General features: G+C 49.1%; 4 protein-coding genes across 12 annotated transcripts in view; all 4 read right to left on the reverse strand.

Moving 5' to 3' along the window:
• Positions 1-728: 728 nt before the first annotated feature.
• LOC120384361 (polymeric immunoglobulin receptor-like) lies at positions 729-26,041 on the reverse strand. 5 transcript variants are annotated; one of them, XM_039503012.1, is made up of 9 exons: positions 25,727-26,039; positions 17,333-17,662; positions 13,108-13,431; positions 12,209-12,538; positions 8,195-8,506; positions 4,941-5,252; positions 3,793-3,903; positions 3,277-3,323; positions 729-2,683 (listed from the first exon to the last, which is right to left on the reverse strand). In XM_039503012.1, exons 1-9 carry the CDS (start codon positions 25,785-25,787, stop codon positions 2,522-2,524), a joined length of 1,989 nt encoding a protein of 662 aa, XP_039358946.1. In that variant the 5' UTR covers positions 25,788-26,039; the 3' UTR covers positions 729-2,521. The 5 variants fall into 5 exon arrangements, with proteins under 5 accessions (XP_039358946.1, XP_039358949.1, XP_039358951.1 ...); XM_039503015.1 differs by lacking the exon at positions 13,108-13,431 and having other exon boundaries at positions 25,727-26,041; XM_039503017.1 differs by lacking the exon at positions 17,333-17,662.
• An 8,825-nt stretch (positions 26,042-34,866) lies between these two features.
• Positions 34,867-53,917, reverse strand: LOC120384189 (C-C motif chemokine 17-like). 3 transcript variants are annotated; one of them, XM_039502553.1, is made up of 3 exons: positions 53,676-53,917; positions 35,802-35,916; positions 34,867-35,264 (listed from the first exon to the last, which is right to left on the reverse strand). In XM_039502553.1, the coding sequence occupies exons 1-3, from the start codon at positions 53,740-53,742 to the stop codon at positions 35,144-35,146; spliced, it is 303 nt and encodes a 100-aa protein (XP_039358487.1). In that variant the 5' UTR covers positions 53,743-53,917; the 3' UTR covers positions 34,867-35,143. The 3 variants fall into 3 exon arrangements, with proteins under 3 accessions (XP_039358487.1, XP_039358486.1, XP_039358485.1); XM_039502552.1 differs by lacking the exon at positions 53,676-53,917 and adding an exon at positions 37,249-37,450; XM_039502551.1 differs by lacking the exons at positions 34,867-35,264; positions 35,802-35,916 and adding exons at positions 50,945-51,331; positions 52,222-52,336 and having other exon boundaries at positions 53,676-53,916.
• A 37,297-nt stretch (positions 53,918-91,214) lies between these two features.
• On the reverse strand, positions 91,215-107,498 carry LOC120384166 (fractalkine-like). Of its 2 annotated transcripts, none has more exons than XM_039502505.1 (3): positions 107,317-107,498; positions 98,265-98,388; positions 91,215-96,078 (listed from the first exon to the last, which is right to left on the reverse strand). In XM_039502505.1, the coding sequence occupies exons 1-3, from the start codon at positions 107,390-107,392 to the stop codon at positions 94,746-94,748; spliced, it is 1,533 nt and encodes a 510-aa protein (XP_039358439.1). In that variant the 5' UTR covers positions 107,393-107,498; the 3' UTR covers positions 91,215-94,745. The 2 variants fall into 2 exon arrangements, with proteins under 2 accessions (XP_039358439.1, XP_039358440.1); XM_039502506.1 differs by lacking the exon at positions 107,317-107,498 and adding an exon at positions 99,987-100,142.
• Positions 107,499-117,004: 9,506 nt separating this feature from the next.
• The window catches only part of LOC120384806, a 30,795-nt gene continuing 5,859 nt past the window's right edge, over positions 117,005-141,940 (reverse strand). Inside the window, exons 5-8 of one of the 2 annotated variants that reach the window (XM_039503866.1) lie at positions 137,868-138,010; positions 119,818-120,147; positions 119,111-119,231; positions 117,005-117,174 (exon numbers count right to left, since the gene is read on the reverse strand). In XM_039503866.1, coding sequence (XP_039359800.1) covers positions 117,084-117,174; positions 119,111-119,231; positions 119,818-120,147; positions 137,868-138,010 — 685 coding nt within the window. In that variant the 3' untranslated portion in view covers positions 117,005-117,083. The remainder of the gene's footprint in view (positions 117,175-119,110; positions 119,232-119,817; positions 120,148-137,867; positions 138,011-141,940) is intronic. The other variant, XM_039503867.1, reaches the window with a different exon arrangement.

Raw genomic sequence — 141,940 nt, forward strand, 5'->3', positions numbered from 1 at the left:
TAGCTTTCATTCGAATACGCTGCTTTTAAAAATAATGGAATAATTAATTTCATAGTGGAAAGAAGAAAGACCAAGAATAAAAGAATATATATATATATATTTGGTAAATAGTGGTTTTCATCAACGCTGATGAACTGCTGATTTCCTGCCAAACTCTCCCTTTTCAGATAGGCTGATACAGATACCGGTTCAGTTATACACAAAAAAACCCTGGCACAGCAGCAGCACGGATTTACCCTTTGTCTTTACTTCCCCTTTTCATGGTGACTCATAAACTTCACTTTCCCAGAGCAAGCAGCAGTAGTTTTTGCTGGGGAGGATCTGGCTTTTGCTAATGGCAAAAATAATAATAATGCACTGTCCTGTCAATAACCAAAGTTGGCTATTTCCAATCTTGTGGCATTTGAGGCATTTTAAGAAGCCTGTAAGTGGAAGTATTTGGTGTGGTAAGAAGTATCTGCAGCACTGTATAGCAGAGTTTGGCCACTTTTCAGAAGTGATGTGCCGAGTCTTCATTTAGTCACTCTAATTTAAGGTTTCGCGTGCCAGTCACACATTTTAAAGTTTTTAGAAGGTCTCTTTCTATAAGTCTATAATATATAACTAAACTATTGTTGTATGTAAAGTAAATAAGGTTTGTAAAATGTTTAAGAAGTTTCAATTAAAATTAAATTAAAATGCAGAGCCCCCCGGACCGGTGCCCAGGACCCGGGTGGCATGAGTGCCACTGAAAATCAGCTCGTGTGCCGCCTTCGGCACGCGTGCCATAGATTGCCTACCCCTGCTGTACAGTAATGGCCTAAACCATTAGCAGTAATTCTGCTGCAAGCTGTAGTGTTTAGGGCAACTGCTGTATATTTTGTACACAGCTTAGTCATTCAGTGTGGTGTCTCTCAACCTCCAACTGTCATAAGGGGGGACTAGACAACAGGGGATGGATCACTTGAAATTGCCCTGTACTGTTCATTCCCTCTGAAGCATCTGGCATTGGTCAAAGACAGGATACTGGGCTAGATGGACCATTGATCTGACCCAGCATGGCCAGTCTTATCTATATCATAAGGCATATGTACGGTCTTGGTGTAAATGGGTGAAAACCTTCATGACTTCAGCCAGGCTTGAATTTGGTCTCCACCCAGCATATGTGGTGTTCATGGTGGGTATTTAGTCACCCAGTTCTTCTTCTGGAAGTACTGCCTCTGCAGATTTGCCCTGGGTGGATCTGCAGAGGCAATATACCCAATGAACAACAGTTACCACTGAATAACCCATCATTTGCATTCATGAAACTGATGTGGCTAAAGACCTACCCCTTAGTTACTCATGAATGGATGCAGGTATTAATAATCAGCAGAACATTTTGCAGGTGTTCACATGGTTCCTGTGTTGTCTCTTCTGGTTGTATCGTTATGGAAATCCATGAGTTGTGGTCTGCACAGGTTATATCTCATTCATCTGCAGTAGTCATAAAAATCAATGTGTTATGGGGAGACTTTCAAAGGAACTCCTGTTGATTTTTTGAGGTATCTCCATTTTGGGGAGCCCAACAGCCCCTTTGGGTTATTTTTTCTGAGGGTTTATCTAAAATTCTTATTATTAATAATTATCTGAAAACACAATCTACTTGAACCACTAGAAATGATGGCTTTTTTTTAAATTACACATTTCCTTTTAAAATTTACAGTAAATTCTCACAAAAACAAGGGGACAAATCCATTCCTGGCGTAAGTAGGTACAACTCCATTTAAATCAGAGCAATTGTACACACTTAATCCTGGGCTAAACCGGCTGTAAAAGCTTTAGTTAATTTTTAAAATCTGCTGGCAAAGCAATTCATATTGTTGTTGTTTGGCTCTTAAGTGGGTGGAATCCAGGGAAGCTTAATTCCCTCCCAACAGAGAAGCCTGCTTTGTGCTTAGAAAGATTAAACAATCATGTCAGTCTCATTCATGAAAGTATGAGAAATTGCTCTTGAGCCTTATCAGCATTATTGTACATCCTCCAGGGTAGGGAGCATGGCTCTTCGGAGGCTTTTCCTTCCTCGTTCAGCACAGTTGGCATCTCCAGTGGAGGACAACGCTTCCCACAACAAGATGGCAACATTTTCCATACTTGGGTGGCTCAAGGGCTTGGCTCTTGGTCGCTGTTCAAATACAGTGCTGGTAAATAGCAACTAAAAATTCAATGAATTTCTGGGCTCGACTCAGTTCCTAGTGAACCACTGTCCACAGCACAACCTGTTTCCTGGCTGCAATTGCAGCTCATAGACCAAGAGTAGATGGGTTAGCAGAACTCTCCGTTTGCCCTCAGAATTGGTCTCTCCAGACCAGAGTTGAGACATGTTGATGGAGCAGGAAACGAGGAAATCTTGCACTGCAACCTGTTCTATTCATAACTAGAGGACTTTGATCTCCAAGGACATCTTTCACTAAGAGCTAATTCATTTTCTCATGGAGACTTGCATTTAATGGACATGTGAAATGCTGGTCACCCCTCTGTTAATTCCCATTAGCTCTTCCCCCTAGTGCTGATGAGATTTGACTTTTGCGTAGATGTCATTGTCATCTCTCTGTTTTGGCCGTATCTTCACTTCCGTGTAAACAACCTCTTCCTCCGCTTTTGCATCCTTTTTGTGGAAGTTCAAGTCAACGTAAGTCACCTCATCAGCTGGTGGAGGAGAAGACTGCAAAGCAAGAGGAAAATGAGTGAAGACTGCTCGTTCCTTTCTGCTTTGCAAGGTCTAAAGTACATGGTTAGTGATGCCCATATCATACTATTATAATGCTAGACCATCTTCCACTGAGACAGGCACTGTAAAAGACTGTGCTGACTTTTTAGGCAGCTGTATTCTGAGTATGAAACACCTCTAAAGTTCATGGAACAAATGCTGCATTCTCCAGTATTTTGAGGTTTCTGGAGCTGCATAAGATTCCCTCTTGCCTTGAACCTCCCAGTCCCACTGCCTAGAACCAATGCTGCATTCTCTGTTATCACTGAAGATCCTGTGCAATCGTTAATTTATGTCCTCTTTATCTTTGCTCTAAGGATAATTAATTCTTGATTCCCCTCTAACTTTTTAAATGTCATACCACCCTGATCCTATTCAGGACTAGTGCTGCATTTTCTGTTACTCTGAAGTTCTTGGAGCTGCAGTCTGTGAAAGGAGAACCGATTTCTTTATTACCTTGTGTTCCTGGAGTTGATGCTCAACACCCAGTTCCCCTATGCTCGAGAGAAAAATGAAATGAGGCTCTTATGATAAGCTCTCCAACTCACCATCTCCAGCTGATTCATCTCTGCCTCTGACCTGCTTTGAAGTGGTTCTGGAAAAAAAATGAAGTTGTGGCTAAGCTGGTTATTCTCTGATGACCTTTGGGTCACTTAAATGAAGGAGTTAGTTGTCAGTCTAGTTAGTTCATAGCGGAGCAGTATCTACATCCCACACGTTCCCACCTGAGCAGTTGCCAATAATTGGCAGCTTTGTTGGCAATCCAGCCAAAGGTGGAATAGACGTGGAGAGTGAATCCACCTTTCACACCTTGAGGTGCTTCCTCAGGTCAGGGAGGAGACATGGAATAGTCCTACCATTGCTCAGGTGGTATCTGTGCTTAGGTATGAGACTTCAGTAACTAAGGCTGCCAGTTCACCATCACTGCTGTACGTTCACTGGCAAAAATTCCCTGAATTACTCTTTATTCGGCTAAAGGAAGGACACAAAGAAGAATCTATCGGCATCCTATGAGCTGTCCTCTTACAGAAATTGCTTACACTTATTGTCCAAGTAAATCTTACCTTTGGAGCACTGTCTGCGTCTCCACAAAAGGATACCGAGCACCAGGAAGAAGAGAAGTGTCCCAGCCACAGCCCCAAGAACAATGTAAACGCTCAGCTTTTGGTCATGTGCTGTTGAAAGAAACATTAATTCGCTGCTGTCCTACTAGACAGGGGCTACCGAGGCAGGGCAAGTTGAGTTATTGCACCTCTGTCACCACTAGCTCTAGGGAAAGACAACATAGTTTGGGTCATGCATTACCACCTCTGCAGGAGTCCTGCTGGATGGGGGCAGGGGAAGATGCTGTGAGCTAGGTCACTAGACCACCACCACCCGAGAAATCCCACGGCAGAACAGCCGACGGAGAAACAGCAAACTGGGTCACTGCTCCACCACTACTGGAAGAATAACCGACACCAACCTGGTGGATTCATTTGTCAGAAGATGGTATTTGCAATGGGCTAGTCAGTTAGGATCAAGTAAGGACTAGCTTACACCCTCACCCAGAATCAAACTGGAACCTGTGCTGAGGTTCAACAAGATTTCCCTCATTTAAAAAAAAAGACAGTGTTCTACAGTTATGGTCCAAAACACTGCAGCTTACAATAGTTGTGCTGCCGTGAGTGGGTTGTTAGGGCTGTCATCTAGACACGACTTGTTTTTGTCCAAGACTGAAAGCAGAATCAGCAATATACCGAGAGGCATTTCCGTCCCGCTCAAAACTGGGAAATACTGGAAATCTTCTTACGAGAGAGCCTGTCATGGTGAAACTGACTGTTCAATAGGGATGAGAAGAGCTTCTGAACCTGGAGGTGCTTCTCCGAACCTCTGAACCCTTTGTGAGTCACCCATCGCCAAGCGGCTCAGAGAATTCTGGTGGGCAGCAATGCTGTGCTGCTGAGCGAGGGACATCAGGGAAAGGGGAGAGGGTTGCAAATACTTTGATGACCAAAAAAAAAAGATGTGCAGGATCTGGAAAGCCACCTGGAATCACTGACTTCTCACTGCAAATCTCTCCATAACATTCCCTTCTCCTTCTGTTTGCCAGCAACTCCTGTCCCATCAATATCACCCCATGTAAAGTATTAGCATCTGCTCTTCCTTTCCTAGTCCTTATTCTTCCCTAGGAAATACAGTGAAGATCTGAGAGGACAATGCTGCTATTTACCATGGATGGTCACTCTGGTTCCATTGCCACCGCCATTTTTACCAAAGTCACATCTGTAGAGCCCGGAGTCGTTCCTATTGATTTTGATAAAGGTGAGGGAGGCCAGGCCCTTTGAGGAATCTAGAGCTGTTGTGACAATGCCTGTTGTGTTCTTCAGCTCTTTCTTGTGTCCATCAGCCCCTGTCTTATACCACGTAACACTGGACGTGGTGCTGGAGTCTTTCACCACCTTGAATCTACACTCTATAGTGAGCTTGTCTCCTTCCGATCCATTCATTACGGCAGGCGTCTGATTCACCAGCAGGTCAACAGCTGCAGGGAGAGAAGCACAAGTGACTGTACCTTGGTGCAGGAACATTTCAGTTGACTGGTGTATATATACATATATTTTAAATGTCATGGATAAAGAAGACTGGGCAAGATCTCCAATGGGAGGAAGCAAGATTGCTTCTGTGGGTGGAGGGTGTTTCTGCAGGGCTCTGCCAGTAATTTCTTCTCATTTGTTTGCTTTCAGTTCCTCTTTACTCAAGAAGCAGGTTGAGATTCTTGGGTGCCTTGTGTTTCGGTCTGGCTAGAATTACAGGTCTTTCGTAGAAAATAGGTTCTTTTTTTTTCACACTCAGAGGCTCGGGAGGAGTTCTTGCTACAGGCCTCGTACCTGGGGTGGGGGTAATTTTAAGAATCTCTCTGTGACAGCCTCATTCAGGGTTTCTTCCTATCCCAGTTGTGAAGTTCCAGAACCAGAGCCTTTGCTGATGTAATTCAGCATCACTCCTTTAGTATCAGCTGAGGATTTGGCTCATGGATCTGATGTGAAGGACACTATTTGCAAGCAGGGCTTGCTAGTGTAGGACATTCATTGAAATGTTCTCGAATGCTCTGGTCCTGCTATTTCAACCCAATTTACTCACCATCATCCAAAACAAACTGCGCTGCCCTGGAAATTCTTCCCGTTTCTGGTTGTGAATCTAAGTTTTGTTTTGATTTTTGGGCAGAGGGAAGCTTGTCCTCTCAGCTACTGACTCACGTGATCAAAATAAATCCTGACCCCTTGTTTCCTACAGCATCAAGAGGTCAGAACGAAGGGGAAGCTCTGCCAATGTCCCACTGGCCCCATCCCTTCTTGTTCATGCTCTTTACTTAAAAAAAAACAACGTAGACCTCACGTTTAAACATGGAGCTCTGATATCCGTGGAAAAACAATACCTTCCTGCAAGCAAAGGAGGATTGTATTCGGCCTTGTAATACATTCTTCCTCTTAAGACAGCCCCAGTGGTACGTAGACATAACTCATAATGCCCCATTATGGATCCACATAGAACAGGAACCCCCGCACTACTGTGGTGCATAAGGTCCATGTATCCCAGATATTCACAGGAACGATCACTAGCAATTGACGCTCCCCAAAGAATCTAGCAGACAGACTAAAATGTCGTCCATTGACATATGACGAGTCAATACTCTTGGGCAATCCAGCCCTGCTAATTGGAGTCAAATCAATGATGGGGAAACAGGGAATAGAGAAGAATCCTCTATTCCCATCCCAAGTTCCTCCCCCACCCTCCCAATGATAATTTTAAGACCTTTAAGGAGTTGCAGGGTTGGCAATTCCTCCAGATGAGACATTGGTTAGTCAATAGCAACCCAATGCAGCAAAAGCCCTGGTATATGCAGACCTATATGAATAATAGGGCAGCGTGCCAAGTCCACGACATCCATAGAGCTTTAGTTAATGAAGGGCAATTGCAAATATTTAGAAATGCTTCAACAGGGCTGCAGTCAGGAATTCCCCCACCAACACCATAGTGACAAAATTACTATGTAGTTTATGGGTCTGTTCAACAGTGGCAGGTGAGAAGCCAGATGAGATCACATCTTTTATTGGGACAACTTGAGAGAGACGAGGCTTCGAACTTACTCAGAGCTCGTCTTCAGCTTTGGGAAACTTAGGCTGTGGCTACACTTAGCACTTCAAAGCGCTGCCGTGGCAGCGCTGCCGTGGCAGCGCTTTGAAGCGCTAAGTGTAGTCAAAGCGCCAGCGCTGGGAGAGAGCTCTCCCAGCGCTGTCCGTACTCCACCTCCCTGTGGGGAATAACGGACAGCGCTGGGAGCCGCGCTCCCAGCACTGTGGCTTTGACCACACTGGCGCTTTGCAGCGCCGCAATTTGCAGCGCTGGAGAGGGTGTGTTTTCACACCCTGCTGCAGCGCTGCAAATTTGTAAGTGTAGCCAAGCCCTTAGCCTTTGTCTGGATTACCACTATTGCTGGTGAAACTTATGTCAGCCGGGGGGTGGAGGTTTCAAACCTATGACTGACAAAAGTTTTACTGGCAAAAGTGCTGGTGTGGACAGCACCATGTCCGCAGGAGAGCTTCTCCCGTCGTTGGCATAGGACAAGGAGTGCCTGCTCTGGTATAGAGCGGTGCCCCCAGGGCTTTCTCCCTGGAGACTCTTTGCCTTATCAGTTCTTATTGCCCCAGCTCTCCAGCTAGGCCACGCCTGCAAGTTCAGTCCCCTTCTGGGGTAACAAAGTCCAGCAAATGGCTCTCTGAAGGGTCTTCAGCCCTTTACATTCCAGCCCTGTGCTTAGACTTCTAATAAACTTCTCCCCTTCTCAGGGCTTTGGCCACCCTGGCCCAGGCCCACCCACTACTCCAGGTCCCAAGCCAGGGACTCTACAAATAGCAGCCACGTACTGCTTCCTGTAATAGTTGTTGCTGCTGATGATGTTCCCTGGGCTGCTTCCCATGTAGTCCCTTCCTCTTCACCCTTATCTCAGGGCTGAAGTCCTTAACTCCTCTTTTTCCTTACCAAATGCCAGTGCCACCAGAACCCCCCTTCTGGTTCTCCCTTGAGCTTCGTCAAGGAGCACCCTTCCTTACTCCTCTGGTCCCTGCCAGGAACTGACCTGCTCAGGCCCAGCAGTTCCTTTTAACTGAGCCTGCTGTGTTCTGATTGGCTGCTTCCCTGCAGCCTTTCTAGGCAGGTCTGGAGGACCAACTTTCACTGCTCCTTTTATGGGGCCTGGTACACACACTCACCCACCTTGTCTCTCTAATATCCAGGGACCCACACAGCTACAACAACAGTCCGTAATTTACACCCAGCCTATCTCTGAGATAACACTGCGTCTCCCTGTCCTAGACTAGGAAGTAGCTGTGGGGTTTCAGTTACCATGTGGGAAGTGTGAGTCAGTGGTGACCACAGTGTACTATCCTGACAATGCAGATCAGAGAAGATAATGCTGCTGTTTACCATGGATCATCACTCTCGTTCCATTCCCACGGCCATTTTTACCGAAGTCACATCTGTAGAACCCAGAATCACTCATGCTGGCTTTTGTCAAGTTCAGAGAAGCCAGGCCCGCTGAGAAATCTAGAATTGTTGTGACTGAGCCTGTTCCATTTTTCAGCTCCTTCTCGTTTCCATCAGTCCCGTTTTTATACCATTTAACAGAGTACTTGGCGCTGGGTTTCTCCAGGGCCCTGAATCTACAGTCTATGGTCAGCTGTTTCCCTTCCTCTTCATTGACAAAGGCAGGGCTCTGAGTCACCAGTAGGTCAACAACTGCAGAGAGAGAGAAACACAAGAGACTTCACCTTGCTGCAGAAACATGTCAATCAGCTGAAGTATTTAAAGAAACAGTTTTTTCTTCCAGCATTTCAGGCCCCTTTGTAAAGCTTGGCCATTAAAATATCCCCTGTGGGTGTTAAGAAGTTAACTGATGCTCTCTGGCTTGTAGCCATAGCAAGATTTCTGTTTCCCAGAAACAATTCTGGCCATTGACAAAAATCAGGAAAATTACAGCTTCCTAAACATCATCTTCAAACATCTCTTCGTATGAAGCCTTTTGATACAAAGCCATAGGCAGGACCCCACAGAAGATGAGGCAAAGTGCAATAGCAGGCTCCGTATGTGCTGTAGAATTTGTCTGGCCATCTGCTGGGATGATAACTCCTCTTCTGAGTGGCACAATGAGTGAATCTGATCTCTTTGCTGTCTTGTGTTCTAATTTCACTGGAGACTTCATTTTTTCTCTAGGGAGAGTATACCTGAATTTTGAGAGTCAGACATGATTTGAAGAGAACTACAGGAATTTAACTTTTTAATGCCACAAAAGAAGAACCACAAAGAACCCTTCTGGGTACGTGCCCCTCCCAGCTACAATCACAGGTCACTACAAGGGGAAATGAGGCTACCATTAATGTGGTTTTGAAGCTCAATTTCACTTCACATGGGAGGAGAGGTTTAGAAAGGGAGGTGTCACCAAACCCATCCCAAGAGATTAGCCAAGAGAGCTGAGTGTACTTGGAGAAAGGGAAGAAGGAAGAGGACTAAGGGTATGTTGACACGGCAAAGAAAAACCCGCAGCTGGCCCATGCCAGCCGACTCGGGCTCTCGGGGCTGCGGCTGCGGGGCGGTTTCATTGCTGTGTAGACTTCCAGGCTCGAGCTGTGGTCCAGGCTCTAGGGCCCTGCAGGGTGGGAGGGCAGTGAAGGGGAACTATAAGCCGCACAGACTGAAGGCAACCTCATAAAAGTTCAGATCAGTCTGGATAATACTCAGATAAGCATCCAGAGTGTGAAGGAATATGCCCAATCTTTCGAGCTTTGTCCATCTCTCCTGAGCTCACATCTCATGCGCTCTCAAAAGGAGAAAACCCTACCATAATATTAATGGTGTTATCTATGGTTATGGGGACACTCAGAGAAATTTGTGGATTCCTGTGTTAGGCACTTAGATGTGGGTGAGAGGGAAACTCGAGCTCACTATAGTCACTGAGGAGCGTTAGAGCACAAGGGGGTGAATGGCAACGAGGAAACCAAAACTGGCTGACGTTGGAAAGATACTGGAGAACAGTTACTGAGCCCGGAGTGCGGGATGGGATTCGGGTCCTTGGATCTTTGAGGTTTGCGCACTCTGTCAGCTGCTCCAGTAGAACAGAGGAGACAAAGGAGCTGCGCATTGAGACCCCAACTCCATTTCTCTTGTTTTAGAGTTGCAGGCAAATTGTCCTCAGACCGATGTGTCTGGAAACAAACTCAAATTCGCATGTACAAACAAATCATCTCATTTCTGTTCATGCATTAAACCTGCCCCATGCTGGCATTGCCAGCTGTGACTCAGAACTATCATGGGTGAATACTGGCCTGCTGGGCGTCATAGCATTCACCGGGCACACCCTGATCTTGTGCTAGGTGCTGTACATACACGTAGAGAGCCAGTCCCTGCCCCGAGGAGTTTAAAGTCTAATTAGACAAGACAGACAGAAGCTGGGAGAGGAAATATTATCTCCATTTTACAGATGGAGGCACAGGGAGACTGAATGACTTGCCTCAGGTCATACAGGCAGGTTTTCGTTTTATTTCTGACTGTCACAGACTAATTTGTAGTCTCCTGATCTAACCACTACCATATACTGCCTTTCTGCACTGCCTCTGCTGTACCCATCTGCAACAGGGCGCCTGCCCCATGGGCTGCAGAGCCTGGGCTGAGCCAACCCCGATTACAGGATAAGTCTCACCGGAGAGGAGTCAGGTGCTTCCAGTACAAAAGAAGCAGGAAGGTGCTGAGAAGGGGGCAAGCCCAGGAAATTGTGGCCATGTGTGTGGACACTGCAGCGAGTGAGACGGGTCCTGCAGGGTTCTGAGCCAGCAGGGGAGAAGCTCAAGGAGCTGGAGAAAGTGAGGAAATGTCTCCAGGCGGGGAGGCCTGGGAGAGACCCTGTCCAAGCAGGGGAGAGACTGACAAGCCCAGTGGAAAAGGCCTGTGGAGGACAAACACCAGGTAGGAGGTGCTGGGAAGCAGGAAGACAGACCCTCGGGGAGGTAGGGCCGTGTTGTTTTGGATTATCTGGAGCGAGACGCTGCACAGGGGCCTGGAGGGCCAACATGCCCCTGGGGACTCGATTTATTGGACTGCAGGAGGTGATGGTTTGAACGACCTCTAAACTGAGTGAGTTGTTAAAGGGCCCTGAAGAGGGGGAAACAGGCAAGGTGCTGAAAAGTGGCCTCTGGCCACAAGTTGCTACTTGAGAGCCACTCATGTTACACTCTCCTGTTCTCACTCTCAGGGTGCCAATTGAGCATCTTCCACTTGCAACAAAAATCATCAGAACAATACACGCAATATGTATCACCGCTCTGCTTTCCCAGCAGCACGTGCTCACCCCATTGCCAGTAGGGAGAACTGTGATCCCAGCAAGTCTTAGCCAGCCCTAGCGACCCCATTAAAATGGGGTTGTGACTCACTTTGGGGTCCCATCCCACAGTTTGAGAACCACTAAACCATCCAAGACAGATGCTCTCCAGCCTCCTTTGGAAAAACTCCAGTGAAGGAGCTTCCACAACCTCCCGAGGTGTCTGTTCCATTCTCAGTTAGGAAGTTTTTCCTGAGATTTAATCTAAATCTGCTGTGCTGCAGTTTGAACCCATTGCCTCTTGTCCTGCCCCCTGTGGCAAGAGAGAACAACTTTTCTCCATTGTTTTTATGGCAGCCTTTCAAGGATTTGAAGAGCACTATCATGTCCACCCCCTTAATCTTCTCTTTTCCAAACTACACATACCCAGCCCTTGCTCATATGGCTGCATTCCATCCCTTTGATCATCTTTGTCGCTCGCCTCTTGATCCTTTCCAGCTTTTCTACATACTTCCCATACAGGGATGTGTTCTGCACATGGATGAAGATGTTCTCACAGAACAAGAAGCAACTCTTTAGCCATGAAATTGGTTTAGCTCCAGGTGAAGATGGACATTGGGGGCTGCTTCTTATCCCATCCAGTGCAGTTGTGGTGTAGTGGTGAGATAGGTTCATCTCCCTCCTTAATGTTCTTATTACAGGCCTGAGTCCTGGAAGGTTCTGAACACCCCTCTCCAGGGGCATTTCGGAGGAATTTTCAAAAGTGCCTATGTGACTTAGGAGCCTAAGTCCTCTTGGCAAAAGTGACTGATTTCAATGGTAGTTAGGTGCTGAGAGGCCTTTGAAAATCCCAATTACAACTTTTGGTGCTGAAATGCCTTTAAAAAACTGCCCCTGAGGGCCTAAGTCCCCTCTGAAACTCGGAAGCTCCTAAATCACTTGGGTACTTTGAACTATGTTACCTTCAGTTCCTCACAGGCTGGAGCCCATATTTTTATGGGTTCTATACTGTACACACCTGAGAATTCAGACTTGCTTTTGCCAGCAACAGTCATTCATTCTCTGTCTTTAGGCTGCCATTCGCTGTCTCTCACAGCATGAAGATCAGATAGGAAAATACTGGTACTTACGAGTGATGGTCACTTGGGTTCCGGCTCCTGACACAGACAAGTTCCAAGCTGTGCTCCCCACCTCACACATGTAGGTTCCTGTATCGGTTACACTCACGTTCTTCAGAGTGAACGAAGCAAAACCCTTTTCCAAATCCAGGGCTGCTGAGCCCCCGCCTCTTTCGCTCATCAGCTCCTTCTTCGTTCCCCCAGTTCCATTATGTTTATACCATTTCACATACAAGGTCCTGTGGTTTTTCAATTCCATGAATCTACACTCCATGGTGAGATTTGACCCTTCTGACTCCTGGATATTGGCTGGGGTCTGATTCACCATCAGCTTGGGAATTTCTGCAGGAGAGAAACAGAGACGATTGCACCTTGACGCAGGAGAATTTCAGTGGCAATGGCTGGTGACTGGGGATGTATTAAAAGAAATGTCTCCCCCTCCAGTATTTTGTGTTCTTTTCCCAGCCTGGCCATTTAACATCCCCTGCTTCTCAGAGGTTAAAGTGATGCTTTCACTTAGTTCCACTCATAGCTTTATGATGCCTGGCAAGACCAGCAAACTATCCCCACCCCACCCCAAATGTTCAGTCTGGGCATGCAGGCAGGCCTTGAACGTACCAATGGGTGTGCATGCAACATGGGCAAGCAAACATTTAGAGACTAATTTGAGGCCATGTGAAACATTTGGCTGTAAAGGATCTAAAATGGAAACATTGTTCCCCCTTAATACTGGCCTACAGGGCTCTATCTTGCAAGGAGTTTAGTGCTTCTGGGCAGGCGTGGAGCACCCTCAGCTCCCATTGAAGGTGGAACTGAAGACACTCAACACCTTCCAGGAGATGTGAGCTCTTGTTCTCACTCACTCGCCTCCATTTCCCCAAGAAGATCAGGTAGGAAATTCTGGCACTTACTCTCGATGGTCACTTGGGTTCCTGTTCCATTCCCAGAGAGGTTCCTTGCTGTGACCCCCACCTCACACACGTAGGTTCCTGTATTAGATGAATTCACATTCTTCAAAGTGAGAGAGGCAAACCCATTGTCCAAATGCAGGGTTGTGATCACCTCGCTCTCATTCACCAGCTCTTTCTTTAGTCCCTCGGTCCCATAGTTATACCATCGCACATACATGGGGCTGTGGTTATTGACTGTCTTGAATGTACAGTTAATGGTAAGTTCTGAGCCTTCTAAATCACTGACACTGGTTGGGGTTTGATTCACCATCAGGTCGGTAATTTCTGCAGAAAGAGAAACACAGATGATGGCACCTTCATCGAGAAATAATTCAATGTGCCACCAGACTAGGGCAGATGTACAAAATGAATCTCTCCAGTCCTGCCGTTTAGTTTCCCCTGCTTGTTCAGAGTTTAAACTGATGTGCTTTCATTTGGCCCCATATCGAGCTGTATTGTGCATCTCAAGACTTTTCTGCTCTGTTTAGTGAGCAGGTAACCCCAGAAGCTTCAATCTAGACAACCCCCTCCAGCAATGTGACTTCTTACCCGAACCTTGTGTACACCTGACACGCCTGCCAAATTTCTTCCATTCAAAACCTTCTTGAGACCTATTTCCCTCCACCAGCTCAATGCAGGGCAACAGAGAGGGTGGCCAATTCTCCTTTGTTACAGAAAAATGGGATTCACTGAAGGACGTGGAATGGGCAGTTCTGAAACGTGATGCACTTCTGCTGGCAATGGCAGGGGAGTGAGTATTGGGGTGCAACTGTTATTCTGGGCAGGGCTGTGCTTACAGCATAGAGAGAGAGTGTCAGCAAGTGTTTAGCACTGGTTTTACTGCTGGAAACTTCAGCAGCTCCAGGGCCAGGTGGCAGCAGAGCAGGGGTATTGAGGATCTCCATGGCACCCAGATGTTGGATTTAAGGTTCCAAGATCCATAGGGTTCAAAAAAGAACCAGATAAGTGCCTGGAGGATGGGTCCATCAATGGCTATTAGCCAGGATAGGCAGGGATGGGGATGGCAGAAGCTGGGAATGAGCGACAGGGGATGGATCATTGGATGATTGCCTGCTCTGTTCATTCCCTCTGGGGCACCTGGCATTGGCCACTGTCAGAAGACAGGATACAGGGCTAGCTGGACCTTTAGTCTGACCCAGTGCGGCTGTTCTTATGTTCTTATGTCCCGCAAGCCCCAGGTCGGGGAGTCAGGAGTCAAGTCTCAGGGCGGATGGGCTCCCCACTCTGTGACAGAGCCAGGTCTCTAGGGGCTCTTGTTGTCTGCTAGGCTCCCTGTCCGAGCCAGGGCTCCCGGCGCTTCCAGTGTCCCTGCCATGGAGCTGAAAGCCTAGCACAGTGGGTCTGACATGTTGGTTGAGGCCTCTGAGCACTATTGCAAAGCAAACACTCAATAATAACCTATTACTGAGCAAAGAACTTCATCCTGACTCTGCTCAACCCTTTGTGAGTTTGGGTTAGACTCTTTGAGGGCTAAACTAGAGGGATGCCAACGTTTTGTTACTTCTGTGGGTCAAGCACATTGCATGCACCAGGGTCTCTTTGCATCCCTCTGTCCCTCACAAGGTCCCTGGGTCCCATCCCCTTCTATTTCAGGGACTCCTTAGCCCCCACCCTCATGCCAGGAGCTCTCTATGTCCCTCATTTCTCTCCCCCCGCCCCATGCTACAGTCCCCAGTTCTGCCCCAAGCCAGGAGCTCTGTGCCCTAATTCTCTCCCTTTCCACCATTCCAGGATCCCCCATTCTCCCTGCATGCTCGGGGCTTTGGCTGTACCCTCATTCCAGCATTATCCCCAGACCAGGTCCCCCATCCTCCCCATGCCAGGGGCTCTGTGTGCCTTCCCCTCCTCCCTTCCCCACTGTTATTAATTCTCCTCTTTCTGAAGGGACATCCAGAGTGTCAGCATGTTACACTCTACTGGGGGAAGGAGCAGTGATGAGAGAGGAATGTTTTTCTACTGGAAAGTGTTAATTGGTGCCACAGACTGGTTCTTTGATTTAGACAGTTACAGAGCTGGCTTTGCTCCAAGCTGTTACTCTGCTAAACAGGGAGCAGGCACTGCATGTCTCCCCCACTTTTCCCCCTTGGGTTTTCTGATTTCCCCAATATCAACAGAGTTCTGCCCAGTGATGCCTTCAATACTCCCTGAAATTTAGAAATTGTTGGGCTGCGATGTTCAAAATTATTGTCACAGACAAAGAGAAATGCCGTCACGTTGAGTGCACTGTAGCTGTGTTAGTCCCAGGATATTAGAGAGACAAGGCGGGTGAGGTAATATCTATTATTGGACCAACTTCTGTTGGTGAGAGAAATGAGCTTTCAAGCTCCATAGAGCTCTTCCTCAGGTCTGGGAGACGTACTCCCAGCACCACAGCACAATACAATGCTTAAACTCCCGCATAGATTTTCACCACAACTTCAGCAACCACCACCCATCCATTAAACTCTCTGAGGAACACTCCCACACTAGCATCAACTTCCTGGACACCACCATCCACTTCAACAATGGAACCCCACAGACAACCCTAGACAAGAAACCCACAGATCACCACACCTCTCTTCATAAACCCAGTAATCACCCCAAACAACCAAGAAATCTGTAATCTACAGCCAGGCATTCAGATAGCTCAGAATACGCTCCTAGGAGGCAGTCTGGGATACACACCTTAACGCAGTCAAAACCGCCTGCACCAAACAAGGACATTCTACTAGAGAAGTAGATTGCATCATGGAGTGGGCTGTCCAAATTCCCTGAGAGAACATGCTTGAATACAGAAATAAAACCTCCTCTGACCGCACATCAGTTGCTACCTACCACACTACACTGGAACCCCCCTACAAGGTATCATCAAACAACTATGACCCATACTCGATGGGGACCACATCCTGAAACAAGTCTTTCCTGAACCCCGACTTCTGACCTTCAAACAACCCCCCAGCCTCTCCAAGGGCATCATCAGAAGCAAGCTGCACACAGACCAGGACACACCAACTCAAAGCAGCACCAGATCCTGCCGGAACAACAGATGCAAAATCTGCAGACATAGATCCACTGCTACAATGATCAACGCCCCCCACAACTCACCTTTCAAAATCCACGGATCCCACACAAGCCTATCACAACCTGTGGGGTACCTCACCCAATGCACTAAATGCCCCAATAACAATGACATGGGTGAAACCAGACAATCACTGTGCTCTTGAATGAACTCACACAGGAAAATGATACAAGACAAAACCACCCTGTCTCCTGTGGGGAACATGTCTCACAGGTCAGGTACAGAGTGGTCCTCATCCTAAAAGGAAGCCTGCACAACACTTTCAAAAGACGAGCCTGGGAGCTTAAATTCATAACTCTGCTGGACACTAAAAATCATGGACTGAACAGACACTGGATTTATGGCTTATTACAACAATCTGTAACCCCCTAACCCCCTCTTTTTGTCCTATGACTGCAGAAGTGTTAACGGGCCACTCTGCCTTGAATGGTCCCTTGAAATATGTGTTAACTACTTATGCTAAACCGGCTGTTGTACCTTGTATTTACTGGTGACACGCAGAGTAAGGGCACATCTATACTTAAAACACTGCATCAGCCCAGCTTCACCACTGTCCACACAGGAGGTTCAGTCAGTATAACAAACTACGTCGCTCAGACGTGGATTTTTCACACCCCTGAGCAACGTAGTTATGGCGACCTAGGTCTGTAGTATAGACCAGACCTGAGTTTCCAGGAGCTGAAGAAGAGCTCTGTGTAAGCTTGAAAGCTTGTCTCTCTCTCTCTCTCTCACCGACAGAAGTTGATACAATAGATTGAAGATATTCCCTCACCCACCTGCTCTCTCAAGTTGCGTATAAGGGCTCACAAGTTTAGCCAATCAGAAACCTCCCCTCTCCCCCCATCTCAAAACAGTTTTTGAATATCTGGGGCTTGACCCTGCATTCCTTGTGCAGCCAAACCCCCCACAGAAATCAGTGCAATGCAGGATCAGGACCATTGTACGAACCCCAGAATGTCCCCCAGTTTTGCCCACAGCTCTGCCCTTTACGCTTTGTGCTGCTCCACCTCCCCCAGCACCACCTGCCCCAGCTCCCTGGAACCAGGCCAGTGTCCTGAGCTCCCCCGAAGGGTTTTGTAGAACAGAGAAGGAAATGCTGGTATTTACCATTGATGGTCACTTGGGTTCCAGTCCCAGGATATATCACATCTTTGCTCCCAACCCCACATACGTAGGTTCCAGAATCAGTGACGTCGGCTTTCTTCACAGTGAGGGAAAGAGACCTCTTTTCTCTATCTGTTGATAATATGATTCGATCTGTTCCATTCACCTTGGCTGTTGCATTGTTTCTGGTTTTATTCCATTCAACAAACCACCTGGTTGAATTATTGCTTGTGTTGAATGTACACTCGATGGTGAACTCTGACCCTTCCATTGCACGGATAGAAGGGGGTGTCTGATTCACCACAAAGACAGCAGCAGTATTTTCTGCGGCTCCTGAAACACAAAGTTCAGTGTCACTATTTGAAATTATTGCAACAGGAGGAAGAATTAAATCAAACAAAATTGTTTGCAAATGATCCGCTGCAGAATGTTTCCATTTCTCTACAAGGAAGCCAAGTGCACGAGCAGGAACTCCCTGCTGCAGGTCACGGTATGAAGTTCAGAGCGGTGAGTGGGGAGGGCTCAGACTGGGCAGTTTGCACAGGCCCTGCTGGCACTGTTAGCCGGCCTGCCCCACTGGCTCCAGCCTGCCGTACGGGCTCCATGGGGCCTCTCCCTAAGTGCCAGCGAGAGAGCACTGGGTGGCTCCTAGGGATCTAGCGAGAAGCCCAGATGCAGGGAATTGGGCCTGCAGGCCCCAAGGTGGAATGTCTGCTCCAAGGAGGCAAATCTCAACAACAATGGGCCAACCAAAGACTTGGGGGAGAAGGGTTCAAAGAAGAGAGATCGAGATGGGAGAGATGAGACAAAAGGCAGATGATGGAGGGGAGAAGACTGAGGGAAAGAGAGAGCTGGGAGTGGAAAAGTGAGGATGGGAGAGAGAAAGTGACTGTGTGCAAAGCAGGGGAGAGGGATAGAGAGATGTAGGGGTCTAAGGAAAGGGGAATTAAAATAGACAAAGAAAAAGGAGGTGAGGTGAGGTGAGGAAGACAGTCTGAGATGGAGGGAAAGGACAATTCACGTTATGATTTATTCTCACTGCACCTAGAGTCCTCAGCCACCAGTAGAGCCCCACAGTTTCAGGCCCGGTACATACATACTGTAAGAGATCGTCCCTGCCCTGAGGAGCTCACTGTCCAAACACAGAGTGGGAGAAGAAAGACGCAAAGGGGGAGTCGACATGGTCCCTATGCAGCAGGGCGCTGCCAGCCTGTTCCTGGTGGGGGGCTGCACTGGATTAGACAGAAAATTGGGGGGCTGTGTCCCCCCCTTGCCACAAGGCCCCACCCCTCTTGATGGTCCTGCCTCCTGGCCAGGTCAGAGGCAGGAATCAGGCAGTGCAGGGCACTGGCTGTTCGCAGCCAGTAAGAGCTGCCCAGGTGGGGGGATCTGATTCCAGGGCCAGCAGAGTCCTTGGGGAGCAGTGACAGTGGGGCCATGGCCCAGGAGCCTGGGCTGGAGCAGGTCAGTCTGGTCTGCTGAGGGGAGCCCTGAACCCTCCACCTGCCCTGGGCAGGGTGCCCTGGTGAGCGAGGATAACCAAAACGGCACTGGTTTTGATCAAATATAAAATAGATTTATTAACTACTGAAAGGTAGACTTTCAGTGATTATAAGTAGCATGCAGAGATCAAAGTTGGGCCTTGTCTACACTAGCAACTTTCCTGCACATTATCAGCTTTGAGCGCTGTAACTCCCGAGGTGCACACACTGCCAAGCCCCTTAGTGTGCAGAAACTGCACAGTTGCAGCGCTGTAAAAATACCACCCCAACGAGCGGTGTAGAGCTTTCTGTGCCAGGGCTATAGTGCTGCAGTGCCAGTGTAGACACCCTGGTCGATTACAGCGCTGTGATTGGCCTCCAGGAGGTGTCCCACAATGCCTGTTCTCGCCTCTCTGGTCATCAGTTTGAACTCTACTTTGCCTTGCCCTCAGGTGACCAACCGTGAGCCCCACCCCTTAAATTCCTTGGGAAAGTCCCCTTCCTCTTTGCTCAGTGACACGTGCAGTGGTCTCAGTGCATCTTTCCAGGTGGCCATTCCTGATCCATGAACCAGGTGATCCCCCACTTGGAGCAATGCTGAGCTGCTGGACCTCATCAGCATTGGGGAGAGGAGGCTGTCCAGTCCCAGCTGTGCTCCAGCCGTAGGAATTATGATACCCTCAGACAGATTTCACGATGCATGACAGAAAGGGGCCATGACCAGGACACACTGCAGTGCAGGGTCAAAGTGAAGGAGCTGCGGAACGGCGACCACAAGCCGCAGGAGGCAAACCACCGCTCTAGTGCTGCACCCATGAGCTGCCGGTTCTACAAAGAGCTGGACGCGATACTCGGTGGTGACCCCACTTCCACTGCGACGGCCACTGTGCATACTTTGGTGGCTCACGTGCTGGTCGAGAGTGAACTGAACCAGGAGGAGGAAATCTTGGACGAGGCTGTGGAAGGGGAAGGGACCCAGAGGCAGAAGACGACTAAGAGGTCAGAGATGCACCAGCCAGGAGCTCCTCTCTACCCCAGAGGAGACTAGCCAGTCACAGCTGTCGGAGCTTGGTGAAGCACAAACAGAAGAGGAGGCCCCTGGTAAGTGGATCTGATTTTGGGAATCACTGGAGCAAGTTGTTGGTGTAAGCAGAGTCAGGATGAGCTCTACCCTGACATCTGGTGGTGAATTATGGGGAGTGTGGAAAGAATCTCAAGGAGTGGCAAAGCATTTCCCACGGCAGCATGGGATGGTTATTTTGACAGCTGGGATCCCCAGTTTCTTTGTTATTGTGGCAGGAAGGAAAAAAGGGGCTGTCACCCTAATTATGTGAATGAGGAACTATGAGACTGCTTTATGACAGAAATGACTCAACCTACATTAAATAGTACTTGCTAGACAAAGGACATGGGTTCCAAAACCCAGTAAATTGAGAGAGGTTGGGGATTGGTGTGTGTACCTGATGGTATGGGTCCCTTTTGAGGGCCTGGAACACCAATTGCACAGCCTCCTCTCTCCACTGTTAAAGAGAAGAGCTAAGTTTAAATCCTTTAGGAGTCCATCTAGAGGCTGCTGACCTGAATTCAAGTTGGGCCAACGGTGCACAAGCACTGGGGCTCCCCTACTACAAGCTGAAATCACTAAAAGAGCTAAGCTTGCTGAGCTGAGATCACGGCGTGTTGTGCTAACTAGTGTGGGAGCCTGAAGATCTATCGGTAAGTGGCTGGCAGAGTGGAGCAGTCTGCAGCACATTGGAGCAGCCCATGGAACAGTGAGCAGTGTGGAGTGGTTTGTGGGGACGGCTGACGCGGTTCATGGGTCGGCTGGAGGAGCGGCACAGCTGGTGGAGTGGAGCCAGTCGTGGTGAAGGCTGCAGCAGAACTCCACGGAGAGGCGGAGCAGTCGGCCCTGGCCCACGTAAGGTGTCCCTTAACACCCTGTGTGTGCCCCCCCCCATTTCCACCCAGGCTGGGGGGTAAAACTCTGCAGATAAACTTTTGAACTCTGGGGGGGCACTGACCAGAGACAGAGACTTTTGGGTTGTTGGACTTTGGGGTGATTGGACTTAAGACCCTAAGGGGGAAAGGACATTGCCAAATGTACTTGGAGGTGGGTTTTTTGCTTATGGTTTGTGTATAATCCTGTTTGTGGTGTTTCTCCAATGTGATGCCGCATTGTTTCCCTCCTTTATTAAAAGGATTTTGTCTACACTCGGACTCTGTGCTTGCAAGTGGGGAAGAATTGCCTCCTAGAGGCGCCCGGGGGGGGGGGTTGCTTTGTAATGTCCCAGGTCACTGGGTGGGGGCTCGAGCCGGTTTTGCATTGTGTTATTGAAACGGAACCCCTGGATACTGAACCCGGCCCTTGTTGCTGCCAACTCAGAGGGGCAGAAGGGTTACATTGGGGGCAGGAGGTTGCAGAAAGGAGGCTTGTGTCTCTATGATGCGCGTACCACCACATGCCTAGTCTGAGCAGCGGAACAGGCTGTTGATTGATTCCCTCACTTCCCAGTCATCTCCCTCAGAGATCTCCAGGAAACTCTCATGGAGATACTGGGCAATCCGCTGCCGCAGGTTCCTCGGCAGAGCTGCTTTGTTTCTTGCCCCATTAACCGTAACTTTCCCGCACCATTGTGCCGTCGCAGGGGGAGGACGGGGACCATTGCTGCACACAGGCGAGCTGCATAGGGGCCCAGGCGGAAGCCGCAGGCTTGGAGAAGACCCTCCCTTGATTCCCTGCTCACCCTCAGCAGTGAGAGATCTTCCATAATGAACACAGCCTGTGGAAAGTGTGGGGACAGGAATGATTATCAGCCCCCCCTACAGTGCTGGATCTCCCCAAGAGCCAATGTACAGCAGGGTCCAGGAAGAGACATTTCCCCTGCCCCTGCAGCTACTCACCATGTTGGGGGTCTTGTGGCTCCGGTGTGCTTGCCTGGGGTCAGCCAGTCAGTGACAGGTGTGAGTACTGGCTGTGTTTTAAAGCACTGAATAAGTGTTGTCTGTGTTGCAAACAATCCTGCTTCTGCAAAATGTTGCATTTAAACTTCACAGCGATGACCTTGGGAGCCCAGCCTCCCTCTATGTTATCGACTGCTGAACGGCCATGCAGAATTCAAAAGCGGCTAAGAAGAACCAAGGAGGACTTTCTGCGTGAGGTTATGATGCACTCCGCCACAGAGAAACAAGAATTGAAGGAGTGGCAGGACAGCAAGAACAGGGACCGAAAGAAGAACACAGCGCACCAGAACGAAGCCAGGGAGCGGCTCTTAAACATTATGGAACACCAAGTGGACACTGCAAACCGAGCAGCTCCGCGCCTGCCACCCCCTGAAGCCGCTGTCACAAAACACTTTCCCATGCGACCCCCAGACACCACCAACCCACTCTTAGCAACCTCCTGGCTCCAGTCTGTACCTGCTGCATTCCATTCCTGCCCTGTCACAGTCCAGCACAGTGGACTCCCACTGCACTCAACACCCATCCCTCTGACAGTGCAAGCTCATTAATTAGTTTGCGACTCCTACAAATGGTAGTGGATGTGTAACAGCCCTTGTTAACCTGAGCTGAGATTCCCCAAACACTTCACCCAAACCCACACTGGTTTAGATAAAATGTAAAATAGATTTATTAACTACAGAAAGACAGATTTTTAAGTGATTATAAGTAGCAAGCACAGAGATCAGAGTAGGTTACATAAGAAATAAAAAAATTAATCTGCAGTGTAAATTCTACAGAATAAGCAAGATTTGAATCAAGCAGTTTCTCACTCTACTAGATGTTACAGGCAGCTCACAGTTCTTAATGCGCAGGCTGAATTCCCTTTCAGCCAGGGACCAATCTCCCCAGTTCAAAGTCTTGGTCTTCCAGATGATCTTCCAGGTGTTGAGATGGGGGAAGAGAGAGGCCCAGGTGTGACGTCATCAACCCTCACTTATACTTTCTCTCCAAGTACTAGAACAATGCTTGCTGTGACATGGGGGTTAGGCAGTTCCCATTGCGTATGTGCCTTCCCTGAGGAGTCTCTGGGAGGGCCACTGGGAGAGTGGATTCTCCTTAACGGGACATCAACGCCTCTCTGGCCAGTCTTAATTGCTCCCAACCTGACAACATATTTCAGTAACACGCACATGGCAAAACTTGATAACTTCAGATACAATGATAGTGCCTACAATTCATCAGGATATTAATCTTCAACAGATCAAGATTTCTTAAGTGATACCTCACAAGGCACGCATTGTACAAAACATCGAATCACATCACTGTGGTGAAGATGGGCGTTCCACGGTGCTATTTTGAGGTACAGAGTGTCACAATATAACATAGGAGTTCAGCCACATAGGGCACTGTCCTCTATTTGCCTAAGCTGTGCTTCACTGACTACACTGGTATTTATAGCCGCGCTATCAGGGCGTGCAGTGTCTGTCCTCTCCACACTGCCGCAAGGGTAGGTGTGGCCTAAGTGAGAGGAAGAACACCATGCCCAGAAATACCAGATTAGCCATGATGATTGCATCTCCATGCAATGTACAAACCAGCTCTCTCTATAGCTAGAGCATTAATGTTTGCACACACACTGTTTGAGACAGGACTGCCATGAGCAGAGGGCAGTGGCTTGGCCCATGCCAGGAGTGAGGAACGAAGAGAGAGACACAAAGAAAGTCAAGGGATGGCCTATTTTTGAGGTTGTGATGATGATGATTTCTGCGTCTTCTAGTGGCACCCAGAGGATTAGGGCCACATAGTGCCAAGCAAATAGAAGAGACAGTGTCTGCCAAATCTAAAATCAGTCTGGAAATTCCCCCCCTCAATTTCCTAGGCCTCAATTAGCCCAAATATTTAGGGAAATACAATCAATTGTAAAATGTTAAGCTCTTCAGGGCAGAGTGGGACAGTAGCCGTATCTGTAAACTAGCACATCCACACAATAAAGACAAGTGCCACGCTTAGGAAGGAAAAATCAAATGCAGAACTGCAAAATGTGAAAAGGATCTGGGGGTTACAGTGGATCACAAATTAAATATGAGTCAACCATGTGGCACAGTTGCAAAATAGGCTAATATCAGTCTGGGGCGTATTAACAGGAGTCACGTGTGTCATACACAGGAGCTAATTGTCCCACTCTACTCAGCACTGGTGAGGCCCCAGCTGAAGTTCTGTGTTCAGTTCTGGGCAGTGGGCACCACACTTTAGGACGGATGTGGACAAACTGGAGGGAGTCCCGAGGAGAGCAACAAAAATGATAGAAGGTTTAGAAAACCTGACCCCAGAGGAAAGGTGGAAAAAATTGAGTATGTTTAGTCTTGAGAAAAGAAGACTGTTTTCAGGCCCCTCCTCAGTCTTCAAATATAAAGAGTTGTTTTTAAAGAGAACTGAGATCAATTGCTCTCCATGGGCACTGCAGGTAGGACAAGACCTAGTGGGCTTAATTCTCAGCAAGGGAGATTTAGGGTAGATATTAGGGAAAACTTTCTAACTATCCGGGTAGTTAAGCTCTGGAACAGGCTTCTAAGGGAGGTTGTGGAATCCCTGTGATGAGGTTTTTAAGAGTAGGTTGGACAAACACTTATCAAGGATGGTCTGGGTTTACTTGGTCCTGACTCAGCGACGGGAGCTGGACTTGATGAATTCTCAAGGTCCCTTCCAGCCCTATGCTTTTAGGATTCTCTACCAGCACCTTCCGATTCCTTTTCCCCAAGTGCAAGGTCTGTGAGTGGAAGGAGCAATGCAGCCAGGCCAGGCCACCCCAGTTTCCCATCAAGGGGAGTTTTGGAATGGGAGGAAATCTTATTGAATGCAGATTGCATACAAAGACATAAGTTCACAACCCAGATAGTTTCCTTCAGAAAAGGGAAGTTCAGACACCACTTGTGCCATGATAAGAGATACTTCACAATGCAGAAATAATCAGATAAGCTAAGCACCGTTTTGCAGTATGAAAATCACTCATTCCATAGTAATTAACCTTTGAATTGCTTAGTGTCTTAAACCGGAACTGTCAGCTAAAAAGACATTATGGGCTCTGCAATTTTCGATGATATTCAGATGTCTTTGTAGTATTTATTGTATCAGTTAGATGGTTCCTGCACAACAAAACAATACCAAAAATCCAATTCCCACCTTTCCAGCTGCTTGGATTTACAGAGACACAGTCAGCTTGAAACCTAGTCAATAGACAAGCAAATAAAGTTCAAGTATTTTTAGGCACTACCCATGCATCTGAGTTTCCCCTGCCTGTTTCTGTGGTTATAGTCAAATGAGCTTGTTTTTTCAAAAAAAAAGTCTCTCCTGTTAGGGAGGGAAAGACCCAGGGAAATTGCAAGGGTAACTGACTAAAGCCATGATCCTGAATCACGGCCACACAAGCAGCCCCTTGATCTGATTGATCTAAATAAGTAAGCAAGGGAAACCGTGAAACTGACTGTACGAAAGTTGTTGTTAAATGCATCAAGAAAACCAACTTTCCAAAAAATATACCTATTTATCTCAAATCTCTTTCATTTATGTTGCTGGTACAGGCTAAAGTAAGTTCAAAAGTTTTCAAAAAGACGTGTGATTTTTTCCCCCTTTTTTAAGTTGATGGCCAACTAAATAGGATAAAAAGAAGTTGGGAACGTTGGGGCGGCTCAAGCATCTAATCCTGCGCTCTTTGAAATGGCAAATCCAAAAATCCAAAGACAACCCCCCCCCAAATCCAAAGACAACCAGGACTCTGTACGTCACTGGCTCACACCATTCACTCTGCCAGTTCCCATGTGTTTCAGGTCCCACCTGCTTACAGAGCTTTTTTACCATGGGAGAAAAGGTTTTGTTGTTGGGTTTCTTTCTTTCTTTCAGAAGCTTTTACTTTGCAAGCAATGGAGACTCCTGACTCTGAAACCGCAATGAAAACACATCATTCAAAGGGGAAACTCACCCATACGCAGACAAAGGAGGAAGAGCAAAGGCAGAAAGATGTTTGCCAGCTGGAGGCTCATGTTGGCTTGTAGGGTGTAGTCCTTCCTTGACACTGACTCTGCAGCAGCCACTGTGCAACAAGGACTTCTCTGAGCCACTCCCTGAGTCTGGGGTTTCCTGTCTCTCTCTCTCTACCAGAATATTCACTTCCTGAGCCTGGGATGTCAGCAAATGCGTAAGCGCCCTCTCTCTCCTGCCCTTATTCTTGAGATCGCTCTGTCTCTCTGCTCCCTCCTTTTCTCACAGTTAGTTCCCCTTTCCACTCACAAGCTTCCTCTTGTACCGGTTCCCAGCCATCGTGTATGATTTCATACGTTAGCTCTGTGTGTCGCTAGGTTCTATATGCAGTTTCATGCTCAGTCATGTGCTTGCTGCCAAAGAGAGAGCCAAAAAATAGTCCAAGAGGACTTTATTTTCAGTGGTGGCTTTCATAGGTCAGTGTAATGTCTCCTAGACACCCGCACCCAGAGATTCTAGGCACCCACTAACTGTGATGTCAGGAGTATCTGGAGTGACAAGTGGAGCACTGTCAAAGGGAGATGTTGCAAAACAAGTGTGGCTCTAGTAGTGAGGGCAGCTTCCGGAATGAGCCTGCTGCCTCTGGACACTTGGAAGGCCCACACTGAAATCTGTGCTCCTATTGAAGTCAGTGGCAGGACATTCAGCAGGTGTTTAATTTTTGTAGAAGACAAAAAAGGGTCAGCTTTAGGGAGTGTGACAAAGTCAGGCTGGACGCCTGCAGGAGGGTCTGGGTATGTTCGCCCTAATGCTAAAGGCCCTTCTTCCTGCAAGCTGGGAAGAGGTTACTTCAGGTCAATTAGGGACACCTGAGTCCAATTAAGGGCTGCCTGAAACCTGTTAAAATCCCTCTCCCCTGGGGGGAGAAAAGACAAACTGCTGCAAGGCTGGAGGCAGCACGGAGATGGGCTCCTCCCCGTAGGGGAGACACCCCAAACCCAGTGCCTGTTCAGGGGAAGAACGGACACCCTGGAGCCAGCGACCGGACAACACCTGCCCCAGTGAGGGGGCCAGGGAAAGGAATCCCCTTTTGTGTCAGTGCGTTATAGACTTTTTCCCTTTGTTTGGCAGAGGAGCACTCCTCAGGCCTGCCCTGAGGCCTACCAGGAAGGCTCTGAGAAGCAACCCCCGAAGAGGGAAGACAGATACGCTCCAGAGTGGGCGGCTGATGTACCCTGGGCCCTGTCCCTGCCAGAGGAGGGAGCGCGAAGTCTGGTGAGGCAGAAGGGGCCTTGCCACAGGAGGGAAATGACATGATGGGTGAGCGGGAGAAAGAGAACTTCTGCAGCAGCATTTTGAGAGGATGGAGGAAGGATGGTGGATGGGGAGCAAGAGGAGGAGAAGGTAGGAGCAAAGGGGAACTGGTGCAGAAGCCTGGCCAGTCTCAGCCAGGTGGAGGGGGAGACAGTATGGGGAGCTTGGCTGGGCCCCTCCAGGACACTCCTGATCACGCCACTCCAGAGGGGCCGGAGCGATTCCCGTCCCTGGGACCAGCCCTGGCTGCGCGGCGGCTCAGCCCGGCAGACACGGTCACCTTCCAGCAGGGCTGGTGAGTGCGGCCTGGGGGCAGGGCTTGGGGGAGTGGGTCTGTGGGGCATATGGGGGGGTGCTGGGCTGTGAAGGGGCGGGGAGGATCTCTGTGTGTTGGGGCACTAGGAACTGGGGGTTCTGTGGGGGGTGCTGGGCAGTTGTGGTGGGGCTGTGGGCGGGGGGGGTGTTGTGCAAGGCGCTGTGCATTTGTGGGTGGGTCTGAGGCAGTGCTGGGCATAGTGGGTCCGGGAGATGTTGGGCAGGGGGGCTGTGTAGCGTGGCATAGCCCCCCCACCCCCCCGAGGGGAAGGGACATGCTGGCAGGACAGGGCCGGCCACTGTGCAACTGGCAACTGCCAGTTTGTAAATAGTGCCCTCGCATTGGGCGGAGCAGGGCCGCCTCTGCCATGCCCCATTGCCCCCATGGGAGCCCACAAATATGTTTGGCGCCGGCCCTGCAAGAGGTTAATCCGGCCCTGATGAGCATGCGAGGGTGGAGCGGTTGAGTTGCAGCATGTCGATAGTAGTGGAGGCTGGGGAGCAGAGAGGGTCACCCAGTGACAAAGAATAGTGAGAAAAGAGAAGGGGACTGAGGCCAGAGCTTGGCGCAGAGAGGAGCAGGAGCAGGTGCTGGTGGAGGGGGAGAGAGGAGAAACTTGGAAGCACAGAAGAGCTGAGGATGAAGGAATGACCAACAGTAGCAAAGGGCGCAGATCGAGCAAGGACCATGACAGAGAAAGGCCTTTAGATTTGGCCAAGAGAAGCTCATTGGACTCTCAGGAGCGGTTTGGGTGAGCAGAAAGGGCTGAGCCAGAGGAGATGTCGAATCAGAGGGTGTGAGCTGCATGGGGAGGGAATTGGGTAAAAGGAGAGGGATGCAATGGGCCAGTCTTTGGAGAGGGGAAAGGGTCAAGTGAGGGTTTTATGAGGGAACCTGTGGCTGTTGTAAGGGGAATGGGAAGGTTTGGTACTAGGCACATCATAGAGAGGATGAGGGAGAGGGAGGGCATGAGAGAAGAAGCTAGTGAAGCCCATGAGAAGGGGATAGGGACATGGGACAGGAGGAGGAGTCAGAAGAAGAGGAACATCTCCAGGTTAAAAATGAGCATGGCGGAGTGGAAGGAAACTGAGGGAAGTTCAGGGGGAATGCAGAGAGGAGAAGGGAAGTCTCACCAGAAAACCTCCATGTTCTCCTTGAGGAAGCTGGGGAGACCATGGGGAGAGAGGGCAGGGTGCAGAGGATGTGAAGAAAGAATCACAAACTGAACGAGAGCCTCCTGGATTTAAAAGGGAGAAGGCTGCTGGCAGGGGGCTGTCTGTGACCAGGCCAGGACCTGGGAACTCCCTCCCCGCTCCCTTGGCACAAAATAACCCAGATCTGTTGACCTTCAGGGTATTCTCCAAAGCCCCTCACTTTCCCCAGCATCTGGGGAAGGAGCAGAAGCTGAGGGCAGGGGGGTGGGTGTGCTGTGCAGCGTCTATCCCGTCTCTGGTTTGGCCTGACCGTTTAAGTATGACTCTGTTTAGTGTCTTTCAAAGGCACCGAAGGGCCCTCAGGAAGGGGCTGTCCTGTTTTCTTGAAAGCCAGCTGAACACAAAGACAGTTGTGATCACATTTTGAACACCTGCAGTCTGCCGTGAGCAGCATCTGGTGCGTGGAGCTGGGCAAAGCATCACCACTTTCTGTCTTCAGTCTGCCCACTGGAGATTTCTCCTTTTCTAGAAATCTTACGGCACACACATAAGGAAAGGAGAGAGAAGAAGTGAGACTGGGTGGCGAAAGATGGGCCAGCAACCCGGGAGAGGATGTTGCCCGGCACAAGTGTTGATGAGCTAGACACGAGGGAGCCAAATGTGAAAGAAGAGCCCAGGGGTGACCGGTCACAGCCGCAGAGAGAGAAGTGATGGTTGGAGTGAACTCAGAAGGGCAAACAGGGGGCAGGCTGGGCAGGGAGGGGCTAGAAGAAACAGGAACTTGGGAGCTTGAGACCTTCATTCAGGGCAGGAGAGGAGGTGCAGAGGTTGAGTGAGATGGGGAGTGTGGGGAAGAAAGGGCAGGGAGCAGGAAACCCGGAGAAGAGGAGCGGAGTAGAGGGGTTGCTGGGAGACAGCGGGGGATAAGGGTGAAATCATGCAGTAGGAATAAGCTTTCTAATGGGCAGTCTTACGGGGGAGCTCAGACAAGCCCGGAGCAGGGAGGGGGGCATGTGGGTATGTGTGTGGGGTGAGTGTCTTCAGAAGACAGAAGCTGAGGGGGGATGAAGATCTGCAAGGCCAAGAGGATGCATCAGCAGGTGAATGCTGAGGCGGGGCATGGAGAGCAGGTGGCAGGGTTCATGGGCGCAGGGTGGGAAGCCAGGACAGGAAAGTGATGCAAGGTGGAGGGGATGGAGGGTGCTGGTGAAACGCCCCCCTCTCCCTTTCAGCAGCTGGGGGTGGGGAGAGACAGAGGAGTGACTGGGGGTGGGTCAGACAGAGCCACTAAGAGCCACAAATCCTCCATGGCGTGATGCCTTAACGCAGCATTGGACTGCCTCTTTCAGGCTGTCATAGCAACGTCCAAGGCGACGTGATGGCACCACATGACCGTCCCAGGGCCAGGCCAGCAAGTCGCACTGTGATGAGTCTTGGCCTCCCTGCACCTCTACTCGATGGCAGCATGGCCCTCTCCAGCCCGTCAAGTCAGGGCCTAACAAGGCTGGGCACTGGGGGGCCCTGTCATCCAGAAGGGCCGGCCGAGGCGTGGGGGCACGTGGCTGTGGGCACAAACCCTGCTTCCCTAAGAGGAGACTTGGGCCTGAGTGCTCGCACGTTCGCTCTCCAGTCAGCGATCCTGAGGCCCACTAGCCCATGCGGTGGGGAAGGTCTTGCCTAGGCCAGCCTGAGTTCTCGCTCGCTCGCTCTCTCTCTCAAACCTATTTTTACATTTCCTGCCATCTGCCACAGGCGCTAGATGCAAATCAAGCTTTGGTGAATTTGCACAATCAAGAAATTCAGTCAGCGATTCCTAGATGAGGAAGGAAAAGCGAAGGGAAGTGAGCGCCGTCTGCACTGCGCACGGCTCTGCATTTCCCCCCTGCACTCCCCTGCTGAAAAGGCCTTTATTTACGTGCCTGAAGATGGACTCTGGAGGCTCCCAGCTGTGATAATGTTGGCCGCTCTTTCCTTGCTTTTTAAGAGCAGGGGTTCCAGTGCAGCCTTTTGGGGCCTGATTCCCAATTAGTCCCACCATTCACATTCCCACTGCAATTTGTTCTCTACTTCCAAGCTCCAGAAGAGGCCATGGGAAGCAGAACACAATTTAGAGCAGCCATGAGGTTGCTCTAATGGACAGCAAGGGCCAGACAGGGCCCTGAAGAGCCAGAGAATACAGAGACTGCAAAGGTAGCTTAAAGCCACCTTCACTGGCCTAACTTCAGCCTCTGCCCCAAGCACAGAAACAGAGGAACTGAGAATCAGACCCTAGGAATCTGCAGGAGCCTTGTAGTCCACAGCAGCTTTGAGGGGATGTAACAACTGCTTCAGCCTGGACAACGACCTGGGAAACATTCAGCCCTGGTATAAGCTAATGCAGCTCTACTGGAGACACATCACGTGCTCCCTTACAGCCGGGCTCATTGTGGCCGAGGAGCACAAGGTGCCTTGGAGGCTGCTTTTTGCAACAGCAGCAAAATGAATGGTGGGAAATTGCATCATCCCCGTTTTAGCAGCTCAGCGCCGGGAAAGGCTGAAAGAAGCGGCCTTGATCAGGAAACCCAGCCAGCGTCTTTCGGCTAAAGTACCAGCTCTTCCGAAAAGTTACCTCCCGAAACCATTCCATGGCTTCCTAGTGCTGGAACTAACCTGAGCGCAGGAGAGGCAGGCATGAGAATGTGACACCGGCAGAGCCCGGTCGACGGCGGGCGGGATCCAATCTGGGGCCTCTGGAGCTTCGTACATGAGCCAAAAGCCATATGGTCTCTCTAAGTGGTCTCGGTGCCACTAGATGGGACAGAACAGCACACCCAGGAGGTGTGTGGGTTACAATAAGGAACCAGGACAAAAAGGCACCTGGCAAGCAGCCAGTGAGTCTCCATGTGCCTGCTAAACCCTGCTCGTCTCGTTACCAGATCGGTTACTAAGCTCCGAGCAGCGACACTTGTGCAAAGGCACAGAGGGCCATAGGGCTGCTGGCCCTTGAGCGCTGGCCATGAGGCATAAGGAGGAAAAGGCCCCGCTTGATTCTCAGAGCCCAGGCTCAGTTTACAAGCCCGGGAGCTGGGAAACAAACCCATGTTTTAATTGTTAACTGAGCACATGTAATAGTGGGTCCCCGAGATGGCAAACCCGGGTATTTTCACAGGTGCCTTTCAGGCCGGGAATGCCCTGCCACCTGGGAAGGGAAAAATCCGACTCCAGGGGAGCCCTATTGTTTTTGAAGTAAAAAGTGAAAGTTAACAAGTGACCTGTGAATTCTTAAAGGTCGAGTAGCTTCTCGGTTTCAAAAACACTTTGTCAACAGGGCTTAACTAGCTGCCTGTAAACACTCCTGGTCATAAAGCAGATCTGTGAGAGAGGCGGTGAGTGGGAGGCGGCTGGGGCAGAAAGGGTGCCTGCAAGTTAGTGGTGAAAGTGAACTAAATAGAAGAGAGGCAGTCCCCTCCCCTGCTGTGTATGTACCCTGGGGAATCATGTTCTCAGCAGCTGTCCATTGCGTCTTCTCTGCATGGTCACATGCAAAGCCAAGCAGCACAGAGCCCTTTGACAAGGGGCAGTGACTTCGACTCGAGCTGCCGGAGGAAGTTGGAAAGACGTTCTGCAGTTTTACATCAGTGGAGGGAAGTGGACGCACGAGGGCAGCAGAGGGTCACAGATGTGAAGGGGGCTGGTGGCGGCATGCGGGGGCCCAAGGAATGAGAATGGGCTGCTCTACCTTAGAAGGGCCTGATGTGGGCAGCAGAGGCTCAGGAATGGCAGACTGATTGCTACAGGCCAAAATTAGTGGAAGCAGCCTCTGGGTGTGGGTGCCCGTGTTGCGACTGTACCAGCAACAGGGCAAATAGTCCAAACCCCCCCCTCTCCCCCCAAAGTGAGCCCACTGGTTTGCTCCCGCCCCAGGCAGCTGACTTCATTTGCCGAGTTGTCGTCCTGTGCTTTCAAAGCAGCGTTGTAACCGCTATTGCTCAGGCAGCACAACCAGCAGCTCCTCTCTGGGTGACACGCCCAGACGTGTACGCGGCATCCTGGCCCCTCTTCTGAGATGATACAGGGAGCACAGCCTGGCCCGGAGCCAATCACAGGGTGTCCTGCTGTTTGCTGCTCTCTGTGAGGAGAGCTCACCAGCAAAATCACTTGCTCTTCGCTCCCTGCCACCAGCACTCCTGACTAGTGTGGTCGCCGGCTCTTCCATGGAACACAACTGTCCAGGGGGTGATAAACTCAGGGCTAGTCTGGGGCCTGGAGGGTTTGGGGGGTGTGTGCAAAATGGGAGTGACATGCAAACACAGCCCTGCCCATCGTGACTTACAGTCGGCCTCCCCCGCAACACCCCTGAATGCTTCTGCCCTGAGACACCCGGCCTGGGGCCTAGTTTCAATGGCATGAGGTACTTCAAGCACAGCTCGGTTCCTGAGAGCGGAATACAGCCCATGATCTTCGAAGGGCTCGATAAACAGCCCAGAGCGCTTAGGGCCTGAGAATAAAGCTCCGACCCCCAGACCGATGCTGAGATTTTAATACATAGAATATCAGGGTTGGAAGGGACCTCAGGAGGTCACCTAGTCCAACCCCCTGCTCAAAGCAGGACCCAGCCAGGGCTTTGTCCAGCCGGGCCTTAAAAACCTCTAAGGAAGGAGATTCCACCACCTCCCTAGGGAACCCATTCCAGTGCTTCACCACCCTCCTAGTGAAATAGTGTTTCCTAATATCCAACCTAGACCTCCCCCACTGCAACTTGAGACCATTGCTCCCCCCGGAGAGGCCATCAGGGGCCGTTCCCTCTGTGCTACACACCCCAGCGAGCTTGCTGTGCTTATGGGGCTTGGGGAGTCTCTTTTCCCATGTGCATTTTGTCACTCCAAATCCTTTCTAAATGTACTGAGGTTGTGAGAGAAAATAGGGCTGGGGGGAGGGCAGGTTTAGCCATGAAGCTGAGGTGGGGGCAGGGTTTCTATCTATGTGGTGCTAATGGGCAGGGCTCTTTCCAGGGAGCTGAGGGGAAGAGGGTCAGTGGCAGGGCCCTGTCCTCATTCTTAAGCACTTCCTGGAAAAGCTCAATTCCCACCTTTGCCCACAAGATGGCAGCGTGGCCCAAAGAACAGGGCATTGGCCTGGGAGTCAGGGGATTTGGGGTCTAGTCCTGGTTTTGCCTCTGACCCGCTGTGTGACCTGGGACAGCCTGTAACCCACAGCAGCTGTGCAAGCAAAGATCCCACTGCCCAGCTGAGTTCTGGAGCAGTCAAAAATCTCCTTTCCCCAAGTGTGTGTGTGTGTGTGTGTGAGGCCAGGGCCTGCTACCGGTCGTGTTTTAACTGAATTACGCCAGCAGCCAGTGGGGTTGATATGAACTTTTCGGCACCTGTCACAGAAATACACTAAGAGGAGTTTATGGCTCCGCCCCAGACCCATGGATTATACAGGGAAGCCAGTTCCTGCTACCTTACAGCTGGGGCGGTGCACCTCTACCTGGCATTCTGCTTTAAACTACTGGGGGTCCCACCTGCTTTGCTGGCACCCTAATCCCATGGGCAGCTCCTGTGGAGAAATGGCAGCTGCTCCTTGTGTGTGTGTGTGGGGGGGGGCAAAGAGTGGAGATACTGGGGGTGCAAAATGAGTGCAGAGGAGTAACTCCCCTGGGAGGTGGGGGTAACCGATGACTACACGCAGGATGGACCCATAAGGAATAAATGGTCCGGCAATGGCAGTGAAGTAGTCACAGCTGGGGAATACTGATCCCTGGCTCTGTTGAAGGATTGGGCTAAACCGGGGGTTGGGACCCATCGGGATCGCAACGTTATTACATGGGGGGGTCACGAGCTGTCACCTCCATCCCAAACCCGACTTTGCCTCCAGCATTTACAAAGGTGTTAAATATATAAACAGTGTTTTTAATTTGTAAGAGGGTGTCGCACTCAGAGGCTGCTATGTGAAAGGGGCCACCGGTACAAAAGTTTGAGAACCAGTGGGCTAAACTCTGTGTCACCCTGTTTGAAGGTAGGTGCCAGAGATGAGAAGCTGGAGGCCGGGCAGCATTTCACTGATCTGTAGCTTCCCCTGAGCAAACACCTCTTTGGCAGGGGAGCCAGTTGCTCAGGGCACGTGCATGTCGTGCCATGAGGAATTGCCTTTGTTTGGGTGGTGGCTTTTTTTTTCTTTTTTTTCTAATTCCTAACCCCTGGCCTGCCCTCTACTGACCTCATTTGCTGAGCAAGAGTGGGAGGTCACAGAAAGAAGCCCCTCCCCCCCACCCTCACAATGAGGCTTCCTGATTGTGGTTCTTTCAATGAATCAGCAAAGTGTAGCCTGTCAAGCCATTAATGCCAACCCGTGAGGAGCATGAACACTCACAAACACTTGCAGTGTAGCAATGAAGCTTTATTATATGTGCGTCTGTCACAGCTTGTGGGTGTTCTTGCATGGACACTTACAGTCTGAAACACAACATAGCTGGCTGTAGTGCACAGTGTGTCCGTCAGTAAGTGCACAGAGCTCGCTCACTCTCTCAGGACTGAGCTGTCTGTCTGTCAGTGCTGAAACAAGAACAGTCCAGTGAGGTATGTGGAATGAAGACAGGAAATGTGCAGAGACAACCGGAGGCAGTAGTTTCTGGCGTGGCTCTGGGGTGGCGTGTTTATCTGTGCTTCTCAGAACGAGGGGTTTGTTTCCTCTTTTCCTGTAAGACCCTGATTGCTCTCTTCACCCAGAGCTTTGAGGGGTCAGCACAGACCTTGCGGCCAGCAACTGTCTCCAACCTGCAAATGGAAAAGCAAGAGAGCTCATTAAAAAGGGGCACCTTTGTATTTTAATTTGGAAACATCTTGCCCTTCCCTTTCCTTGCATCAGTTTCCCACACCCTTGCCTGTCTTGTTGATTTAGACTGTAAACTCTTTGGAGCCGGGACTATAATTTATATACGTATCTACAGCGCCTGGCACATCGGGGCCCTGATCAAGACTGGGGAATTTAGATGCAATTATAATACAAATTACTATTAAAAAGTGCTATACCATTCATCTAGATGGCCTAGAGAGACTCAAAAGCATGAGCTATTTGTTTCAATAATACCCTGCAGCAAGATTAACGATACTTCTCACTTCTGGAGATTACACCGTGTTACTCTCTTTATAAAGAAAACCTCCCATATACAAGAGCGTAACGTGACCCTGTGGTCTCGGTAACCTGAGGTGCCAGCTGGCATCTCAGGCTGACACCTTCTCTGGCTTGCCAGTGAGGTGCACCGTAACAGGGTAGGAGGACAATCAGCCCTGGAGGGAATAGTTTCTACTTACACAACGGCTTGTAAGTGACACTCGCTGGGGGTCCAGTAGAAATCCACCAGTTTAGCAAGCTGAATGGCGCCAGTCACGTGATCAAAGCAACATTCCACGGGAGTAAGTGATATGGCTGTGAAAGAGAGAGTTAGTTAATCCCAAAGCCATTGCATTAGAACGGACTGGTATTGGGATTTCTCAGGGTCTCTGTTCTCCCTTTTAGTCACCTCAGGAAAACTACATTAAAACTGTGAAAAGTGTGGCTGACATTGTCTCCACAGGAGCGGGAATTCCCAGGCTAAGATGCAGTTAAGTTTAAGAATCTCTGTCCATTTTGGCTACTGTACTGGAGACCTGAATCTGAAAGAACACGTTAAAGTTGATGGCACAGCTGCGTATGGGAACACACCTGGGCCACCTGGTACTTCACTGGAGTCATTCTGAGATGCACTATGGCTACAGTGCATTTCACAGCTACACTGCGTTTGAGCTCAGCTCTGGCCATGAGTCTCCAAAGGGGCTAATGATTTCAGGTGTCTCCAGTTTTGGATGCACAACTTGAGATGCCTTCAAGAGGCCTGCTTTACAGAAAGTGCTGAGCACCAACCATCTGAAAACTAGCCCCCTTGAAAAGGTCTCCCTTTGTCTACCCAGAACTTCAGGTACCCAAACTAACTTGTCACTTTGGAAAATATAGATTCAAAAAAGCCCAGCCTTTTACCACTTAAACTAAAGGGAACTCTCCATTAACTGTTAGCAGTATAGGACTCATGACACACAGTTGAATAATACTAATTCCATCCCGTAGGGGGCAATGGTACAAATACACAGTAGCCAGTACTTTATAGTAATTAGAAACAAATTTGCTGAAATGTATTATTCTGGCTTTCCTTCCCTTTATTCTCTAGTACTTAAGGACACTTCCATCTCAACAGATTTTTTCTTTCCTAAAAGCTTGCTCTCTGCTGCTACGTAACCCTCAAATGAAGTCAGAATCCTCTGGCTGTCATGTCACAATTACTTGCCCTGGGAATGATCATAAGGTCACAAGAGGATTATGGCAATCAAATGGGGGACTATCAGCAAGAGGAGATGAACCATTAAACACAGATCCTATTTACATGCAAATCTCATTAATAAAAGAGGACGGAATGAAATTTTAATCTTATATTCAGCCATGTCATAAGCAGGTGTAATTTCCATTGACTCCATTGAGAGCTGGACCTGCTCAGTTCAGGGTTGAATTACGTCTAGTCTATTTTTCTCTACTATTATTCTCTCAGGTGGTTTCTAAAACCCTCCCTAAAACCTCTGCTGCAGGCCACCAACTCCCTAATTCCAGACACTTGGGGCTAGAACCTTGGCTGATGTAAATCGATATAGCTCCACAGATTTCAATGGAACTACTCTTGTCTACACCAGCTGAGGATCTGGCCTCTGCTCCTGTATCAAGGTTCCCACTCACCTATTGCATATTGATAAGAAAGCCCCAGGAGGAAGGCGGCCAGGAGAGCTGTCCTCAGGCTGATCATGGTGACTTTGAAGTGGGTTTCCTTCTGCTGTAGAACTGTTCCTTTCTTCCCCAGGAAGCTGTGAAGTGAGCTCTTGGAGGCAAAGGCAGGCAATTTATTCTGTTTGTGCTGCCTTCACAAGCCACGTGTCAGCAGAGTTCAGAGAAAAACCAACCCGGAAAGTGTGGAGAGATTCCACAGAATGTGCCTGATTTTAACTCATGGGGAAGGAAACCCTGAGAACAGCCCTGGAACCAGAACACATCACTTCTGCATTCTGAGTAAACTAGCCAGCGGTCTGACAGCCTGGCTTCGGCCAGCTTTGGCTACCTCTTGCAGGGTGACCCCCAGTCCTGGATTTCCCGCACAGAAAAGTGTGTTCTGCAGTGCCCAGCCCTTTTTTGGACAGATCAGCAATTTACCTCCCTCGCCCCGTAAGGAAATAATGTTGAGCCGTCTGCTACTTTAACTGGAGTTACCAGCCAGCCCAGTTTAACCATTCCACTGGATTAGTTTTGATTAAAGAATAAAACCAGTTTATTTAACTCCAAAGAGAGAGATTTTAAGTGAGTGCAAGTCCAAGGCATTGAAGCCAGAAATGGTTGCAAGAGAAATACAGATAAAAAGCTTTCTAGTGCTAAAACTTAACTTAGACTTGGTTCAAGATAAAATCTGTATCTTGTGCTTCCAGCAACAGGGCTGATCACATTTCACACCCCTGTTAATTGTGCAAACCTATACAATGGGTGGAAGGGTCTCCCTGACCTCAGCTGATGATCAGTTTATATCCTGGAGGATGAGGACTGATAGCAAGTATAATTTGGGTCCCCTCTTGTGTCACCGCAGATGCTAGGCTTAGCGGCTCCACAGTCTGAACCAAGTGGACATCACCGTGATCCAAAAACCACTTTGTGGTAGGTCATCAGGTCATTAGAACAGGACATAAACTGCAGTGGGGCAGGCCAGGGAAGCAAGGGGATGGGAGTGGGCTGTGAGATTATCTTGCTTATGGAAGGACCTGTGCAATGCCCAGGGGTTAACCCCTCCTGATACCGGTCCAAGGAAGTCAAAGAACAGTCCTGAGAATCCATCCCAGATGTCATAAGGACCCCAGAGATTGCTGGGACAAGAGTTTAAGAGTGAGGCCAGGTCTGCACTACAGACCTATCTGAGTTTTTTGATTGGAGCAAATTCAGTTGTATCTTAGGGCTCGGCTGTAGACAATGGATCATGTGATGTGTCCCGGATGGAAACTGGAGGCATGTAGGTAAATATAGCGGTCAGTAGGTTTCCAGTATAGGGTGGTGTTTATGTGACCATCGCTTATTAGCACTGTAGTGTCCAGGAAGTGGATCTCTTGTGTGGACTGGTCCAGGCTGAGGTTGATGGTGGGGTGGAAATTGTTGAAATCTTGATGGTGGGGTCGAATTCTTCAAGGGCCTCCTTCCCGTGGGTCCCTATGATGAAGATGTCATCAATGTAGCGCAAGTAGAGGAGGGACGCTAGGGGACGAGAGCTGAGGAAGCGTTGCTCCAAGTCAGGCATAAAAATGTTGGCATACTGTGGGGCCATGCGGGTACCCATAGCAGTGCCGCTGACTTGAAGGTATAAATTGTCGCCAAATCTGAAATGGTTGCGGGTGAGGACAAAGTTACAAAGCTCAGCCACCAGGTATGCCATGGCCTGATCAGGGATATTGTTCCTGACAGCTTGTAGTCCATCTTCGTGTGGAATATTGGGATAAAGAGCTTCTGCATCCATGGTGGCCAGGATGGTGTTTTCAGGAAGATCACCGATGCATTGTAGTTTCCTCAGGAAATCGGTGGTGTCTCGAAGGCAGCTAGGAGTGCTGGTAGCTTAGGGTCTGAGGAGAGAGTCCAAATAGCCAGATAATCCTGCTGTCAGGGTGCCAATGTCTGAGATGATGGGGCGTCCAGGGTTTCCAGGTTTATGGATTTTGGGTAGCAGATAGAATACCCCTGGTCGGGGTTCTGGGGGTGTCTGTGTAGATTTGTTCTCGTGCTGTAGCAGAGAGTTTGTTGAGCGGATGGTGTAGTTTCATTTAGTATTCCCCAGTGGGATCAGAGGATAGTGTCCTGCAGAATGTGGTGTTGGAGAGTTGCCTGGCAGCCTCCTGTTCATAATCCGACCTGTCCATGAGGACTACAGCACCTCCTTTGTCAGCCCCTTTGATTATAATGTCAGAGTTATTTCTGAGGCTCTGGATGGCATTGTGTTCTGTACGGCTGAGGTTATGGGGCATGTGATGCTGTTTGTTCACAATTTCAGCCTGTGCACATCTGCGGAAGCACTCTACGTAGAAGTCCAATCTGTCATTTTGACCGTCAGGAGGAGTCCACGCAGAATTCTTCTTCTTGTTGAATTCTTCTTCTTCTCCCAAATAAATCTGTTAGTCTTTAAGGTGCCACCAGACTTCTCGTTGTTTTTGTTGATACAGACTAACACGGCTACCCCTCTGATATATTCATTTCATTCAGGATCAGCACAACCATTGCTCCCAGGAAGAATCAAACTGCTACCCCTATTGATCAGATCAAATAAAATTAAAAAGGAGGATTTGATTCCCAAATTAATAGTTTCAAGTCAAGCAAATTCACCTCCTATAATTATATTCTACACAATAAGTTTGCCACCTTTAGCAGCTCTTTAAGGCATGTTTTGGTAGGGCCTACCAAGGTGGAGGTGAGTGATCTCTTAGCCTGCAGTACAGACTCCACATAAGCTTGGAGAAATCATCTATGTATCTGTCTGACTGTTTCAGACCTACCTGTCCAACACCGATTCTCAGTTTTCCATCCCCCTCTCTTCACCTGGAAAACCAGGAAGGTCTGTGCAGGCAATTTGGAGGAAAAGCTAATTCAAGACCAGATAACGGCTAGCGTCTGATGACAATGATTCACAACTCCTTGTCCTGTCGGTGGCTACAGCTGTCCTTGGCATCACATTTCAGGAAAGATGTGAACAAATTGGAGAAAGTTCAGAGAAGAGCAACAAAATTTATTAAAGGTCTAGAAAACATGACCTATGAGAGAGGATGGAAAAAAGTGGGTTTATTTAGTCTGGAGAAGAGAAGACTGAGAGGGGACGTGATAACCGTTTTCAAGTACATAAAAGGTTGTTACAAGGAGGAGAGAGAAAAAAATTTCTTCTTAACCTGTGAGGGTTGGTACAAGAAGCGATGGGCTTAAACTGCAGCAAGGGTGGTTTAGGCTGGGCATTAGGAAAAACTTCCTAACTGTCAAGGTGGTTAAGCATTGGAATAAATTGCCCAGGGAGGTGGTGGAATCTCCATCACTGGGGATTTTTAAGAGCAGGTTGGACAAACACCGGCCACGGATGGTCTAGATAATACTTAGTCCTGCCATGATGCAGGGGATTGGACTAGATGACCTCTCGAGGTCCCTTCCAGTCCTGTGATTCTATGTGCACCAACATGGAGGTGATGTGTGACACATCACCTTTATATTGGTGCACATAACAAAATTCATGTGGTGGGGGTGGGGGTTTGGAGTGGGGGAGGGGGCTCAGGGCTGGGGCAGAGGTTTGGGGTGCAGGGGTGTGAAGGCTCCAGCTGGAGGGTGCGGGCTCTGGGATGGGGCTCCAGGGCTACAGCAGGGAGAGAGGACTCCCCCCAGCTCTCTCTCCCTGCAGCAGCACCTGGGCTTGGGGGGTAGGTGCCTCTACCCCAGCTGTGGCAGTTCCAGGACTGCAGCGCTTAATAGGTGGCTGCGCGGCCGCACAGCTTAGCGGGAACTTAGCTTGTGAGGTGTCATTTGAAAACAAAGAACTCGCTGCTCAGTGATATCATGGTGAAATATGTGTAGCACCATTGTGTGTAAAGTTGTGAATAGAAGCTGAAATCAGGACTGAAATGTGGTTACTAGACAAGTCTGGGGGTGAACAAGCCTGTTTCTCAAAGACAAAGGACAAGCTGACCCTTCTAGCCGGGTGTCGTCAGAGATGATGGCCAATCACTTGTCAAGTATGGTGAAGAAGAGGTCCAAAAAAAACCCCAAGGTATTGCTCCCTATCGATCGCTCTTTCTTTTTAATCGACGATGACGAAGGAAGCATCCATTTTACTTTGGGAAGAGATCTTGACCAGCCAGTAATAAAGATCGGATACCAGAGCAGTGAGCTCACTGGTTTGTTCTGCTAGGGGAATTCCTCATTTCCCATGTGACCCACGGGTGCAGAGAGTGGGACTTGCTGACTACAGGTCAGTGTGATGAGGTTTGTAAGGGAGCTGCGTTTCAAAGCTCTCACTCCCTTCCTCTGCTGCAGTGGACACACTCAGGGACTAGGATCCTCAAGGCCCGCCAAATAAGGGGAACCAAAGTTGCTGCATTACTGTTCAGGTTCTTACACTGCGCCCATCATTGTGGTATCTGAACACACGAACATAGTGACTAATATCTTTCCAAGGGGGTGCCTCTCTGCACCATCCTGCCACAAGGGGAAAGACTCTGTGCGCATGTTTTTAATTAGTTAGTGATGTTGATTTAGCTGGTGTGCCGCATGAGGGTATGTGGGAAGGCCAGGCTGCCGACGTGTGCTGTGCATTTGGACTGCGATGCGGGGAGGTTTGTGGTGGGTCTTCGTTCCAACAGGAGAGAGGTCCACAGTTGTGGGCCGGCCCCTGAGAAAACTTTGTCTCCTGCACACCCGACCACCACTCTTACTGTGGGCAGCTCCACTGAGCCTCAAGAGAGGAGTTGTGGGGGTGATCGGGGTCTCAGCATCAGGATTTCCTGCAGGTGTCTTGGTCCCAAGCCAAGCAGAGCTTTGGAAATGAGGACAGAAGCCCAGATCCTCAAAGATATTGTTAGGAATCCAAAAAACTTGGAAGCTCTGGGCCAGAGACCCTACCCTTGGCCCTCAGTTCTACAGGAAGTGAGGAAGGGAGGGAGGCCAGGTCTTCTCGCCAGGATGGGACGCGCTCCCCTAGCCACCCAGAGATGGTGCAACACTTTGTTATAGAGCTGGGCCCTCTACGCACTCCGCCTCTGTGAGGGGTGCAGAGGAACTCCTCGACGGTGAGCTGATTGTAGGGTTTGTGGGGACACGTCCTAGAGCAGAGGTCACCCTGCATGCTGCAGAGCCTTTGAGATGCCTCCTTCTGCCTAAGAGCACAAGCTCTGTTTGATTTTAGCAGCTCTTCCTCCCCCGGTGTGGCTATCGGTCAGTTGCTGCACTGGCTGGACGCCTCTTTTGTTACCTTAGGGCTTGGCTACACTTGCAAGTTGCAGCGCTGGTAGAGGCTTTCCAGCGCTGCAATTACACCCTGTCCACACTTGCAGGGCACAACCAGCGCTGCAACTCCCTGGCTGCAGCGCTGGCCGTACACCCAGGTCTGCTTGGGGTATAAGGGTTGCAGCGCTGGTTCTGCAGCGCTGGTCATCAAGTGTGGACACTCACCAGCGCTGTTATTGGCCTCCAGGGTATAAGGAGTATCCCAGAATGCTTTTAACTAAATTATTCCCTTTGTTTTGTTATGCAGCCTCTCTTTGTTTTGTTGTCAATTCGGAGCTCCAGGCTCCGTGCACTGCACCGGGAGCTGCTTATAGCTCCTGTTTGCTGTCATTAATCTGTAACTACTGTCAACAATGAAATGAGATAACCCCTGCAGGGGTTGAGTGTTTGCTTTGCTTGAGAGAAATGGGGGGAGGGGGCAGAGGGGAGTATGTTGGATGCAGTTTGTTTGCAGTTAACAGTAAGGGGGTGGGAAAATTTTCTCATTTTGCACAGTGTCGGTTCCAAAAATCCACTCTCTCTTCCCCTCCCCCCCCGGTCCCTGTCACACTGCCCCACACCCCCCTCTTTTGAAAAGCTCGTTGCTGACACTTGAATGCTGGGATAGCTGCCCATAATTCATCACTCCCAACAGCGCTGCAAATGCTACAAATGTGGCCACACTGCAGCGCTGGTAGCTGTGAGTGTGGCCACACACCAGCGCTGGCCCTGCACAGCTGGATGACCAGCGCTGCAACTACCAGCGCTGCAGATTTGTAAGTCTAGCCATACCCTTAGATTGTGAAGCACAATAGAGTTGTGTAGCATCGGCATCGTGCTGGCAACTGAGCTACGGAGTCTGAAAGGTTGCCGACCCCTGCTCTAGAAGCTTGAGAAAGTCCCTGCACTGGCTGAGGTTTCCTTTTCATCTGAACGGACCTCTGGAGAATTCTGCGGTGCTTATGCAACAAGAAAAAAAAAGAAACATCCTAATTCTGCAAATAGGGAAGGAGGAATTCAAGGGAAACGTGTTCTGGCTTGGTGAGAGCTGCTTGACCCTTAAATGCAGTGTGGAAAGGAAGGGGCCAGGGAGAATGTGCACACAAGACCATTGTTTCATCCCCTAGCCTGACTGAAACAAAGCAGGGAACAGATACAGCTCTCTAGGCACTTTCTTAGGAGGATACCTGCCGGGTCAGCACAGGGTCAGAAAGATCCCAGCCCAAAATATGCAGGTGACGGAGCCTTAACCATTCAACTCCCTTCTACCTGGGTTTTCTCTCAGTAATGACTCTGAGTTTGATTCACCCCTGCCTATGGGGCGTTTAAACCCCACAGAGAGCCAGGACCTGGCTCACTAATAATACCTAGTAGATCTCACAGTGCTTTACAAGGAGGTCAGTCTCCTAATCCCTATGTATACATGGGAAACTGAGGCACAGAGCGATGATGTGATTTGCCAAGCCTCATGGGGCATTAAATGGTACCTAGGCCTCATGCTGGCATTCTGCATTGTGAATTTCACCCTCTGTCCACCTCCTTTTGTCCATCTACCCTCTGTCTTCTTTCTCACTGGCCACTCACCTGGTCCCCAGCGGCTGCTGCTGTACTTTATGGCTCTCCAAGTGTAGTCATGTATTTTTTGAAAGTTCTTATTGATCCTTATTTAAAAGAGGGGTTGTCAACCCCATGAGTTCAAAGACCATGAGCGTGGCTTGCAAATCATGACATTTTACAAAATCATAGAAAAATATCTATGATATCTATCTTTAGGGAAATATCATGAGATTGGCAATCAAATCGCAAGAGTTGGCAACGCTGCGGAATCATATCCTGTGTACTGCAGTTTCACAGCATTGCACCTGCAGCTCAGTAATCAGTCCGCAGAAACCAGCACAGGGAAGCAAGCAGTCACACTCATGGCAAGAAAATACCTGTGTGGGAGCTCGTGAAGAACTTTTGTTCTTAAGATAATAATGGGCTAGGGCCCGGATGCACAAAACGAGTTAGGCGTTGTGACGCTGACTGTCACAGCACCTACCGTTTAGGTGCTTAGAAGATCACTGCAATTCCCAAGCCGTGAGTTAGGAGGGGGTCACAGCTGGGAATCACCAGCACAGGTGCCTCCCGGCAGGCCGGATTTAGGTGCTGATCTCCATGAGAGGTGTGGGACTTAGCACACACCCCACTGGTCATCATCTCTCATTGGCTAGCTTAGGCAGCCCTTCAATCCCATTGGTTGCAATGGCAGTTAGGAGCCTGAACACCTTGGAGTTTCTGGGCCAATGTCCATTTTCCCAGTGAGATGCTACAGGAGTTTACTCCCGTCTTCCTCCCATGCTGGAGTGTTCTCTAGGAACAAACACCCAGTTAACACATGCCCTGTGACAAGGTCTACCAGACCTTTGTGGCTCCCTACAGGAGGCCCCGGGGCCCTACTATACCCCCCACCCCAGGAAGGAGCAGCGAAGGTGAGTTCTCCAGGCCTGCCTAGAGAGGCCTTACGGAAGCAGCCAATCAGAGCCCAGCAGGCTCAGATAAAAGGCAGGGCAGGGCCTTCGCAGGTCAGTTCCTGGCTGGGACCAGAGCTTCTAAGGAAGGGAGCATCTCTCTGGCCCAAGGAGCTCAAGGGACAACCAGAGCTTGGCTCTAGCTGCATTTCTTAAGCTGGGAGAAAGAGACCCTGAGATCTTGACCCCTAAAGTTGGGGGTGGCGAAAAAGGGGCCATCTGGGAAGAGGCCCAGGGAAGTAGCAGCAATGAATTGAAGTAAGAGGTATGGGGCAGCTGCAGATAGGCTCCCTGGGTTCAAACCCAGAGTAGTGGGTGGGCCTGGGGTCCCCCACGGCCACCAATAATGTGGTGTGAACCCTGAGAAATGGACGAGGCTCATCTGGAAGCCTGAGAGAAGGGCTGAGTTTAAAGGGCCCAGAGCTGAATACCCTGATGAGGGCAGATAGACAGTTCTTGGCGGACTCTTTGCCATTTTGACTGAGTGACCTGGCCGGAGGGTTGAGCCACTGAAGACCTGCCAGCTGAACTCGATAACCCACAGGGGGCACCAAGAGTGGGGAAAAGACTTTGGTCCCACACACAACAGCAGGAGGCACTCAAGAGGTGAGCACCCCCCTTCACATGCCCCTGAATAACAGCCTCAGACCGTTCAGGGTTTCCATTTAGTGTGGAGAAAACCCCACACTTTAATCTTTTACATTCCTCGTTGTGATTTTTTTTCTGCTTTACAGTACAGCTGATACATCCAGGAATTCCCTGTCTTGTATCCCCGCACAGGCCTGATTAAGTCCATTAGCCCTCCCATTGACTCCTGGGGAACGAATTACACTCTTAAAGTGAGTACTTACAAGCTGAAGGCCCTTGGGCCTGGATCCTCAGAGCTATTCAGGTGCCTAACTCCCATAGACTTCAGGGGGAGTTAAGTGCCTAAATACCTTTGAGGCTATTGGCCTTGCGGAATATTAGGTCTCAAACTTGCAGCCCTCTGAGGAAATACCTGCCGATGTCAGCTGCAGTCACTGAGAGTCTCATCAGAGTAAGGGCTGAAAGATTTGACCCCCATATATTTTAAACAAGAGTCAACTTCCTGAGAATGCAGAGCGGGGACAGGGGGCAGAGTCTGGCTGGGAGCGTATCAGTCCATAGGGTGCCACACTTCTATTCATTGCTATGGTTCTTACCCCTTTGTTTGCAGCAGTGATCAAGGTGCTTTCCAGCCACACGAGAAGGGATGGTTCCTGCCCCAAGATGCTCACAGGCTAAGGCTGGCCAGATAGACAAAGGTCAGGGAAGGTAAACAACAGAAGGGATTTTCTACAGAGATTAACCAGACTTGCTGAAAGGAAGAGTGGTCTTTCCCTGGGCTAAGTGATTAGAACAGCATCTGTTTCTGACTCACTGTTATGTCTAGGTGGCCTATTCTCCGTTCCTTGGTGTGGGGAAGAGAATTTCTTGGGCCAGAACCTGATCTCATTTAAACAGATACAAATCCAGAGCAGCCCTATTGAGTCCATGTAAATGAGATCAGAAATCCCTTAGCATTACTTTGATATCACGTACATTGCTCTGAGTTCTGCTCTCCCTCCTACCTGTGTAGCCCCAGCAAAGCTAATGTGGAGTTGCCTGGGTAACCGAGAGCAGAATTTGCCTTGGTATTTGCATATAGATTGTTCATGAAACACTACAACAGACTGTCTTGCATCCGGCACTGATGGCCAAGAAGGAGAAATTATGTTTGAAAGTGAAGTTGGTTCAAGCATTCGCTCTTTGATCCATCCCTCTCTGTGTTTTGCCCAATACTCTGTGTGCTGCCCGCACTCACTAGGGACCTTGTATCTCCTCGCTGTAAGTTATCCCCAGTATGGCCGGGCAGAGAATTGACACACACACATCCAGCTGAAGAACTCTCCCTCCAAAAAAGAGAGTTTAGACGCTCACCTGATACTTCTCCCAACCTTCCCAGAATTTCCTTCTTCCTCCCTCTGTCACTTCATAGAAACCTAGGACTGGAAGGGACCTTGAGAGGTCATCTAGTCCAGTCCCCTGCCTTATGGCAGGACTAAGTATTATCTAGACCATCCCTGACACTTGTTTGTCTAACCTGCTCTTAAAAGCCTCCAATGATAGAGATTCCACAACCTCTTTAGGCAATTTATTCCAGTGCTAAACCACCTGACAGTTAGAAAGCTTTTCCTAATGTCCAGTCTAAACCTCCCTTGCTGCAATTTAAGCCCATTGCTTCTTGTCCTATCCTCAGAGGTTAAGAACAATTATTTTTCCCCCTTCTTGTAACAATCATTTGTGTACCTGAAAACTGTTATCATGTCCCCTCTCAGTCTTTTCTTGTCTAGACTAAACAAACCCAGTTTTTTCAATCTTCCCTCATAGATCATGTTTCTTAGACCTTTAATCATTTTTGTTGCTCTTCTCTGGATTTTCTCCAAATCTTTCCTAAAATGTGACGCCCAGAACTGGACACAATACTCCAGTTGAAGCCTAATCAGCTCGGAGTAGAGCAGAAGAATTACGTCTCGTGTCTTGATTACAACACTCCTGCTAATACAGCCCAGAATGATGTTTGCATTTTTTGAAACAGGGTTACACTGTTGACTCAGATTAAGCTTGTGATCCACTATGACCCCCCAGATCCCTTTCTTGCAGTGCTCTTCCTAGGCAGTCATTTCCCATTTTGTATGTGTGCAACTGATTGTTCCTTCCTAAGTGGAGGACTTTGCATTTGTCCTTATTGAATTTCATCCTATTTACTTCAGAACATTTCTCCAGTTTCTCCAGATCATTTTGAATTTTAATCCTATCCTCCAAAGCACTTTCAACCCATCCCAGTTTGGTATCGTCCACAAATTTTATCAGTGTACTCTCTGTGCCAGTATCTAAATCACTGATAAAGATCCTGAACAGAACTGGACCCAGAACCGATCCCTGTGGAACCCCACTCCTTATGCCCTTCCAGCATGACTGTGAACCATTGATAACTACTCTCTGGGAATGGGTTTCCAACCAGTTTTGCACCCACCGTATAGTAGCTCCATCTAGGTTGCATTTCCCCTAGTTTGTTTATGAGCAGGTCAGTCTACCCCAGGTGGATCGACTCCCTTCCCCTGCTCCCTGCGTCAGCTTTTCTTTCTCAAACCCCCGGATCCCCAACTCCTCCCAGATCCCCACTTCTCTGACAGTGGGTCTCATGTCTGGAACTCCCTGGGCCCTCTCCTCAGATCCACTACAGCCCCTTTGTACCACTCCAACTTAACCACTCTTCCCTGGAGTAGGGCAAATGCTGGAGCAATGTAGAAGTGACATAGCAACTTCATGCCACTTCTCCACAGTGTGGGGGCTGGAGAAAAGTGAAAATGTGTCTTTCTTGCTGCTGGAATAGTGGCCAGAGCTGCCAGGCACAGTTAGAGCAGCCCTGGGGCTGCTGTAATTTATGTCAGGGGTCACTCTGACTCGCAGGTGGCCTCTGAATAATAGAGCCACAACTGATGTAAAGCCCTTGTTCCAACCCCCCCCACCACCACCACCACCTCTCCATCATATCCTGCACTGACCCCAACATGCCTAGGGTCGCTCCAGAGATTGTAGCTGGACCTGAGACCACATACACCCAGGCTTATCCTGGGTTAGATGATTAGTACTGAAGGACTGGGTAGAGGTGCGGTTTGCCAGCTGGCCACTAGGAGATGCCATTTCTCCAGGAATAAGGCATTATGCAGCAAGGCAGCCTGGCTTCCAGCTAATTGGAAAGCCATTTCCAGTCACTAAAGCAATTAGCATGAAAATCAATAAGTGCCTAAATGGCAGTTAATTGACCATCCCTTGCTTAACAGTACACACTTGTGTGTCCCGGTACACGGGCAAGGAACAGGGCTAAGACAGCCCTGGCATCACTACGGCCGGAGGATGTGGATGGCATCCAAAGGGGACAGCGATGACCTGAGGGAGGATTCAGGCTTAGCAGGGAGACCCTGGAGACCCAGGAGAGTTTGCTGCCCCTGATGTTACAAGATGGTCATGTTGGTGTCACTAGGCATAAATCTAGGTAACTTGGGAGGATGGCTCTGGGCCTATGTGAACCAAAGTACCTCTATGTGAAGTGCTTCTGTTAGCCTTACTAAACTTTTGTAACCTCTTGTATTATGTGCTGACTACTGGCAGCTGCAAGGCCGGTTGGTACTAGATGCAGCCAATACTAGATAAGATAGGCGGAAAGCAGATGCTGTAATCAAGGTTATCTGCATGAGACAGTTGCATGAGAAAGTAGCTCCCATGGTAGGAAAAGTACAGATAAAAAGAAACAAAAGGGGTATAAATACTGGGACCCCGCCTGTGTGCGGGTGTGCAGAATTTGAGATTGTAATTTCTCCCTTGCACCTTTTTTTGGGCTCAAATAAACTTGGTTTGCTTCTCCACCCTGGTGTGTTAATAAGTGCGACGCACACCAGGCAACGAACCCCGCTGTTGCCCCTCCTCGGGCCCTTTGGGCTGGCAACAGTCACAAAAGACTTGCTGCCCTGGGTAGGGATCTCCGCCGGAGGCTTGCGTGCAGGATCGATAGAAGTGTTCGGTCCCGTCCCCCTGAGGATTTAAACCGCCTGTCGGCCCAGTCCTTTCTCAGGGACCCTGGAGCTAGTGGATGGCCTGGAAGATTCCCCCAGAGAGAACGCGCGACGCTGGGGCCAGCGCTGGAGCAGGGCAAGCGGGAGCTGCGATGCACACGAGAGGCTGCCGGGGGCAGAGGAGGAAGGCAGGTGACAATGAGAGCGCTGCTCTGTTTGCGTGAGCTGCTTGGCTAACGAATGGAGCCACTGACCCCTGTTGACGTGTGGTGTACTGTGCGTGTGTCACCGCTGTGCAGAGACGAGCCTATCTGAGCTCCTCAGCATCGCGTGAGGGAGCACGGCCTCCTCTCTTATGTTCCACTGACGGCCTGTGGTACAGCAAGGTCATAGGAACTTCCCCTGCAGACCAGACCGGGGAATCCGTCTAGCCCAGTAACCTGCCTTCAGCAGTGACCAGTACGTGCTGCTTCAGATGGAGGTGTAACACCCACAATGCACCTGGCCAGTGGTGCCCTGCTGTGGGCTTCTTTCCCAGACCCACAGGCTGAATCCAGAGGCCCAAACCTGAGAAGTAGTTGGGGCCTGCACCCCTACCGCCACCAATGAGAGCCTGGCATTCTACTTTTAACTGTTGGGGTTTCCACCTGCTTTGCCAGATCCCTAATACCACGGCCAGATGCTATGGAGAAATGGCAGCCCCTCTTTGTGGGGGGGCAAACAGTGGAGAGATATTGGGGGTGCAAAATGAGTGCAGAGGAGTAACTCCCCTGGGAGCTGGGGGTAACCGATGACTACACGCAGGATGGACCCATAAGGAATAAATGGTCCGGCAATGGCAGTGAAGTAGTCACAGCTGGGGAATACTGATCCCTGGCTCTGTTGAAGGATTGGGCTAAACTCTGCGTCACCCAGTTTGAAGGTAGGTGCCAGCGATGAGAAGCTGGAGGCCGGGCAGCATTTCACTGATCTGTAGCTTCCCCTGAGCAAACACCTCTTTGGCAGGGGAGCCAGTTGCTCAGGGCACGTGCATGTCATGCCATGAGGAATTGCCTTTGATTGGGTGGTGGCTTTTTTTTTTTTAATTCCGAGCCCCTGGCCTGCCCTCTACTGACCTCATTTGCTGAGCAAGAGTGCAACGAGCTGCAGCACTGCCCCCTACAGCTGGAGCTGGGAGGTCACAGAAAGGAGCCCCTCCCCCGCACCCTCACAATGAGGCTTCCTGATTGTGGCTCTTTCAATGAATCAGCAAAGTGTAGCCCGACGAGCCGTTAATGCCAACCCGTGAGGAGCATGAACACTCACAAACACTTGCAGTGTAGCAATGAAGCTTTATTATATGTGCGTCTGTCACAGCTTGTGGGTGTTCTTGCATGGACACTTACAGTCTGAAACACAACGTAGCTGGCTGTAGTGCACAGTGTGTCCGTCGGTAAGTGCACAGAGCTCGCTCACTCTCTCAGGACTGAGCTGTCTGTCTGTCAGTTCTGAAACAAGAACAATCCAGTGAGGTATGTGGAATGAAGACAGGAAATGTGCAGAGACAACCGGAGGCAGTAGTTTCTGGGGTGGCGTGTTTATCTGTGCTTCTCAGAACGTGGGGTTTGTTTCCTCTTTGCCTGCAAGACCTTGATTGCTCTCTTCACCCAAAGCTTTGAGGGGTCAGCACAGACCTTGCGGCCAGCAACCGTTTCCAACCTGCAAATGGAAAAGCGAGAGACCTCATTAAAAGGAGGCACCTTTGTATTTTAATTTGGAGACATCTTGCCCTTCCCTTGTCTGTCTGTCTGATTTGGATTGTAAACTCTTTGGAGCAGGGACTATAATTTATATACATATCTACAGTGCCTGGCACATCGGGGCCCTGATCAAGACTGGGGCCTTTAGATGCAATTATAATACAAATTATTATGAGTGTTATACCAGTCATCTAGATAGCTCATCCTCTTGAGTCTCGCTAGGCCATTTGTTTCAATAATACCCTGCAGCAAGATTAACGATACTTCTCACTTCTGGAGATTACACCGTGTTACTCTCTTTATAAAAAGAACAGGGGTACTTGTGGCACCTTAGAGACTAACAAATTTATTTCAGCATAAGCTTTTGTGGGCTACAGCTCATACAGACAGGAGATATTTATCCATACAGAGAACAGAGAGGGGGAGGGATAGCTCAGTGGTTTGAGCATTGGCCTGCTAAACCCAGGGTTGTGAGTTCAATCCTTGAGGAGGCCACTTAGGGATCTGGGGCAAAAATTGGTCCTGCTAGTGAAGGCAGGGGGCTGGACTCAATGACCTTTCAAGGTCCCTTCCAGTTCTAGGAGATTGATTGGTAACATGAAAAGGTGAAAGTATGCGTACCAACTGGAAGAGTCCAATCAATTGATACAGACTAACACGGCTACTACTCTGAAACCTCTCTTTATGATGAAAACCTCCCATATACAAGAGCGTAACATGACCCTGTGGTCTCTGTGACCTGAGGTGACGGCTGGCATCTCAGGCTGACACCTTCTCTGGCTTGCCAGTGAGGTGCACCGTAACAGGGTAGGAGGACAATCAGCCCTGGAGGGAAAGGTCTCTACTTACACAACGGCTTGTAAGTGACACTCGCTGGGGGTCAAGTAGAAATCTACCAGTTTAGCAAGCTGAATGGCGCCAGTCACGCGATCAAAGCAACATTCCACGGGAGTAGGTGATATGGCTGTGAAAGAGAGAGTTAGTTAATCCCAAAGCCATTGCATTAGAACGGACTGGTATTGGGATTTCTCAGGGTCTCTGTTCTCCCTTTTAGTCACCTCAGAAAAACTACATTAAAACTGTGAAAAGTGTGGCTGACATTGTCTCCACAGGAGCGGGAATTCCCAGGCTAAGATGCAGTTAAGTTTAAGAATCTCTGACCCTTTTGACTACTGTATTGGAGACCTGAATCTGAAAGAACACGTTAAAGTTGATGGCAAAGCTACATATGGGAACACACCTAGTCCACCTGGTACTTCACTGGAGTCATTCTGAGACGCACTATGGCTACAGTGCATTTCACAGCTACACTGGGTTTGAGCTCAGCTCTGGCCATGGTTCTCCAAAGGGGCTAATGATTTCAGGTGTCTCCAGTTTTGAGTGCACAACTTGAGATGCCTTCAAGAGGCCTGCTTTTCAGAAAGTGCTGAGCACCGACCATCTGAAAACTAGGCCCCTTGAAAAGGTCTCCCTTTGTCTACCCAGAACTTCAGCTACCCAAACTAACTTGTCACTTTGGAAAATGTGGGTCAGATTCTCCTGATTCAAAAAAGCCCAGCCTTTTACCACTTAAACTAAAGGGAACTCTCCATTAACTGTTAGCCATAAAGGACACATGACACACAGTTGAATAATACTAATTCCATCTTGTAGGGGGCAATGGTACAAATACACAGTAGCCAGTAATAATTAGAAACAAATTTGCTGAAATGCATTATTCTGGCTTTCCCTCCCTTCATTCTCTAGTACTTAAGGACACTTCCATGACAACAATTTTTTTGTTTCCTAAAAGCTTGCTCTCTGCTGCTACGTAACCCCCAAATGAAGTCAGAATCCTGTGGCTGTCATGTCACAATTACTTGCCCTGGGAATGATTATAAGTTCACAAGAGGATTATGGCAATCAAATGGGGGACTATCAGCAAGAGGAGATGAACCGTTAAACACAGATCCTATTTACATGCAAATCTCATTAATAAAAGAGGAAGGAATAAAATCTTAATGTTATATTCAGCCCTGTAATAAGTAGGTGCAATTTCTATTGACTCCACTGAGAGCTGGACCTGCTCAGTTCAGGGTTGAATTATGTCTAGTCTATTTTTCTCTACTATTATTCTCTCAGGTGGTTTCTAAAACCCTCCCAAAAACCCCTGCTGCAGGCCACCAACTCCCTAATTCCAGATACTTGGGGCTAGAACCTTGGCTGATGTAAATCGATATAGCTCCACAGATTTCAATGGAGCTACTCCTGCATACACCAGCTGAGGATCTGGCCTCTGCTCCTGTATCAAGGTTCCTACTCACCTGTTGCATATTGATAAGAAAGCCCCAGGAGGAAGGCGGCCAGGAGAGCTGTCCTCAGGCTGATCATGGTGACTTTGAAGTGGGTTTCCTTCTGCTGTAGAACTGTTCCTTTCTTCCCCGGGAAGCTGTGAAGTGAGCTCTTGGAGGCAAAGGCAGGCAATTTATTCTGTCTGTGCTGCCTTCACAAGCCACGTGTCAGCAGAGTTCAGAGAAAAACCAACCCGGAAAGTGTGGAGAGATTCCACAAAATGTGCCTGATTTTAACTCATGAGAAAGGAAACCCTGAGAACAGCCCTGGAAAGCAGAACACATCACTTCTGCATTCTGAGTAAACTAGCCAGTGGTCTGACAGCCTGGCTTCTGCCAGCTTTGGCTACCTCTTGCAGGGTGACCCCCAGTCCTGGATTTCCCGCACAGAAAAGTGTGTCCTGCAGTGCCCAGCCCTTTTTTGGACAGATCAGCAATTTACCTCCCTCGCCCCGTAAGGAAATAATGTCGAGCCGTCTGCTACTTTAACTGGAGTTACCAGCCAGCCCAGTTTAACCATCCCACTGGATTAGTTTTGATTAAAGAATAAAACCAGTTTATTTAACTCCAAAGAGAGATTTTAAGTGAGTGCAAGTCCAAGGCATTGAAGCCAGAAATGGTTGCAAGAGAAATACAGATAAAAAGCTTTCTAGTGCTAAAACTTAACTTAGACTTGGTTCAAGATAAAATCTGTATCTTGTGCTTCCAGCAACAGGGCTGATCACATTTCATATCCCTGTTAGTTGTGCAAACCTATACAATGGGTGGAAGGGTCTCCCTGACCTCAGCTGATGATCAGTTTATATCCTGGAGGATGAGGACTGATAGCAAGTATAATTTGGGTCCTCTCTTGTGTAACCAGAGTTGCTAAGCTTAGCTCCTCCACAGTCTGATCCAAGTGCTTTTCAAACTCTGGACATCACCGTGATCCAAAAACCACTTTGTGGTAGGTCATCAGGTCATTAGAACAGGACATAAACTGCAGTGGGGAAGGTCAGGGAAGCAAGAGGCTGGGAGTGGGCTGTGAGATGATCTCGCTTATGGAAGGACCCTTGCAATGCCCAGGGGTTAACCCCTCCAGATACTGGACCAGGATTTAGGAACAGTCAAAGAACAGTCCTGACAATCCAGCCCAGGTTTTATAAGGAGCCCAGTGGTTGCTGGGACAAGAGTTTAAGAGTTAGGCCAGGTCTGCACTACAGACCTATTAGTCACTCAGGGGTGTGAAAAATCCACCCCCTGAGCAACATAGTTATCCCGACCTAATCCTTGCAGGGCTGTATGTGATGGGGGTTTGTTACAGGGATTGGTTCCTGGGTTAGTGTTTCTGTGGTGTGGTGTGTAGTTGCTGGTGAGTATTTGCTGGAGGTTAGGGGACTGTCTGTAAGCAAGGACTGGCCTGTCTCCCAAAGTCTGTGAGAGTGAGGAATCATTTTCCAGGATAGATTGTAGATCGTTGATGATGCGCTGGAGAGGTGTTAGCTGGGGACTGTATGTGATGGGCAGTGTTTGTTCTGTTATTTTCTTTGTTAGGCCTGTCCTGTAGTAGGTGACTTCTGGGTACCCGTCTCGCTCTGACAATCTATTTCCTCACTTCCCCAGGTGGGTACTGTAGTTTTAAGAATGCTTGATAAAGATCTTGTAGGTATTTGTTTCTGTCTGAGGGATTGGAGCAAATTCCGTTGTATCTTAGGGCTTGGCTGTAGACAATGGATCATGTGATGTGCCCTGGATGGAAGCTGGAGGCATGTAGGTAAGAATAGTGGTCAGTACATTTCCGGGATAGGATGGTGTTTATGTGACCATCACTTATTTGCACTGTAATGTCCAGGAAGTGGATCTCTTGTGTGGACTGGTCCAGGTTAAAGTTGATGGTGGGGTGGAAATTGTTGAAATCTTGATGGTGGGGTCAAATTCTTCAAGGGCCTCCTTCCCGTAGGTCCATATGATGAAGATGTCATCAATGTAGCACAAGTAGAGGAGGTGCACTAGGGGACGAGAGCTGGGGAAGCGTTGCTCTAAGTCTGCCATGAAAATGTTGGCATACTGTGGGGCCATTCGGGTACCCATAGCAGTGCTGCTGACTTGAAGGTATAAATTGTCCCCAAATCTGAAATGGTTGCAGGTGAGGACAAAGTTACAAAGCTCAGCCACCAGGTATGCCGTGGCCTGATCAGGGATATTGTTCCTGACAGCTTGTAGTCCATCTTCATGTGGAATATTGGTATAAAGAGCTTCTGCAACCATGGTGGCCAGGATGGTGTTTTCAGGAAGATCACCGATGCATTGTAGTTTCCTCAGGAAATCGGTGGTGTCTTGAAGGCAGCTAGGACTGCTGGTAGCTTAGGGTCTGAGGAGAGAGTCCAAATAGCCAGATAATCCTGCTGTCAGGGTGTCAATGCCTGAGATGATGAGGCGTCCAGGGTTTCCAGGTTTATGGATTTTGGGTAGCAGATAGAATACCCCTGGTCAGGGCTCTGGGGGAGTGTCTGTGTAGATTTGTTCTCGTGCTGTAGCAGGGAGTTTGTTGAGCAGATGATGTAGTTTCTTTTGGTACACCTCAGTGGGATCGGAGAATAGTGTCCTGCAGAATGTGGTGTTGGAGAGTTGCCTGGCAGCCTCCTGTTCATAATCCAACCTGTTCATGAGGACTAGGGCCGGCTTTAGGAGGTGCAGGGCCCAATTCGAACAATTTCGATGGGGCCCCGGCAGGGATGACTTTAAAAAAAAAAAACACGTAAAAAAACACATGGGGCTTGTACTCACCGGGTGGTGATCCAAGGTTTTGGCGGCACTTCGGCGGCTGGTCCTTCACTCACTCCAGGTCTTCAGCGGCACTGAAGGACCCACCGCTGAAGTGCCGCCAAAGACCCGGAGCGCCGCCAGGTAAAAATTAAAAAGGCGCCTCTAGCCAGGGAAGGGATTCTCACTAGGCGCGGAGCCCTCTTAGGCGCGGGGCCCGATTCAGGGGAATTGGTGGAACAGGCCTAAAGCCGGCCCTGATGAGGACTACAGCACCTCCTTTGTCAGCCCCTTTGATTATAATGTCAGAGTTATTTCTGAGGCTGTGGATGGCATTGCGTTCTGTACGGCTGAGGTTATGGGGCACGTGATGCTGTTTGTTCACAATTTCAGCCTGTGCACGTCTGCAGAAGCACTCTACATAGAAGTCCAGTCTGTCATTTTGACCGTCGGGAGGAGTCCACAGAGAATTCTTCTTCTTGTAGAATTCTTCTTCTCCCAAATAAATCTGTTAGTCTTTAAGGTGCCACTGGACTTCTCATTGTTTTTGTGGATACGGACGAACATGGCTACCCCTCTGATATATTCATTTCATTCAGGATCAGCACAACCATTGCTCCCAGGAAGGAGGAAAAGCTAATTCAAGACCAGATAATGGCCAGTGTCTGATGACAATGATTCACAACTCCTTGTCTTGTTGGTGGCTACAGCTGTCCTTGGGCATGGTTTGGAATTTGGTAGGGTTGAGCCAGGATGCTGACCTTCGTATTACCTGGAAATGCAGAGAGCTCTGAGCACTGCCTGAATGAGATAATGGCCTGTCCAAGACTGCGACTGGGTGGTGATGTGCACATCTAGTCCAAAGACAAAGGGCCAGGGTGTGACCGGCTGTGTGGGTTAGATCACAGGGGGCCTGTGAAATTTATCAGGAGACAAGAGAGGAGATGGATATGAGGATGGAGGTTGTGTCTAAGACCACGTCAACATAGGAGAAAGAGCCTGTGTATTCTAGGCTGTTCTAGGACCTGTCTCTTCTACCACTTGCGCTCAAGATGGATATCAACTGCCCAGCCTGCAATCGCTGCTGCAGTCAATCACTGGCTGAAACCTGGTGCAGGTTTTCAGGGAGATTTCCAATCCATCCTTCCATACACTAACTACATTGCTCGGTGATGGACTATACACAGTTCTGTGAATGCCTTCCCAGCTCAGGGGTGATGTTCAGAGCCCTCTCCTGTAGTAAAGACTGCATCCCAGGTGTGACCGAATGCACCCCCATATTCACACCCTACACATCATTGTAAAAATATGCCTTGTGAGCAGTGTTCCCTCCCATGTGCGGAATGAATTGTGTTATATGTGCCATCAGTTGCACACATACAAAATGGAAAATGACTGCCTAGGAAGGATCACTGCGGAAAGGGATCTGGGGGTCATAGTGGATCGCAAGCTAACTACGAGTCAACAATGTAATGCTGTTACAAAAACAGCAGGAGTATTGTAAGCAAGACACAAGAAGTAATTCTTCAGCTCTACTCCATGCTGATTAGGGCTCAACTGAAGTATTGTGTCCAGTTCTGGGCTCCACATTTCAGGAAAGATGTGGACAAATTGGAGAAAGTCCAGAGAAGAGCAACAAAAATGATTAAAGGTCTAGAAAACATGACCTATGAGGAAAGATTGAAAAAATTGGGTTTATTTAGTCTGGACAAGAGAAGACTGAGAGGGGACATGATAACAGTTTTCAAGTACATAAAAGGTCGTTACAAGGAGGAAGGAGAAAAATTACAAGGACGGTGTAGGTTGGACATTAGGAAAAACTTCCTAACTGTCCGGGTGGTTAAACACTGGAATAAATTGCCTAAGGAGGTTGTGAAATCTCCATCATTGGGGATTTTTAAGAGCAGGTTGGACAAACACCTGTCAGGGATGGTCTAGATAATACTTAGTCCTGCCATGAGGCAGGAGACTGGATTAGATGACCTCTCGAGGACCCTTCCAGTCCTATGATTCTATGTGCACCAACATGGAGGTGATGTGTGACACATAACCTTTATATTGGTGCACATAACAAAATTCATGTGTTGGGGGTGAGGCTGAGGGGTTCGGAGTGGGGGAGGGGGCTCAGGGCTGGTGCAGAGGGTGGTGCAGGGATGTGAGGGCTCCAGCTGGAGGGTGCAGGCTCTGGGGTGAGGCTGGGGATGAGGGTGCCAGAGGCTGCTCTGGGGCTACAGCAGGGAGAGAGGACTCCCCCCAGCTCTCTCTCCCTGCAGCAACACCTGGGTTGGGTGGGGTAGGTGCCTCTACCCCAGCTGTGGCAGCTCCAGGACTGTGGCGCTAAATAGGCAGCCGTGAAGCTTAGAGGGAACTTAGCTTGTGAGGTGTCATTTGAAAACGAAGAACTCGCTGCTCAGTGATATCATGGTGAAATGTGTGTAGCACCATTGTGTGTAAAGTTATGAACAGAAGCTGAAATCAGGACTGAAATGTGGTTACTAGACAAGTGTGGGGAGTGAACAAGCCTGTTTCTCAAAGACAAAGGACCCTACGCTTGGCCCTCAATTCCACAGGAAGTGAGGAAGGGAGGGAGGCCAGGTCTTCTCGCCAGGATGGGATGCACTCCCCTAGCCACCCAGAGATGGTGCAACACTTTGTTATAGAGCTGGACCCTCTAAGCACTCTGCCTCTGTGAGGTATCAGAGGGGTAGCCGTGTTAGTCTGGTTCTGTAAAAGCAGCAAAGAATCCTGTGGCACCTTATAGACTAACAGACGTTTTGCAGCATGAGCTTTCGTGGGCGAATAACCACTTCGTCGGATGCAAAACGTCTGTTAGTCTATAAGGTGCCACAGGATTCTTTGCTGCCTCTGTGAGGGGTGCAGAGGAACTCCTCGACGGTGAGCTGATTGTAGGGTTTGTGGGGACACGTCCTAGAGCAGTGGCCACCGTACATGCTGCAGCGCCTTTGAAATGCCTCCTTCTGCCTACGAGCACAAGCTCTGTTTGATTTTAGCAGCTCTTCCTCCCCCAGTGCGGCTAGCGGTCAGTTGCTGCGCTGGCCGGACGCCTCTGGTGTTACCTTAGATAGCGAAGCACAATAGAGTTGTGTAGCATCGGCATCGTGCTGGCAACTGAGCTACAGAGTCTTCTCGAAATATTGAATAGCAGCACGGAGAGAACTCAGCCTTTGGGGACTCAGCCCGGGATGGGTCTAGTGGTCGAGGTGCAGTTCCCTTCGCTACCCCTGGCCTTCAAGGAACAATTCAAACCGTGTTCATGAGATTCCCTGGACCCAAGCCCACCTCCCTCAGGCCACGTTGTGACAGACCCTCCTGAGTGCTATGGAGAGGTCCATGATGTGAGAACTGACACCTGCCCCAGGCCCATGGACAGCAAGAACGTCCATCAACCCAGGACAGATTGAGGCAGGGGCTATTTTGGCTGTAGAAGAGGAGGTGTGAGATGATGTGGGGAATAAACAGGTCAGCCGGGACGCCCCGCTGCCGACCGGTCTTTGGCGGGTCCCGGAAAGGAAGGGCCCCCCCACCGCCGAATTACCGCCGAAGACCGAGCTGAACTTCGGCGGCGGGTCCCGCTCCGTCTTCAGCGGTAATTAGCCAGCGGGGGGTCCTTCCTCCCCGGAGCAGAAGGTCCCCCCGCTGGTGAATGACCGGGAGCGAAGAAGCTCCTGCGCCCGGTCCCGCGAGAGTTTTCCGGGCCCCCCGGAGCGAGTGAGGGACCCCGCTCCAGGGGCCCCGAAAAATTCTCATGGGGGCCCCTGTGGGGCTCGGGGCCTGGGGCAAATTGCCCCTCTTGCCCCCCCCCTCTGGGCGGCCCTGGCTTGGGCTAGATCTTCTGCTGGTGTAAATCCGTGTAGCTCCCTTGACGCCCACAGAGCTACCTCAGTGTACACTAGCTGAGGCTCTGGCCCATTGACCCTCAGAAGCAGGCCCCACTCTCCCTCCCCACCACCAGCACATTCCCAAGATGCTCCTGCTGTAGCATTGCCATGCAGTGAAGCAACTTGGGAGCTCCGGATAAGCATTGTTCTCCCTGGGTTCCACACCTGCGTTCAGATTCTTCATTGCAGGGGTGGCGGGTGGACAGGAGTTGAGAGTTGATTGGCAACCTTTACCCTCTAGAAGCTTGAGAAAGTCCCTGCACTGGCTGAGGTTTCCTTTTCATCGGAACAGAGCTCTGGAGAATTCTGCGGTGCATATGTACCAAGGGGAAAAAAAGAAACATCCTACTTCTGCAAATAGGGAAGGGGGAACTCAAGGGAAACGTGTTCTGGCTTGGTGAGAGCTGCTTGACCCTTAAATGCAGTGTGGAAAGGAAGGGGCCAGGGAGAATGTGCACACAGGACCATTGTTTCATCCCCTAGCCTGACTGAAAGAAAGCAGGGAACAGATACAGCTCTCTAGGCACTTCCTTAGGAGGATACCTGCCGGGTCAGCACAGGGTCAGAAAAAGCCCAGCCCAAAATGTGCAGGTGACAGAGCCTTAACCATTCAACTCCCTTCTACCTGGGTTTTCTCTCAGTAATGACTCTGAGTTTAATTCACCCCTGCCTATGGGGCGTTTAAACCCCACAGAAAGCCAGGACCTGGCTCAAGTACTGATAATACCTAGTAGATCTCACAGTGCTTTACAAAGGAGGTCAGTCTCCTAATCCCTATGTATACACGGGGAAACTGAGGCACAGAGCGATAAAGTGATTTGCGAAGCCTCATGGGGAATTAAATTGTACCTATGCCTCAGTACTTCTCATGTCTTGCTTACAACACTCCTGGTAATACACCTCAGAATGATGATTGCTTTTTTTGCAACAGCGTTACACTGTTGACTCAGATTAAGCTTGTGGTCCACTATGACCCCCCACATCCCTTTCTTGCAGTGCTCCTTCCTAGGCAGTCATTTCCCATTTTGTATGTGTGCAACTGATTGTTCCTTCCTAAGCAGAGTACTTTGCATTTGTCCTTATTGAATTTCATCCTATTTACTTCACGCCATTTCTCCAATTTCTCCAGATCATTTTGCATTTTAATTCTATCCTCCAAAGCACTTGCAACCCATTCCAGTTTGGTATCATCCGCAATCTTTACCAGTGTACTATCTATGCCAGTATCTAAATCATGGATAAAGATACTGAACAGAACTGGACCCAGAACTGATCCCTGCAGAGATATACCAATCTCCTAGAACTGGAAGGGACCTTGAAAGGTCATCGAGTCCAGCACCCTGCCTTCACTACCAGGACCAATTTTTGCCCCAGATCCAGTGGTGAGCTGCAGCCGGTTCGCACCGGATCGCGCGAACCGGTTGTTAAATTTAGAAGCCCAGTTTAGAACCGGTTGTTCCTGGAGGAACAACTAGTTCCAAAAGGGCTTTTAAATTTAATAAATGCTCTAGCAGCTCCCTGCCCTTCCCCCAGCCCCAGCTCACCTCACTCCGCCTCGTCTTCTAAACGCTCCTCCTGCTTCTCCTCCCCCTCCCCAGCTTCCCGCGAATCAGCTGTTTGCGTGGGAAGCCTGGGAGGGCTGAGAAGAAAGCAGAGGCTTCCACCAGGTGAGTTTGCGCTGGGGGCGGGGGCGCCAACGGCTGGAGGGCTCCAGGCGCTGGGCTGCCGGGCGAGGTCGGGGCCGGACCTTGGTCCCTGGGGCCGGGCGGCGCGGCACCGCTCCTGGCCCCTGGGGTCCAGCTGCGACCTTGCCAGGCAGGGCAGCGCAGCGCGGCTCCTGTTCGGCCCCCAGGGTCCGAGCCGGCGCGCGGTTGCTGCCCCGGGGTCCGGTCCCCGGGGTCTGGGCCGGGCGGCGCGGTTGCTGCCCCGGGGGCCGGTCCCCGGGGTCCGGGCCGGGCGGCGCGGTTGCTGCCCCGGGGACGGGCGGCGCAGTTGCTGCTCGGCGTCCGGTCCCCGGGGTCTGGGCCGGCCCGTGCAGGTCCAGCCCGGCGGCGTGGATCCTGTTCGCCCCAGGGGCGCGGTTCCTGGTCCGGCCCCGACGTGGGCTGGGTGCCTCCGATCCCAGCCCCAGCCCAGCTGGGCTCCCAGCTCCAGGTAGCAGGGTAAGGGAGCAGGGAGCCGGTGTGGGAAGAGGGCAGGGGAGTTGGGGGGGTGATTAGTGTCAGAGGGCAGGGAACAAGGGGATTGAACGGTGGCAAGGTTCCCGGGGGCAGTCAGGAAGGCGCAGGGGTTGGATGGGGGCAGTTAGGGGTAGGGATTCCAGGGACAGAGAGAAGGGGTGGTTGGAAACCCCGGGGGCCATCAGGAATGAGAGAAGGGGTTGGATGGGGTGGCAGGGGGCAGACAGGGAAGGGAGGTGGATAGGGCATAGGTCGGGGGAGGCCTGTCAAGGAACATGGGGGGTTGGATGGGACAGGAGTCCCCCGGGGGGGGGGGCATGACCCTCCTGGGGTGAGGAGGAGGGAACTGGTTGTTAGTATTTTGGTAACTCATCACTGCCCAGATCCCTAAGTGGCCCCCTCAAGGATTGAACTCACAACCCTGGGTTTAGCAGGCCAGTGCTCAAACAACTGAGCTATCCCTCCCCCTGTAGGATCCCACTCCTTATGCCCTTCCAGCATGCCTGTGAACCATTGATAACTACTCTCTGGGAACAGTTTTCCAACCAGTTTTGCACCCACCTTATAGTAGCTCCATCTAGGTTGCATTTCCCCTAGTTTGTTTATGAGCAGGTCAGTCTACCCCAGGTGGATCGACTCCCTTCCCCTGCTCCCTGCACCCGCTTTTCTTTCTCAAACCCCCGGAGCCCCAAGTCCTCCCAGATCCCCACTTCTCTGACAGTGGGTCTCATGTCTGGAACTCCCTGGGCCCTCTCCTCAGATCCACTACAGCCCCTTTGTACCACTCCAACTTAACCACTCTTGCCTGGAGTAGAGCAAATGCTGGAGCAATGTAGAACTGACATAGCAACTTCATGCCACTTCTCCACAGTGTGGGGGCTGGAGAAAAGTGAAAATGTGTCTTTCTTGCTGCTGGAATAGTGGCCAGAGCTGCCAGGCATAATTAGAGCAGCCCTGGGGCTGCTGTAATTTATGTCAGGACTCCCAGGTGGCCTCTGAATACTAGAGCCACAACTGATGTAAAGCCCTTGTTCCAACCCTCCCACCTTCTCCTCCTCTCCGTCATGTCCTGCACTGACCCCCACATGCCAGGAGCGGGAGCCTCTATTTGGTCTGCTGAGCAGGGTTAGCCGCACCAGCGGAGCCTGGTCTACACGCCTGTTCCCACTGAAGGAGCTTTGCTGCTGCTTCTGCCGCAGTGGGGAATTTCCCAGACACCCCAGCGTAGCTGCAGTCCTGGGCTCGCTCCGGCGATTGTAGCTGGACCTGAGACCACATACACCCAGGCTGAGCCTGGGTTAGATGATTAGTACTGAAGGACTGGGTAGAGGTGCAGTTTGCCAGCTGGCCACTAGGAGACGCCATTTCTCCAGGAATAAGGCATTAGCAAGGCAGCCTGGCTTCCAGTTAATTGGAAAGCCATTTCCAGTCACTAAAGCAATTAGCATGAAAAATCAATAAGTGCCTAAATTGCAGTTAATTGACCATCCCTTGCTTAACAGTACACAGTTGTGTGTCCTGGCACAGGGACAAGGAACAGGGCTAAGTCAGCCCTGGCGTCACTACGGCCTCCCACACGGCAACGGAGACCCCCCCGGAGGATGTGGATGGCGTCCAAAGGGGACAGCGATGACCTGAGGGAGGATCCTGGCTTAGCAGGGAGACCCTGGAGACCCAGGAGAGTTTGCTGCCCCTGATGTTACAAGATGGTCACAAAAGACTTGCTGCCCTGGGTAGGGATCTCCGCCGGAGGCTTGCGTGCAGGATCGATAGAAGTGTTCGGTCCCGTCCCCCTGAGGATTTAACCGCCTGTCGGCCCAGTCCTTTCTCAGGGACCCTGGAGCTAGTGGATGGCCTGGAAGATTCCCCCAGAGAGGAAGCGCGACGCTGGGGCCAGCGCTGGAGCAGGGCAAGCGGGGGCTGCGATGCACACGAGAGGCTGCCGGGGGTAGAGGAGGAAGGCAGGCGACAATGAGAGCTCTGCTCTGTTTGCGTGAGCTGCTTGGCTAACGAATGGAGCCACTGACCCCTGTTGACGTGTGGTGTACTGTGCGTGTGTCACTGCTGTGCAGAGACGAGCCTATCTGAGCTCCTCAGCATCGTGTCAGGGAGCACGGCCTCCTCTCTTATGTTCCACTGACGGCCTATGGTACAGTAAGGTCATAGGAACTTCCCCTGCAGATCAGACCGGGGAATCCATCTAGCCCAGTAACCTGCCTTCAGCAGTGACCAGTACGTGCTGCTTCAGATGGAGGTGTAACACCCACAATGCACCTGGCCAGTGGTGCCCTGCTGTGGGCTTCTTTCCCAGACCCACAGGCTGAATCCAGAGGCCCAAACCTGAGAAGTAGTTGGGGCCTGCACCCCTACCGCCACCAATGAGAGCCCAGCATGCTCAGCAATGCTCTGGCTTAGCATTATCCCCCAACAACCCAGCCATCGCTGGTTCACTCCTCTGTCCTGCCTTCAGCACCTAGCGTGACTGGGCCCCTATTGAGTTCTCTCCTCAACCCACCTAGACTCTCCTAGAACCCCACTCTCCCTTTGGCTGGACTCGATTTGCATTCCTTAGCCCCTGGGGGCCACACTGACCTAGGTCCCTCCTGAAGCCCCCTTGCTCCAGTTCCACTCATCACAGACCTGCTCTTTGTATCAAATGGTCGGAGTTCTGGGGATTTCTCGGGCCGGCTGGACCTTAGTGAGATTCCCTGCTTCCCCGTCTCTCCCCGGCGGCCAGCTTCCCAGCTCAAAGCTGTGCTGTAGCGTGGCAGGGTTGGCGATGGAGTTCCTCTGCTGTGATATCTCCCCTCAGATCCTTCGCAGTGCTTTACTCCCCTGCTACACTAAAGGAATTCCCCTGCATGCTTATCTTCCCCCACAGGTTTACTTTCACAGTCCTCCCAGTGCCGCTGGCAAGTGGTGGGTGGGAAAAGCACACAAAGCTTCCTGCTCCAGCATGAAGGAAAGTAGATGGTGCTTGAATGCATAAATCTAAAGCCATGTTGGAAACTATGACGAGCTCTCGCAGAGCTCGGCCAGGATATTACACAACTGGAAAGGCTCTGAGGAGCAAGAACAGAGGGCCCAGACAACTTTCGGTAGCATGCAAAGCTGTGTTCCCGGAAACCAGACCTCAACAGCTGAGCAATTTGCAAACACATGCATGGTCAGCTTCAGGTGCTCATTATGCAAACTGCTCTGCATGTGTCCTCTCTCTCAGGCTCCCACTCAGACAGGAGGTCCATTGGGACAAATAGCACACTGGTCAGTTCTGGGACACTGGCAGAACAGTGGGTGCAATGACCTGACAGTAGCTTTCAACACGTGATCCTTATGGGGCTCATCACAAGGTTGGCTTCCTCCTCGCGCGCCTTTCCTTTCCTTTCACAAACCAGAAAAACAAGGCCTCTCTGTCCCAATAAAACCCCCTCCCCAAACAACCACCAAATCCTGAGTCCCAAACAGGATATCAGCTCCCCATGGGCAGAATCTGCTCTCCTTCCTTCCCGGAGTAGCTGTTCCTTTCTTTTGCCTTTCATGCTGAATCCAGTAGAGTGTAAGGTCCCAGCTGCATCTCCTGTCCAGCCACTTACCCCCTCCCTGTCCGATTGCAAACCCTCAGAGACTGGGTGAGGATACCAAGATTTGGGGCTTTGGTCTACTCAGACAGCCCCATCCCAACAGCCCAAAGGAGTTGTAGGACACAGATGGGAAGTTTAGCCTGTCACAGAGCTGTCTCCATGGACCTGAGGTTCTCTCTGGCCTTGCCACGTGACAGGGCTTGGTTCTGTCTTTGGCTCCCTGAGCTGGTGGGGGCAGGAAGTGCCGTGGAAGAAGAATGCTCGGCCCCTCAGGGGAGCAGCATTTCTCATGGCTCCAGAGCAGCTCAGAAGACTGAGCTTCTGCACTCATCACGTTTTCCCCAAGGAAGGTCACGGCAAGGCGGGACCATGAGGGAGAAGGAGCTCATTCTTCTCTGGAGGACAAAATCGGCATGAAAAAAGGAATGATTCTAGGCTGTTTAGTGAAGCCAGAGAACAAAATGTCAAGGCACTGGGGATAACCCATAGAAAGGGGAAGTATGCCAATGTCCTCCACTGCCACCAGAAGAGAATGCACAGACAGCCGTCCAGCTCGCGGGAGCAGTGTGAGAATCACACAAGATGCCAAGGGAAGGACAGTAGGTCAGGTAGGAGCTTGGGACGTTCTGCTAGGGGACCCCTGCAATCTATAGCATACGGGCAGATCCCCTCTGTGTTCCCAGAACAAGCCAAATAAACCCAGCTGCGCCGAAGCTGGCCCAGGTTTCACACAAGAGCGAGTGCAGGCCAGGGTAGGACGCTGGTTGGTTCTACAGGGGCAGCCAGCCCATTGTGAAGTGCTCGGTAAAAACGCTGCTTCCTTATCGCCACAGCCTTGTGGCTTAACAATAGAGTCCTCATCGAGGGGGGGACGACATATTCACCCCACCCTTCACACCGAAGTGTGGACCATGCCTGGCAAGCAGAGTTGCTGTCGGACACACTGGCGATATTGAAACACCCCATTGAAACCCGATCTGCAGGGCATTTATTCTGAATACCTTGAAAATGTGGGGGTCTGGGCCCCTCAGGCAGCTCCATGCTGTTCGGGGAAGTGAGCAGAGCCTGGCTAGACAAGTGAGACAGACGGGCTAGTGGATTTCCAAGTTGGAACATGTGAAAAAAGAAAACGCCCCTCTGGGGCAGCATTCAGAAAAAGAAAGAAAGCAAAGGAAGCTTTTCTATCTAAGCAGGAAGGAGCTCTCCTGAGATACAGAGACACAAATCACAAATATTCATGGTGAGCCTTCCGGCCCCAGTGAGGATGTGAGTGGTGAGGAGATGCCTGATCTTCCAGTTAGTCAGAGAGCAGGTGACCTGGCAGCTACTGCAGCATCCATCTCTCCATCTCAAATGGATGTAACCATGCACATTCCTCAAGAAAAATGTTGCTCAGAGAAGAGTGTGGTGGAGGCACAAGAAACAGCTGCTGCTGAGTTTAATTCCTTAAGTCTACATGATCCAGGACTGTGGACAGTTTCCTGTAACAGTTGCCAAGCTGAAGGAAATAAAAACACATCTACTCTCCACAATTACACAGGAGAGGCTGTTTGGCCTTGCAACCAAACTGGGGACCTTCAGCAGGAAGCAGTGCAAATCTCTGCAACCTAGAAGGCTCGGAAAGCACCACTTTGATTATTCAAACAGATAAAAATGCCAGTGTTTACTATGCAGACAAGAAAACTTACATTTGCTGTTCGGGCATTTGAAAGTTAAATGTTACTTACAATTTTTGAACAAGGCATTTTAAGTTGTTCGTTCTCCTTTCTTGGGGTAGGTAGCAGAGCAGCACCATGAGAGGAGTGGAACAGGAAGAAGGGAGAATTGAGACCTTTCAAACTTTTGGCCCAAGCGAGGGGGCATGGGGGCGACACTGGAACTCCCCACCTCAGGTGCCAAAATCTCTGGGCCAGTCCTGGCTTGGACACATGCAGGAGTTGGCTGCTGGGCCCAAGTCTTTCAGTGCCCCGTGAACTCCAAAGAGGGCATTTCAGACAGGCCCATCTTTGTCCTAGATGAACGAGACATTGTAAAGAACAGATGTAAAGTGTCCATGAGCACACACAGAGTGCATGCGTCCCCTGGCCATCTTCACTGAGCTGCACGCCAAACAGCTGCTCCTCTCTGGAAACCACAGAGCCCTTTGAGATTTAAAGGGTCAGCACACAGCAAACGAAGCCATTGCAGTGACCACGCAAAATACATTGACATTCCCAAGGCAGAGGACTATGTAAGTGCTAACTGTTACCAGCTGGACTATTGTATGTGTATGGAGCGCTCCCCTCCCTCCTCTGCCCCTTCCCTAATAGCACCTGTGGGTACAGCATGCAAGTGACTTCCTCTTCCAAGTCTGACTCTTCTCCACAGAATAACCTGACCTGTCTGCTGAGGGACACCAGGAGAGCCTGCTTAGGCCTCCCATCTTCCCAGTGTCACCCTCACCAAGCGATCCCAAGGGCCAGTGGTGTGAGAGGCAGCCCTGCTGCGCCTGAGACCTGCGGTCGAGAGGAAAGAAGGCCAGAACAAGATGTGCACGGGTCAATGGGAACCTTCCTCTTTCTGACTTCCAGCCCTCTAGGCTGGGCTGTGCTCCCCAGGAGTGTGTTAAACAGACGGGGAAGCAAAACCTGAGCCAGGCAGAGCAGTGATGAGCTGCCAAAATTTTAACAACCGGTTCTCTATAAAAAGTTCTGATTTAACGGGGGGGAGCGGAGGAGGGGCCGGGGCAGGCGGAGACATACTTGTGGGGCCAGAAGCCCCTGCAGGGCCTGGGGCAAATTGCCCCACTTGCCCCTCAGCAGCCCTAGAGCTTGCAGCTCCCTCCCCCCTTACCTTGCTGGCAGCTCAAAGCAACTCCAGAGCTCAGCTGAGCTGCCCACGCTGCAGCTGGGGGGAAGCGGGGGAAGGGCCAGGGGAGCCTCAGCCTCCCCAGATGGGAATCCTGGGGATGGTCCGGCCCGCGGACCGGAGTTCTTTGCCCACCCCCTGGCCCTTTAACAACCGGTTCTCCATGGAGGTCTAATTTTAGCAACCGGTTCTTGGGAATCTGTGAGAACCTGCTCCAGCTCACCACTGAGGCAGAGCCTTGGAGAGGCTCAGCTCTGTATTAGCTTCCTCGGAGAATGTCCAAGTACGTAATCAACAGCTCTCACTTCAGCGTACTCTCACAAGGCAAGGCAGGAACACACATTGGAGGGACACAAAGGGGGGCACCAGCTAAAGGGGGGGCACATGCCCCCCCATGTGGCCTGCACGTTAAGGACATTATTCAGTTGCGTCCGTCCCATTGATGACTGGAGATAATTTTTAAGTCTTCTGAAGCTAGAGAATGAGTTCAGGATGATACAGGCACAGTGAGAAGGATTCTTATTAGGGCTGTCGATTAATCGCAGTTAACTCACGCGATTACATCCAAAAAGTAATCGCAGTTTCAATCGCACTGTTAAACAATAGAACACCAACTGAAATTGATTACATATTTTGGATGTTTTTCTACATTTTCAAATCGTTGATTTCAATTTACAACGCACAATACAAAGTGCTTAGTGCTCACTTTAGATTATTATTTTATTACAAATATTTGCACTGTAAAAATGATAAACAAAAGAAAGGGTATTTTTCAATTCACACAAGTACTGTAGTGCAATCTCTGTGGTGAAAGTACAACTTGCAAATGTAGAGTTTCGTTACAGAACTGAACTCAAAAATAAAACATTGTATAACTTTAGAGCCTAAAAGTCCACTCAGTCCTACTTCTTGTTCAGCCAATCCCTGAGACAAACAAGTTTCTTTACATTTACAGGAGATCATGCTGCCCTCTTCGTATTTACAATGTCACCTGAAAATGAGAACAGACATTCACATGGCACTGTTCTAGCTGGCAGTGCTAGGTATTTACATGTCAAATATGCTGAACAGTCATATGCCCCTTCATGCTTAGGCCACCATTCAGGAGGACATGCTTCCATGCTGATGACGCTTGTTAAAAAGATGTGTTAATTAAATTTGTGACTCAACTCCTTGGGGGAGAATTGTATGTCTCCTGCTCTGATTTACCTGCATTCTGTCATATATTTTGTGTTATGGCAGTCTCAGATGATGACCCAGGACATGTTTGATTTAAGAACACTTTCACTGCAGATTTCACAAAACGCAAAGAAGGTCCCAATGTGAGATTCCTAAAGATAGCTACAGCACTCGACCCAAGGTTGAAGATCTGAAGTGCCTTCCAAAATCTGAGATGGACAAGGTGCGGCGCATGCTTTCAGAAATCTTAAAACAGCAACATTCCGATGTGGCGACTACAGACTCCAAACCACCAAAAAAGACAATCAACCTTCTGCTGGTGGCATCTGACTCAGATGATGAAAATGAACATGCTTCGGTCTGCTCTACTTTGAATTGTTATCGAGCAGACCCCGTCATCAGCATGGACACATGTCCTCTAGAATGGTGATTGAAGCATGAACGGACATACAAATTTTTGGCGCGTCTGGCACGTAAATATCTTGCGATGTCAGCGAATGCCTCTTCTCACTTTCAGGTGAGATTGTAAACAAGAAGCGGGCAGCATTATCTCCTGCAAACATAAATAAACTTCTTTGTCTTAGCAATTGGCTGAACAAGAAGTAGGACTGAGTGGACTTTTAGGCTCTGAAGTTATACAATGTTTTATTTTTGAATGCAGTTATTTTGTGCACATAATTCTACATTTGTAAGTTCAACTTTCATGATAAAGAGATTGCACTACAGTACTTGTATTAAGTGAATTGAAAAGTACTATTTCTTTTTTTCTTTTTTACAGTGCAAATATTTGTAATAAAAAAGAAATATAAAGTGGGCACTGACACTTTGTAATCTGTGTTGTAATTGAAATCAATATATTTGAAAACATAGAAAATATCCAAAAATATTTAGCTAAATGGTATTCTATTATTGTTTAATAGAACGGTTAATCACGATTAATTTTTTTAATCGCTTGACAGCCCTAATTCTTATACATTTTCCGTACTCTGGAAACAACGCTTCCAGGGTACTGAAAGTGAGTCCAAGATCTCTTTCTTGATGGATAGTAGCTAATTTAGGCACCATCATTTTATATGTATCGCTGGGATTATATTTTGCCACGTGCAGTACTTTGCATGTAACACTGAATGTCATCTGCCATTATCTTGCCAAGTCACCCAATTTTGTGGGATCCTTTAGTAACCTGTTGCTGTCTGTTTTTGACTTAGCTGGCTAGCTTGGGTAATTTTATATCATCTGCAAACTTTGCCACCTCACTGTTTACCCCTTTTTGCAGCTCATTTATGAATCCGTTGAACCACGCTGATCCCAGAACAGTACAGACTCCGGGGGACACGGCGATTTACTTCTGTCTCTTCTCAAAATGGGCCATTTATTCCTCCCCTTTTTTTCCTGTCTTTTACCTGGAGTGCCTGGGACTGCTAACGATCCTTCATTTAATTTAATTTAATGACAAGCCTTTTCTTATCTTAATCACCCTATCTCTGTTTATAAACAAGCTTGCTGCACCGAGGGGCAGAGTCATTAGCAGCGCCCTTGCGCCCCCACCCCCGAACCAGGCGATGGGGGAGGGGTATGGGACCCGTCCCCACACACACGCATCTCCCCTGCAGGAAGCCGGGCAGCCCTTCCCATGAGCTCAAAGGTGCCGCCATGTCTGTAGTCCTTGCCCAGGAATTACAGTCACTGGTGAGGCAGGGGAGTGCTTGTCTGCGCTATCCTAGCCGCACATTCTTCTCAAGGAGAAGTGACCCTCGAAAGGTTCAGGTGAGGGCCCACCCGTCCCGAATCCGAAGCTTTGCGGCATGAGCCAAACCTCAGGCGAGTGCAAACTCCTCCTAAATGAGTCCTTGGGGATATTCACGTGGCTCCAAAGTAGGGGTCCAGGGCCTGGCTGGCTGTAGAATAGGGACTGGGCAACCAGTTTGGGGAAATGAAAATTTCCTTGGCCTGTTACCTGTTTCTGGAATTGAATGGGGCCAGAACCTTTTTCTGAGGGAAGAAATGGTTTGTCGACCTTCAGTTCTGCCTGGCCAGAAGCAGAAATGCTGGTGTCTCTCAAGACAGCATGTTCTGTGCAAAGATCTAGGGCAGCATGTGGTCCATCAAGTGCAAACACATGGGGTGCAACCACGGCCCCATTGAAATCAATGGGTGCTTTGCCAGTAAGAGCAATGGGACCCCATTTTACCCAGATTATCAAAGTCCCAACTCCCTTCTCCTTAGCGCTGGCATTAGCCTCGAGACCTTGATAGTCACTAGTCAGCCAACTACACCCTTTGATGAAGACATTGACTTTTGTCATCGAATTTTATTGGTTTTTTCTTACGAAAATACAATAGAGAATACGATACCTATACCAGGCACATTACTACATCTTAGCACGCGCCAATCCTTTTCACCTTGTGCTTTAAATTAAATAACACTTTCAGTAGTACAGAGAATGCAATTGGAATCCCCTGTTCCCAGCCGCATCACCCCAATATAACAAAGGTCCACCCTGGACAGTCAGTCCTCCCGCACCCTGCCAAGATGACCAGTGTGCAGGATTTTTTAAAGAAATAATAATCCCAAGCCTGTACCAGTAAAAGTCAACGGCAAAGTTCACCTCTGATTCCAGTGGCGGCGGATTGGGCCCAATGTGAGCTTGCATTTGCTAAGAAACTGCAACGGTTTTAAATAATTCCTAGCCCATTATTAGCTGAAAGAAATTCCAAAGTTCCGCCCACACACTGGCCAGGTAGCTGCCCCAAGAACTCCCTCGCTGCCTTATCCTACACCATATGGATGCTTGCAGCCCTGAGCGTAAAAATGACCCTCAGCACAGCCAGGGGCAATCAGCTCTGTCTGGGTGAGTGTGGACTGGATAAGGGGGCACGGCCAAGTGGCTGGGGCACGGTGCTGGAGGGAAAACATGCTCCCCCTGCTCCACAACTGCCCTGCTGCTAGAGGCATTCGGGTTCCTTATCGCCACAGCCTTGTGGCTTGACAATAGAGTCCTCATCGGGGGGGGGAAACGACACATTCACCCCACCCTTCACACCGATGTGCGGACCATGCCTGGCAAGCAGAGTTGCTGTCAGACACACTGGCAATATTGAAACACCCCATTGAAACCCAGTCTGCAGGGCATTTATTCTGAATAAAATGTCGGGGCCTGGGCCCCGCAGGCAGCTCCATGCTGTTCGGGGAAGTGAGCAGAGCCTGGTGAGACAGACGGGCTAGTGGATTTCCAGGTTGGAACATGTGAAAGAAGAAAACGCCCCTCTGGGGCAGCATTCAGAAAAAGAAAGAAAGCAAAGGAAGCTTTTCTATCTAAGCAGGAAGGAGCTCTCCTGAGATACAAAGACACAAATGTTCACGGTGAGCCTTCCGGCCCCAGTGAGGATGTGAGTGCTGAGGAGATGCCTGATCTTCTAGTTAGTCTAAGGTGACCATTTTTTTCAAATTTAAAACCAGGACATTTAAAATTGGTCGATTTTGGTGGGCTCTGTGTGATGACGTCATCATCGAGTTCCCACGGTCGGGCTGTACGTAATGCGTGGGAGTATTATCGAAGAGTCACCGCGGCCACAATATAGTGAGAGTGCGTGTGCTGAATGCCGAGTATTGCTGAGATCCAACGACGAGAACCGTCGTGTAAAATAAAGCTAAAACTAGGATAAATTAATAAAATTGATTTAGGCTGGTTTATCAAGGATTGATTTGATGTACTCAATCTTTTGATAAATTAATAATTTTTGATTTTGTAGTCCTAAACTGTACTGGTTACATCTCACGACTAACCAGACCAATGTTCAAAAAACCAGTACTGTACTGGTAAAACCAGTACGTATGGTCACTTTAAGTTAGTCAGAGTGCAGGTGACCTGGCAGCTACTGCAGCATCCATCTCTCCATCTCAAATGGATGTAACCATGCACATTCCTCAAGAAAAGTGTTGATCAGAGAAGAGTGTGGTGGAGGCACAAGAAACAGCTGCTGCTGAGTTTAATTCCTTACGTCTAGATGATCCTGGATTGTGGACAGTTTCCTGTAACAGTTGCCAGTGGAGGACGCAGCTTTTCCAAGCTGAAGGAAATAAAAACACATCTACGCTCCACGATGACACAGGAGAGGCTGTTTGGCCTTGCAACCAGACTGTGGACCTTCAGCAGGAAGCAGTTCAAATCTCTGCAACCTAGAAGGCACGGAAAGCACCACTTTGATTATTCAAACAGATAAAAATGCCAGTGTTTACTATGCAGACAAGAAAACTTACATTTGCTGTTCAGGCGTTTGAAAGTTAAATGTTACTTAAAATTTTTGAACAAGGCATTTTAAGTTGTTCGTTCTCCTTTCTAGGGGTAGGTAGCAGAGCAGCACCATGAGAGGAGTGGAACAGGAATGTAACCCTTCTGCCCCTCTGAGTTGGCAGCAACAAGGGCCGGGTTCAGTATCCAGGGGTTCCGTTTCAATAACACAATGCAAAACCTGCTCGAGCCCCCACCCAGTGACCTGGGACAATTACATACCACCCCCCCCCCCCCGGGCGCCTCTAGGAGGCAATACTTCCCCACTCGCAAACACAGAGTCCGAGTGTAGCAAAATCCTTTTAATAAAGGAGGGAAACAATGCGGCATCACATTGGAGAGACACCACAAACACGATTATACACAAGCTATAAGCAAAAAAAAAACCCACCTCCAAGTACATTTGGCAATGTCCTTTCCCCCTTAGGGTCTTAAGTCCAATCACCCCAAAGTCCAACAACCCAAAAGTCTCTGGTCAGTGCCCCCCCAGAGTTCAAAAGTTTATCTGCAGAGTTTTACCCCCCCAGCCTGGGTGGAAATGGGGGGGGCACACACAGGGTCTTAAGGGGCACCTTACGTGGGCAGGGGCCAACTGCTCCGCCTCTCCGTGGAGTTCTGCTGCAGCCTTTACCAAGATTGGCTCCACTCCACCAGCTGTGCCGCTCCTCCAGCCGACCCGTGAGCCGCTTCAGCCATCCCCGCAAACTGCTCCGCTCACTGTTCTGTGAGCTGCTCAAACATACTGCAACTGCTCCACTCTGCCAGCCACTTAGCGATAGATCTTCAGGCTCCCCCACTAGTTAACACAGCACGCCATGATCTCGGCTCAGTAAGCTTAGCTCTTTTAGTGATTTCAGCTTGTAGTAGGGGAGCCCCAGTGCTGATGCACTACTGGCCCAACATGAATTCAGGTCAGCAGCCTCTAGATGAACTCCTAAAGGATTCAAAATTAGCTCTGCTCTTCAACAGTGGAGAGAGGAGGATGTGCAATTGGTGTTCCAGGCCCTCAAAAAGGGGCACACACCATACCATCAAGTACACAGACCAGTCCCCAACCTCTCTCAATTCACTGGGTTTTGGCACCCATGTCCCTTATCTAGCGAGTGCTATTAACTTGATGGTGAGATTCTCTGTCATAAGGCAGTTTCATAGTTCCTCATTCACATAATCAGGGTGACAACACTTTATTCCTCCTGCCCCAATAACAAAGAAATTGGGGATCCCACAGCTGTGAAAATAACCATCCCAGGCTGCTGTGGGCTATGCTAAGTGGAGTGGGTTTGCCAATGCAAATGCCTGAAATTCCTTTCCCCACTCCAAAGCAAATGCCTGAAATTCCTTTCCCACTCCTCATAATTTACCACCAGATGTCAGGGTAGAGCTCATCCTGACTCTGCTTACAGGAAGAAGGGAGAATTGAGACCTTTCAAAGTTTTGGCCCAAGCGTGGGGGCATGGGGGCGACATTGGAGCTCCCCACCTCAGGTGCCAAAATGTGTGGGCCAGCCCTGGCTTGGACACATGCAGCAGTTAGCTGCTGGGCCCAAGTCTTTCAGTGCCCTGTGAATTCCAAAGAGGGCATTTCAGACAGGCCCATCTTTGTCCTAGATGAACAAGAAATTGTAAAGAACAGACATAAAGTGTCCATGTGCACACACAGAGTGCATGCATCCCCTGGCCATCTTCACTGAGCTGCATGCCAAATAGCTGCTCCTCTCTGGAAACCACAGAGCCCTTTGAGATTTAAAGAGGCAGCAAACAGCAAACGAAGCCATTGCAGTTACTACGCAAAATACATTGACATTCCCAAGGCAGAGCACTATGTAAGTGCTAACTGTTACCAGCTGGACTATTGTATGTGTATGGAGCGCTCCCCTCCCTCCTCTGCCCCTTCCCTAATAGCACCTGTGGGTACAGCATGCAAGTGACTTCCTCTTCCAAGTCTGACTCTTCTCCACAGAATAACCTGGCCTGTCTGCTGAGGGATACCAGGAGAGCCTGCTTAGGCCTCCCATCTTCCCAGTGTCACCCCCTCCCCCCCCCACCGAGCGATCCCAAGGGCCAGCGGTGTGAGAGGCAGCCCTGCTGCGCCTGAGACTTGCGGTCGAGAGGAAAGAAGGCCAGAACAAGATGTGCACGGATCAATGGGAACCTTCCTCTTTCTGACTTCCAGCCCTCTAGGCTGGGCTGTGCTCCCCAGAAGTGTGTTAAACAGACGGAGAAGCAAAACCTGAGCCAGGCAGAGCCTTGGAGAGGCTCAGCTCTGTATCAGCTTCCTCCGAGAATGTCCAAGTACGTAATCAACAGCTCTCACTTCCGCGTACTCTCACAAGGCAAGGCAGGAAGACACATTGGAGGGACACAAAGTGGGGCACCAGCTAAAGGGGGGGCACATGCCCCCCCACGTGGCCTGCACGATAAGGACATTATTCAGTTGCGTCCGTCCCATTGATGACTGGAGATAATTTTTAAGTCTTCTGAAGCTAGAGAATGAGTTCAGGATGATACAGGCACAGTGAGAAGAATTCTTATTAGGGCTGTCGATTAATTGCAGTTAACTCACGCGATTACATCCAAAAAGTAATCACAGTTTCAATCCCACTGTTAAACAATAGAACACCAACTGAAATTGGTTACATGTTTTTCTACATTTTCAGATTGTTGATTTCAATTTACAACGCACAATACAAAGTGCATAGTGCTCACTTTAGATTATTATTTTATTACAAATATTTGCACTGTAAAAATGATAAACAAAAGAAACGGTATTTTTCAATTCACACAAGTACTGTAGTGCAATCTCTGTGGTGAAAGTAAAACTTGCAAATGTAGAGTTTTGTTACAGAACTGAACTCAAAAACAAAACAATGTAAAACTTCAGAGCCTACAAGTCCCCTCAGTCCTACTTCTTGTTCAGCCAATCCCTGAGACAAACAAGTTTCTTTACATTTACAGGAGATCATGCTGCCCTCTTCGTATTTACAGTGTCACCTGAAAGTGAGAACAGACATTCACATGGCACTGTTCTAGCTGGCAGTGCTAGGTATTTACATGCCAGATATGTTAAACAGTCATATGCCCCTTCATGCTTAGGCCACCATTCAGGAGGACATGCTTCCATGCTGATGACGCTTGTTAAAAAGATGTGTTAATTAAATTTGTGAGTCAACTCCTTGGGGGAGAATTGTATGTCTCCTGCTCTGATTTACCTGCATTCTGCCATATATTTTGTGTTATGGCAGTCTCAGATGATGACCCAGGACATGTTGGATTTAAGAACACTTTCACTGCAGATTTCACAAAACGCAAAGAAGGTCCCAATGTGAGATTCCTAAAGATAGCTACAGCACTCGACCCAAGGTTGAAGATCTGAAGTGCCTTCCAAAATCTGAGATGGACAAGGTGTGGCGCATGCTTTCAGAAATCTTAAAGCAGCAACATGCCGATGTGGCGACTACAGACCCCAAACCACCAAAAAAGACAATCAACCTTGTGCTGGTGGCATCTGACTCAGATGATGAAAATGAACATGCTTCGGTCTGCTCTGCTTTGAATTGTTATTGAGCAGACCCCGTCATCAGCATGGACACATGTCCTCTAGAATGGTGATTGAAGCATGAACGGACATACAAATTTTTGGCGCGTCTGGCACGTAAATATCTTGCGATGTCAGCGAATGCCTCTTCTCACTTTCAGGTGAGATTGTAAACAAGAAGTGGGCAGCATTATCTCCTGCAAATGTAAACAAACTTCTTTGTCTTAGCAATTGGCTGATCAAGAAGTAGGACTGAGTGGACTTTTAGGCTCTGAAGTTATACAATGTTTTATTTTTGAATGCAGTTATTTTGTGCACATAATTCTACATTTGTAAGTTCAATTTTCATGATAAAGATATTGCACTACAGTACTTGTATTAAGTGAATTGAAACGTACTATTTCTTTTTTCTTTTTTACAGTGCAAATATTTGTAATAAAAAAGAAATAAAGTGGGCACTGACACGTTGTAATCTGTGTTGTAATTGAAATCAATATAGTTGAAAATGTAGAAAATATTCAAAAATATTTAGCTAAATGGTATTCTATTATTGTTTAATAGAACGGTTAATCACGATTAATTTTTTTAATCACTTGACAGCCCTAATTCTTATACATTTTCCGTACTCTGGAAACAATGCTTCCAGGGTACTGAAAGTGAGTCCAAGATCTCTTTCTTGATGGATAGCAGCTAATTTAGGCACCATCATTTTGTATGTATCGTTGAGATTATATATTGCCACGTGCAGTACTTTGCATGTAACATTGAATGTCATCTGCCATTTTCTTGCCAAGTCACCCAATTTTGTGCGATCCTTTTGTAACCCGTTGCTGTCTGTTTTTGACTTAGCTGGCTAGCTTGGGTAATTTTATATCATCTGCAAACTTTGCCACCTCACTGTTTACCCCTTTTTGCAGCTCATTTATGAATCCGTTGAACCGCGCTGATCCCAGAACAGTACAGACTCCGGGGGACACGGCGATTTACTTCTGTCTCTTCTCAAAATGGGCCATTTATTCCTCCCCTTGGTTTCCTGTCTTTTACCTGGAGTGCCTGGGACTGCTAACGCTCCTTCATTTAATTTAATTTAATGACAAGCCTTTTGTTATCTTAATCACCCTATCTCTGTTTATAAACAAGCTTGCTGCACCGAGGGGCAGAGTCATTAGCAGAGCCTTTGCGCCCCCACCCCCGCCCCAGGCGATGGGGGAGGGGTATGGGACCCGTCCCCACACACACACACATCTCCCCTGCAGGAAGCCGGGCAGCCCTTCCCATGAGCTCAAAGGTGCTGCCATGTCTGTAGTCCTTGCCCAGGAATTACAGTCACTGGTGAGGCAGGGGAGTGCTTGTCTGCGCTATCCTAGCCGCACATTCTTCTCAAGGAGAAGTGACCCTCGAAAGGTTCAGGTGAGGGCCCACCCGTCCCGAATCCGAAGCTTTGTGGCATGAGCCAAACCTCAGGCGAGTGCAAACTCCTGCTAAATGAGTCCTTGGGGATAGTCACGTGGCTCCGGAGTAGGGGTCCAGGGCCTGGCTGGCTGTAGAATAGGGACTGGGCAACCAGTTTGGGGAAATGAAAATGTCCTTGGCCTGTTACCTGTTTCTGGAACTGAATGGGGCCAGAACCTTTTCCTGAGGGAAGAAATGGTTTGTCGACCTTCAGTTCTGCCTGGCCAGAAGCAGAAATGCTGGTGTCTCTCAAGACAGCATGTTCTGTGCAAAGATCTAGGGCAGCATGTGGTCCATCAAGTGCAAACACATGGGGTGCAACCACGGCCCCATTGAAATCAATGGGAGCTTTGCCATTAAGAGTAATGGGACCCCATTTCACCCTGATTATCAAAGTCCCAACTCCCTTCTCCTCAGTGCTGGCATTAGCCTCGAGACCTTGATATTCATTATTCATCCAACTACATCCTTTGATGAAGACACCGACTTTTGTCATGGAATGTTATTGGTTTTTTTCTTACGAAAATGCAAAAGAGAATATGATACATATACCAGGCACATTACTACATCTTAGCACGCGCCAATCCTTTTCACCTTGTGCTTTAAATTAAATAACACTTTCAGTAGTACAGAGAATGCAATTGGAATCCCCTGTTCCCAGCCACATCACCCCAATATAACAAAGGTCCACCCTGGACAGTCAGTCCTCCCGCACCCTGCCAAGATGACCAGTGTGCAGGATTTTTTAAAGAAATAATAATCCCAAGCCTGTACCAGTAAAAGTCAACGGCAAAGTTCACCTCTGATTCCAGTGGCGGCGGATTGGGCCCAATGTGAGCTTGCATTTGCTAAGAAACTGCAACGGTTTAAGTAATTCCTAGCCCGTTATTAGCTGAAAGGAATTCCAAAGTTCTGCCCACACACTGGCCAGGTAGCGGCCCCAAGAACTCCCTCGCTGCCTTATCCTACACCATATGGATGCTTGCAGCCCTGAGCGTAAAAATGACCCTCAGCACAGCCAGGGGCAATCAACGCTGTCTGGGTGAGTGTGGACTGGATAAGAGGGCACGGCCAAGTGGCTGGGGCACGGTGCTGGAGGGAAAACATGCTCCCCCTGCTCCACAACTGCCCTGCTGCTAGAGGCATTCGGGTTCCTTATCGCCACAGCCTTGTGGCTTGACAATAGAGTCCTCATCGGGGCGGGGGACATTCACCCCACCCTTCACACCGAAGTGTGGACCGTGCCTGGCAAGCAGAGTTGCTGTCAGACACACTGGCAATATTAAAACACCACATTGAAATCCGATCCGCAGGGCATTTATTCTGAATGCCTTGAAAATGTGGGGGCCTGGGCCCCGCAGGCAGCTCCATGCTGTTCGGGGAAGTGAGCAGAGCCTGGTGAGACAGACGGGCTAGTGGATTTCCAGGTTGGAACATGTGAAAGAAGAAAACGCCCCTCTGGGGCAGCATTCAGAAAAAGAAAGAAAGCAAAGGAAGCTTTTCTATCTAAGCAGGAAGGAGCTCTCCTGAGATGCACAGACACAAATATTCACGGTGAGCCTTCCGGCCCCAGTGAGGATGTGAGTGGTGAGGAGATGCCTGATCTTCTAGTTAGTCAGAGAGCAGGTGACCTGGCAGCTACTGCAGCATCCATCTCTCCATCTCAAATGGATGTAACCATGCACATTCCTCAAGAAAAATGTTGCTCAGAGAAGAGTGTGGTGGAGGCACAAGAAACAGCTGCTGCTGAGTTTAATTCCTTACGTCTACATGATCCTGGACTGTGGACAGTTTCCTGTAACAGTTGCCAGTGGAGGACGCAGCTTCTCCAAGCTGAAGGAAATAAAAACACATCTACTCTCCACGATGACACAGGAGAGGCTGTTTGGCCTTGCAACCAGACTGTGGACCTTCAGCAGGAAGCAGTGCAAATCTCTGCAACCTAGAAGGCTCGGAAAGCACCACTTTGATTATTCAAACAGATAAAAATGCCAGTGTTTACTATGCAGACAAGAAAACTTACATTTGCTGTTCGGGCATTTGAAAGTTAAATGTTACTTAAAATTTTTGAACAAGGCATTTTAAGTTGTTCCTTCTCCTTTCTTGGGGTAGGTAGCAGAGCAGCACCATGAGAGGAGTGGAACAGGAAGAAGGGAGAATTGAGATCTTTCAAAGTTTTGGCCCAAGCGAGGGGGCATGGGGGCGACATTGGAACTCCCCACCTCAGGTGCCAAAATCTCTGGGCCAGCCCTGGCTTGGACACATACAGGAGTTGGCTGGTGGGCCCAAGTCTTTCAGTGGCCCATGAATTCCAAAGAGGGCATTTCAGACAGGCCCATCTTTGTCCTAGATGAACAAGACATTGTAAAGAACAGATGTAAAGTGTCCATGAGCACACACAGAGTGCATGCATCCCCTGGCCATCTTCACTGAGCTGCACGCCAAATAGCTGCTCCTCTCTGGAAACCACAGAGCCCTTTGAGATTTAAAGGGTCAGCACACAGCAAACGAAGCCATTGCAGTTTCTAAGCATGTTATACCAATATAATAAAAACCAGCAGGATCTTATTAAGAGGGATAAAGCAAAGATGCCACATTTATTGTAAATACCATAACAAAACAAAAGACAACAGTAAACAACGTTGTTTTCCTACTTATTTCTATCACTACTTATTCCTTATACACACACACACACATATATATTCATTCACACAATCATTCATTCAGGTTCTGTATAGATGTTATAGTTACCAGCCTAGACATTGCAGTAACTTGGCATGAGCAACGTCTAGGCTGGTAACTATAACATCTATACAGAACCTGAATGAATGATTGTGTGAATGAATATATATATGTGTGTGTGTGTGTATATAAGGAATAAGTAGTGTTAGAAATATGAAGTAAAACAACGTTGTTCGCTTTTATCTTTTCCTTTACTATTATATTTACAATTAATGTGGCATCTTTGCCTTATCCCTCTTAATAAGATCCTGCTGGTTTTTATTGGTATAACATTTTGGTGGTGAATAGCGAAAGGGGGATTATTGGTATTTTTGCCTCACTTATTGTAAACCAATCTGTGTGCACACAACCGGCTCTACAGAGCACGGTTCTATTCCTGGTTAACCAAAACCTGCTGGCCCCCATGTGGGTAGCAGGAAAATAAAGAGCTCATAAAATTGTTAACAAAACAAAAGAGGTAGTAGAAAATATAAAATTGTTAACTAAACCTGCTGGCCTCCAGAGAGGTAGCAGAAAAAGAGAAAAAAATCAAATCAGGGGCAACAAGAGGGTCCCAGGGACCAGACAGTGCTGCTCGCTGAACAAAATTAAAAATGTTTAAGAAAAGGCAAGGGAAAACAGTCCCAGAGGAAGAAATGAAGTCAAAAGTAGCTTCTACCTCACTTTTTATTAAAGAGAATACGCCTTTTCAACAAATCCTTCAAAGATATGGGCACAGTCCTTGGACTGAACAAGCCCTTGCAGATATCTGCACCATTTCGGACCTAGAGGATAGATTGGCCCACTATATCCTCATATGTAAACCCCCAAATGCAGTAAAAAGAGATGCTACAGGGATCTGGCTGCTGTGGGAGGCTTGTAATGACAGCTACCTCCGCCTAGCAGCCTGTAAAGAGGAGAAAATATCTCTAAAAGGAAAACTATCCCAATTGGAAAAAAGGGTAGAAAATTGGAAAGTAAGGGCACATTGGGAAAAAGAGGCTTGGGACCCCCAAGAAACATGGGAAGAAGGTATGTGAAACAACTATTGTAAGCTGTTCTTTTAGGAATTAGGGGTTATAGTGCTTAATGTTTATCAGTTTGGGTTTTTTGTTGTGGTTGGTTGTTGTTCACAACTGTTGGGAAAATGTAAAAACAAAAAACTGCATTAAGATTTACAAGCCTCTGCTGCAAAAGCAGAGAAATAAAAATGTATGTAGTACCCAAACCCAGTTAGATGCCCTTAAGGTTGGGTACAGAGAGTTAAAACAGCACTCTCACATCTTACAGCAGCAGTAACATCTGAAGAAGTGAGCTTTAGCTCACGAAAGCTCATGCTGAAATAAATTTGTTAGTCTCTAAGGTGCCACAAGTACTCCTGTTTTTTTATCAGAAGAAGAAACATTTGAGACCCCAGAAGGGGAAGGTTTTTGGGACCCCTCTGGAGAGTGGGAAGGGGAATATTTGGGTAGATTCTCCCTCCCAGGGCCAGAATGCCATGGCAAAGTGGCTGGGAATTTTAAAATGAATTTTTTTTTTGCACCACTTAATTAGCATTTGTGCAGCCCCAAGTACCAAACACACAGTGGCAGAGACTAAGCAGGGTCTGCCATGTGGAAGCACTGTGCTAATTTATTTCTAAGCTTCTGTCTTTCAGGCTCTAAAACCAGAACATCAGAAGAGCTGGTACCAGCTGAAGAGTTATAAAATACCATGGTTATAGTGTCGCGACAAAGTCTGTGTTCAGTGTTCTGTGTTGCATGTTCTCTGTTGCATGTTCTGTGTCTGTCTCTAGTGGTGTCCTGTGCTAGCATTGGGTCCAGGAAAAAAAAATACTACACTAGACAGAGCAAATGTCTTTTCCTCTCTCTACTTCCCCCATGCCCATCCAACTTATCAGTCACCACTTGTGTCCAAAAGACTTTGGTCCCCAGTGCATCAGGTTTATTTTTTGTTAGGTTTTATTAATACATTTGTACTGTTAGTTACATTTGCTTGTATTGTTAATTCCACACTTTTCTCTATGCACTCTGGTTCTACTTCCCCAAGTCCTAAAGGGTAGTTCTTGGCCCCCCCTAACCTGTAAGACCTTGGCCCATAATTGCAGGGCCCCATCTTTCAGGTCCCCAAAAACCTCTTAAAAATAGGGAATTCTGCAACATTTTGGCAAGTCCAAATCAGCTTAACCTTGCATGACAACTGTGGTCCTCCAACAAAATCTTATTTGTTGTGTGTGCTTAAGAAGGTCCTAACCTCAGTAACTTTTATTGTTTGATGGCTATTGCAGCATCAGACTTGGGCCTCATCTTATGTGTCAATGTACCCAATTATTGTAATGGTTATGGTTTTATTGTATTCCCAGTTATTATAACTATAATTGTTTGGATTTGTGTTTAGGTTATATCTGGGGTTTAGTCAATTGTAATGGTTTTAGTTATATTCACCTGGTTATAATTGTTTGGTTTCTTTATAACAGATCACCTGTGCCCTACCATAATAACTACTGTAATGATCATAGATCAAGGGGCAGAGTGTTAGCAGCCCCCCAGTAGATGAATGTAAATGCAATGTCAGTACTGTTTTTACTAAACAAATTACAACCTACTACTGGTATGATATATTCTCTGGATGGTCCCCAACCACTATTGGCATCCTATCAGTAATGCTACATCCCTTGATATTTGTCTTAGTATTAAATTGTATTTGTATTATTGGAATGTTTAGCATCTGCTTTTGGATAAAAAGAATGTACAATAGATAGGACTCACAAACCCACGTTGCCTCACAGTACCTTCTTTTAAACAGGTTACATAGAAAGTGACACTAACAAGTATACGTCTATCGTAGTGTCAAAAGGGGGCTTGTGTAGGGATATTAAAGAAGGTTTATATTAGACATGGTTTATATGAAAAATAATCTATTGTTAGAAATTATTTATTGTTAATTGAAACTTTTATAAGTGAACGTTTATATTAGAAGTAAATGTGAATCCCAAGATTTAGCCTCTAACCAGCAAGCCACCAGCTGTGACTGTGTGAAGCCTGCTCAAAGAAATACTTTTTATAAAACTTGTTAAACATTAATTAACTCTAAGTAAGCCAAAACAGTAGCTGTTACAGTATATAGCTAGAGACCCCCACCCTCTGTAAGTTTTCATCTCACTTTATTTTTGATTGTTAAAAGACAGGCAGTCTCACATAAATTGGTAACACCCCAAAAAGTAAAGAGACAGTGAAATAGATGCGATTAAGATAGAGAATGGATGTGACTGAATGGTTAGGGAGTCACCAGCCTGAAGAATTCAATGTCCGCTGAAGAAGGTGTCAAGTGGAATCAACCAGATGACACCCCCCCCCTCCGGAGGGCAAATTGGAATCCACCCCACCCACACCTCAAAGGCATTAAAAACAAGCATCTGATAACATGGAGCCAGCCACCTGCTGATTGATTTAGCAACAGCAGAATGAAACAACTCTCATGAACTGACATAGGAATAAATTCCTATAAAACTGGACTCTGAAGACTGAGGACTTTGAGTCTATGGTTCTGCTGCCAGCCTCCAGGAGCATCAGATGCATCTGACACAGACTCGGCTCCATCCTCATGACCAAGATACCTGGCCAGTAACTTGGCATGAGCAACGTCTAGGCTGGTAACTATAACATCTATACAGAACCTGAACGAATGATTGTGTGAATGAATATATATGTGTGTGTGTGTCTGTATAAGAAATAAGTAGTCTTAGAAATAAGAAGTAAAACAACATTGTTTGCTTTTATCTTTTGCTTTACTATTATATTTACAATAAATGTGGCATCTTTGCTTTATCCCTCTTAATAAGATCCTGCTAGTTTTTATTGGTATAACAAGCAAAATACATTGACATTCCCAAGGCAGAGCACTATGTAAGTGCTAACTGTTACCAGCTGGACTATTGTATGTGTATGGAGCACTCCCCTCCCTCCTCTGCCCCTTCCCTAATAGTACCTGTGGGTACAGCATGCAAGTGACTTCCTCTTCCAAGTCTGACTCTTCTCCACAGAATAACCTGGCCTGTCTGCTGAGGGATACCAGGAGAGCCTGCTTAGGCCTCCCATCTTCCCAGTGTCACCCTCACCAAGCGATCCCAAGGGCCAGTGGTGTGAGAGGCAGCCCTGCTGCGCCTGAGACCTGCGGTCGAGAGGAAAGAAGGCCAGAACAAGATGTGCACGGGTCAATGAGAACCTTCATCTTTCTGACTTCCAGCCCTCTAGGCTGGGCTGGGCTCCCCAGGTGTGTGTTAAACAGACGGAGAAGCAAAACCTGAGCCAGGCAGAGCCTTGGAGAGGCTCAACTCTGTATCAGCTTCCTCCGAGAATGTCCAAGTACGTAATCAACAGCTCTCACTTCCGCGTAGTCTCACAAGGCAAGGCAGGAAGACACATTGGAGGGACACAAAGTGGGGCACCAGCTAAAGGGGGGGCACATGCCCCCCCAAGTGGCCTGCACGATAAGGACATTATTCAGTTGTGTCCGTCCCATTGATGACTGGAGATAATTTTTAAGTCTTCTGAAGCTAGAGAATGAGTTCAGGATGATACAGGCACAGTGAGAAGGATTCTTATTAGGGCTGTCGATTAATTGCAGTTAACTCACGCGATTACATCCAAAAAGTAATCACAGTTTCAATCCCACTGTTAAACAATAGAACTCCAACTGAAATTGGTTACATGTTTTTCTACATTTTCAAATCGTTGATTTCAATTTACAACGCACAATACAAAGTGCATAGTGCTCACTTTAGATTATTATTTTATTACAAATATTTGCATTGTAAAAATGATAAACAAAAGAAAGGGTATTTTTCAATTCACACAAGTACTGTAGTGCAATCTCTGTGGTGAAAGTGCAACTTGCAAATGTAGAGTTTCGTTACCGAACTGAACTCAAAAACAAAACAATGTAAAACTTCAGAGCCTACAAGTCCCCTCAGTCCTACTTCTTGTTCAGCCAATCCCTGAGACAAACAAGTTTCTTTACATTTACAGGAGATCATGCTGCCCTCTTCTTATTTACAATGTCACCTGAAAGTGAGAACAGACATTCACATGGCACTGTTCTAGCTGGCATTGCTAGGTATTTACATGCCAGATATGCTAAACAGTCATATGTCCCTTCATGCTTAGGCCACCATTCCAGAGGACATGTTTCCATGCTCATGACGCTTGTTAAAAAAATGTGTTAATTAAATTTGTGAGTCAACTCCTTGGGGGAGAATAGTATGTCTCCTGCTCTGATTTACCTGCATTCTGTCATATATTTTGTGTTATGGCAGTTTCAGATGATGACCCAAGACATGTTTGATTTAAGAACATTTTCACTGCAGATTTCACAAAACGCAAAGAAGGTCCCAATGTGAGATTCCTAAAGATAGCTACAGCACTCGACCCAAGGTTTAAGATCTGAAGTGCCTTCCAAAATCTGAGATGGACAAGGTGTGGCGCATGCTTTCAGAAGTCTTAAAACAGCAACATTCCGATGTGGCGACTACAGACCCCAAACTGTCTGTTACAGCTGTCCCCCCGCTGCAGCCCTTTTTTTTCCTCGCCTTTCTGCTGTTCTGTGTGGCCGCCCCTTCTGGCCTTGGGCTAACAAAAGTCACAGCCTGGCCCTGCTGTTCATGGAAATGACTTGTGCAGACTAACTGGAGCCATTGCTCTGCTCAGGGAGGGGGGCTTTTGGCTCCTTTGTTCAAACCTGGGCTCCGTGTAGGGTGCTCTGCCCAGGTATGCAAGACCTAAAGTGTCCACATAGCTGAGTGTATGAGTAATGCCTGTGGCTTAGAACTTGCTCGGACATGTCTGTGCTCACCTGAAGTCTCCTCTCCTCCCCTCTAACAAGGGGAACCAATCAAAGTTACTGGCGGGAAACTGCCTAAGTTTGCCTTTATAACCAGACATTTTCTGATCAGACCCCGGAGAAGGTCCTTGCTTTGCCACCTGGTCTGATCAGCTAGGGGTCTTTGGGGGCCCCTCTCCCCGCTCTCGTTTGTTTTTGAGCGTACCCCCGTTTTTAAACCCACCCCCCCTCGAACAACAAATTTTGCCTGGAGATCTCCTGATTATTGTGAGCGAATTGAGTCCTCTGATGCTGAAACTGCTGTGCCTGCTTCTGCCTTTGCTGCTGTCCTGGGGATTGGTAAGAACTCCCTCTTGCAAACCCCGCCTGTCCTGGCTGCTGGAACTGTTTCCCCAGCAGACAGACCTAAGCTAACTCCATGGTCTGTGCTGCTAGAAATAAACCTGTGCCACTGCCAAGCGGTGCCTCCCTGGATTCTATCCTGGGCAGCCCACTTGCCGTTGTCCCACTGCTGCAGCCACACCCTTGGAGAACTACCCCTAGTATAAGGTGCACCCATTAGGTTAGGTTTAGCCTTTAGTCTAGATAAATTGTAATTTCATTTTGCATAGCTGTGGTTAAGTTAGGTTCAGCATTGTACTCTGTAAGTTAGGCTTAGAGAATTGTTGCATTGTGTTTTGTTACTTGCTAATTTGTGTAGTCTTAGTTAAGTTAGATCATAGATAAGATTTTGCTGTGTTCTGTATGATTGTAATTATCTTCTGTCAGACCCCTCACCCGAGCTTTCTCTGTGACTCGCTGACTTTAAATCTCTAGCATAAAACCCCATTGGTTACTTTTTCCTCTCTGATACACCTCACAGTCTACATTTACACCACTGTGACACACTTTTACCTAAAATTGTTTGTTATTTAACATATTTTTCCATAACTGTTAGTTGGTTATATGCTGCTGTAACACACCCTTTACATAGAAAATTGTTAGCTACCTGTTACATTTATATTTCTGTGTTAATTGGTTACCCACTGTATTGTATCCTACTGTATTGTACCCCACTATTGAAACCCCCTTACTGTTCACCAAAAGATACCCCTCCCCACTTGTCTACCTCACACAAACCCCATACCCCTCACTATTGAATTTTCCTTGGTTTTGCACTTTCTTAATAAAGTTTATTTTACACCCCACCAGTGCAGTAATTGTCCCCCAGGATCCTCTACCTGCTGGCAGGGTCAAACAGCAACATTCCGATGTGGCGACTACAGACCCCAAACCACCAAAAAAGACAATCAACCTTGTGCTGGTGGCATCTGACTCAGATGATGAAAATGAACATGCTTCGGTCTGCTCTGCTTTGGATTGTTGTCGAGCAGAACCCATCATCAGCATGAACACGTCCTCTAGAATGGAAATTTTTGGCGCGTCTGGCACGTAAATATCTTGCGATGTCAGCGAATGCCTCGTCTCACTTTCAGGTGAGATTGTAAACAAGAAGCGGGCAGCATTATCTCCTGCAAATGTAAACAAACTTCTTTGTCTTAGCAATTGGCTGAACAAGAAGTAGGACTGAGTGGACTTTTAGGCTCTAAAGTTATACAATGTTTTATTTTTGAATGCAGTTATTTTGTGCACATAATTCTACATTTGTAAGTTCAACTTTCATGATAAAGAGATTGCACTACAGTACTTGTATTAAGTATAGGAAAAGTCCTATTTCTTTTTTTCTTTTTTACAGTGCAAATATTTGTAATAAAAAAGAAATATAAAGTGGGCACTGACACTTTGTAATCTGTGTTGTAATTGAAATCAATATATTTGAAAACGTAGAAAATATTCAAAAATATTTAGCTAAATGGTATTCTATTATTGTTTGATAGAACGGTTAATCACGATTAATTTTTTTAATCGCTTGACAGCCCTAATTCTTCTACATTTTCTGTACTCTGGAAACAATGCTTCCAGGGTACTGAAAGTGAGTCCAAGATCTCTTTCTTGATGGGTAGCAGCTAATTTAGGCACCATAGTTTTGTATGTATCGTTGGGATTATATTTTGCCACGTGCTGTAGTTTGCATGTAACATTGAATGTCATCTGCCATTTTCTTGCCGAGTCACCCAATTTTGTGGGATCCTTTTGTAACCCGTTGCTGTCTGTTTTTGACTTAGCTGGCTAGCTTGGGTAATTTTATATCATCTGCAAACTTTGCCACCTCACTGTTTACCCCTTTTTGCAGCTCATTTATGAATCCGTTGAACCGCGCTGATCCCAGAACAGTACAGACTCCGGGGGACACGGATATTTACTTCTGTCCATTCCCAAAATGGGCCATTTATTCCTCCCCTTGGTTTCCTGTCTTTTACCTGGAGTGCCTGGGACTGCTAACACTCCTTAATTTAATTTAATTTAATGACAAGCCTTTTGTTATCTTAATCACCCTATCTCTGTTTATAAACAAGCTTGCTGCACCGAGGGGCAGAGTCATTAGCAGCGCCCTTGCGCCCCCAGTCCCGCCCCAGGTGATGGGGGAGGGGTATGGGACCCGTCCCCACACACACGCATCTCCCCTGCAGGAAGCTGGGCAGCCCTTCCCATGAGCTCAAAGGTGCTGCCATGTCTGTAGTCCTTGCCCAGGAATTACAGTCACTGGTGAGGCAGGGGAGTGCTTGTCTGCGCTATCCTAGCCGCACATTCTTCTCAAGGAGAAGTGACCCTCGAAAGGTTCAGGTGAGGGCCCACCCGTCCCGAATCCGAAGCTTTGCGGCATGAGCCAAACCTCAGGCGAGTGCAAACTCCTGCTAAATGAGTCCTTGGGGATATTCATGTGGCTCCGAAGTAGGGGTCCAGGGCCTGGCTGGCTGTAGAATAGGGACTGGGCAACCAGTTTGGGGAAATGAAAATGTCCTTGGCCTGTTACCTGTTTCTGGAACTGAATGGGGCCAGAACCTTTTCCTGAGGGAAGAAATGGTTTGTCGACCTTCAGTCCTGCCTGGCCAGAAGCAGAAATGCTGGTGTCTCTCAAGACAGCATGTTCTGTGCAAAGATCTAGGGCAGCATGTGGTCCATCAAGTGCAAACACATGGGGTGCAACCAGGGCCCCATTGAAATCAATGGGAGCTTTGCCAGTAAGAGTAATGGGACCCCATTTCACCCAGATTATCAAAGTCCCAACTCCCTTCTCCTCAGTGCTGGCATTAGCCTCGAGACCTTGATAGTCACTAGTCAGCCAACTACATCCTTTGATGAAGACATTGACTTTTGTCATCGAATTTTATTGGTGTTTTCTTACGAAAATACAATAGAGAATACGATACATATACCAGGCACATTACTACATCTTAGCACGCGCCAATCCTTTTCACCTTGTGCTTTACATTAAATAACACTTTCAGTAGTACAGAGAATGCAATTGGAATCCCCTGTTCCCAGCCGCATCACCCCAATATAACAAAGGTCCACCCTGGACAGTCAGTCCTCCCGCACCCTGCCAAGATGACCAGTGCGCAGGATTTTTTAAAGAAATAATAATCCCAAGCCTGTACTAGTAAAAGTCAATGGCAAAGTTCGCCTCTGATTCCAGTGGCGGCGGATTGGGCCCAATGTGAGCTGGCATTTGCTAAGAAACTGCAATGGTTTAAGTAATTCCTAGCCCGTTATTAGCTGAAAGGAATTCCAAAGTTCCGCCCACACACTGGCCAGGTAGCGGCCCCAAGAACTCCCTAGCTGCCTTATCCTACACCATATGGATGCTTGCAGCCCTGAGCGTAAAAATGACCCTCAGCACAGCCAGGGGCAATCAGCTCTGTCTGGCTGAGTGTGGACTGGATAAGGGGGCATGGCCAAGTGGCTGGGGCACGGTGCTGGAGGGAAAACATGCTCCCCCTGCTCCACAACTGCCCTGCTGCTAGGGGCATTAGGGTTGCTCCTGCCTTGTGCAGCCCACATCTAAAGGGCCCCACCACTGAAATGGAAGGAGCCAGCTTCTCACCACACACCACAAGGCACCATAACCTTTCGATCAAGAAAGGAGGAATAGCCCTTCGAGCCCTATATAAACAGCCGCAGGAGGAATGTAAGGGGCAGACTCTGAGACGGCATTGGGCCGGGACACTGGCACTAAAGCCCTTTCTCTCACAAAAAGTGCCATGGGCTCTTCCAGTGGCCCAGACCTCAGTTTTAGGTCTGCAGGTCTAACATCAAAGCGCCCCTCAACAGCCTCCTGGGTCATTAGTCGAGAACTGGCTTAGTGGGAAGAGGGAAGACAATAGCTGCTCAGTCACCAGTCCTCCTTCCTGCAGCATCTCACTCCAGCTATGCTGTGATGAAGTCCATGATCATTGCTAGAACACCAGGAGGACACAGTTTTGTACTGAAGGCATCCGTCAGTCCCAGGCATTGCTAACGTTCACTAGCAAGGGACGGGTTAGGAGATCAGTAGTCTGCACTCTGCATTTGCATTACATTTCTAAAGCTATGTATTATAAAAATAAAAGGCTAAATTTTGTATTTAAAGGACTATCCTTTGTACATCATTCTGACAACCTATGGGTTCCTATTCCCATAGGGCTAAATTCACCCCCGTGCATGAAGGCCTATGTACTTCCAAATAGGGCTAAAGTAATGCATTAGTCATTGGGTGCCGGCCCTCTGCACAGGGCTGAATTTCACACATAAAACTCAAGTATACACTGTATCCGATCACACTCGGAATCCCTCGTACCACGTTACCTCCAGCCCCCTCTACAAAACCAACACCCAAGGGGAAGGGAACTGGCTCTCAAGCAAAACCAAATATTGTTGGGATGAAACCCATCAGTCCAGCTTCTGGGTCAGAGTCCCTCTACACGCGTGTCTGCTGGTTCCCAACTGGGGTAACCTCAGCACCTATGCCTTGTCTAGCTTTTCTTTCCCAGAGGTTAAGTACAGAATCAGCTGTGGTTAGCTTGTTCTACTGTTTGTATGTACTTAGTGTATTAATCAGATAAAGCAGCTGCATTTTATGTGTCTTAGCTTTTGTTATACGTTTAATATGTTTTCTGCACGCACATTTATATTCTGGAAGTCCAGTCCTGGTCACATTAAAGTCAATAAGTGCAGCACTGGATTCGTTTTGTATCTATATATGTGCGTGTGTAGCTACAGTGGCCCATATCCTGACGATTTCTTACCCAGGCAAAAGTCCTACTGGGGTCAATGGAAATTTGTCCTGAGTGAGGACAATAAAAATTGAGTAAGGGACCTTCAGGATTTGACCCATAGGACTTAGATTCTGTAATGTCTAGACGTATGAAAATCAATAACCGTTTGCATAAAAATCTGTCCCCTAGTAGCTTTACAATGCATTAATACTATGGTGATAGATGCTATATATAAGCCTGCGACAGATCGATACAAAGGTGCATTAGTGTAGGAGTGTTACACCTTCCTCTGTATCAGCCAGCGTTGGCCACTGTCAGAGACAAAATACTAGACTAGATGGACCATTGGTCTGTTCCTGAAGAGTAGTTTCTATGCTCCTAAGTCCAAATGTATTACCGCTAGTTACTCAGGGCTCTAAAAGGAAACTACCCTTTCATTGTCTTTTGTAACTGTCAGACAGAATCAGACTCCACACTGGTTCCAGAATCAGACTCCACACTGGAAAATAACTAGATGTTTGGGGTCTGGTGGCTTCTTTCCTTTTCAGGTATCACAATGGCTCTTTTTTATATATACAAGAGTATGTCTTTGTTCTGTAACATCACATTTGTGGTAGGAACTGGTTCGGTCCAGGGACCACAACTGGAGGAGCAATTTGATTAGCAATGAGTCCAGTTTTTCAGTGTGGGTGCTTAAAGTTTGTCCCCTGAATCCTTAGTTAGACACCTTCATTCTTGTTTTAGCCAATCATGGCCTGATTTTTCACAGGTGTCAAGTTGCAGGTGCTCAGCATTAGGTCACTAAGTGCTAGAGTGACCGGACAGCAAGTGTGAAAAATCGGGACAGGGTGGGGGGTAATAGGAGCCCATATAACATAAAGTCCCAAATATTGGGACTGTCCCTGTAAAATCGGGATATCTGGTCACCCTACTACGTGCTGATTCTCAGTTGCTTCCAGTGGGTGTTTAGCTGCCAAAATCTGGATTCCGAGGCCTAACTTTAGGCAGCCCCATTGGAAAACTGGACTCAAAGTGGTCAGGTCTGGTAACAGTTAGTGACATGGTTGGCCCTGGAAGCCAGCAACCAGTTGAATGACACCTCAGGCATCACGCAAACAGAATCGAAACAGAATGGCACCACATGGGGACCCAAAGCGCAAGGAGTGAAGCCGCAGAGGGGTAACAAATGCAAAGTTTGGGACCACGCGCTTCAGGCAGGGAGAGGCTCGAGGTGGCGAGGCATTCAGCTTGAGAGCAGCTTGGTTGGGTTTTTAGCTGGATGGTGCCGGAATGGAACTATTCCAGTACCAGTTCAAAAACATGCCTTTGGCACCGACTGGCAAACAGCAGCTGAGCTGCTCTATAACTGCTGTTACCTTTGCATATAATGATGCAAGACAAAAGACAAGCAACTCGTTCCTAAAACGTCGCCCTTGGCTCCCTGGGTATTTTTTGGCATTCCACTCAGAAGCTGTGAGTTTCCTTAGTGTCTCTCTACCTTGGCCCATTTGCCTTGCATTGTTTTTTGGCTTAGTCCGGTATAAAGCTGATTAATGCCAGGTTTAGCCTCCCTGCTCCCTGTTAGAGAAACATCCTAGAGTCCACCTATTAGCAGTAGCAACCCAAGTCCATGCCATGAAGGATTCAGATGGCTTCCATAGCGTATTCATTAGTTCGAGAGCCCAGCTGATTAAAGAGCAAGCCTTGTACCGTTTCTTTAGCTGAGTCTTCAGGGCAGACTTTAGCCTTTACATACATCCATACAGCGGCACTGCAAATACCCAGAATGCTTGCCAGCAAAGCAAGGCTGAGGATGTGGGTTCGGGATGCAGGCAAAATGCTGGACACCAAGGGACCATCTGAAGGCCCCTTTGCTCTGTTCTGAAGTGGGAAGCTTTTGACGGAAAGGACTGACATTTCTATAGATGAAATGGATTCAGGAAAAGAGCAAGGAGGAGGATCTTTCTTTCCTAAAGGAGATAAGGAGCTACCTGTGCGAGCATCAGCCGTAGAGTCACTAACAGCATCTCTTTCATCACCACTGTTGGGACTGACAGAACCACTTTCTCCTCCAGGAGATGTGGGGTGTGGAGTGGATCCCTTGGTGGCATCACTTCCTTTTAGAACAGATGTGGGTTTTATGGTAGAGTTCTCAGTCACTTGCCCTATAGATGTAAGGCCTATAACAGGCTTGCTGGGAACAGATTCTAGTAGAGACGGTGTCAGGAACGTAGGTGACAACTTGGCAATCTCAGGGCCATTTACAATGGATGGCGCATCTGAAATAAATCTACTGGGAGCACTGGCAAGTCCACCAGCTGTTTGATTTCTAGCAGAGCCTACAGAGCTGTATGTAGGTTGTATGGGACTCTCAGACCCTTTGATAACAGTGGTGGGATCTGAATTCAATCTGCTGGGAGCTGTGCCAGGTATATCAGTTGTTGGACTGATAGTAGATCCTGTGGACTTGTTTCTAGATTCTACGAAACTCTCAGAGCTTTTCATGACAGGGGTGGGAACTGAATGAAATCTGCTGGAAGTGCTCTCTGGTATGTCAGCTGCTGGCGTTGTAACAGATCTTATGGAAACTTCGCTGCCGTTGGCAACAAGCTCAGGGTGGATAGTAGATGGAGTAACAGTCTCTGGTAATGCAGAGAAGGATTTTGTAGAAGACTTCTTGGTCTCTTGCACAGTCAATATGGATACGTTGGGCTCCTCCGTCCTCACAACAGATACGTGTGAAACCGGTGTGCCAGCCCCATGAATGGGATTGGCCGGAACACTGGGCTGTGTTGGTTTAGAGCCAGCATCGCCAACTACTCTGTGAAAAACGCCTGCCCCTTCTTGCACAACTGCAGAAGTGACGGTGCTTGAAAGTGGCGGATTCAGAGGGGCTTGGTTTAGCTGTCGGACTGCTTCCTTCACCCAGTTCTCCTCTGGATCTACACAGAACTTTCTATTCTTCTTAGTGACAAATCTGAAGAGAGACCAGAAACAGTAACAATCACAAGAAACAGAACGGAAGAGCTGATAAATATGCAAAGCCTGGATAAAAGCAGCCGTAAGGAAGCTCATGCTACCTTGGCAGAAGCTCGAGACATTCCATTTTCCCAATGACTTCTGAAAGTTAAATATAGCCATGTTCTAGTGTGCAGGAGATAGAGATATAATCAGCTGGTGTTTGAGTCAGGATCTGATGTGATGAATAATTTCCTGACTTTCTTTTTCCTGTTCATTGTTAAAGTAACTATTTTGAAATGGGGCAGTTGACCCGATTTTCACCTGAGGATGCTGTAATGAAGTTAAGAGGGGCCGACTGTGTAATCACATATAGGGTCGGATCCTGTTCCCACTGAAACCGAAGGGAATTTTTCCACCCACTGCAGTGGGAGCAGGGCCAGACTAACACTGAAAGTACAATTCTGCTCTGTAAAGTGGCTGCAAATATGGCATCATGGGGTTCCATGTTTGTGCCTCTCTGACACCAGATTGTTATTTATTATTTAGCACCTACAGGCCCCTACTGAGCTCAGGGCTCTGTTGTGCAACGTGAACATAACTAGAGACAAGTCCCTGGCCCAAAACGTTTACAGTCTAAATAGACAGAGCAGATCAACAGTGGGAGGGGAAAGAGGCAGGTCACTGCCAGACGGGGAACAGAACTCAGCTTTCCTGACTAGAGCTGGTAGGTTTTTGACTCAATGCAATTTTTAAGATAAAGTGTCTGCGTTCCCGGGAAATGTTTGACTTTTTGTCCAGAAAAAATAAAACAAACAAACAAAAACCCAAAAAAACGAATGTCCAAATTTTTCAGCTGGAAACCGAAATGGAAAAGCTGTGATCTGGAAATTCTGCCATGGTGCCTCATGGGAGTTGTATCCTGACTGCCTCATTCCCCCTCTCTCCACCCGCCGGGACTGGGTTCCTTGGACAGACTACATCTCCCATGAGGCACTACAACCAGGGACTTCTATGATGTGTTGCATCAAGAGGGAAGACCATAGTGCAACATGGGAGATGTAGTCTGTCCAAGGAACCCAGGCCATTGAGGAAAATGGGAGCTTGAAGCACCCAAACTACAGTTACCATGAGGCACCAAGGTATCATTTGTAAATCAAGAATTTCATATTTTCAGCTGAAAAGTTTTGGCCAAAAATTTCTGATTTCCAATTTTTCATCCAAAAAATCCACATTTTCCCTACTCATGACTCCCAGCCTGGAACCCGAACCACTCAATCATGCTCTGGTCTGGCCCATGTTAGTAGAGCTATGCCAGTTTACATCAGCTGAGGCTCTGGCCCCAAATCTGTAACAAATTTGGAGAGTTGCACCCACTTAAAACCAGGGCTGAATTTGGCCCAGGCTAAGTAAACTATTAAAAACGTTGAAATATTTCCCCAGCCTTTTCTCAGGGGCTGAATTTCTGGTAACTGTGTAAAGTGTTTATAAATTGAAACCACATGTAGCAATTGTCAGGTTTGTTTAAAATGAATTAATGAGTTCCCAGGGGCTCTCAGAGTGGAAGGCTGGACTTGTGCTTACGGCAGAGGCCTGCTCTTCAGGTCCTGATTCTGCCTCAGGCTTCCTGTAGAACCTTGGCCAAAACACTTAGGCTTGGTCTACGCGCTACCCATTCATCTCACTATAACTACATTGCTCAGGGAAAATCCACAGCCCTGAGCGACTCAGTGATACGGACGTTAACTCCTGGTGTAGACAGCACTGTCAACGGGAGGGCTTCTCCCGCCGACATAGCTACCTCCTCTCCAGGAGGGGGAGAAGCTCTCCTGTCGACGTAGCGTAGGTAGCATCTTCACGAAGCGCTCCAGTGGTGCTGCAGCAGCACTGTACGTGTGGACAAGGCCTTCATCTCCGTTGGTCCCCCATCTGTAAAACAGTCCTCATAATCTTTCCTTTCTTCTGCCCGTTGTCTGTCTTGTGTATTTAGCTTGTGAACTGTTTCAGGGCAGGGCCTGGCTCACTATGTGTGTGTACATCACCTAGAACAATGGAGCCCTGAGTTCAGCGGCCTGTGGGCAGTTTCCAGCATGTGTTTTGCACCAAAACGAGGATCTGTGCAGGATTTTGTCCCATTTATTCCCAGAGTTGCAAATTAAATTAATCGATTCTGAAAAGAGGACCACATGGTAGAAAAGTACTTACATGATAGCGGCTTTGGGACATGATGGTTCTGTCTTCCTATAGGTCTTCAACAGTTTCTGGGGTATTTCTTTTCGTGAAAATTCAGTGCATAATTTTTTGCACTTCACAAATGCTTTGGGTTGTCCTAAGGCAAAAAAAAATAATTAAAAATTAAACGTAAGTATCAGTTCATGCTCTGGATGCAATGAAAGCTGCACGTCATCTCTATTGTCCTCCTGCATGGAGAAAGTAAAAGCCTGCTGTCTAATTTGGCAATCTTAAAAGGAAGCACGCTGCATCAGTGAAAACAAATCCTAGCAACTACATTCTCATCAGGGCTAAGTGAGTGCTGTAAGAATTTAGGGGAAGACCCTAGCAGCAAAAGCATGTGAAAACAAAAGAATCTTGAGACATCCTTAAATAAAAGCCCCCAGTGGGCTCGGGATGGATGGGGAATGCACAGAGACTCTTGCCTGTGTGGGCCGCAGTTCAAATCTGAACAGCATCGTCACTAAATGCCCCAATAGCAACTATGTGGGTAAAACCAATCACCACGCTCCCAAATGAACTCACACAGGAAAATGATAAAAGACAAAAACATCACATCACCTGTGTGTGAACACTTCTCACAAAGAGGTCAACCAGATCGTGTCCTCAGCCTCAAAGGAAACCTGCACAGCACTTTCAAAAGATTAGCCTGGGAGCTTAAATTCAGAACTACATGAGACACGAAAACTCTTGGCCTGAGTAGAGCAGGGGTGGGCAAACTTTTTGGCCTGAGGGCCACATCTGGGTATGGAAATTGTCTGGCGGGCCATGAATGCTCACAAACTTAACACGCCATGTTCCAACAGGGACAACACAAGTTTCAAAATCAAATCCCTGTTTTACAAGATTGCATGCACTGTGAAAAACCTGGGCCCTCTCGCTGGCCTGGATTCGTCGGGCATCAGCTTCCAGTCATAGGAACGCACTGAGATTCACCAGCTCCCTGTGCTCAAAAATCTCCTCCCAGGTAGAGCCCGACAGCCCACAATCGAGTCGTCTGTGGGTGGTAGGAAAGTCACCTAAGCCAAAAAGTAGCAGGCACCTGGGCTTGCACCTTCCAGGCGCTGATGGTGCATGAGGTGTGTTGGGTTGGACACTGGAGTAACACAAGTGTCCTCACACGCATCATGCCAGAGCGCTGGGCGGGTGGAGCGGAACAAGCCCCCGACCCCGCTCCCAGACGAGAGAGCTGGAGCTAGGGTGACCAGACAGCAAGTGTGACAAATCGGGATGGGAGCGGGAGGTAATAGGAGCCTATATAAGAAAAAGACCCAAAAATCAGGACATCTGGTCACCCTAGCTGGCGCGGGGCAGTGAAGCTTGAGGGGCTGGATTATAAGGTCTTACAGGCCAGACGCAGCCCACGGGCCGTAGTTTGTCCCCCCCTGGCATAGAGACACCGGATTTATGGATTATTACAACAATCTATAGCTCACGAACAAACCCCTCCCCTGGCCCTTTTCCTCCCTCTGACTGGAGTAGTGTTAAGGGGCCACTTCACCTCGAATGGTCCCCTGAGATATGCGGTACCTACTCACGCTAAACACGCTGTTCTGCCTTGTATTTAGCTGTGACGCTTTCCCAGCCCTGGAGAAGAGCTGTGTGTAAGCTCCCAAGCTTGTCTCACTCTCTCTCTCTCTCTCTTTCTCTCTCACCAACAGAAGCTGGCCCAATACAAGATATCACCTCCCCCACCTCGTCCGCTTGGTGGCATTTGTGAAACAAAGTAATGGGTCTCAGTCCAGGTCCTAGTGGCTCATGTCTTTGTCACAAAAGCAACTGCTGCAGCGGTCGTTCCTTGGCCCCTTTGCTGGCGCTCTCAGCACAGAGGTCACGGAGGATGAGCGGCTTTACAGGTCAGGGCTGAGGCACTGTCACTGATGGGGCACTATGAGGTAAGCTTGCTCTATTGCTGCCATCCTGTACATAGCCTGTTCCCCAGCAACGGCTCCCATACAAATAAACTCCACCCACCTCGTCGCTTAACGTAGGGTTTGTACGTAGGGGCCTGTCGCCATAGAGTGTATGTCTGCAAAGCAGCTGGAAGGTGCTTCCCAGAGCGGGTAGCTCTGCAGGTGCTAGCTCCACTCCAGGTAGCGTGCTAAAAATAGCCGTGTGGCTGCGGCGGCCGTGGACATACCCATGGGGTTGGGCAGACTTGTACTTGGGTGGCTCACCTGAGAAGGTGTTCGTGCTACTCTGACTACATGGCGATTTTTAGCACAGTAGCTCGAGCAAAGCACGTGGCCAGCTGCTGTGTGGGCATATGCTCAGTCTCTGAGCACTTCCTGGGAGTTGGGGAAAAGGTGCAAAGGAAACGTCTTGGGAGACCTTCTGTGAGTTTTCTCATAACTATTCCCCGTGCTTAGATATTAACAGGAGAGCCATAGACACATCCCAGGTAGCCTTTCTAAGACATGGCTACGGAAAACATCGTTCTGCAAAAATAGCATCTTGCTCAATACGGGCCAAATGGTGCCGTCCTGCCGCACACTGGGGAGACTTTCTTCCTGCGAGCGAGCCCATTGCCTTCACTGAGGCTGCTGCCCGTCCACCGTAAGCAGGGGTTGCACAATCAAACCTTACGTTCTTCCCTGCGTGCTTTGGCATTGGAGCGTGTTTGGATTGGCATGTCTTCCATGCTCCTTTTAGCTAAATTAAAATCATTGCTTCCACCCCATAACTTCCTTATGGTATTTTTTTTCCTGAGTTCTCTGTTCGTTCCCATGGATTAGTTAATGAATTACAGACTAGGCCAAAGGGTCTCCCTTCATGCTCAGCACTAAGCGGTCTGGGCTGTGGTGCCTGGTTTCTTCCACTTCAGGGAAGTTATACAAATATTTGCTGTTGTAAGGGCAATAGAGTCATCAAACCTTCACCATCAAGGACCCGCAGTGAGTGACCCTTTGGTAAGCGAGAGGCTTACTCACGGAGTTACTGCTACTCCACAGGAGCAAGGGGAGGGGAGGGCAGCGTCTGACCCTGAGCCAGTGAGGTAGGTCTGCAGTGGAATGAAAGACCCTGTGGCTGGCCTGGGTCAGCTGACTCAGGCTCGGGCTGCAGAGCTAAAAATTAGCTTGGCCTGGAGCCGGGACTCTTGGACCTTCCCCCCTTGTGAGGTCCCAGAGCTCAGACTCCAGCCCGAGCCTGAACAGCCGCACAGCAATTTTACAGCCTGAGCCAGCTCTGCGTACATACCCCGAGCGCATGCCCAGAGAGTAAAGTACACATTGCGAGGGGGGAGGGGATTCGCATTGGGACGGGACTCGAAGGGGCTGGGCTGTTTGCTCTCAACAGGGTATATCTGGTTGGCTGAGCTTTGCTCCGTAAGCACTCTGCAGCCTATAGACCCCAGTGGGTAGCTCTAGGTGGGATGGTGTATGAGCAAAGATGACCATTGACTCATTATTGCGACTCCTGTTATACAATTGCGACAAATCTTGCGCAAAGTATGTCATGTACGGTGTCAATGGAAAAGTGATGCTTTGCAAAGTAGGATGATCCTGTTTAAATCCATGTATCGTCTTTATATCTAAAGTTATTAATGTATTTACATTTCAAATGTGTTTGTTCCTGGGTGACACCTCTCAGATAGATATACATCAAGACTAGACAGCTCTGTGTTGATGGCTCATCAAGAACCCTCAGCTCTCACAACGGGCTATAAAAGAAACTCATCCTGTCCAGAGAGCTCGCCCTGAGGATGCCTCAGACACCAAGTGGGCCAATGGCCAAGCTCTGTGAGTCAGCCAACCATGTAAAGACATGTGACATGCTCATGTGACCCTGGACTCCATTTTGGGCCTGTACCTTTCCACAAACCGGGGGTGTGGGGCTTTGTTTGGGACAGTAATTTTCAATGGCAGAGGAGATTAAAAGATACCCGAGACATTGCTATTTTGTTTTCATTTCCTGCTTCGTTTCTCTGGACTGGATGTCTAACAAGGACGGATGACCCCTAATCTGTGTGAATGATTCCAGAGAGACTTTTGCAAAGTAGCAGTTTATTCCATCATGGCTACAAACCTGATCTAAGGCCTTTGCAACCCCTTGCATGTACATGTTTCCTTTCACCATTCAATAAGTCTCTGCTTTTCTTTCTTTCTTTCTATTATGAACGTTTTAGTTTTTGGTTACTAAAGGACTGGCATCCGCGTGATTATTGGGTAAGATCGGTTATATATTGACCAGGCTAAATCCTGATCCCTTGGGCTTGGAAGGACCCGATATCTGATTAAATTGGTTTTCAGTAACCACTCACCATAAAGTGCAGTGGCTGGGTGGAGAGCCGGGGGCTGGAATGCCGAAGGCGACTGCATGTTTGATGTTTGTTAACTGATGTGGTGAGAGAGACGTTCCCTTTGGCTACTGGCTTGGTGTAATCTAATGCTAGAATAACCACCGGTTTGAGGTGAGTCTGTCCTATTGCTCAGCAGTCTGTCCTGAAGCTGGTATTCTCAGCTGGGCCCCACTGAGGCACGGGGACACTAGCGTATAGATGAATCTGCCCCCCCCACCGCTCCCAGCCAGCAGGTCATTACTGGGGCTGTTCTGAAACGTGTCGCTACTCACGGTTACTCCCACTGAGCCTGGGTCTGCACTGGGCTCGCAGGAGCGGCTGCGCCGACAGAAGAAAAGGAAAAGTGGCTTTAAGCTAAACTGCCTGGACAGTGCCTGCTCCAGGGGTTAGTAGCCAGTGGGCTGCTCCAAGACCCCACAATTCCATGTGCTACAGCCCCACCCTTTCCCAACCCCTCCTAGGCCCCTGCTCCTGGCAACCCTGTGCCAGTGGGATCCTCCCTGGGGCCATTGCAGCCTTTCACGGACCTTATACACCCCCTGAGCCGTGAGGGACCAGAATCTGAGCCAGTCTTTTTAGCTTAAGTAGAAACAGGCCTGACCCAACCCCCAGATCTGAACCTTCCCCTTCGGCGAACGTTGGGGAAAGTGACAAAGAGTCCTGGGGCACCTTATAGCCTGACAGACGTTTTGGAGCACGAGCTTTCGTGGGTGAATCCCCACTTCGTCAGCTGCATGTGGTGGAAATTTCCAGAGGCAGGTATAAATATGCAGGCAAGAATCAGTCTAGAGATAACGAGGTCAGTTCAATCAGGGAGGATGAGGCAGGGCCGGCTCCAGGCACCAGCCTACCAAGCACGTGCTTGGGGCGGCACCTTGGGACGGGGCGGCACTCGGGGTTTGGTTTTGGTTTTTTTTGGTTCGGCCAGGCGGCAGTGGGGGGTGGGGCTTGGGAGGCGTGGTGCTGTGCTGGGGGCGCGGGGACTTGGGCGGCGCAACGTGGCCTTCGGGGCAGGGACTTAGGGCGCGCGATGCTCGGGAGGGTGGGGACTTAGGCGGCGCAACACTCGGGTGGGGCGGGGTCTTGGGCGCAGTGCGGTGCTCGGGAGGCGGGTCTTGGGCTATGTGACGTGGCGGCAGGGGGGTGGGAACTTGGGTGGCACAGTGCGGTGCTCGGGGGGGCGGGGACTTGGCGCGGCGCTCGGTGGGGCGGGGACTTGGGCAGCGCAGTGAAACGGTGCTCGGGGGCGGGACTTGGGTGGCGCAGTGCGGTGCTCGGGAGGCGGGGACTTGGGCGATGTGACGTGGCGCTTGGGGCAGGGGATTTGGGTGGCGCAGTGAGGTGCTCGGGAGGCGGGGACTTGGGCGATGTGACGTGGCGGCAGGGGTGGGAACTTGGGTGGCACAGTGCGGTGCTCGGGAGGGGCGGGGACTTGGGCGGCGCGACGCTCGGGTGGGGCGGGGGACTTGAGCGGCGCGATGCAACGCTCGGGGGGGCAGGGGATTTGGGTGGCGCAGTGCGGTGCTCGGGAGGGGCGGGGGGCTTGGGCGACGTGATGCTCGGTGGGGCGGGAACTTGGGCGACGCGACGCTCGGGGGGCAACGCGACGCTCGGGGGGTGGGGCGGCGCTCTTTGTTTTTGCTTGGGGCGGCAAAAATGTTAGAGCCGGCCCTGGGATGAGGCCCTCTTCTAGCAGCTGAGGTGTGAACACCAAGGGAGGAGAAACTGCTTTTGTAGTTGGCAAGTCATTCACAGTCTTTGTTTAATCCTGAGCTGATGGTGTCAATTTTGCAAATGAACTGAAGCTCATCAGTTTCTCTTTGAGGAAAGTGCGGCTCTGATTCTGTACTGGCCCCTGTCTCTGCAATGGGCCAAGCAAAAACCCTGGCTCTGACATCCCCCAGCTTTGGAAACATTCTTACCCTGACCCACATCACTACTTGGCAGCTTGCGCCTCTCTCTGATTATAAATATCTTGACTGGAGACTTCACAAGGGAAGCCAGACACAGTACAGTCTTCTGCCACTGCCAGCTGGCCAAGGAGGACAGAAGTTGCATTATGAGAAAAGTGGGAGATCAAGATGATGGAAGGTTTAAAAATAATTATAGCAAAACAAAACCTAATGCCCATCCACATGAACTGGGTAAAGCCTTATGGAACAGTCCTGCAGAATTTAATAGAACATGAGAACCTTTCTATAGGATTTTTGAACCGTCTTATTGATTGAGTAGAGAAATCTACCCCTGCTGTAGAACTCTGTAGAATGGTTCAAACTATAGATTCCCAACCTAGAGGTCATGACCACCCTGCCCTGTCCAGGCCCTATTGCTAGATGGGGTCTCAGTTAGTTGGGGTGGGGGTCTTGGGATGGAAAAGAGAATAGCTCAGAATCACTGGTTTAGCTAAACCTCCCTGTTAAATCCTAGATAGAGCCCATAAAATGACCCTTTATTGAAATGCCTCTATGAGGAGTATCACAAAGATCCCTGCTACTTCTAGCAGGACACAGATTTTGTAATCCTAAGCGAAAGTAATAGTCTAGTATGTACTTCGCTACCCCAATATAACACAAATTCGGACATAATGCGGTAAAGCAGCGCTCCAAGGAGGGGAGGGGGGGCTGCGCACTCCAGTGGATCAAAGCAAGTTCAATATAACACGGTTTCACCTATAACGTGGTAAGATTTTTTGGCTCCCGAGGACAGCGTTATAGCGAGGTAGAGGTGTATCATTATATGCAGCCAAGGATTCTAAAGGTCCTGTTATTTCTCATTCTCTACACCAGCTGTTCTGTGGGGGCCCCCGGTAAACGTTTAGGCTCCATTCCTGTTGAGTTAGGACTGGCTCTGATTACCCTTGTGGTGTGATACGTAGCAACACCCTCCTTCGAGAAGGTCCCTCAAGGAAACCAGCCTTGAGCCCAGCGGAGAACTCTGCCTCGTCAAACCTATTACATTTCTATAGATCTCTATTAGCTTCAGCCTGATTCATTTCTAACGGCGTTTCCCACCACAGAGAGAGGCAGGCAATTATAGGTCTGTGGGCGCGTACTCAATCCAGGTTCATTTTTGTATGTTGGAAAGATTCGACTCATACCCACATTCAAATGTCACCAGCCTCCATGTAACATATCACCTTCCTGCCCTGTAATATTCTTATGCAGATAATGGGTCACGTTTTCAGACCCTGGGATACACAAATCCAAGCCTTTACCAAGAGCCTGTGCACATGGCTGTGGCCACCACTGTGCCAGCTGAATGCCCAGAGGAGCAGTTATCCCTAATTCCGTGTGTGCCCAGGTGCTATTTAGGCACCCAGATGCACACCCATTCTTGCCCAGGGTAGAGCTGAGTATCTAGCCCAGGGGGTTTCAAACTGCGGGTCGCGACCCAGTACTGGGTCACGGAATGTCAGGCACTGGGTGGCGGCGGGTCTGGTCAGCCCGGCTCCCCGAGCCATTAGACGTCCCGTCGGCGGGGCTGCCCGGCTGAGGCAGGTTAGTCCCTACCTGTTCTGACACCGCGCTGCGCCCGGAAGTCCTAGGTGGGGGGGGGCACGTGGGCGAGACCCACACAGCGCCGCTTGCGCGCCTCCACCTAGGAGCCGGACCTTCTGCTGGCCGCTTCTGGGGCTCGGCGCAGTCTGCGGTGCCAGAACTGGCAGGAAGCCTGTTTTAGCACCCCCGCTGCGCCGCTGACCAGGAGCCACCCGAGGAACGTCTGTGCCCCAACCCTCTGACCCAGCCCTGAGCCCCCCCAAACCTGGAGCCCCCTCCTGCACCTTAAAACTCCTCATCCCCAGCCTGCACCCCAAGCCCAGAGCCCTGACCCCTTCCCATACCCCAACCCCCTACCCCAGCCCTCAGCCCCCCCAAACCTGGAGCCCCCTCCTGCACCCCAAACTCCTCATCCCCAGCCCCACCCCAGAGCCTGCCCAAACTCCTCATCCCCCGCCGGCACCCCAAGCCCAGAGCCCTGACCCCTTACCTTTCCCCAACCCCCTTCCCCAGCCCTGAGCCCCCCCAAACCTGGAGCCCCCTCCTGCACCCCAAACTCCTCATCCCCAGCCTGCACCCCAAGCCCAGAGCCCTGACCCCTTCCCATACCCCAACCCCCTACCCCAGCCCTGACACCCTCCTGCACCCCAAACCCTTCATCCCCGGCCCCGCCCCACAGCCCTCACCCCCACACCCCAACCCTCTGCCCCAGCCCTGAGCCCCTCCCTCACACCAAACCCCTCAGCCCCAGCTCCGTTGGGTCGCAGGCATCAACAATTTTCTTCAACTGGGTCACCAGAAAAAAAGTTTGAACCCCACTGCTCTAGCCAATCTATCAGCTACTTTTTTTAAAGTTTCTGTTTAACATTACAAGCCTGGTCTAAACGGTCTTTTTGTCTGCCCCTGCGTGTAGCTCTGAGGCTCGGTGTGTGTCTGCCCCTGCGTGTAGCTCTGACGCTCGGTGTGTGTGTGTCTGGCTAATCCTGAACCTTTCTCGTTCCCTCGCCTGACTCAGAAAACAAACTGCAGCCTGGGCTTGTTTGCATTTCTTTGCTGGGCAGGTTATGCCTCACACCCAGGACCTGTTCCTTCCTTAAAGGAATCTTTGCTTTCTGAAATAACACCGCAGAGCAGTATCATGGATCAGCTTCACCCGCAGGCTTCCCCACCATCCCAGGAAAGGAAACCCAGCCTTTCCTTCAGTTCTTTCTACTTCAAAGCAGCTCACCTTCGACGCGGTTTTCCACATTCCAGAGCCCCACCAGTGCCAGCAGCAAGACAGACGCGATCGAAGTGCCCTTCATCGTCCAGCGATCGGGGACTGGTAGCAGCAGGAGGGAGGCTGTTAAGCAGGCAGTGATTTCCCAGAATTATGCTTGGCTGCGTCTTAGGTCTGGACACAGCAGCAGCAGCGTCCCAAGGGCTAGAGGCACGATGCAGTGCCAAGCCTTTATTGAACAAGTGGTTTCGATTTTGATTTTACGTGGGTGTGCAGGCTGGATTTACCACCCCCGCGCTCCTGTCCCGTGACCGAGTGAGCAGGGGAAAACCAGGGTTGGGAATGTCAGTCGGCGGCAGAACAGATAGAACCAGGAATTTCCCAGTGTGTCAATTATGTAAACTATAAAACCTTTTCTGTATATAGCAGGTAGCAGGGCACTACCAAAACGGGAGTTGGTATAAACTGACGGGGCTCCACTCCGATGCCAAAGGAGCAGAGTTAATTTACAAGAAGTCACCCCAGTGTCATTAATCTGAAGCCGTCCGGCTGTTCCTTGCTCTCTGCTCGCTACCTCGTTTCCAATTTCAGCGGAAAGCAGAGTGTTTCTCCCTCTTCTCCTGTTTTCTCCAAGGCAGGTTGTGGGTGGAATCCCCGTCACTGGAGGCTGGACAAACATCTGTCAGGGACGGGGTAGGTCAGGTTTACCTGGCCCCGCCTCAGCCTGGAGGGATGGATTTGCTGCTTTCTCCAGGGCCCTGCCCAGCCCTACACTGCTGTGATTCCAGGGTCACTCACGCCGGAGAAATTGCAAACCAGTGTCATTGTGAAATGACAAACTGAGCCGCACCTGAGGCTCCAATGGACTGTTTAGATCTGAGCAAAATGCTTCTCTCCCCACCCACCCCCGCCCCCGCCGGTTCCAAAAATGAAACTTCACTGGCATGGACACGTTCCTGCAAATGGTTTTGATTTCAAGGAAATGGTATTTGCCAATGAACAAAACGTTCCACTGAAAAGTTTCCAACCAGCTCTATTCTTTGGCTTGCGGGTGACTGAGGAAGAGGCAGCCCCTGCCCCATAGAGCAGTGGGTCTCACCCAGGGGGCCGGGGGCTGCGAGCAGGTTTCAGGGGCTCTGCCAAGCAGGGCCGGCATTAGACTTGCTGGGGCCCAGGGCAGAAAGCCGAAGCCCCACCGCATGGGGCTGGAGCCCGGGGCCCTGAGCACCGCCGCCCGGGGCTGAAGCTGAAGCCTGAGCAATGTAGCTTTGTGGGGGGGCCCTGTGGCGTGAGGCCCCAGGCAATTGCCCTGCTTGCTACCCCCAATGCCGGCCCTGGGTTTTCTGTGCAGAAAACCAGTGATTGTGGCACAGGTGGGCCGGGGAATTTTTATAGCACGTTGGAGGGGGCTCAGAAAGGAAAAGGTTGAGAATCCCGGCCGTAGAGCCCGCAGCCTAAGGGCACAGAGGCAGGGAAGGGATACAACATACCACCCACGGGATGGAAAAGATGTGGGGCCTGGCTTCTTGGATACACGGGCTGTTAGCTTTTAAGGTGAACCATTGGCCCACATCCTCAGGGGGTGTAAAGCAGCCGAGTTGCACTGAAGCCAATGCACCGAAGCTGATTTACACCAGCGGTGGCTCTTACGTTTTCCTCTCCCAATTCTCTCTCCATGATTCGTCCCGCACCCATTCCCATGTCCTTATTCCCTCCCTCCTCGCAGGCCAGCAAAGAAAGGGCAGCTTTGATGCAGATTCTGAGGGGGGTTTTGTCAGACTTGCTGGACAGTTGTGGTGTCAGACTGAGACCTGAGCACTGAAACCTCGCCACGTGGCAGTGGAAACCTCAGCACCACTGCTGCTGTGGTTTGTTACTCTGGCAAGCCGCAGACCTTAACCTCTGGTGTGGGGTTGAGTGACCCACTCTCACAGTGGTTACCACTGAGGCTGGTGGGGGAGTGGAGCACTTTAGGTTTACAAAAGCTCAATTGCCATCTAATACCTGCTGTAGAAATCAACCCTTTCTGAGGCACCGCAACCTTGTGGTGGTGGAGAGGCTTGCGTGGGCTAAAGACCTTCAGAGCTCCATTGGCCGGAGCTTTTCTACTCCTGGTAGGGTCCCCCTTGGCCATGGCCCAAATGTCACAAGACCCCAATGGTGGATCGGGCGCACATAGAGGACCTTCTACTACTCTGCGACTGTGAAGGCGGATGGAGGTTTCAGCAAGAGGGAGGCCCCTAGTTGGCTTGGATCTCCTTGCCACTGGGTCAGGGTTTTCCTCCTCTGTCAAGTTTCGTGTGGTTACCACCTGCACACGTGTTTCCCCACATTAAAAGATTTCACGCGCAGGCCTCTGCCAAAGTGTTCACACCTGCACAAAGTCCTGCGGCAATGGACGAGTGGTGGGGAAGACAGGAGCGGTGATTTCTGGGTGTCTTTAGTCACAAATCTGCACGCAGGTGGCAGCCGTGTGATGGTCGTTTTGTGCTTGGTTGAGACAGAAGTGCATTTCGGCAGCAGCGGCTGTGGCTGAGCAGGGCCTTTTGGGGATCCCCTCTGCTCACCCCAAATGGGGAGGGGGCTAGAAAAGGTGCCCCAAGCATAAGCTCTGTCTCACTCTTCTGACTGGATGGCCGCATCCAGTGGGATCACTCAACTCCACGGCCGAAACAAGAGATAGAAGACAATGAATTTCGTCACCTGGAATGTCCACACCCTTATGGACTCTCAGAGCAGCAAATGCCCAGAAAGAACTGCCATAATTGCCAGAGAACTGGCAAGACGCAACATTGATGTTGCAGCTCTTGGTGAGACCCGCCAGGTCGATGAGGGCCAAGTAAAAGCGGATGGAGGTGCCTACACCTTCTTTTGGAAAGGGAAGCCACCGAAGAGGGACGCAGTCACAGGATCGGCTTTTCCATCAAAAATAAGATCACAGTCAGCTTTTGGAGCTTCCCGTGGGGATCAATGAGCATCTCATGACTCTTCGGCTCAAGCTCAGCAACAACCAATATGCCACAGTCATCAGCACATACGCCCCAACACTTGATGATGAGGAAGACAATCAGGAGCAGTTTCGTAGAACTCACAGCTACACCTAAGGCAGACAAATTCATCCTCCTGGGAGATTCCAATGCCAGAGTCAGGTGAGACTCCCAACTCTGGAGAGGCACAATAGGCAACAAAGGGGTGGGAAGTGTAAACCCCAATGGTATTCTCCTCCTCAGCAAATGAGTGGAGCATGACCTGCTCATCACAAATTCCATCTTTAGGCAGAGTCACAAATTTAAGATCACCTGGAAACATCCTCGGTCCAAACACTTGACTATGTTATAGTCCAGAGCCTGAGATTATACCGACGTCCGTATAACACGAGCTATGAGAGGTACCAATCATTGTTGGAGAGACCATCGATTAGTGAGATCAGTCATGTACCTGCAGCTTGCTCCACAACACCACAAACACCCAAAGACTAAGCAAAAGCGGTACAACGTCAAAGCACTTCAAGACCAAGCCAGCTGTGAGACATTCCAGCAACATCTGCCTGAGAAACTCTCTAACCTGCCTGAAAAAATGCTGGAAGGAGTATTTTGAGAGCCTACTAAACCGCGAATCCACGATCTCTGAAGACACCATTGAGTTTATTCCACAACGCTCAGCAACAGAACACCTTGCTGATCCTCCCATCTTCTGAGGAAATCTGGCATGCCATCACCCAGACAAAACATCACAAGGCTCCAGGCCCAGACGGCATCCCAGCTGAGGTTTTTAAAGCTGGTGGAACAATGTTCCAGCACAAACTTTGCCAACTCCTCGGCAAAATTTGGACCTGCGAAGAAATTCCACCTGACTTTAAGGACGCCAACATTGTTACAATATTCAAGAAAGGGGACACATCTTTGTGCAGGAAATACAGAGGTATTTCTCTCCTCTCCATCGCAGGGAAGATCCATGCCTGGATCCTACTAAATCGCCTCCTCCCCCTTGCCGAAGAACTCCTTCCCGAAACACAGTGTGGCTTCAGGCCATCCCAAGGCACAACCAACATGATCTTCGTGGCATGACAGATTCAGGAGAAGTGCAGAGAGCAACACCAGGAACTGTTCATGGCATTCATCGACCTAACCAAGGCCTTTGACTCTATCAATGATGATATCCTATGGAAAGTGCTGTGTAGGTTTGGCTGTCCACAGAAATTCAGAGTACTCCATGATGGGATGACTGCCACCATTCTGTGCAATGACTCAGAGACTGAATCATTCACCATTTGCAGGGCTGTCTCATTGCTCCATCACTCTTCTCCGTTTACATTGCCGTGATCCTGATTCTCATCCATGACCACCTTCCTGATGGAATAGGGATTGAGTAGCGTATGGATGGCGAACTCCTCAATCTTCGATGTCTCCAAACAAACTCTAAGATCATGAGAATTCCATCACTAGGTCCTTCAGTATGCAGATGACTGTGTCATTCTTGCACACACAGAAGTCAAGCTGCAAAGCACCCTAAATCTTTTTGTAGATGCTTATCACAGCCTGGGTCTCTCTCAACATTGGGAAAAACAAGGTACTCTACCATCCCTCACCTGCACAAACTACTCTTTGTACTCCACAAATCACCATCAGTGGAGAACCCCTGGAAAATGTGGACCATTTTCTGTACCTTGGCAGCCCCACCCTGCCACCATCCACTCCCTCTAACTGCTCCCCACAGACACCCCAACCCATCCAACCCCCCCTGCTCCCTGATCACCCCTCCTGGGACCACTGCACCCCAGGACTCCACCCCCTATCTAAGCCTCCCTTCTCCTTGTCCCCAACTGCCCCCTCCTGAGACCCCCCAACCCTAACTTCCCCCAGGATCCCACCCCTACCTGTCCCCTGACAAACCCCCGGGATTCCCATGCCTATCCAAATGGTGCCTGTCCCCTGACTGCCCCCCCGAAACTCCATCCCATCTAAACCCCCCTGCTCCCTGTCCCTTGACTGCCCCCCTGGAACCTCCTACCCCTTCTCCAACCCCCCAGTCCCCTTACCGCGCCATTCAGACCAGCGCGTCTGGCTCTGTGCAGCGCCAGACACGCTGCTGCGTACATGCTGCCATGCTCTCCCGCGGAGCCCACAGCCCCCCCCTCCCCAAGAACGCTGCCGGCCTGGCGTGCTGAGGCGGCAGAGGAGGGGGGGCCGGGGAGGGGCTCTGGCTGATGGAGACACATGCTAGCGGCTCAATCTGGCCGAGCCGCCCTGTCAGCTATGCCGCGCTCTGCATTGGGAGAGAAATCCTGGACCTTTTGAGCGTTTTACAAATTCCTCCCGGATGGCTATTTAAAATCCCAAAAGCCGGACATGTCTGTGAAAATACGGATGTATGATAACCCTAGTAGTGTGCCCAAGGAGTAGAAGGCTTTGGCCCAGCGATCCCCTTCAGAAGACATCCCCAGACTGGCTTAGGGATACTGGTGTGACCTCACCTTGCAGCCCCCAAAGGAGGAATTGGGTGGACTCAATGGACAGTGCCCCTCTCGATCTGAAGCCTGGCAAGGGAGGTACGTGGATCCCACTAGAATTTAAAATGATAAGTAAGGGAGGGGATACTCTGGACCTGGGCAGCTTTAGATACACTACCAGGCACGTAGGAGGATTTCCACTTCTGAGCCATGGAAGCAGAAATTGACTTTTCCTTTCCAGATTTAGCTAATGTTCAGAAAGGGAATCTAGCACCTGCCTTCCAGATTTGAACACCTCAACATTCAAGAGTGCTCAAGCTCAATTTGGGCAGCTGTTACTTCATTTCTCCCAAATCAAATATACTGATTCACTGTCACTTGCTGTAGAAAAAGTAGGATAAAATCGAGCAAGAAATGCTTCCCAGTGGTTATTAGAACTGGAATTGCTATTTTCAACAGTCATTGCCTTTTTTTGTTTGTTTGTTTGAAAGGAAGGCAGTGATATTGCATTGGCAAATTCCCCATAGAAAGAAAGAGTGGAACAAAAGAATAATAAAGGCACCTCAACTTTTCCTCATTTATGGAGGACAGTCTTATAATATGCATCCAGATATCCTCCAATCACACAAGCTGAAAATCATTCCACGTTACTGCAGCTCTGTAACCATATGGGAACCAATCCTGTCTGTGTTTTGTGCACATCCAAAATTCCGGCTGAATAACCCGCCCTGGGAGCGACTTACCAGTGACTCAGGGCTGCGGCGGAGGGAGGGTGCAGGTGGTGGTGGGGAGGGCCCAGGGCTGGGGCAGCAGGAGGTGTGTGTGGGAGGCAATGGTGGGGGAGAAGGGGGGAGCCCAGAGCTGGGGCAGTGGGGGCACTGGTGGGGGGAAAGAGGAGCCCAGGGCTGGGGCAGCGGGGGGGGGCACTGGTGGGGGAAAAGAGGGGAGCCCAGGGCTGGGGCAGCACAGGGTATGTGGTGGGGAGAGCCCAGAGCTGGGGCGGGGTGGGGGGGGGAAGAGCCCAGGGCTGGGGCAGCAGGGGGGTGCGGCAAGGAGCCCCAGGGCTGGGACTGGGGGCAGCCAAAATTTTTTTTGCTTGGGACGGCAAAAACCCTAGAGCCGGCCCTGGTACCAGCCCAGTGACCACGCCTCAGCAGACCAGGCCATGCATGCCAGGAGGTATCCCTGGGCTCCAGTGAAACCCCCAAACTCCCAGCTGGCTACTCTCTCAGCGCTCCCTCCGGCACAGCCTGGGGGCGTCCATCCCCCCAGGGCTAGCTTGCTGTCCTAATTTAGCCTCTTAGAACCTAGGTGTTACGAGCCCCCCTGACCCATTCCGCACTGGGACACGTGCTCTATTCTAGTGAGAAGCTGGGTCTTAACCAACCCCCTGGAAATGGACCCAGGGTTCAGATGTGAGTTTGCTGCTTTATTCGTACACTCAGCCTCAGCTAAACCCCACTGCCAAACACTAGGAATTATGGGTACATTTGGTTTGGCTCCTGATTTCAGGCACCAGCATTCGGGAGTGTTCAGATCCAGCGTTCTAAGAGCCAGGAAGACCAGATCCAGATGCAGATCATGTGAACCAGTGTCCGTGTCACTGCACAGCTGGAACCAGTTATCCTCCCCACGGGCAGCCTCCGCGGAAAAGCCATGGATCTACTGATGCAAGAGGACGAAACAACCCTGTGCCTCCTAGCGATGGGCCTTCCAGGTCTGCCATGCTGGAGGCAGGAGGGTTGGGGCGGGGAGAGATGCAGTGACAGGGGATGGGGGTAGGATGGGATGACATGGGGGAGGGATGCAGTGAGGGGATGGAGGTGCAGGGGGTTGGGCCATGGAGAGATGTAGTGAGGGGATGGGGCTTCAGGGGGGTTGGGATGGGGTGGGATGCAGGGATGGGGATGGAGGGAGTGGGATGGGGAGGGATGACAATGAGGGGAATGAGGGTGCGGGGGGGGATGGGGAGAGAAAGCAGTGGGGGTGGAGGCAGTGAGGGGGTGGGGGCAGGGTTGGGACAGGTAGGGATGCAGTGAGTGGGATGGGGCGTGGGGGGTTGGGATGGGGAGGGAGGCAGTGAGGATGGGAGGGATGGGGTGCAGTGCAGGGAGGGAGCAGGGGTTGGGGTGGGTAGGGATGCAGTGTGGGGATGGGGTGCAGTGCAGTGGATGGGGCATGGGGTGTTGGGGTGGGTAGGGATGCAGTGGGGATGGGAGTGCAGTGCGGAGGATGGGGTGCAGTGCAGGGGAGGGCGGCACGGGGGGTTGGGATGGGTAGGGATGCAGTGTGGGGGATGGGGAGGCAATGAGGGGATAGGGGCGCGGGGTTGGGACGGGTAGGGATGCAGTGGGGATGGGAGTGCAGTGTGGGGATGGGGTGCAGTGCAGGGAGGGGGCATGGGGTTGGGGTGGGTAGGGATGCAGTGCGGGGATGGGGTGCAGTGCAGTGGATGGGGGCACGGGGTTGGGGTGGGTAGGGATGCAGTGTAGGGGATGGGAGGCAATGAGGGGATGGGGCACGGGGTTGGGGCGGGTAGGGATGCAGTGGGGATGGGGGTGCAGTGCAGGGGATGGGGTGCAGTGCAGTGGATGGGGCACGGGGTGTTGGGGTGGGTAGGGATGCAGTGTGGGGGATGGTGAGGCAATGAGGGGATGGGGGCACGGGGGTTGGGGCGGGTAGGGATGCAGTGGGGGATGGGAGTGCAGTGCGGGGGATGGGGTGCAGTGCAGTGGATGGGGCAGGGGTTGTGGTGGGTAGGGATGCAGTGTGGGGGATGGGGAGGCAATGAGGATGGGGCGCAGGGGTTGGGGTGGGTAGGGATGCAGTGGGGATGGAGTGCAGTGCGGAGGATGGGGTGCAGTGCAGGGAGGCGGCACGGGGTTGGGATGGGTAGGGATGCAGTGTGGGGACGGGAGGCAATGAGGGGATGGGGGCGGGGTTGGGGCGGGTAGGGATGCAGTGAAGATGGGAGTGCAGTGTGGGGATGGGAGGCAATGCAGTGGATGGGGGCGCGGGGTTGGGGTGGGTAGGGATGCAGTGAAGATGGGAGTGCAGTGCGGGGATGGGGTGCAATGCAGGGAGGCGGCACGGGGTTGGGATGGGTAGGGATGCAGTGTGGGATGGGAGGCAATGAGGGGATGGGGCGCGGGGTTGGGGCGGGTAGGGATGCAGTGGGGATGGGAGTGCAGTGCGGGGATGGGGTGCAGTGCAGGGAGGCGGCACGGGGTTGGGATGGGTAGGGATGCAGTGTGGGGGACGGGGAGGCAATGAGGGGATGGGGGCACGGGGGTTGGGGCGGGTAGGGATGCAGTGGGGGATGGGAGTGCAGTGCGGGGATGGGGTGCAGTGCAGGGAGGCGACACGGGGTTGGGATGGGTAGGGATGGGGTTGGGGCGGGTAGGGATGCAGTGGGGATGGGAGTGCACTGCGGGGGATGGGGTGCAGTGCAGGAGGAGGCGGCACGGGGGGTTGGGATGGGTAGGGATGCAGTGTGGGGGACGGGGAGGCAATGAGGGGATGGGGCACGGGGGTTGGAGCGGGTAGGGATGCAGTGGGGATGGGGGTGCAGTGCAGGGGAGGGAGGCGCAGTGCGGAGGAGGGGGTGCAGCCCCGTTCCTCGCACTCGGAGACGGGGAGACACACACACCTCCAAGCCCTGGGTGCCGGCGAAGGGGCGACAGACAGACGGCAGGTGGCCGCAGGGCACACGTGCAGCTGGAGCCCAGGCCTGGGGCAGCGCGAGGCGAGGGGGCCGGGCAGCAGCGGGAGAGGCGCGCGCCACGTGACTCCTCAACAGCCGCCTGCTGAGCGCTCGCGAGTGGCCGTCGCGCTAGTTCCTCCCTCCCGAGCCAGCCAACGGGAGCTGCGTCTGCAGGCAGGGGGCGGGGCAGCAGCGGGCCCCTCCCCGGCAGCCCCTAAGGCTAGGAGCCACGGCGCCGCCGGGATCCCTTTTCGACCGGGTGTTCGGGTCCCCCGGTCACCCTGTGTTCCTGTCCTGTAGAGGCTGCCGCTCCGTCTCCAGGCCTGGGGACCCAGCACTTTGCACAGTGCTAAGGGGCAACTGAACGTTTCCTCTCAACGTCTTCCAGCCCCCAGAGGTCACATGACCCACCCAATTGCAACAAGCCCTCCGTGAGGACAAACCTGGGCCTGAAAACTATTGGTCAGCGCTCGCTGTACGCAGAGCAGCACAACGACACACGACACAACTGGTTCCAAAAAACTAAAGATTTAATATATTTCACAGTCACGGGTCTTTTACATAAATAGAGCCGGGGCAGCAGGCCCCGGGGAGTCCAGCCCTGCTAAGGGCAGCTGTGCTAAATTACTGCTTTCTCCTCAGGCGCCGGATTGCAACTTGTACCCACTTGGCTTCTGGATTGGCACAGACTTCCCTGTTTTGGAGAGTCACAAACCTGCAATGGGGAAACATTAGGGAGCTCGGTTACTAACTGGTGAGCGAGATCGGGCAGTGTCATACCCTGCTGTCAACTTTACAAAGGGTTGCGCAGACATCTGGGGTGCGACTCCCAAGAAATTCAATTAATACCCCAGAAAGGAAACCTGAAGGGGTCTGAATAAATCGGATTTACAGCTTTGCTGCCAGCCTCTGCTGTAATATTTGTGCTGCTCGTGGCATACTGATATGAGGCAGCCCGGGAGGTGTCTTTTGCCTCATGTACCTGGTGCACTAAACAGCTGTGAGCTGGCTAGTGTCTGCAGAGGACTGACGGGGGAGAATTTCCCTGGCTGCTAGGTGGTAAGATTCAAATACTTTCCATTTCTATGGCTCCTTTTACCCAAGGATCTCAAAGCAGACTTCACGCTACCCCTGTGAAGTCCTGCAGTTACAGATGGGTAAACTGAGGCAAAGAACGGTTACGGGACCTGCCCACAGCTAGTGCAGTGTTTCCTCATCCCAAGCCAGCAGGCAATGCTTTGACAACTTCTTCATTAAAACAGCCTCTAGCTCATGCAGCACCTCCTGTCCCAACATGCCTCATCACATACAAATACACTCCCACTACTGGATTCCAGCAGCTGGAGTTCAGCACACAGCTGTTCCGGAAAGGAAGAAAAGCATCATCTTAGGGGCTGAGTCTCCTCTCACAGACACTGGGTGTAAATCAAGAGTAACTCCACTGAAGCCTGTGGAGTCATGTGTATGTGAAAGGAGAATCGGGTCCTTTATGGCTGAGTGAAATTACCCGGTTGGTTTAGGCAGGCTGAACGGAAGAAGTCAGACTGAAGTCTGTCTGGGATGCAGTGGTTAACACCCTTATCTTGCAAAAAGGGCCATGAACTCTCCAATGACCATAAGGGGTCAGCACCTCAGTTCAACTCCTCAAGCCCTTCAGTCTGATCTGACATGTCCCCCTTATCGGGAAGCCAGACTAAATAAGAATCTATAGCCACTTATGAAAATGCCGCTGCCGTTGAATTGGGGCCAGCTATGATGAGCATGCACCCTCTTCGTTTTCTCTGCGCTGTTTGGGTCAGGAGTGTCTCCACTCGCTGTGCCTTTTAACACCTCTGAAGAGCCTCAGGGCAAAAGCATGTCACATCCCCCGCTGCACAGCCCTGTGTACTGGGACGGTGCCTTCAAAAGAGAGAAGGAGGATGTGGTGGCAATTAGGGAGTTAGCCTGGCTTGAATTCCCTGCTCTGTTTTATGTAAAGCTTCTGTGTAAACTGTCATTAGTGCACTGCTATTTAAGGGGTGTCTTTCTGATTGAGGAAGGAAGATAAGGCTTATCAGACGCCTCCAGGGCTCAGCCTATATCACAGTGCATGAGGCACCCAGCTGGGAAGCACAAGTGTCTACAGCGCTGCACTGCCTGGAAAGTAAAGTCACTCCCATCAAGTCCTGTTTCCTGCTGGTAACTAGTGAGTCTTGACCTGAGCAGTTACCCTGCTTAGCTGCATGGTCAGAATGGTCATCAGCCAATCAGATCCCGCCTTTTCTCTGTAGCGTCAGAATGAATCAACACCAGCCCTTGAAATATGCTCCATACATTTGCATTTTTATAGTACAATTAATACAATAATTATTTGGTTTACACTTGGGGCCTGATTCTCCTCTCGGTCACACCAGTGTCAAGTCAGAATGACTCTGCAGAAATTAATCAGTGTAAATGAGGAGCAACTCCACAGGAGTCATACGGCTGCAAAACCAGCGTGAGATCAGAATCAGGCTCCTCGTTACTCAGTGAATAGGGCAGTTTCCTGGCTAAGTGACCACAGTATGGGATCCTTCCCCCTAACACTGGCAGGAGCTGCACGTCTCTGACACACACCTATCCTAGCCTCTCTTCACCCTAAAGCGAGGCCTGACTGACTGAAGGCTACTTACACCACGGCGCGTCTCCTACACCCCGGAGAGGTCCTGTAGAAACTCCTCAGGTTACTAAAACGAATGGCTCCCTCAATGACGCCTGTGCAGCAGGTTGTGTCTTCCAGGATACCTTGTGGAGCTTTTGGGGGAAAGGAAACCAAATGAGAAACAGTTTCACACACGTTACATCTCTCTAACGTCCCCACCTTGATGTAGACGGAAAAGAGCTCGTGCTACGAATTCCATTCAAAGACAATAATGACTTGCAGCTACACAGCATCTTCCTAGACAGGAGGCCCAAAACAGCAGGCGAGGGAATGCCAAATTCAACTTCCCTGGTAGAAGGTGTTTACCCAGCATGCTTTGCTACCCATGCTGCTGAACGCCCCTGAAACGCCCCTCCTTCGTCCCTACTCTGGGGGCTGCAGGAAGGGTGCCAAAAGGGGCCTGACAACACCCATTGGGGAGATCTGACCATTTTCTGGGCTCTTTGCATCACAAAGCAGACGGAATGGGTTATCGAATCTGGCCCTGGAAGTATGATGAGGCCCTCTCTCACCACGACCCCAATGACATCTCCCCCCACTCCTCACAGCTCCCTGCTGAGAAGGCCTGGCAATGCCATATGATGAGGCCCTCTCTCACCATGACCCCAACGACATCTCCCCCCACTCTTCACAGCTCCCTGCTGAGAAGGCCTGGCAATGCCATAGGTTCCCACTGACCTGCAGGGATGCGCTGCAGGCAAAGTCCTAGAAGGAAAATCACCAGAAGAGCTGTCGTCAGGCTGTTCATGATTCTGGGAGGTTTCTCCTTGGCGGGAGAGCTCTGGACCTGGACTGTTTCCCTGGATGGCTGGGATGAACTGACTGCCTGGGACAGAGCTGCGGAATTTAAACCTGGCCATGAAGCTGTGGAATTCACCCTTTCCCCGCAGTTTGGAGAACTCTGACTGCAGTTCTGCAGAAAGCTGCGCTTGGGCATTCTTAGAACCAAACCTTGTTTCCCTCTGTCATGCTGCCTGGAGTGAGTCATGACCATGACCTCAGGGAAAACTGTCAAAAAGCAGAGGCGACACCCCACCTGCTGGTATTATAGGGGCACAATTAGATTTCACCAACCCAGCATTAAAGGAGAACTCCCGAAGTATTACAGTAGCCTCACTTACGGTTAGAGCAGACTCTGGCACTGCAGAAAAATCTCTCTGGTTGCGTGTTATGATATTAAGCTGCTTAGACCTGGCTAAAATGTTATGACCGATTAAAATATCAGCGGGCAGCAAATTTCTGATGCCTACGATTGACGGCCCCTTAAAATCCGCCCACTCCAGGTGGACGTTAGCCAGGGGCGCGGTCACAGAAAATGTATCCAAAGCTAGAATATTTAGACGTTTGCCAGGAAGTCTGTCCTCCTCCCTTCCCAAACCTTCCTTAACCAAAGTGGCTTGCGATGCCGCGTCGCTCCAGCCTGTACTTTCAGTGTTATTCCCTCGAGAACTCTTCAGTTCTTCGCTACCTTCCCAAGACTCAGTCCTAATATTGTTTATGAGGCCAATCTCCTTCCTCCTCTACAATTTCCCCTGGGATCGCAGTGGTACCATTGGCACTCGTGCGGGGGAGGCTGTGGGTGCAGATTGTGGGGTGGCCTTAAGTTTGGGGCAATTTGGTTTGATATGGCCAGGAGCCCAGCGGTGAGGGCAGACTGCCTGCCTTCCCTTAGCGCAAGGGGCTTTAAAATCCAGGCTCCCTTGGGGTTGTTTAAGAACGTTGGGATTAGGTTTATTCCTAGACCCCTCTTTCTTCTTAACCTGGGGAACAAGAGGATTTCCCTTCCCCTGGGGCTTCTGCCCCCCGGGAGCCCTCAACTCATCAGTGATTTCTGCTGCCTCCAAAACTGGGGAAGGTGTTTGGTCACAGAGGGCCACTTTTACCTCATCAGTGACTGTCCACAACAATTGTGCAGGTGCCAGCAGATCAAACCTTATTTTTGCATATTTTCTCAAGGCCCCCATATAAACACACACACCCCTGCCTGGCTGCTGCCAGCTGTGGAGCAGTGACATGCATCCCCAGGGCTTGGGGTGCAGTGGGCTCCCGCCTCCTCCCTCCTGTCAGCTGTGCCCCCTGCTCTGCCAGGAAGAGCCGGAGCAGGAGCTGCCAGCGCCGCAAGAGGAACAGGAACAGGGAGCACTCTCAACCAGGCAGTAATGGCACCTCCAGCCGCTGCCTCCAGTGCTGCTCCTCTGTCGCCAGGAACTCTGGGATACATCCAGAGCACTTCCGGGACCAGAGTCAAGCTGGGGTCATGTGCACACAGAAAAGCAACAGGGGTTGGACCTCACGTCCCAGCTTAACATGGGTTCAGACCCGGCAGCCCTGCAGGGTCCTGGGACCCTAGGTCCAATCCCTAGGTTAGCACAATTGGTGTGTGGACACAAGGGGGGTTAGGCTTCAGCCCGGGCTTACATTGCTGTGTAGACATGCTCTAAGACTCTCCAATCTGTCCTACCACCCAGGCAAGCTGGACTGTGTAATAAATGGTGACACGCACCAAAAGTTGTACAATATTCAGGTTGTTTCCGGTCCCAAGAGACAAGTCACTTTAGATCTCACACCAAAGACAACACCTGTAGCCAATCCTGTAATAAACTAGGAAAAAGACAGGAGAGTTATTGACAGGTTAAAGCAAGCAAACATATACACACAAATGAATTTCAATCTGAATCCTAAGAGTGGCAGAGTTGTAGTGATCTGTCAATTCAAAGTGTCATTCACCACTGGAGATCGCTGGCTTCAGTTTGGTGTCTCTGGCCCTGGGAGAGTTCAAACAACAAAGAGGTGGAAAATTTTCCTGTGTCTTTTATTTCCTTCATTCGGCTTCCCAAGAACAAGCTTTCCTGCAGGTAGCATTTCCAAGGTGCAATAAGGCCAATGACCAATCCTTTGTAGTGCGATGTTCCTTGATGGCCAATCTGATTTTGATAGCCCTCCTGGCCGGGCAGGGGAAAACACTCTTCTCATCTGAGTTCACAAGTTTAGAGCAAACATTTTCAAAGTTATAAAGCAAACCTTACATATTGCCGTATAGCAGGGAATACAGACATTCCACATGAAATTAATCCATGCAGCAACTTGCAAGCATTTCTCAGACTCTGCACTCTAACTACATCCTTATAAGACTAATACCTGTTCTAAGCAACCCCACCACATAAGTGAACTGGTCTGATCTCCAACTAGAGTTTGTCAGTTCTTAGCTAATGCCTGCAGCCTGGGCTACAGCGGGTCACACGGCGGCCTTCATTTGTTATACGTGTGTAACGCACTTAGCACAACGGGGCTTTGATCTTTGAGTGGCACCTCTGGGAGCTACTGCAATATAAATAATAATTTATGAAGCGAGGAGAGCTATTGCCTTTTCTTGTCATGTCCCTAAGGTCAGTCTGAAGCACCAGAGTGCATTCATTACGAGACTCTGCTACATACAACTTAGAGTATGTTCCGTTTCGCTAACTCTGTGACAAATGTTAGCTTGTGTGGGGCTTTTTCTGAACTAGCATGATTCTTGTTTTTATCCAAGTTGACATGTCGAGCCCATGCCCTGAAGTATGTTTTAAATGGGCATAAATTCCTTTGGAAACCACTTGCATAGGTGTTAGAATGACCAGGTCATCAGCGTCTGGGAGCAGCAAGTGTTTTATCTGGGAATTCTTTACTTGAACTCAGGATCTAGGTGTGATGGGTCTGCCACAGAGTGGTCAGAGATCGGGGAATGGGGAGGGTTTGATGGATCCAATATCTTCCACCAGGAAAATAAACTCCTGTTGGATCTGATTTCATAGGAATCGAATGCTGACTTGCACTCCAGGTGTACCAAATTAGCAAGATAGCACATGTCCCTTCTGTACTAATATAGAAAGAAGTTCATGTCATTTACTTCTTAGGATACTTGCTTGTTTGTACATGTTCCGTTCTGTGTATTTGCACTTAAACCACTAAATGACCCTTAAAATCAGAGGCCCCTTTACTGCAAAATCAGCAAGCCCTGATCTCAGCACTTTTCTGCAGCTGCTTCTAGAGATGAATTTTACAAACGTGGAACAACAGTGCACGAGCTAATCATTCTGCGAAACTCCCAGTCCCCACCCTCCATTTCTATTGTATTTAAACCAATCGACTTTTCGAGGGAAAAGGAGGGAAGAAATTCTGAGAAGGATGCCACAGAAATAGAATTTTCTTCTTTCATTCCGCACAGTTGCAAAGCCTCAATCTGAGAAAGAGGCAGGAAATGAGCGGCAGCTGAGCTCAGTCTCCCCTCTAAGTATTGTGCAAGTCCCTCTTCTGGGTTTTCTAAAAGTGGGATCCTTTTTTTCAAAAGGAAATTATTTCACTTAGCCGAAAATGCCAGAAAACATCACATATGTGCAGCGTAATTGTAGCTTCTCTGCAGAGTTACTGAGGTTAATTAATTAAAATGAATTTTGTGCTGGTGAAAGGTGCCAGACAGACAGTACTAAATACTGAGATCCTCTGTTTTCCCACAAAATGAGGACACCGTGAGCAACAGCCGTGCAAGATTCCCACACATGCTGCCCCGCCAATGTCCATCAAAGTGGCCACCTCAGAGCTGGAGGGGAGAAGCTCAATTCCTTGTCTATGCTGAGGTTGGTGGCCAGCAACTGCTGCAGCTGCTCTAATGCAAACCCTTAGAGCAGACAAGCAAAGTGGCCGATCTCAGCAGTGCAGCTTCTCCCGGTTCCAAGCAGAGGTAAGCTGCACCAGTGCAAATCACAGTTTTCCAGAGCTACAGGTTTGCATTTTTGCAGCTACACCAGTGGCTGGAATCGAGGCAAATCCTCAGTATAAACAAGGCCTTCAAATCCTTAGAGAAACAATCGGGTGAGGCGGTATCTTTTCTTGGAGCAACTCAAGCTGATGAGAGAGACAGGCTTCTGAGCAACACAGAACTCCTCCTCAGGTCTGGGAAAGGTACTCTGAGTGTCACAGCTAAAGGTGGAACAGACTGTTTGGCATAAGTAGTTAGCACATACCATTCAAGGTAGGGACATGACAAGAAAAGGCTATATAGCTCTCCTCGCTTCATCTACCTGGAATGCATCTGACGAAGTGGGCATTCACCCACGAAAGCTCATGCTCCAATACGTCTGTTAGTCTATAAGGTGCCACAAGACTCTTTCCTATCCTTGCAACAAAGCCCGATGCCAACTCTGTCCACATATCTATTCAAGTGACATCATCATAGGACCTAATCACATCAGCCACGCCATCAGGGGCTCATTCACCTGCACATCCACTTATGTGATATATGCCATCATGTGCCAGCAATGCCCCTCTGCCATGTACGTTGGCCAAACCAGACAGTCTCTACGCAAAAGAATAAATGGACACAAATCTGACATCAGGAATCATAACATTCAAAAACCAATAGGAGAACACTTCAACCTGTCTGGTCACTCAATACCAGACCTGAGGGTGGTAATTTTGCAACAGAAAAGCTTCAAAAACAGACTCCAGTGAGAAACTGCTGAACTCGAATTGATATGCAAATTAGATACAATCAACTTAGGCTTGAATAGAGACTGGGAATGGCTGAGCCATTACAAACATGGCAGGGAAAATGGGCTACCCCTCTGATACTTGACACCATGCAAGGCACTGCATTTAGCCGTATGGAGTGGAAATCCATCACGGCTACCCCTCTGATACAAACATTAAATCTATCTCCCCATGTAAGTATTCTCACACTTCTTATCAAACTGTCTGTACTGGGCTATCTTGATTATCACTTCAAACGTTTTTTTTCTTATTTAATTGGCCTCTCGGAGTTTGTAAGACAACTCCCACCTTTTCATGCTCTCTGTATGTGTCTATATATCTCCTCACTATATGTTCCATTCTATGCAGCCGAAGAAGTCGGCTGTAGCCCACGAAAGCTTATGCTCAAATAAATTGGTTAGTCTCTAAGGTGCCACAAGTACCCCTGTTCTTTTTGCGGATACAGACTAACACGGCTGCTACTCTGAAACAGGACTCTTTTTGTTGCTTTATTCAAGATAGAATAAATAATAAACCATACATCCAGTGTCTCTGTTCAGTCCATGATTTTTAGTGGCTTGCAAAGTTATGAATTTAAACTCCCAGGCTGGTCCTACCTTCATAGATCCAGTAACTACCCCAAACACACCAAGAAAACTGTTATCTACAGCCAGGCATTCAGATACCACAGAATATGCTGTGAGGAGAAAGTCCTGGATATACATCTGAACACACTCAAAATCGCTTCACCAAACAAGGATGCTCTACCAGAGAAGTAGATGCCATCACAGAACGGGCTACCCAAACACCCCAAGAGAACTTACTTCAATTCAGAAATAAACCCCACTCTGACCGCACACCCCAAGTTGTCACTGTGACATTGCACTCCATATGTTTTATGGAAATATGTTTGTAAGTGTGAATATGATGTAACTGGAATATGCTTTATGCAAAAAGGTCTCTTGTAAGGTATCATTACAAAGCTTATAATCTACTGAGTGTGTTCATCCTATTTGTATGAATGTATCATTCTTGTATCTGAAACTAGAAATACGAAGTATAAGTCTGAGGTCCTATTGTAATTATGCAAAGTGTGGGCCATTAATGGTGGTTTAGGATCTTGAGGCTCTGTTTACTTTCAAGGACAGTTGGTTGTAAATGGCTCTGTTTACTTGCAAGCCTTCCTGTGTAGGCGTAGCCCAGCCTGTGGGTAATGAAGAATGAGGTCCTACAGTGACTTAAAACCACTTAAATCCTACTTTTTATACTTAATAAAATCACTTTTGTTTATTAATGAACCCAAAGTGATTAATACTGGGGCGGGGGGACAGCTGTGCATCTCTCTCTCTCTCTATCAGTGTTATAGAGGGCAGACAATGTATGAGTTTACTCTGTATAAGCTTTATACAGAGTAAAAAGGATTTATTTGGGGTTTGGATCCCATTGGGAGCTGGGTGTCTGGGTGCTGGAGATGGGTGACCTGCTGAGCAGGTTTTGGTTAAAGCCTGCAGCTTTGGGGCCGTGGACCAGACCTGGGTCTGTGTTGCAGCAGGCTGGCGTGTCTGGCTCAACACAGACCCGTGTCTGGAGTCCCAAGCTGGCAGGGAAAATGGGCTCAGAGGTAATTTCAGCACGTCAGGTGACGGTCCCAAGAGGGCCTCTGTGACCGAATCCGTCACAGTCACCTACCACCCCACACTGAAATCCATTCGGGGTATCATCAAACATTATGACCCATACTCGATGGGGACCCCATCCTGAAATAAATCTTTCCTGAACCCCACTTCTGGCCTTCAAACAACCCCCCAACCTCTCTGAGCTCATCATGAGACGCAAGCTCCCCACAGACCAGCACACACCAACTCAAAGCGGCATCAGACCCTCCCAGAGCACCCAAAACCATTAAACCCAAAGACTTGAAGCATTTCAGCCTGTTCAAAAGGACTACACTCACTGATTACTTCACACCGGGCCAGAATCTCAGCTGGCATGAACTGGCATATTTCCATGACTTCTCTGAGAGCCCAGGCAGTCCTTTGCATGCAGCGCCTTTTTCCCTTCTCCAGGTGGCCGGTGAATTGGGAGGGCCCCTAGATGAGGGGTTTTCCATGTAGACTAGCAAAGGGATTGTGGGAAAAACCCTGTGGGACTGGAAGCTCAGCACTCCCCAAAAAACTGCCCTCTTCAGTGTCAGAAACCTCCACTCGCCAGGACACTCTCCAGGCAGCCCACGTTCCGCTAAGCCCCGTCCCTGATCCCCAGCATACAGTCCCCGTTGGGGGGATGGACGGGCGGATGGACACACACACACACACACACACACACACTGTATCCCATGAATTAAAATTACATTTCAGACATGGAATAGTCCCTACGCTGCTGCTGCTCTTTTAAAGAAACAAAAGCTCAATAAATAAGCAGACACCGTTCTATTCCTTGGGGAAATAAAGCTACAGACTCATGCGCTAAAAACAGACTCCTGTTTCATAAGGGTGAACAGCAGATCCTCTTTGCTGCTCCGGCTAATGGTGCCATCATGTGGCCAGTTCTGTTTACTATGGAAAGCTTCCATGCATTAAACATCTTTTCCGTGTAATTCACCCTTGCTCTCTTTGCTACAGTATTAGCCAAAGCTTTGCCCAGATCTCTGCTCCTGAGGAATGGACCCCAAACACACACTGTTAACCTGAAACTGGAAAACTGGTAAAATAGTGTCGCTAGCCCAGAAATCCTAAATTCCAAGCTACCCAAGTCGGCCTCAGACATCCCTAAAATCCCCTACCATGTGGGAATTCCCCAAAGATTTTTGTGTGTGGGAATCTCTCACAGTCCCCCTGGGTCCCACCATGTGAGCAATTCAAACATGCTTCTCAGCTGATGTACATATCCAATTATTTTACCTGAACTCTGTCAATTCATAAGAGATGAGGGTCTGGCTGCAGTTTTCAAAACATCCTGCTTAACAAGGAACAATGCCCTCTAAATATCATAGGTGAGACAGAGTCTGAAAGCATGAATGCAACTTGGACTTTCCTCTCATAAAAACAGGGGGAATAACCAGTCTCAGGGACTCTCCATGGTCACCCCCTTATTTGCCCAGAGCATGGAACCCACTCTCACGTCCACACCCTGCTTCCTTCCTTTCTGATAATTCTTTCAAAGGTAGCCTGCCAACTAAGCTGCACACATCTCCCCAGGGCTACTGATGGGAGCCAAATGCCCCTTGTGACGCTGGCAGACCAGGAGCCAACTGGTGCCAAGGTCCTCGTGACTCAACGGAACACTAACCAACACCCAGCCACAACCAGTCCAGTTCCCCTGTGCGATGTGGTATATCCTGACTTTAGTAAAGCTTTTGATATTGTCTCGCATGACCGTCTCATAAACAAACTAGGGAAATACAACCTAGATGGAGCTACTATAAGGTGCATGCAAAACTGGTTGGAAAACTGTTCCCAGAGAAAAGAACAGGGGTACTTGTGGCACCTTAGAGACTAACAAATTTATTTCAGCATAAGCTTTCGTGGGCTACAGCTCACTTCTTCGGATGCATGGAATGGAACACAATTAATTAATTAATTAATTAAATTTGTCTCTAGGGTGCCACAAGTACTCCTGTTCTTTTTGCAGATACAGACTAACACGGCTGCTACTCTGAAAACTGTTCCCAGCGAGTAGTTATCAGTGACTCACAGCCATGCTGGAAGGACATAACGAGTGGGGTCCTGCAGGGATCGGTTCTGGGTCCGGTTCTGTTCTGTTCAATATCTTCATCAATGACTTAGATAATGGTATAGAGAGTACACTGCGGATGATACCAAGCTGGGAGGGGCTGCCAGTGCTCTGGAGGATAGGAGTAAAATTCAAAATGATCTGGACACACTGGAGTAATGGTCTGAAGTAAATAGGATGAAATTCAATAAGGACAAATGCAAAGTACTCCACTTAGGAAGGAACAATCAGTTGCACACACACAAAATGGGACATGACTGCCTAGGAAGGAGAACTGCGGAAAGGGATCTGGGGGTCATAGTGGACCACAAGCTAAATATGAGTCAACAGTGTAACATTGTTACAAAAAAAGTGAACATCATTCTGGGATGTATTAGCAGGAGTGCTGTAAGACACGAGAAGTAATTCTTCCGCTCTACTCTGAGCTGATTAGACTTCAACTGGAGTATTGTGTCCAGTTCTGGGTGCCACATTTCAGGAAAGATGTGGACAAATTAGAGAGTCTAGAGAAGAGCAACAAAAATGAGTAAAGGTCTAGAAAACATGAGCTCTGAGGTAAGATTGAAAAAACTGGGTTTGTTTAGTCTAGAAAAGAGAAGACTGAGGGGGGACATGATAACCGTTTTCAAGTACGTATAAGGTTGTTACAAGGAGGAGGAAGAAAAAAAATTCTTTACCTCTGAGGACAGGACAAGAAGCAATGGGCGGTTTAGGTTGGACATTAGGAAAAACTTCCTAACTGTCAGGATGGTTAAGTACTGGAATAAATTGCCTAGAGAGCTTGTAGAATCTCCATTACTGGAGGTTTTTAAGAGCAGGTTGGACAAACACCTGTCAGGAATGATCTAGATAATACTTAGTCCTGCCACGAGTGCAGGGGACTGGACTAGATGACCTCTCAAGATCCCTTCCAGTCCTAGGATTCTATGATTGCAAAGATGCTCCCTGGATTGTGAAACGTGAACAGAGATTGTCCCTGGCTGTGAAGAGCGCCTTGCTGGCGGGTTTCATGACATCACTCAAACAGTCAAACTTGCGCCTGGCAGCCATTCTGCAATAGCAGGGCAGCAGATCACAAGGAAGCAGATTCACACATGTTCTGGCATGTTTGCTCAATGCAAAGCAAGCCCTTAGCATAAACAGGGTGCTAACGTGGAGTTTGGACTCAGCTGTTGCATCGAGGTGCCCAAGATCCTGCTCTAGCTGTGGGGTAGATCACTGCTATTTCAAACGTGGTGTCGGCCAAAAGAAGAGAGTCAGTCCCGTGCACAGAGGGGCTATGGAGCTGGGAACGGACAGGTGTCTTATGCTGCCAAACATTCGTGCTGTCAGTGGATGAGACTCTATTTCCGCTTTCAGTGGCATGGGGGGAAAGAGATGGCTGAAGACAGCAGATGAGCACCAGAGCAGTAGGTGGAGAAGGAGTTTAAAGCTCTTCTCCCCCCAAGCAGCGGGAGGTGGGGGGGGGGGAAGGAGAGCTCCAGAATGCCTCTCACACCCCACCGCAATCCCCAATCCCAAGGCTCTGTGTCTAGGGCATGCTCGTTCCCAACTCCCCACCCCGGGCTTGGGTGGCCTGCATCAATGGGGTCTATTCTGCATTCCCCACCTTGACCTCACTACCGGCAACGTTGACAAAGGAAGCCCATTCTCAGCTCCCTCACAGTCACTGTGTGATTCGCCTGTAATACGGACCAAGCACCCCTTGTCTCAGCAGCGTGGCACAGGTCCACAAAGGGACTTAGGGGTGACAATGCTCAGCGGCGCCAGCCCTAACTTTCAGCTGCCTCGAGACAGCTAAGCATCCCACTGGGGGTTCCCCAAGCCTGCGTCAGGCACTGAGGCGCCTTCGTCAAGGCACGGGGAGAGAGGGGCAGCGAAGAATGGGATTCACCAGAGCCAGCAGGGAACCACTTGTGCCAGCCACTGGGAGATGCCAACAAGAGGAGCTGTGCTAATTCCCATCCCTTTCAAGGAGTTCGGTGCCTGTCTCGGCTTGTGATCCAAAGCCAGGAACCCAGGAAATCGTTTATTGTGCAATTGTCAGGTTCCTGCCTAATGCCTGCAAAATAGCCTAGGGGAGAGGGGGAAGCCTCTGCCCTGTGTTACATTTACGCAGTGGTTGGGGTACCCACGCACTGTGCTTCACTCCCCGCACCCTGATGAGAAGGGATTTGAATAGGGCTCTCCCGTCGCCCAGGTGGGTGCCCTACTCTTTGGGCATGGGCATCCCTCAGTCGTGCCTACTGAAGCTGTTCCACCTGAATTCAATATTATTTGGGCCTTGTTCAAATCTCCCCCTTGCCTGTTAGGAAGCGGTTTGAACAGGGATTTCCTCCCTCCCAGGTGCCTGTCCTCCGAGATGGGACATCCCCTCTGTTGAGATGAGTTCCTGTCTGCATCCTGTAGAACTTGCCCATACCGGTATTGCCCTGGCCTCTTCTTTTGTCATTCAGTGTTGAACGCATTCTAAGACAATATGCATTTCCTCACCCAGACTTTAAGGCACCTGCTCCCCTACATGGTGTAAACTTTGCTTGTGCCAATCAGAAACGAACACAAACAGGTTTTGGGCCTATGACACTTCTATGATGTCATTGTGGGTACTATGGCCTGCCTGCCATGTGCAGGCAGGAGAGGAGAAAGAAAACGAATCCTGTGTATACCCGTGTATTCTGTGTATAATCCTGTGTATACCCGTGTGTCCTGTGTATACCTGTAACCGAGCCTGATCACCTCGAAGCCTCTCTCTCAGCTCACGTGTTTCAAACAGAGCTTCTACGTTTGCTGGTCGTTATGCGTTGGTTTGTATTTGTAAGTATCAGTTATTACTAAATGCTGCATCTTTGTTTATAAATATTGTTAGTAGATATTTTAGTCATTGTGTGTTTTAAGTTTCATTAACTCTATTAGCTAATCATACGCTGCTCCCTTACCCCTTGTAATTATCCCCAATAAAACTTTTAAATTGATTAAGTTTAGTGTGTGTGTGTGTGTGTGTCTGCAGTTTGCATTCCCTTACCAATATAGTCTGTTGCCACGTGCAGCCTGGTAAATAACAGGCCTGCATTTTCTCCGTGGCAATCTACATGGCGTCACGAACAGGATGCAAGGAAGTTGGGCCATGGATGATGAAACTGAACAGTTCCAACATTTGCAGTTTCACCTTTTACTAGCCAAAATTCGACCAATCCAAAAATAGAATGGATCTGTTGCAAAGCTCTAAAAGGCTATACTGTGCCTTTAACCCTGGCAGATACTCTGAGGATGTTTCCACCGTCCTGTTTAGCATGATATGCAAGGCCCTTGCTCTGTGCTCTGTCCTCCACGGGGGCACAATGTTTGCAGCTAAACAGGCAGCCCCAGGCTTTCCTAAAGATGATAATGAGGAGAAGACAGAAAAGGTAGAGCCCATCACCCCCCCCCCCCCGCCAAGTCCCTCTCAGAAAATTTTGCCACCCCCATATGAAGCTCCTAAAACTCCTCTGTATCCAGTTCTGCCAACAGCCCCAGAATTTACTGAATCTAAAACTGTAGCAGAAGCTTTGCCTATTGTGATAACTAACCTTGATGGAGTTAATCTTTCTTGGCTCAGGTCTCGCTACCTTCCTAGGTTGCTCTTCACTCCCCCCCTTTCCCCCTCTCCGCCTCTCCTCACTTCGGCTCTCTCTTTTTGTTTTAAAAATTAAAAGCTATAGTTTTTACAGAAACCTCCAAAAAATAAAGCAATTGAAAACGGAACAAAACAAGAAACAAAAAGAAAACAAGGTAAAAACTTTAAATCCAGTAAATTAATTATTTTAACCCTCCAGGAATGCAACAGCTGGAATTATTCCTAACTTTCTTGAAGATATGGTTGCCAAGCAACAGAAGTGCACTCTCTGCTTCTTATCCTAACCACTAACTAATATTTGTAACATGGGCTTTTCTTATTTCCATATAGCAAAGTTTTAAAATAATGTTATATATAAAATAATGCAAAATTCCTTGTTACCGAATTAATACAATACATTTGGCAAATACTAATATATTTTTATCAAATTTATGCTACAAGTTTTAAATAAGGTAATAATTTATTTATTCAAATGTTTAACCCTTTTACTTTTTATTTTTGGTTGTGGTATTTTGTATAAATATGAATAGAATTTTGGCGCCATTTGTTTTTAATTGTAAGTTTGTCCTGTATGTCATGTGTGTGTCCTATGTTGTGTGTGTCACGTGACTATTTTTTTTAATTATTTTTATTTTGTTGCAACAAAAGTCAATTTTATACCCTTTTAAAAATATATATATAAGATGTGGTACCACACTATTTAAAATCATGGTTGGGGTATAATCATAGTATATTAACACCAATTTTTTGTGCAAAGTTCAAAAAGGTTTCAGTTACAAATATATGTACATATATTTCTGCCTCAACAAATAATGCAATTGCAAACAAAGAAATTCTCTTTTATCAATCACAGTTTTGTTTTTTAAGTTTTTTTTAATTTGTTATTAAAAAAAAATGAAAGGGGAAACCTCAACATTAAGGTAAAGATAATATTAACAAATGTCAATTTCTTGTTTGGGCTTTTTATAAACTTGTTTGCACTTTTAATTATAGTTATAAGAATGTCATAACCAAAATGTTTTAAAATAACAATTTATGCATAAAGCTAACCAAACAATTTCAACAGGTTTCCACCTTTGGCTCCCAAACATAACAAAAAAGCATCATAAAAGTATACCCTCAAATACCCTCAAAGTATTTGCATGTATCTGTATTTAAAATTTATTTTGGTTTAATTTTATAGTTGGTTTGTATTTGTTATACTGCTCTCCCTCACAACATCTTTGCCCACGGAGCCCTTAGGAGAGGGTGGACTACAAACTTGGTTTGCCGCCTACTGGGTGCAGGAGGTCAGCGGAAACCAGTCCCTGTCAGCTCTGAGTCCAGAAGATTGTCTTGTTTGCTCCACTCAGTTCTCACCTAAATATCCATTACCCTTTCAATTTGTACCAATAGTTTATAATTTTTCTTCATTTAATATATCTAGTGTAAATTGTTCTTCCCCCTATGTGCAGTGGGCTGCTTTTACTGTTTGTAATAATTGTTCTTCACAATTTAATTCTTATGTGTACCCAGTTCTTAATGCTTCAGGTCGAAGTGATCATAGCTTTCCTTTAATTGAGAGTATTAAAGTTCCAGCATCTCATTGTTGGGTTTTTGTTGGTAATATTTAACCCCAGCCCCTACTTGGGTTGGTACTTATTCTAATTGTTCTATGTGAAGTTTCTCTTATGCTAATACCTCCCTAACTTAACCCACTCTTTTTGCAAACAGCAGCTTCCTTCCTCGCCTCCTCTATTGTTAGTTTTAACCCTGTTGGTTTTATGATGTTACATGATCAAGTGCTGTTTCAATCCCTTGCTATTGAAATGCTTGCTAATACTACAGGCAAGGGCCTCTTCTTAATTAATCAGCAGTAAATACATTAATGATTCAATATTTGTTACAATCTTCCTCATTTTGTACTAAATTTGCTGAAGTATATCCCAACTTTGCTGATAAATGCTGCATTTCTTTGCCTTCTATTTCTCCTAATTTGTCCTCAATTGTTAAAGACCTGCAAACGTTAAGCTCTACTGTCAGAGAGTCATGAGAGTCCTTCCAGTTTTGGTCATGGCTCAATTGGCTTGGCCTTGCGCCCTACAAATCCTATTTCCAATCCCTGTTTGTGTCCCTTCTGGTTGGGCTCGCTCTTCTCTGTCTCGGATGTGCCTTCATTAAAGCCTGCATTCTCAAGTTTGTTGCCTCGCATCCCCTCGTAGGTGGGGATGAGGAGTCGGACTCGGAAGTTTAGGTTTTGGGCATGTTGAGATGAGTTCCTGTCTGCATCCTGTAGAACTTGCCCATACCGGTATTGCCCTGGCCTCTTCTTTTGTCATTCAGTGTTGAACGCATTCTAAGACAATATGCATTTCCTCACCTTTTCCAGACTTTAAGGCACCTGCTCCCCTACATGGTGTAAACTTTGCTTGTGCCAATCAGAAACGAACACAAACAGGTTTTGGGCCTATGACACTTCTATGATGTCATTGTGGGTACTTTATGGCCTGCCTGCCATGTGCAGGCAGGGAGAGGAGAAAGAAAACGAATCCTGTGTATACCCGTGTATTCTGTGTATACCCGCGTATCCTGTGTATACCCGTGTGTCCTGTGTATACCTGTAACCGAGCCTGATCACCTCGAAGCCTCTCTCTCAGCTCACGTGTTTCAAACAGAGCTTCTACGTTTGCTGGTCGTTATGCGTTGGTTTGTATTTGTAAGTATCAGTTATTACTAAATGCTGCATCTTTGTTTATAAATATTGTTAGTAGATATTTTAGTCATTGTGTGTTTTAAGTTTCATTAACTCTATTAGCTAATCATACGCTGCTCCCTTACCCCTTGTAATTATCCCCAATAAAACTTTTAAATTGATTAAGTTTAGTGTGTGTGTGTGTGTGTGTCTGCAGTTTGCATCGTGACCCACACTCCCCTTGCATCCCTTACCAATATAGTCTGTTGCCACGTGCAGCCTGGTAAATAACAGGCCTGCATTTTCTTTCGCCCCTGCGAGTCCGTGGCAATCTACACCCTCTTGCTCTCCGGAGGCCATTTTCTTCTTGGGACAGAGAGGGGATTTGGACAGGGATCACCCACCTCTGACCCTCCTGGGAGACCCCTGTTCAAACCCCTTTATGGAGGAGGGGTTTGAACTGGGGTCTCCCACCACCTGGCTGAGCATCTGAATCAGTGGGGACAAAAGAGTGATTCCCATGTTTTCTTTGGCCTCAATTCATATTTAATTAAAAGTGCAACAGCCCCTCAGAGAACAGCCCATTGTTCAGTGGCACAGGCACTCCCCTTAGGGCGGGGTCAGCTCCAGCTTCCTCCCGGTGTGGGGGCTGAAGTGGGCTAGACACAACAGTGAGGGTGGGGGCTGCACTATCCATCTTTTGGGCACACGTACTGAGTTATTTATTTAACAATACGCACTTAAACGTGTGTTTTATCTCTGTTATCCTCAAAAGGAGAATGAAAATATATACAGACAGGTCGGTTTTAAACTCCATCTACTGCAGCTCACTGGGGCAACATTTATTCACAGAAAGTCAATAGGGGGAAAAAAACGAAGCCAATTAATACATACATAACAATAAAAACCATAAGAAAATGCAAACAGCTGGGCAAAAATTACTGGTTAAATAATACCAATAACTAATTACTTTAAATCAGAGAAGGTACAGTATTATATTTTTTAATTAATCATTTGCACATGCAAAGAAAACAAAACAACACACACGATTATTTAAAGCAAAATAAGCAATGGACCAAAACTAAGTACACCATTTTTCCCTAGATGATCATTTCATTCCATTCCATTTAGGTAATAATTGGAGATATACCAATCTCCTAGAACTGGAAGGGATCTCAAAAGGTCATCGAGTCCAGCCCCCTGCCTTCACTACCAGGACCAATTTTTGCCCCAGATCCCTAAGTGGCCCCCTCAAGGATTGAACTCACAACCCTGAGTTTAGCAGGCCAATGCTCAAAATCAAAGTTTAATCTATATTTCTCAACCTTTCCAAAACACTGCTATTTTGAGTACACAGTTACAGTATCAACTGTATTTAGAAGCTTTCTGCCAGTTTTGGTGAACATTAAATTATGTTTCTATGAGTCATGGCCCTTTGGGGGAGTTTATTTGTTTTTCCAACTTGGATGCCAGGTAACATTTAAATATTACACAATATGAGAAAAACTGCACAAATTGCAGCATCTGCATCCATCCAGAGATGCAATGACATTTTTCTATCTTGTGGGTTACCCTAACCTCAGTCCCTGGAAAAATCATGGAACAGGTCCTCAAGGAATCAATCCTGAACCACTTAAAGGAGGGGAAAGTGATCAGGAACAGTCAGCATGGATTCACCAAGGGCAAGTCATGCCTGACTAACCTAATTGCCTTCTATGACGAGATAACCGGCTCTGTGGATGAGGGGAAAGCAGTGGATGTACTATTTCTGGACTTTAGCAAAGCTTTTGATACAGTCTCCCACAGTATTCTTGCCAGTAAGTTAAAGAAGTATGGGCTGGATGAATGGATGGTAAGGTGGATAGAAAACTGGCTAGATGGTCGGGCTCAACGGGTAGTGATCAATGGTTCCATGTCTAGTTGGCAGCCGGTATCAAGTGGAGTGCCCCAAGGGTCGGTGCTGGGGCCGGTTTTATTCAATATCTTCATTAACGATCTGGAGGATGGTGTGGACTGCACCCTCAGCAAGTTTGCAGATGACACTAAACTGGGAGGAGTGGTTGATAGGCTGGAGGGTAGGGATAGGATACAGAGGGACCTAGACAAATTAGAGGATTGGGCCAAAAGAAATATGATGAGGTTCAACAAGGACAAGTGCAGAGTCCTGCACTTAGGACGGAAGAATCCCATGCACTGCTACAGACTAGGGACCGAATGGCTGGGCAGCAGTTCTGCAGAAAAGGACCTAGGGGTTACAGTGGACGAAAAGCTGAATATGAGTCAACAGTGTGCCCTTGTTGCCAAGAAGGCTAATGGCATTTTGGGTTGTATAAGTAGGGGCGTTTCCAGCAGATCAAGGGATGTGATCATTCCCCTCTACTCAGCACTGGTGAGGCCTCATTTGGAGTACTGTGTCCAGTTTTGGGCCCCACACTACAAGAAGGATGTGGATAAATTGGAGAGAGTCCAGCGGAGGGCAACAAAAATGATTAGGGGGCTGGAGCACATGACTTATGAGGAGAGGCTGAGGGAACTGGGATTGTTTAGTCTGCAGAAGAGAAGAATGAGGGGGGATTTGATAGCTGCTTTCAACTACCTGAAAGGGGGTTCCAAGGAGGATGGATCTAGACTGTTCTCAGTGGTGGCAGATGACAGAACAAGGAGTAATGGTCTCAAGTTGCAGAGGGGGAGGTTTAGGTTGGATATTAGGAAAAACTTTTTCACTAGTAGGGTGGTGAAGAACTGGAATGGGTTACCTAGGGAGGTGGTGGAATCTCCTTCCTTAGAGGTTTTTAAGGTCAGGCTTGACAAAGCCCTGGCTGGGATGATTTAGTTGGGTTTGGTCCTGCTTTGAGCAGGGGGTTGGACTAGATACCTCCTGAGGTCCTGAGATTCTATGATTCTATGATTCTAACTCAGTGGTTCCCAAACTTAAAATAAGGGATAGACAGTCACCCTAAAGGACAAAACTGGATCCTGTGCCTGGTATGCATTATTATCTTCATCCGTGGTTACAATAGCCTCTTAGAAGGCAATGCAATCTAGTGGATGGTGCATGGGATTACAAACAAAAGGATCCCAAGTTCATATCCCAACTCAGCCACAGCGACTTGCTGCACAGCTCCCTTAACGTCCGTATGCCTCTGCTTCTCCACCCATTAAAAAGGGGATGGTGTTTACCTCCCTCACGGGTGTTGGGAAAATTACCTAGCTCACGATTGTACAGCAGCTGGACCAAGAGCTCCATGTTACTGCATGACTGTCTGCAACACAACCACGCCACATGCTGAATCGGCTTCCACCACAGCCGTACGGGGGCAGCGCTGAGTATTTCTGGCCCAAATTTTGTTCTGCAAAAATTAACTTTACAAATTAATATTCCTAGAAACATTTTCCTGATTTTTTTGGGAAATAAAAATTCAAGGGATGCAAGTAAATTTGTGGATTTAACCTCCCCTGCCTCACAGTGTTTGATTTGCAAACACCGCAGGGTCCACAACCTGCATGGGAACCAGGAAGTGAAACTGAGCAGAAAGAGAAAGTGAAACTGAGTCTAACAATAGGTTTGCAAGTGAAACAGGTAAACAAACTGCATCAATAGGAGGAAAGCTCCATTTAGGCCCAGGGTTTTCATTTCCTCCTCAGTTTCAATCATCTACAGTTTAACAGTGCGGCCATTTTTCCACCCCTACTAAACATGAAACAGTCTATTTCTAAGGTCTCTTAAAAACAACACATGCCACATTCCATGCAAGCTCTGGAGCGACAATGAGGTGCCAGATAACAAAGGAAAAGGAGCAGATAGATAAACAGATTTCCTTCCCAGGGCTGCCCTTTAATTAATGCTGAAGAATAATAGGAAGCAATTCCCTTTCGAAATCCAAACCTCTCACTTCCAAAGGGGATGAGAGCACAGAAAAGAGCAGGCACTGTCACAGACTCAAATCACAGCTAAATCACCCCCTGCAGCGAGGAGTCTAATTATTAACGAGCTTGGTTTCCAAACGATTTGAATCATCTAACACTGCCATCCCACACCGGTTTGCACCCTACCACTGAACTTTTATACGCAGCACCATCAAAACTTTCAGCCTTATAACATCATCCCTGAGCCACCCCTCTATCCCCGCCTGTCTCAGTTTGGCACCCCCAAAACATTTTATATCCTATCCCTCTTGGGCCTCACGAGGCCCTTTAGAATAGACCCACCGGGGTTGAGACTGTGCATCAGGGCAGGTGGCAGCGGTGGGAGGTAACAGAATCCATTCTAAGGCGCATTGTGAATGTGCACTGGACTCTGGAGCGCGGTGACTCATATTTCCATGCATGGTGTGCTTTGGAACAGATCCGATTGCACTAATTTCCTCTCTCAGGCTGCTGCTGTCAGGCGTTGCAAGGCTCGTTTTACTCCCATCGCCCCCCTACCAAAGAGGAAAGCACAAGTTTTGGAACTTCCCAAGACATCCAGAGAGTTTCCAAAGAGTCTCTTGCATGACTAGTGTTACGATATAGATATTCAGGCTTGCTTGCCAAGGCCTACACTTTAAGAATTTAGGTGTATTCTTATCACTTAGCTAGTTATAGAGGTATAAAAGAAAGAATCAAAAATCACTGTCTGTCTCTGTAATGGCCTTCTCTTACTGTGACAGGCTAAGGCCTTCAGCTAAGATGTAGTTAGGCAGCCATAAGCTGGGAAGTGTATGGTCACATCCTCACCTTCCAAACTAGTCACATTGAAATAAGGTGCTATTGGGCTATTAGGAATACAATCCTGCCCTGGTATTTCTATCAGCTCCAGAGGAAGGGAAGAGCCTAGAAGATAGCATCCTGTCTGGCAAGAACTCACTTATCAATAGACACAGCTGGAGAACCCTTATGTCTGTATAGACGTAGTTGTGAAATCCTCACTTCTGTATTGTTTTGTATGTTTATTTGCATGGTCTCTGCCTGGTTCTGTGATTGTTTCTGTCTACTGTATAATTAATTTTGTTGGGTGTAAACCAATTAAGGTGGTGGGGTATAATTGGTTAAATAACCATGTTACAATATGTTAGGATTGGTAGTTAAATTTCAGTAAAATAACTGGTTAAGGTATAGCTAAGCAGAATTCAAGTTTTACTATACAGCAGGGGTCGGCAACCTTTCAGAAGCGCTGTGCCAAGTCTTCATTTAGTCACTCTAATTTAAGGTTTCGTGTGTCAGTCATACATTTTAACATTCTTAGAAGGTCTCTTTCTAGAAGTCTATAATATATAACTAAACTATTGTTGTATGTAAAGTAAATAAGGCTTTTAAAATGTTTAAGAAGCTTCATTTAAAATTAAATAAAATGCAGAGCCCCCCCCCCACCCCCCGGACCAGTGGCCAGGGCCCAGGCAGTGTGAGTGCCACTGAAAATCAGCTTGCGTGCCGCCTTCGGCACCCGTGCCATAGGTTGCCTCCCCTGCTATATAGTCTGCAGTCAATCAGGAAGTAAGGGGGGAGGGGAAATGGGAACAGGGACTGGGGATGGGGGAATTGGGATCATGTTTTGCGAAAGGGGGAAATGGGAACAGGGGATGGGAACAGAAACAGGGACACAGGCAAGGCTCCGTGGTGTCAGAGCTGGGAAGGGGGACACTGAGGAAGGAAACTGGAATCGTGCTTGCTGGAAGTTCACCCCAATAAACATCGAATTTTTGCGCCTTTGGACTTCGGGTATTGTTGCTCTCTGTTCATGCGAGAAGGACCAGGGAAGTGAGAGGGTGAAGGAATAAGCCCCCTAACAACTAGTTCAGGGGACACCATCAGGTCAAAGTAGGTCCCAAATTTAGACTTGGGAAAAACAAGCATCTCCAGCGGGGGTGGCCAAACCGCGGCTCGTACACAGTGAAAGTGCAGCTGACGGAGGCCCCCCTCCATTCTCCACCTACCAGGGTGGGGGAGGGAGCTTGGGGCTTCTGCCCTGCGACAGGCTGATGGGGCTAGGGGCTCCCGCAAGGGCAGCTCGGGGAACACTGTGAGTGTCTTGCGGCTCTCAAATGTCTGAAGATTATTGTATGTGGCTTGGTGGGTCAGCAAGTTTGGCCACCCCCGGTCTATAGAACCTAACAGCTATGGAGATGAGTCCAGGATTTAACCACCCCCCCGCCTACATTCTGGTGGAAGTTAGGGGATTTTTCCTCTGGTTCTACACATTCTTCTGAAATGCTGGCAACACAGACGCCCCATTGTGGGACCCAAAAGTGAAACTGATTCATTTAGTGGCATCATTCAAGCTACGAGCCAAGCATGAAACAAACAACTAGTGAAAAATATATTAGGTTGGAAAACTCCGCTGATGTCAAACAGCGTTAACAACAAAGGAAGAACATTTCTCTTCTAAGCCATCGGTTTTCAGACTGTGAGGAGACCCCACCCCCCACCCCTATGGCGGCTGGGGACTCCTGGCTGCTGCCCTGCCCTGGCCCAAACACACAGCTGGCCACAGCCCCATGTAATTTAAACCCCTAGAGCCTGTGGAAGCGAGAGGCTTGGGGAGAGGGGGCAAGAAGGCCTGGCCCACTCTCGCCACACTGCAAGGATGGAGCCTGCCAGGTCCTGCCACCACCAGGGACGTGAGCTGCCCACTCCCCTCAGTGAGTTACTTTCTGGCTGGATAGCTAGGGGGCAGCTCTCCTATGTGACTCCCATGGAGAAGGGGGCGGGTACCCATGCCACACCCCATCCGGCTGTAGTGATCTTTGAACAGAGTATGCCTTATAAGGTATCCACTGAAAACTCATCATTCCAACAGGCCAACTGTGAAGCGATAGGATTCCACTGTCAGGTGCTCTTAACACACGTTCCAAGCTGAGTGTGGCAAACTGGCCTGGCTCAACCAAAGGAACGCTGGCTCCATGGACGGCGTGTGACCCGCCAGCTAGGGGAGGCTAGCCCCCAGCCTCCCCCGCCAGAGCCGAGGCCACCCACCGTGGCCACCAGCCCCTGCCTCAGACTAGCCCCACCCCCAGCGCTCTGGGAGGGTGGGCTGCGCGGCCCCAGCCCCCGAGCATCGGGAGGGTGAGTTGTGTGGCCCCAGGCCGAGCCAGGGCCACCACACAGGGGGAGCGAGTGCAGGGCCACACCTGGCAGCCTGTGACACCAGCCGCCCATGGTGGGCTCTGCTTAATTTGCATTTATGCAGCAAACAGTGTCCTCAAGCAGGAAGGGAAACAAAAGAAGGTCCTACAAGTGAGGAAGAGCGGCAGGAGACTCTCTGGCTGGAAATGTTTTCGGGGGGGGGGGGGGAATGAGGACAC

Source organism: Mauremys reevesii, linkage group 16 (assembly GCF_016161935.1).
Source record: "Mauremys reevesii isolate NIE-2019 linkage group 16, ASM1616193v1, whole genome shotgun sequence".
Classification (NCBI taxonomy): Eukaryota; Metazoa; Chordata; order Testudines; family Geoemydidae; genus Mauremys; species Mauremys reevesii.

Coding starts and splice junctions, on each gene's coding strand:
- LOC120384166 (XM_039502505.1), bottom strand. CDS start 107,392: ATGAAGGGCACTTCGATCGCGTCTGTCTTGCTGCTGGCACTGGTGGGG. Junction 98,389..107,316: donor TGTGGAAAACCGCGTCGAAG/GTGAGCTGCTTT, acceptor TTTTTGCCTTAG/GACAACCCAAAGCATTTGTG. Junction 96,079..98,264: donor TGTCCCAAAGCCGCTATCAT/GTAAGTACTTTT, acceptor GTCTCTCTTCAG/ATTTGTCACTAAGAAGAATA.
- LOC120384361 (XM_039503012.1), bottom strand. CDS start 25,787: ATGAGCCTCCAGCTGGCAAACATCTTTCTGCCTTTGCTCTTCCTCCTT. Junction 13,432..17,332: donor AACCCAAGTGACCATCAATG/GTAAATACCAGC, acceptor CTCTTTCTGCAG/AAATTACCGACCTGATGGTG. Junction 3,324..3,792: donor ACGCAGACAGTGCTCCAAAG/GTAAGATTTACT, acceptor TTTTTTTTCCAG/AACCACTTCAAAGCAGGTCA.
- LOC120384189 (XM_039502553.1), bottom strand. CDS start 53,742: ATGATCAGCCTGAGGACAGCTCTCCTGGCCGCCTTCCTCCTGGGGCTT. Junction 35,917..53,675: donor TTCTTATCAATATGCAACAG/GTGAGTAGGAAC, acceptor TCTCTTTCACAG/CCATATCACTTACTCCCGTG. Junction 35,265..35,801: donor TGTCACTTACAAGCCGTTGT/GTAAGTAGAAAC, acceptor TTCCATTTGCAG/GTTGGAGACAGTTGCTGGCC.